The 136,777-nt window shown below is 39.9% G+C and overlaps 1 protein-coding gene across 1 annotated transcript; it reads right to left on the bottom strand.

Annotated features, from left to right (window-relative positions):
• Window positions 1-19,489: 19,489 nt before the first annotated feature.
• On the bottom strand, window positions 19,490-135,888 carry TMC1 (transmembrane channel like 1; the record flags this gene model as incomplete). The annotated part of the gene is made up of 20 exons (XM_084802364.1): window positions 19,490-21,097; window positions 25,592-25,643; window positions 25,864-25,942; window positions 30,117-30,242; window positions 33,684-33,923; window positions 40,130-40,197; window positions 52,074-52,202; window positions 55,891-56,052; window positions 56,175-56,354; window positions 58,357-58,551; window positions 59,412-59,556; window positions 63,858-64,000; window positions 81,850-81,948; window positions 84,583-84,689; window positions 96,485-96,566; window positions 98,579-98,669; window positions 121,828-121,956; window positions 127,549-127,708; window positions 135,641-135,688; window positions 135,855-135,888. The coding sequence occupies 20 exons, from the start codon at window positions 135,886-135,888 to the stop codon at window positions 21,075-21,077; spliced, it is 2,292 nt and encodes a 763-aa protein (XP_084658490.1). The 3' UTR covers window positions 19,490-21,074.
• Between the last annotated feature and the right edge of the window lie 889 nt (window positions 135,889-136,777).

The following is a 136,777-nucleotide window of genomic DNA, read 5'->3' as shown; positions in this document are numbered from 1 at the left end:
TCTTTTCTTGGACTTGCAAACCTGAGTTTAAAACACCCCTTGCTAGTTCCTCTAAGGTTCCCTGCAGCTCTTTGTACCCATGCCCTGATACCTGACACACACTAAAGGGCCAATGGGTGTCTTTAAGGAATTCAGAGAGGGTGACATTTTCCAACTACCGGAGGTGCTGAAAAAGAAGCGAAGAGGCAACACAAAGGCAGAGGCTGGGGATTTCATGGTCATTTTTTGTGCCCATTTTCATTTCAAATAGTGAAACTAGCAAGTCAGGCGTGAGATTTGTTGCCTTAGTAACGGCATCTTACTCCTTTTTGGTTTTACACTCTACCATGGTCCTGAAAACTTTCCTGGTTCTGGGGTTCTCCCAAGCTTAGACAACTCTTCTAGAGCCTGTGAGTCTGAACTTATTTCCTCTGAGATCCTCGCTTGCAGCCACTCCCCGTCCACCAAGCACCCTGCCAACTTCATTACCAAGGCTTGGTCAATTTAAACAGAAAAATATCGTTGACTTTCTGAGAATGTTGAGGTATATGATAGTTATTTCTTGCAAACAACACTTCAGGCATACTCCCCAGCTTCACAGGAGTTAAATGGTTAATCATAGTCAAGATAAGTCTACATCTCAACACTAAGAGCTGCTCCGGGCTCCATTTTCAAACTGATATCCTGAATTCCCAGAGAAGAAAAGATGATAAGCATTCATTGTGTCATCCGTCATTGCATTATGCTGCAAGCTGCCTGTGGCTCTCTTGGGTTGCAAGGAGAATGGCCAGCCATGTGAATTAACTCTGCACCCTCTAACCAGCACTGGTGTCCATAAGTAAAATCATTTCAGTATCTCAAATGCTCTTTTATCCCCCAGTACCTATTTTTCTGGCTCTTAGGAATCTTGAAATTGTCACAACATAAAGGTCTGAATGAATTTCCCAAAGCCCATATGCTAACATGCAATCTCCAGTGCAAACGTATGGAGAGGAATGATGACGCAAGTTGAACCCCCATTAATAAATTTTGTTATCATAGAAATGGTAAAAATGAGTTCATATGCCTGCTCATTCCCCTGTCCATCCCTGTGTTCCATGTTTTGACTTGTGACACAATAAGAAGGGCTTCCTCAGATGCGGGTCCTCCGTCTCGGACTTCATGGGCTCCAGGATTGTGAGCTTCTGTCTGTTATTTCTAGCAGCTTTGCATGTTGGAATGAGAAAGTACCCTAACAAAAGCAACTCTGAGAAGAAAGGTTTATTTTAGTGTACAGTTTGAGAAGGACAAATCTATCACAGTGAAGAAGGCACGGTTCATGCGATGAAGCAATGTAACATAAGCAGGAAAAAGGATGGTAACATAAGCAGCAGGCTCCACAGGAACCTATGGAATACATGTCACACTGATCTCACCTATGATGTTCTGTTCATAAAACTGATTGAAACAAGCACATATTATTAGTAATATCATCCATGTTCTCATGGTCATTATTTTTGTCAGCACAACAAAAGCAAGCATTAAACAACATACTAAGACACGAGACTTTTTAATTTTATTAGTACTTTGAGAATTCTGTACAATGTCTTTTGATAGCATTCACTCCTTCCCCTAACTCCTCTTAGTTCCAGCTCTCTTACTCCCCAGTCAACTTTGTGTCCTCTCTCTCTCTCTCTCTCTCTCTCTCTCTCTCTCTCTCTCTCTCTCTCTCTCTCCCCTCCCCTTCCTCTTTTTTTCCCACTTATCAAGTCCAGTTTGTGTTGCTCATTCATTCTTGGGTGTGTGGCCTTCCACTGGAGAGTAGTTGACTTAATATGGCACCCTCTTAAAGAAAACTTACTCTTCCTTTCCCTATCAATGGCCACTAGTTCCTCAGGCATGAATAGGAATTTGTGTCTACCTACCATCTCCACACTGAGATTTGGTCCAGCTTGGGCTCGCACAGGTCATAGGAATGTTATCTCGGGCTGGAGAGATGGCTCAGAGGCTAAAAGCACTGCTTGCTCTTCCAAAAGATCCCAAATTCAATTCCCAGCAACCACATGGTGGTTCACAATCTTCTATAATGAGATCTGGTGCCCTCTTCTGGTGTACATAATAAATAAATAAATCTTAAGAAGAAGAAGAAGAAGAAGAAGAAGAAGAAGAAGAAGAAGAAGAAGAAGAAGAAGAAGAAGAAGAAGAAGAAGAAGAATGTTACCTCAATCACTGTGAGTTCATACATAGAGCTACCCTGCTTTGTCCAAAAGATATTGCCTTCTTTCCCTCATCTACCATCTCTGGCTCTTACAATCTTTCTTTATCCCTTTTCCTTAATCCCTCAGCCTTGGAGGAGGGATCATGATAGAAACGTCCTATATAGAGGCAAGCATTCTGCAATCTCTTGTTCTCTGCCCCTTGCAAATTAAAGCTTCTCTGCTGAAGGACGACAAACTCATTGTTTATCAGGATAATGATGTTATGAGAAGTTGGTTTCATACCATGTCCATCTAGCAGAACAGTAGTAGGTTTTTACCTTGGGCTTATGGCTAATCTCGTCAGATTCTTGGCCGGAAAATGTTGCTAAATATGAGTTTCATTTTGTGTGACATAACTTAAATCCAATCACAGCCACTTTGTGACTGGATAAGCTATCAGGGGCTTATCTTTGGATACAAATGATTCTCCCCCTTTCAGCAAATATTGATTGTCTACAGCTCTTCATCCTGTGAGGCTTCTCCCACCCATGCTGGCTTATTAACTAGTGTTGTCATTGTACAGACCTTCTTTGGGCAACTACATTTTAAAGATTTCCTGAGTGCAGACATTTTGAGAACACACACAAAAAAATCAATGGATTGACTATGCAGGAACTCCTAGCTCAAGGTAAGTATGAGAAGGTTCTAGCAGGAGAAACGAGAAGGGCATCTTAAATTGCCTACACCAGGTATCAACCTGGGTGTCCATAAATAGAGAACTGCCAAAGAAAATGTGATTTACATTTACAATGGAATATTTAAGCTATAAATAAGAACAACATCATATTGTTAAATATTACATACTCTCTTTTTGATGAATACTAGATTTTGTATAAATATGTAAAAAAGTATGTATGTTACATGAAAACAGAGTTGAAGCGGCCTAGAGGAACAAAGAATATTAACTGGGAGGTAGAGGAGGGAGGACTGTGGAGGAATATAACAACTATCAATAAAGCACTGTTTAGCCAATCAGCTGGGTAGAATGACAGGAAGTAGAAGGTGGGACTTCCTGGAGAGGGGGAGGAGCTGGGAATTGACAGAGAGGACAATTGAGAGTTGACAGAGAGCCTGGGAAGGATCAGATTGATAAGTACTTTGGGTATATGTAGATTATGAGGATTAGAGTAGTTAATTTTAGTTTATTGTTTAAAAGGTAGCAGTTTAGATTCTGCCCAGCATAGTACTTACAGCTTTGAATTACGTTTCAGTGTCTTTGGTTTCCTAGGTTGAACAGATACATTTTATTTTAACAGAGGCTTAACAAGGAAGGCTTGAGCTTATATCTAATGCATATTATGTGCTTGTATGAAAATATATTTATGTAACTCAGTACTAGACACAATGAATACAAACCAATTAAAATATTACAAAAAAGCAAGTACTTTTAAGGTACTGTAAGAATCATCTCAGCAGAGGTTAATAGACTCACTTGTATGAAAACCCAACTTAGAGTCCTGGTCTCATTCGCGCATACCCTATATACTGATTCTTTTTTTTTTTTTTTTTTTGAGACAGGGTTTCTCTGTGTAGCCTTGGCTGTCCTGGACTCCCTTTGTAGACCAGGCTGGCCTCGAACTCACAGCGATCTGCCTACCTCTGCCTCCTGAGTGCTGGGATCAAAGGCGTGCGCCACCACAACTGGCCTCATTCTTATTGCACCTAAAACTGGGGTGCCATGTTCAAAATTCCTGTTATGTTACTCATCAAAATACTAAACAAGGGAGGCTGGAGAGATGTGGTAGTGGTTAAGAGCACTTACCTGCTCTTCCAATGGTTTTGAGTTCAGTTGCTAGGAACTACATGGTGGCTCACAACCTTTTATAATTTGATCTGATGCCCTCTTCTGGCATTCAGGTGTACATGCAGATAGAGAACTCATAATACATTAAAAATGAATAAATATATCTCTTTTTAAAATTACTGAATTAGGATTAGAAGTTGTGTCCTACGTTGAAATCAAGATTCATTTTATCATGTAGGTATATAAATTATTCTAAAGATAATTGAAAGTAAACTAGTAATGATGCGATTATGGGAGACTAAGCTTTTAAAGTGATAAGGCAGTTTAGAAAGACTTATAAGAAAGATACAGATTTCATCCAAGGAGGCTTGAAGCAAGAGTTGTTTCTGTAGACACACCAGATAAAAGAACCAATAGATCAGGTGCAGCCAACAAAGGTCCTTCCAATAGCAGAAACAATGGGCAAATGAACGAAGCAACAGAAAACATTAAACAGACTATCAGTCCAAGGCAGTGGTATGCTAGCAGGTATGTTCAGAAAGTGAGATTCTGAAGGTTCAAATTGAGTCAGAAGAAACACAGGCAGAAACTAAGAGGAGGTCCTGACACGGAGACCTCCGCACACACATGGGAACCACTAGGGTCATGTTTGCTTTGGGTTCATTTTCTATTTACAATTAGAAATTGAACAGCAAGCTTATAAGATCTCAACAGCTTCAAAACTTAAATTCTGCACATGTCCTTACTGATGCCTACAATGCATATCATAAAACATGAATATAGAAAACAAAAGCAATAAAAAGTATAAAGAAAAAAGAACTAATGCCGGGTACTTTTTTGCTTGCTGACATTTTTTTTTCTCGGCAGGGTACAATTCTGAACAAAACCAAGCCACACAGAATTTCTGCAAGCGATAGTCTGAGATGGCCAGGTTACAGTTAAGTAATCTTGAGTAATTCTCTGGCTTTAGCGCCATGTAAGACTTTACGAGAAGTTTGAGTGCCACCTTGTGGTAAAGTATTTGAAACCCAGGCTGATGTCCCAGTTCTAGGCTGAGAGTAAAGCTTGTCAACCAGGAGAAAAAATGAATTTTTTTTTCAGCGAAAGAAAAAAAACCCCACAAACCTTTGATGAGTGTGTAGAAGAATAGACTATTTACTGGCAGAAATTCTATTATAAGAAATATTAGGACCTGCACTGTAGATCCTCTTCTTACTAGACTGTGAATACATTTACATGTACTAATTAACATTTAGAAGTGTGTGCATGTGCATATGCATGTATGTGCACCCATGTGGAAATCAGAGGACAATCTCCTGTTACTTCTGAAACATGGCATTTTGCCAGTCTCTCTCATGTCAGTTTCACCTGTGTAGCCAGGCTACCTGGCCCATCAATTTTGGGGTTTCTCCTGTCTCCACTGTGCATCCTGCTATAGGAACACTGGCCTCTCAGACACTTGCTGCAGGGTTAGCTTTTACATGGGTCCTGTAGGTCCAAGCTCAGGTCTTGATGTTTGTGTGGAAAGTCCACTGAACCCATCTCCCCAGCCTCCAAGATCTAATACTTTCAGATGTTAAGTAATAGTTCAGGTTTCCAGCTTCTGTTCCAACTCAGATTTGGGAGCAATGGCTACCAGGGAGGATCGCTTAATGCTCTCTAAGTGGTGGGCAGGCAGTTAGACTGTGCTGTTCAGAGTATGGTGGTAAGGAGAGCTCTTGCATATGACCTGCAATTTCAATCTATGATGCAGAATCAAAGCACAGGAGTAGCGGAAGCCCGTGAATATCAGCCCTGCTGCCTTCATTATATTATAGCCCCCAACAGAGAGCTTCGCTTTTTGTGTAGGCCTATTATTATTGGCTATTGCTAGTGTCTTCATTCATGACACAGTTGATAGGAGGAAATACGAGAAAAAGCAGTATAGTTTCAATGTAGTTGAAAGCATAAATTTGGAATAAAGAACGCCTCTGTTGATAATTGCTCATCCCTGTTCATTGTTAGTCTCATAATAGCAAGCAATTAGAAACAGCCTAGATGTCAGCCAGCTGATGAATGGGTAATGAAATGTGTACATTTACACAATGGAATATTATTGGGCTCTTTAGAAAAATGAAGTTTTCGGGTAAATGATTGAAGCAAAAATCAATCCTATCGAGTTGGGTAACTCAGACTGCAAAAGACAAATATTGCGTGCTTTCTTTTATATGCAGATGTTAGCTTTTAAATTTTAGATATGTATGCTTTAATACAAACAGCCACAGAGGGTAGGAAGCTAGTAAAGGACTAGGGATGAGAAATTCCAAAAAATGGAATATAGAGCATAGAGCATATGTTATAAAAAGATAATCGGAAAGTATAATAGGCGGATTAAATAGGAGGCTGAGAAATAAAGGTAAGAGCGGGACTATGGGTAGACAGGACTAACACTAAGGGTCATTTGAAAAACCTACGGAAACCTACTACTGTAGATGTGTCCCCAAGTACATACATACACAAAAGGAATTTAAATGAAGTCATCTTATAACAGGGAAGGCAATGCCCCAACCAGGACACCAAGTAAACCCTCCAGTGAGACAGTGGGCTACAGATGATTGAGTTGTTGGTTAAAGGAATCCCATAGATCTCTTAAATACCTCCATAATGCTATTGGTTACCCTCCACGGGCTGATGGTGAGTTCCTACAGCTGAAGACACCATTTACTTATGTCATCAAACACGGAGAGATTGCTGGTAGCCAACCAGAAGCTTCCTCCTACTGATTAGTAGTCACAGTGCTGGAAGGTTCTATCAGAGGAGAACAATTATCATCATTCTCAAGCAGCTATGAACTCTGGAACCTACAGAGACATATCTGCAAGATATATTGGTGCAACTTTCATGCAAATATTATGGGAATAAATGGTTTTTAATATTGGATTTAAGGCTCACTCCACAAGATGGAACCTGTAGTTGGTATGCTAAAGCGACCTGACACTAGATAGCTCATGGACCTTAGGGCACAATCTATAATTACCATTTTGCTAAATGGACATAGAATTATGACTCCTAATGACATGTTGTTATTCCACTGGGTCAGTACATCACTAAACCCTCATATCTCATCAGAGAAGATTCTTCTTTTGGTAGACAGTAATTAGCATGAAGACCCAAAATTGAACAAGGTGCAAAAAGTGGAAGACTTTGGACCACTTAGCCCTAAACAGAATGTCTTCATCAAAGCCTTCTTCCACCTTCTGAAGGCTCAGAGATCCATATGGAAGAGGAGAAAGAAAGAGCAGAGGTGATGGGTGACTCAAGAGAAACAGTGTCTTCCAGATACAACAGGACCGGTGCACATACTGACTAACAGAGAGTGTGGTAGCACACACAAGACCTATACAAATTCTAAGTCAGATAAAGTCCCAACAATGAGAACTGGTGGCAAACACAAAGCCCTGGCCCTATCAGGAAGCTATTGGAAATCCAAACTGCTGGGAAAGTCAGTTTCACCAATGGAGCATCATTGGGTTTATCAGCTACATACGAGGGCAGCATCCATGCCTACGAGGAGTTGGCCAGCACAAAACAGACTCCATGCTTTTTGTTTTGTTTTGGTATTATCATTTAGGTTTTTGGGGTTTTTTTGTTTTGTTTTGTTTTGTTTTGCTCGTTTGATTAATTTTTGGTTTTGTTTTGTTTTAAGAAAAAGAATATGAAGTTGAGTGGATTGGGAGGAACTGTTGTGGGACAAGAACATGATCAAAGTATTTTTTCAAATGTCAAGAAATATAAAAATATTAAAAGTAAGTAAATAAAGAGAATACCTGTTTTCTGTTTTGCCACTTTTAAGTATGGTCACATTTCTGCTCTATCCTTCTATGATGCTTTGTTTTAGACAGTGTTAGGAGTAGAGTGCAATACAGTGTGCCCTGCGTTTTTATCAGTGTGTACAAATCATAACATAGTGGGGGGTCATGTGACTTTTCACACCTTGACATAATGTACTTCAATCATATCCATTCCTTTGTTACCCTTTAGTGCTCTTCTCCTATCTCCCTGACCCTCTTCCTACTCTGCATTAGATCTCTTCTACTTTTATATCTTCCTCTCTACATTCCACAGGACAGACTAATGTAGGAGGAAGCCTGTAATCTGAGCGGTTACCAAAGCTACTGTTTCTGAGATTGCTTAGGGGCAGGTGTGCCAAGAGAACTCTGAGGCAATTCAATTTTTTTGTGCTTTTCACAATCTCCATGGCAAGGAAGACTCTTGAGTAGGACAAGACAAGATTACTTCTTTGAAAGCAGAAATAATTTTCTGGGGAAAGGACATAAAGACTCATAATGTAAAAAGTCCCCATAAGTGCAACACAGATCAGAAAACCAAGGTGATAGACAACACAGTGCTGAAAACAGCATTTGGCTCAGCTTTGCTGGACTATGTCAAACAGCTCTGTGGCTTCCTTACCATCACCGTCTTCGTGGCTGTGCCAATCACCCATGCTTAGGTGGGCTTTGAAGTGATGCAGCTGCCTTTGAGTCACCCATGCTCCCATAAGTAAACCCTTGCCTGTGCTCTTACAAGCAACTCCAATAAACACATTAGTTCACCAAGTTAGACTTGGGTGGAACTTAGTCCTTTGCCCCTGCCTTATGCAGGTTGGATGGGTGTTCATTCACATCTCCATATGGAAAATTCATACAACAATCTCCACAGTGATTTCCATAGTGGCTTCCATGATTTGCATTCCACCAGCACAGTGCAAGGACTGTTTCCTCCCCGCTCACCTTATCCATGCCTGCTTTTGTTCAAACATCTATAAAGCACTGTTATTTTCTCTACAACTAAGAAAAGTAGTTTGTAGTGATTACATCCCTTTCTTAAGAGCCACTTCTTACTCTCTATGGCATCTTAGGCAATCAAAATCACTCAAAGCAGTGAACTCAGATATTTGTTTCACGGCAGCTATACCAGCTGTACTGGCTCATTTGGTTTCAATTTGGCACAAGTTCGAATCATCAGAGAGGAAGGAGCCTCTGTGAGATCCAGTTGTGAGCTATTTTCTTAATTAGTGATCAATGGAGGAGGGCCCAGCCCACTGTGAGTGGCACCATGCCTGGGCTGCTGAACCTGAATTATGTAAGAAACCAGGGTAAGCCAGCTATGTGGAGCAAGCTAGTAAGCAGCACCCCGCCATGGCCTCTGCAGCTATTCTGCCTCCAGGGTCCTACCCTGTTTGAGTTCCTGTGCTGACTTCCTTAAGTGATGAAGTGTGCCGGGCAAACATGAGCCAGCTAAACCCTTCTTCCCCAAAATGCTTTTTGGTCATGGTGTTTATTCATAGCAATAGAAACCCTAACTATCACGTGTTATTTTATGGATTTTTGAAATTTGCTTTTCTTGTTTCTGACCCAACTCTAGACTCTGAAATGTGGGTGAAAGGTGTATAATTCTGACAGCTGGGAGGAGAGTCATGGGCTTCATGCCAGGGGCCAGACCTCTTACTGGTGCCATAGTGCTTCACGGATCAGCACCCACAGCATCAGCAGCGCAGAGCACATCAGGAAGCCTGTGACAAGCACGTTTCAGGGGGGAAAATGTACATGTCAAAAAGCGTTTTGTTTTGTTTCCAGTGCATAGGCCTGAGAAACAGTAGCAATGTTAGCAATGAACCCTGACATTGCCTCAAAAATATGATTCGTGCATCCCAGAGAAAGAACCTGACACGCTTATACCCCATCGGTCACGCTGAAACAGAGCAGACAATGCCGAAGCAGTCATGCATATGTACTGCACTTCCTTCATACTCCACGCTGTCAGCCAGACAATTAAGACCTCTAGAAACACCATCTTCCTTGTTGACAGTTCAGGAAAACTAGTGGACCATGGCTCTCCAGCAACAGCAGTTTTTCATTTTATTTTATTTTTATTTTTTTATTTTTTCGAGACAGGGTTTCTCTTGATGCCCTGGCTGTCCTGGTTGGTAGACCAGGTGGGCCTGGAACTCACAGAGATCTACCTGCCTCCAAGTACTGGGATTAAAGGCATGTGCCACCACTGGGAGATGGTAACTTTTAAAGGTCATTACTGCTGCTTTGCTAAAAATTAAAAGTTAAAGCTACTTTTTTGGATATTAGCAGCTTTTGGGGAAGTCCAGGACAAATGCTTTGAGTCATAGACAGTGGCAGCATCAAAACTTTCGTCCCATCTGGAGTCCACAGTTTCTCATGGGCATGTCAAGTTCCCTGTGTGGCAAGCCCTGTGCTCTTGCTTTGCTCCTTCTGTCCTTCATTCAGGCACCTGCCTGCCATTGGTTGCTTGTCATGAGGGAGCCAGAATGATTTCAAGTGGGCCATTCATTGCCTGTGCTTTCCAACTGCCAGCAGATGGTCATCACTGTGTAGTGCTCCTGGGGGGGGGGGTCTGCACCACAGCTGCATCACACGTGCTCCACGCTCTCAGAATCACCTCCCAAAACAGCTCCTTCACTTATCTGCAAGCTCTGTAAGCCATGGACTCGAACTTATCCCACTGCCAGGTTGAGTTCAGCACATTTCCCTCACTCTGACAAAACACCCGAGGTAATCAAACCACTTCTCATGTCTGAGAAGAAAATGAGGTAAAGGGGAGGAGATCAGTGTGTGGTATACTGTTCAGTGGCATGTGGGTGCATGTGCCCATGCACATACATGGGAGGCCAGAGGACTATTTCAAGTGCCTTTCACTACATGTTTCCTCCCTGGCATAAGACATGGGCTTATTGTGACTGTCCAATATTGTGCTTTTTTTGAAACTCCTTTCATACATCACCACCCAGCTTCAGTTTCTCCTCCCTGACATCCCCCAGTCTCTTCTCATACCTCCCTTCTCTCCCAGAGTCCCCCCTGATCTCCCCTCAGAAAAGAGCAGGCCTCCCAGGAACATGAACCAAACATGGCGGAACAAGTATTCTTAGGGTGTGTCTGGCCCACTGATTCCTGGGACTCTTCCTTTCCCTCTTCTGCAGAACTTCCCAAGCTCTACCTAATGTTTGGCTGTGGGACTCTGCTCCCATCATTGCTGGATGAAGTCTCTCTGGTCTCTTTGATGATGATTCTGCTAGGTTCCTGTCTCAGAATACTCTGTAGGCAGGATGAGCTGTAGGTCACAGGCTTTGTGCCTGGCTTGGTGTCCCAATCTTCCCATGCAATGCCTTGTTACAGAAGATGGCTAGTTGAGGCTCCATGTCCTTCATTCCTAGAAGTCTTTGCTAGGGTTATTCTAGTAGATTCTATTAATGGAGTTCCCATTGTACTAGGTTGCCACCTTACTCCCCAAATGTCCCCCAATTTCAATCTTTTCTCTCAGTATTTTCTTCCGTCATCTGATCTGTTCTGTTTCCAACCCAACCTGCTCCCAGTTCGCCTACAAAACCTATTCTATTTCCCCTTCCCAGGGAGATCCTTGCACACCCCTTTAAACTCTCCTTTTTCCTTAGCATCTCTTGGTCTGTGGACTATACAGCATGATTGTCTACTTTACAGCTAATATCCAATTATAAATGAGTACATGGCCTGTTTGTTTTTCTAGGTCTAGGTTACCTCATTCAGGATGATTTTTCTAATTCAATTAGTTTGCCTACACATTTCATAATGTCTTTCTTTTTAACAACTGAGTATTATTCCATTGTGTAAGTGTACCACATTTTCTTTATCTACCCTTTGGTTGAGGGACATCTAGGTTGTTTGCGTTGTCTGGATATTATGAATAAAGCTGCTATGAACACAGTTGAGCAAATGTCCTTGTGATGGGGTTGACAGTCCTTTGGGTATTTTCCCAGGAGAGATATAGCTGGGTCTTGAGGTAAATCTATCCCAATTTTCTGAGTAATCACCTTGTTGATTTCCAAAGTGGCAGTACAAGTTTGCACTTACACCAGCAGTGGAAAAATGTTCCCTTTGCTCCACATCCTCACCGGCATAAGCTGACAGATGTAAGATAGAATCTCAAAATCATTTTTATTTGTTCTGTTTGTTTTTAATGTGAATTTTTCACAAGTTAGATTGACCGAAGCAGGGATTCACATCTGAAGAACAGTCCTGATGGCTTTGGTTGATGTGGGAAGGCCCACTCTGATTGTATGTGGCAACTAATAGTAGCAGCCCAGACAGAAAGTATATTTCAGAGAGATGTTTAGTCTGCTTTTGCTCATGTGGCCTCCCCCTTGCCACCGAGTTGATTTGCCATTTGTCAGTTTGTTTCTTCTGTGGCTGATTTCTTCTCTAATGGCAGAATCAGAGGTTCCCATCTTTTGTCAAGGAATAGGGACAATTTTCTCTCCAGGGACTCTCAGGCCTCCCAGCACAGAGTGTAACTACAGAGGCAAAGGCTGGTTGTCATCCCCCAGTGGGAGCCCTATATACTTGGACTACTCAGGCTATTGACATTCGGCTGGGATAGTAACTTTTATTTGCCTGAGGTGAATGTCATCTTGGAGGCTTACTGCCTCTGTCTGCTAACTTAGGTCTAGTCCTGGCCTCCATACAATCTAATCTAGGCCTAGAATGTTCTCAGCCTCTGAGACTTACTACTGAATAAGCTCACCCTTTTTCGCTCTTTCCGAACTCTGGCTGGCTGGTTCAATTCAGCTGTTCTAGCTCAAACTCCTCTCCAAGCTGACTGATTCTATCTGGCTTCTTTCTTAACCTCTGAATTGCTCTGCCTGGCTTCAAACTAGCTCTACCAATCCATTCTAATCTTCTGGCTCCTTCTCATTACATGGTTCATTCTGTCTTTACCTGAGTCTAGCTTGTTCTCTCTTCAAACCTGTCTCTGTAAAACCCTCCATGTAAAGCTGCCTCTACACTGGTACCTTACTTTGAGCGGGACCCTTGAGCCCAAATCTGCCTATCATAATGTTCTACTTGTAGGCTTCTAGGACCCTCTGGATCGTTCTACTTTGCCATTCTCCCATGTTTCTCTCATCTTGAGTCCCACTAGAATGTCCTCCCCTCTGGCTCAGTTTCCTGGTGGCACTCAGAGGAAGGACAGCAGGTTACCAAGAAGAGACTTGATACCCTATGAACATATACAGGGGGAGGTAATCCCCCTCAGGAACAGTCATAGGGGTGGGGAATAAGGGGAAAATGGGAGGGAGGGAAGAATGGGAGGATACAAAGGATGGGATAACCATTGAGATGTAACAAGAATAAATTAATAAAGGAGAAAAAAATTTTAAAAAAAAAGCTGCCTCTACATTCCGCAAACTGGACTGCCGTGAACTCAACTCCACCGCACTGCTTCTAATCACACTGATTCAAGCAAACCCCTAAACAGCACTGACTAGAACTCAGAGATCTGAATACCTCTTGTCTCCTGAGTGCTAGAATTGAAGGTATATAACATGTCTGGACTAATCTTTTCTGTAACTGAAACTTGCTCTATACCAGGATGGCCTTGAACTCAAAGGTCTGCTTGCTTCTGACTTCTAGGATAAAAGACATGTCTGTATTCCAAATCACATAGACCTAGAAGGTCTTTGGATGTGATCTCTTGCCAAAGCAACCATGTTTGGAATTAAAATTCCTCTACATTCAGCCTCAAGGACCAAGTAACTACCAGGTTCTGTGTCTCTGATTTGGCCAACCCATTTTAAAGCATATATATGCATGCATATATGCATCCCCCTACCTGTTTCTCTAGAGAGCAGATCAAAGTGGAAGCTTGCTTTTTCTTCTAGAATGAAAGGTCAGCAAGCTCTTGAGACCCATCTGTCTCCATCCTCTGGCACATGCTAACAATCATGCTGGCTTTTTAACCTGGGTACTGGGGATTCAAACTCGGCTTCTCATGGTTGTACAGCAAGCATTCTTATCCACAGGAAAATTTCCCTAGGCTTGAATTTGAACCTATTATTCAATCAATTTATTAAGTTAAAAAAAATATCTCATTCACAAAAAGGTAGTTTGTGTGTCATGTCACCTCACCATGACTCAACTATGTGTTAAGTTTAGTGTTCAGTGATTTGGGAAACCATCTTATCTAATTTGTTTCCTTCAGAAACCACAGTGAGCATGATTTTTTAAATATGTCTTAAAGATGATGTGATTGAAGATTAATGAGGGAGAGGAGTACAGTTGAAAAGGCTAATGACATATAAAACTATTGGCTGGTGACTGACAACAGTCGGTAATAGAGAGAGATGCAAAGCAAATTTTACCAGTGACTTCAGATTTCTTTTTTTTTTTTTTTTTTTTTTTTTTGACTTCAGATTTCTTTTCCCAGCCACAAAATTACCTTGTTGGGGGTTGGTCTGATATGCTGTGTATTCAGATAATGAACTCTGTGCCCCAAGCTCTGGTTGCAATCCGGACATGAGCATTGATAGTGTTGTATAAACATTGCTCCTCAATATCTCTCATTTATTAATAAAGACACTAAACAGCCAAGGACTAGACAGAGGAGATAGGAAGGCTGGACTTCCAAACAAGTTGAGAGGTCTCAGGTGGGGACTACAAGGAGAAAAGAAACAGGAATAGGGGAGACAGGACACAGCCATGGAGATTGGCCTAATGGAGCAGAAGCAGCCCAGGCAGAACCAATAAATATGGCAGGTGACTAGGAAACAGCCAGACTAGCATAAAGGGATAGAATAGATTATGTCTTCCCAGTTATAGAACCTAAAGCTTATTAATAAATCTAATAGGTCTCTGTCATTTATTTGGGAGTTAGAACTGGTGATGATCAAAGCCCAGCAAATTATACTTATCATTTCATTCCCTGTGTCTACAGAGATGAACCAGGAGGCTCCGCTACTGCGACACAGCCCCGTGGAGGAATACTTGTGGTGAGCCTGCTCTGTTGTTTAACCAGAGATGACCATTTCTTATAGATTCATCCCGTACCATGTTCTGCTGAGATCTGTTATGAGTCCCAAGGCTCCTTTTGCAGCAGGCTCATTTCTACCTTCTGACGGTCTATTCTATTTGGCAACCATTTATAGAGATTGAATTCCACTCCCAATATACTTTGTAAGTCTGAGGTCAGTGACTCAAGCACCTTGTTCTTCCGCTTTGTTTTTCAATTATCCTCATGATGCTTGGCAAAATGAAACTGTGTCTTACTCTTATGTGGTGTGATCTGCTTTAACACATAAGTGGTTTCTGAAAACTTGTATTGAATCCATTTCCTTGCTTGATTTCTATTATCACGTTTAAGCAATATCCATATGGAAAAAGAACACTGGTCCCCGGAAGATAGGAATATGGCTCTTAGGATTTCAGCACTTCTGGACTCTACCCTGTTGACTATGATGAATGGAGCAGGCCTGCTTACTGTGGGTGGCTCCAACCTGGGATGGTGGTCCTGGATGTCAGAAGAAAGCAGACTGAGCAAATCATAAGGAATGGGGTAGTAAGCAGTACCCCTTCATGGTCTCTGCATCAGCTCCTGCCTCCAGGTTCCTGCCTTGACTTCCTCTAATGATGAACTGTGTTGTATAAAGATAAGTGAAATAAACCGTTCCCTTCCCAAGTTGATTTAGGTCGTAGTGTTTTATCACATCAATGAAACCCTAAGATGAAGATATTAAACAATTTGCTTAAATTCATGCAATATATGGTACCCTTGCCTGCTGTAGTATGCAACATGAGCATTCCTATATTGGCAAATATTTGATAGATTAATATATAATTTAAATATTGTGCCAGATGCATGGCTCCTCTGATAAATGTGTCTGCTGCTAAATCTAACAGCCTGAGATCCATCCCTGGAACCTACATGTTGGAAAGAGAGCAGCAACTTCTGCTCTGACCTCCATACATAAGTTGTGGTATGCACATGCCTTCACACATACAAAAACGCCAACTAAATAAGTAAGTAAAAATATAATAAAAAAAATGAAAGAAACCAGGCATGAATGATGAAGCAAGAATGAAGCAATAAATAACAAATTGAGTATCTGTCATTTTCTTGACTCCGGCATTGAATAACCATGCCATGAAGCCTCTGCAGCTGCTCACTGGTGCTTTTTGCAAACACTGCAGCTCATCCCTTACCCCAATCCCACAGGGAGCAGTCAGATATGGAGCAGTGAGTCTATGAAATGAAAATACGACACCTAAGTGTGCACAGTGACCTAGTTCCAGGAGACTTGAGGTCAGTTTCTCAGATCGGTGGACTATCTAGAAAACTGTAAAAAAAAAAAAAAAATTAAATAAATAAACAAGCTACCATAATGCCACACATTGCTGCCTTTTTAGAAGGAGCACCATCTATTCAATACTAATGGAATAATACATTTAGAACTCACTTTTGAAGATTAATTTTCTAAACTACTGATATTCTTATGACAAATTGACATTTTTCCTCCTATCAGAAGCAATTAATAATTTCTAATTTCCCCTTCAGTTCATCCTTGCTACTCCCATAAAGGTTGTGTGTTGTTTGTGTAGATTTTTGTTTGTTTGCTTAAGAGGAAAATTCTCTGAGAAAATGGAATATGATAATGAGTTCCTCCAGATAGGCCCACTTGGGGCCCATGACTGTGCTGCAACCCAGGATATCCATCAATGTGGCCAACAAGAAGTAGTCAACTTACTTAAAATATTTTTGCAATTTTTTTTAAGTAACTGGTGCCCATGATCATGAATTTTATAGATGCTAATGCCATGGCAAATTGTACAAGGTTGGACATGAATGTAGGGAGATGATTCTATAAGTAGAGTGCTTTCTATACAAACTAGAGCATATCAAAAGATATCAGTGTGCTTCTCCAGCTGAGTTCATACATTCTGCAGGCACATGCATAGGCAGGCCTGGAAGCTCAGGCCAAGAATCCCAGCCCTGGGAACACAGAGACACGAGAGTCCCAGGAAGTGGCCGCTCAGCAAATTTGCACGCTCCAGGTGTAGTGAGAGACCTTCTCTCAAATGTGAGGTGGAAAGTATAGAGGGGCATACCCACTATCCCTTCTGACATTCACACATATAAATGGGTGCATGCACCTGCACACAGACACACACACACATGCACTCACAAACACACACACACGCATAAACAAACACAAAACATAAATTCATTTTTTTTAAAGGGAGTGGACAAGTCTGGTTCTAATCCACTGCTCTTATTCTCTCAGAATGGTATTGGCCATGAGGAAGTAACTGATAAATCTACTCAACTATTCTCAAAGACTATATTAAGTTACAGTTTCAGGGTTTTACAAAGATTACAAAGATCTGCTTTAATGATGCCCCCCCCCCACTCCTATTTTTGCCAAAAATTTTGCTGGCTCTTTGGGACCTCCAGAGCCTGACTGGCCTATGAGTTAAACTAGAAACATTGGGCATACTGTGATTCACTGGAGGTGACGAGATAGTACTTTATTATGCATTTCTGGTGGCTTGCACATGATGCCAGTGGAGTGTTCTGGAAGGAATTTACCTGATACCCACCAACATGGGGAAGATGGACAGGCAATCATAGTTGTGATGATTCCTAAGCATTTGTTTTGAATGGTAATATTCACCTGAGAAATGGTGCCTTTGTGAACAGTGGTAACACAAAAATGTCAACATAAGAAAACTTAGGAATTCTGTCTTATTTGGGAAATTTTTAAACCAGTTATATTTAATAATAAATATATTATTACAATCAAAACAGAAATATAACTATGACCAAATGTTTTACATAGCAAATAAAATAAAGTCTGCATATATAGGTAGCACATTGGCTTGGTTAGCAAATATGGATAGTGCTTGATTTCAAGCTTGTTTGAGAGTTGGTGTATAACCAAGATAATATCACTTCACCTAAGCACTAAACGTCACAAAACTTAAATAGTTCCTGAAAGGCCTACTTTATATAGCCACAAGTAAAAGAGCAGCATGAAAAAAATTCACTGACTTCAAAATAAATACTATAAAATAGAAAACATATTTTAAGTAATAAGTAGTATAAATATAGCAATAACCTAAGTTAAGCAGTCTTGAAATGTGATTATATTGACATAGAAGTGTACAATGCATGCTTCTGCACAAAACTGTTCCAAGAAACACACATTTAAAATTAGCGTATAGTATTAAAATCTAAACCTGCAACTCTGAAATGGTAGAACTAATTAAGCTATGCTGTTAAAGAATACTTTACATATATAGTCATTAAAATATTCTGAAATACTTTCTCTGGCATTGGGTATTTTAAGAGAAGGAATGAAATGAAATGAGGTATGCCTTGTGCTCTAAACTTTTTTTTTAAAGTCATGGTTAATTCTCAAAGTCTTCCAAAAACTTTTGTGCAGACATGACTGAGAGCGAAGGCCACTCACAAAAACCATGCTTCGTTCCTCTCATGTTTGATTCCTGATAAATTACCCTTTTGGTATATGTTTCAGGCCCACAGTCTTGTGGGGATCTATTAGAATAAGAAAACAGCTCACATGAACCTTTTGCTAATATGAATCCCTGGATATAGATTAAATTGTATGCCCAGGGAGCAAAGGAAATTATTCAGAGTGTGTTGAAGTACAGTTTAGTTTTTCAAGCATGATAAACCTCTCCACTTAATTAAAGTTCTTTTGAGTATATTTATCTGAGATGTTTCTTTAGTACTCTCAGAAAGAGGAAGATTTAAAGTCTAGATTTCTGTCTCCTTGCATTAGATAAAGAAGGAATACAGAAATAACCTCTTGCTGTCTGATCATGCCAGTGAAAAGCTGTTCAGAAGAACTTTGACCCAGCACTCACTGCTCCAGACCCTCGTCTATGGAGCCAATCATCCAGACATGTGTTCAGTAGCTCTCTGGAAACTGGAAGATTACAGTTTCTAAAGAGGCTTAACTTAAACAGGAGCGTGTATGTAAGTGCTTTAAAACCCTGAAGTTGTTGTTTAATGTGTGGAAAGATAGTTTAATATGTTAAATATATGCCAAGGCAAATGAAGTCTGAGCATTTATAAGATTAAAATGCTTTGGAAAAGTATGCTGGCTTTAGGAGAGGAAGACTGTGAGAAATATGCTGTCTTCTCCTTCATACTTAAGGAGTAGATCGAGATCAAAGGCAATGTTCACTTCTGAATTTGGTGCCAACAATAAACCAATTCTCTATATTACCATGCAGTGCATGAACAACCTCTAGAGAGAATATCTCTTATATTTTAGGGATGCATTGCCTGCCGATTAAAAAAACAACACCAACAACCTATGGCATATAGAAAATGGTAGAATAGAAGATGGGAGATCCAGCAGGCAGAAAGGATTCTGGGATAGAGACAGGCACAAGAGATTCACCAGGGGAAGATGTGAGGATGACAGATGCATGCAAAGCTGAACATCCACATGGCAAAATGTAGATTAGCATGAATGGGTTATTTTAAGCATGAGCTAGTCTGAGAAGAGCCTTGTTATATGACCTAGGTATTTGTAAATGTATTTTGAGTGTTGCAAGTTATTATTCCAGGAGCTTGGGGCTAGGAGGAAAAACCACCACAACATAACCCTTGTAGAAATCAACACTATCTTTATTTACTCATCTGCATTACAGTCTAATGATAACAAAAGCCTGGCAGAAGTTAATCCATTTTTATATCATAGAATATTTTCCATGCATCTAACACAAGTTTTTTGTTTCATAATGCAACTGCTATAAGTCAAATTGATTCAATTTAATTAAGAAGCATTTATGCAGTGCCCAACTGTGCCTAGCACTGTATGAGACATATATAAAAGAGCAAGAAGAGATGATCTATGGTCCTATAGAGCTACAGTCCAGATGGGAAAGATAACCTATGCATGTAAGAAACAATCAATAACAACCATGAAAAGTCACAGAAAATCTACAGATGCCATGCCGAGGATACAGATGTAACATTCTAAGGAGTCTCATGAGGAGAGTGACATGATTGGGAATGGATGCCAATCTAGGCCAGGTAATTGGAAGAAGTGAGTCAAGACTTGACCAGAAAACAGTATGATCATTCCGTGGCCAAGAGAAGAAGAGAGTCAAAGGTCAACAAAACTAAGCAAATTAATTGCAGGGATGGCAGGTCGGTTTAGCTTTGGAAAGTGAAGCTGTGAGTTAGAAGATACTACTGAGGTCACAACACAAGACAAGGAGGGCACTGACTGGTACCATTCAGTGGACTCAAATGTTAGATAAACATAATGCTTAAACACGGCTACAAACACAAGCTTCAACTAAAGGCTGGCTTTCCTAACCTCAACAACAACAACACAAGCAAATAACAAACACAGACAATGACAATCTAAATTCTGGAAAGATCATTATTGGAGGTTAAATGAGGAGATTCTGACTGGACATCAGTAATTATTTATGATGGCTTCTTTTTGTTAAACTCATAAAGGTCCAGTTTGTCTAAGAAGCACATGCCTCCTCATGGTGATAAACTATTGTTAAGTCAGCACTGAAGGGAATATCAAATTACATGTGACATTTCTCCTGAAAAGCCTCCTTCTTTTCATACTGAATCGAGCTGCAAATACACAGGTGCTGACATATGTGAGAGTTGGGCTCGTGGGTAGAAGGACAAAGACGTGGGGGAAGGAGGATATTATATTTTAAAAGTAGCCAATTCTCTTGAAATCCATATTATAGAAATATGACATTTATATAGGTGAAAAAGACATCAACTCTACAATCCTGATGAATTAATAAGAAAAACAGTACACACAAAACAGTGACTCAATGAATGATCACAATGAATACTTCATGCAGAGAGTTCCAAATTTAGAGGGGTAATGATGCTATAATATCTCTACTCTTGATTTAAGAAAATAAAGTGTGTAAGAAAGTCCATATGAGGGAATGTTGACTTTTTAAAAGTATCCTATCAATTATACCCAATTAATATTACTATATCCCAGTCACATTTAAACTCAATTTGTTTTAGAACATGTCAGGGGAAAAAGAGAGAAAACCTTAGAACCTGGAGAAGTACAGAGTATGGTGAGATTCTTCTTGCTCAAGGAGGGCTGATGATCCCTTCGTAGATGGTCATGACCATGGCCTTGGTGCCCCATCAGGGGTAGAACACGAAGCCATGGTTCCCCAGCACTCATTCACTGGCCCTTCACATAGCTCATTACATTCAAACATGGAAGTGAAGAGTACTTCTGGGCAGCCCCAGGATATTTGATGAAGTTACTGGCCACCAGCAGCTGCAGCTGTTTAAAACAAGAGAGAGAAAGACAGATGAAGAAAACACCATTGAAAATTCAGCCCTCAGTGCACACAATGGTTCTAAATGAGCTGGCTCTAAACCTATTATCTTCCCAATTTTTTTCCACTTTACAATAATATTGGGAGTTTTATAGTCAAAATATCTCTGTGTCATTTTACAAAAGCCTCACAAATTCTAGAGAATGGAGAATGAAAGTTATGCTTATTTGGTACATAACTGGTGCTAATGCAATAAATATAGAAAGCCATCATTTTCAGATAAAAGATTTCCTTTTAGTCATTAGGTACTAAGTAGACACTTTCTCAGCAACTGCAAACATTACAGAAACCAGATAGCTATCATATTATACAGTATACCATTATTTTAAGCAATAAAGATAATAGTAAATCTTAACTAGAATTTGTGTCATGGAAATAAAGACTTTCCTCACACAATTTCAAACACTAACTGAAAACATTAACTTCGAGAGAATCACAACCTGGATGCTTCTAATCCCCCATTTTATGGGACATGCCCCTTGGGCTAGTGTCTCGATATAAGTGAGTATGTACCATTTGTCTCTTTTTGCTTCTGGGTGAACTCACTCATTATGATAATTTCTAGTTCAATCCATTTGTCCACAAATGTTGAGATTTCCTTGTTTTTAATAGCTGAGTCGTATTCCATAGTGTAAATGTACCACAGTTTCTTTATCCATTCGTCTACTGAGGGACACTTAGGCTGTTTCCATGTTCTGGCTATTATGGATAAGGCAGCTATGAACATGGTTGAGCATCTGTCCCTGTTGTGTGGAGGAGCATTTTCTGTGTATATTCCAAGGAGTGGAATAGCTGGGTCTGGAGGAAGCCCATTCATCAACCCGCTAAGGCAAACCATGTCCCAGTAGGTAGGCACTCTCCAAGTCATTGTGTGGATTAAGCAGAATCATTATAGAGAAAAATTAACTCACATCCTCTTGGCATAAGAGACAATATTTGCCTAGACTGTAAGGTGAGTGCACTGGATTGAACAAACAGCTTGTGCCGGGGAGTATGAATGCCTGCCATGAAGGAGAAATCAGAAGCACCAGTGATTTGAGGAACAGAAAAGACAATAGGTAAACAAGAAACTTTTCAGTTTTACCAGACAGAAATCCTAAACCAGTGGAAGAAAAAGAGAGAGAGAGAAGCAACAGAATTTACACAGGAAAACCCAAAAAAAACAACCTTCCAAAGATAAAGGAGTTGGCAGAAATAGTTTCTTCCAGAAATGAAGAACCAAGAGAAGGGTGGTGTTTCACCTATGTAAGAGGCAGTTAAAAGAAGGTTGAGAAGGAGGGTGGTGGTCCATGACGGTAATCCCAGGACTGTAGACATTGATGCTGGAGGGTCATGACTTCAAGACTCAAGACCAGTCTTGAGATACAGAGGAAGTCAAAGACTAGTCTTTGCTACATAATGAGACCTTATCTCAGAAAACAAACAAAAAAAAATTTTTTTTAAGGCAATCACTCTCTCTCCTTAGCACCAGTAGGGTAACTTCCTAACTTGGCAGAAGATTGATGGACTTTTTTTTCCGGAAAAGGTTTTTTTTTTTTAAAGATGTTCAATATATAGGAAACCACAAGGAGTAGTATCACAGTGAAGATGTGAGGCTTACATGAGTAATTTATAAGCTGAGATCCATTTCCTCATCCCCACCATTTTGCCAAACAACCTGTCCCAGAGTGAAGTTTGATGGTAAGTTTTCTGGGGCATCTAATGTGTCTGGGAAGAAAACTTAAGGATGCTGCGACATGGGTGTTTGTGAAAATCTTTCCCAACATCCCATACATATACTCAGAACATAAAAACTTGTTTTGTATCTTGGATGCCACGAGCCATGTCAAGTTGTAACCTTTACATTACGGTAATATGAGAGGAAGACAATGCAGCTTAGAGAAAGAAGACTATGAGAGGGAAAGAAACTTCACAAAAAGAAATTAATAATCTCACAACAAGAAGACAAGACACTATTGCCTTCAGGAAGAATGGGATGCCAGTTAGATACTAAGGTGCTCTGGCAAAAGTAAAATTATAATGGCAGATGCAAAAGTACCAAAAGAAATTTTGGAAATTAAATCCAAGGAGAACAGTATTATTAAAACAAAAATAGTATAATAAATAAAATAAGAGTTTATAGAATTGGTCCAATATGCCAAATATTAGGAATCCCACAAGTAGAAAATGGGTGGAAAAAAGTCATTAATAAGTAACTCCAGAAAATCCCATGCAGTTAAAGAGGCTGAAGTTCCCAAGTGGCACAGTCTACAGCTAAGAATGCAAACAACAAAGACGGAATATGAACAGGTGTAATTGGATGAGCAGCAGCAACTTGGATATTGGGTTGGTAAAATATTAATCTTGAAAAGTTAGTATATGCAACAATCACATGCCAAACCAAATAACTATATAATGGCAGAGTGTTCAGAGAGTAGATAAGAAAGAGCCAAATCTTACTTTCATTAGAATTAATGATTAATTGATTGAAAAAAAGAAGAGGTCAAGAAACAAAAACAAAAACAAAAAAACAAAGAATGAAATTTGAAGATAATACCTCAAGAACCAACGAAGAAAGCTAAAATGTTTTTCATAATGCCATTGGGTTTGGGAAGCTGAGAATGGGGCACAGATGTCTAGAGTAAGGGATGAGGTGCTGTTTTTGCAGAAGAGCTCATAGTAGAGACCCTTCTACAGTACTCCTACATAGGTTAGGAAGACTAGTCTGTGAGATGTATGTCACGCTCTTCACTCATCTCAGCTCCTCATGATTGATGTTGCCTTTCTGCATGATGGGAGAAAAGAACTGTTTTAAAACATTAAGCTTAAAGGAGACTTAAAGGCTTTCCTTGAAATTCTAAATTTCCTTTGTTGTTTCCAAGAAGCTATTCAAATTCATAGCTCAGTCTACAGGCAAGGACTTGAAAGTGGATCCACAACTACCATGGTTCGAGTCCACTGCAGAGGAAGCAGCCTGTTCTTGACTTATTCACATGAAGCTGGCCTCCATGCTGAGCACATTCTAAGCGCAGGATTTAAAGTGCCTGCTGGGGTTGATGATTCAAACATGGGATCCCAGCTACTTAGGAGGATAAAGCAGGAACGTAGCAAATTCAAGGCCACCTGGGCAACATAGTAACTTTAAGACACCAGCTCAAGAAATTTAGGCCTTGTCTCAAAATTTCATAAAAAATAAAAATACAAACAAAACAAAAACACTAGTTTGTAAACAAGGAAACATGGAATTTCAGCTCAGTAGATGCTTACTCAACACATACAAGACCTTATAGTGTAAACCTCCAGCTCGGCAAAGCAACAACAAAAAGTTCTGAACCCATAGAAGGCCTTGGACATGTGGTTTAATAAATGCCTCTTTTAAAACTGAAATCAATTTGAATTTAATATTTTCAAAATTATTTACATGAAGTTATAAATAAAGTTAGGAAAGTTAGAGAAGATTTTCATTAAAGTTGGTTGTTATCCATTTTTGTGTGTGGGGGTGGTGGTAATGGTGGATCAAGATCCAACGTTAGTTTTTGCAAATATAGTTATCCTTTATTTGAGTAGTTTCACTGCCATGTCTCCAGAAGATTAGGACTAGCCCCACCACTATTGATGCATAAATCCTAGTTGTAATATTATTGAATAGTAACAGTAAATTAAAAGGCTATATGCCCAGTACATTTGCAATTTCTTTTTCTGAGTATTTACTGGACATAGCTGGTTCATCTGTAGGTGCAGACACTCAGAAGTTGAAGGGCCAATTGCATTTTAAACAATGAAAGGGTTAAAAAAAACAGCATATCCAGGCTGCTAACATACAGCTAGCTCTAATCCTAGTTGTTTGATAGGCCAAGGTCAGAACATTGCAAGTTCAAGGAGAGCCTTGGCTACAGACTGAGTACAGGGCCAGCCTGGGAAACACAGTGACAGCCCATACCAAAATAAACAAAATGAGGCCTGAGGACACAGCTTTGAGGTATAGCACTAAGTCAACCCTGGGTTCAGTCCTCAGTGCTGAAAAAATAGTAAATGTGAAAAGGTAATGGGATAGAAAATGCTTCTGACAGCAAAGATACGGCGTTCCAAAGAAAATTCCTTTGATATTTTCCTAATTTTTCTATGTATAAAATGAGTCAAAAATGAACCCTAATACATTTGCTATTTGCTCATGACCAAAGGAAAGTATTCATCATTTCTGTAAGTTTTTAAGATCACCTTTTCATCTCTGCTCTTAAATTTACATTATTGATTTTTCTATCCTTTTATTTACCCCCTCTTATAGCAGAGAAGCCAATGCCTGAGATAGATTCTTGGGAAGATCTGAGACAATAAATGGTGGGCACCATGGGGTGACATGCTGAGGGCAATAGTGCCCTGGCCACCAAATGCCTCATGTGGAGAAAGCAAGAGTGTCCTACTGTGAACATAAAACATCCAAACAAAAACACATCTCCAACCTGCTCGAGCCGCTGCCATTTTCTTGTTTCGCATCTTGTTTTCCAAAGCTTGCTACACAATAAAAAAGAGAAGAGCACTTTCACATTTCTTCTACTTGACATCAGTAAACATGTTATAAAACATGATAGGTAGGTGATTAAATAGATAAATGGATAGATAGATAATAGATGATCAATAAATACATGATAGATAGATAGATAGATAGATAGATAGATAGATAGATAGATAGAGGAGAGAGAGAGAGAGAGAGAGAGAGAGAGAGAGATTATACCATCTTCATCTTCTTTTTCAGATCCAGATTTGCTGCTTTCTGTCCTTTGGCAGTAGCATTGAGATAGTAGATGGTCAAACTAAATTTAAAAAGGAAATAGGATAAAATAAAATTTACGGCATTTCTCAGTTTCCCATGATCCTTCTTAAGACTGCATTTACCAATGATAGCATAAAAATGGACATAAGAAACATTCAACTCAAAGGGTTATATTCTGCAGGTAAGAACTGAGGTCCAAAAAAGTAGAGATGTATACATAGAAGCCGGATTTTGGAGTACCTAGTTACTGAGTAACTAGGACAGAGGCTGAGGCAAGACGATTTCATGTTCACTGGCTAGGCTACATTGCATGTTCAAGGTCAGGTTGGAAATTTTAATTATACCTTGGAGATACAGTGGCAGATCAGTTGTCTAGTATGAGTAAAGCCATAGGATCAATTCCCAATATCATTGAAATAAAATATAGTTAAAATTATACAACGGCTAAAATGAAGCCAGAAAGTTGGCCCAAAGTTTTTTAACCTGCCACCTAGGATGGCATTCTTCATTCCATAAGGCCCAATACTAGCATCTTGGAAGTGTTTTATCATCAGTTTAAATTCTGATTACAGCTACCTTCTGAATGAGGACAATAACAACACTGAAAATGCCAGGTCTGGTGAAGTTTAGGCAGTCCTTGAATGTTTATACCTGTACTTTCTTGCTTAACCTTTACAACTAAGAATGCAATCCTCAAGGGCATAGCATCATTAACATGCTTTCTTCCCATAGAATGCATCTTTTGCATTTCTGCCTCCCTCAAAAAGAAACTATTTCACAAAGGAAGAATTTTGGATTTTAAATGATATTTACATTTCTTTCAGAAAATTCCAGCTCAACAATTCTGACAAAATAAATAACAATTCTGACAAAATCTCATCTTCTCTAAGGGCAAAATGATCCATTAAAGGAACTGTGTAGTAAAAAAGGAAAGATGGCTGATGCTAGCCTCACTGCAAATAACTGGCTATTGAACACATTTTCTCTGCCCACCCGCATGCCAGAAAATATCTTTTATGAGCCATCTGGTGTTAGCAGCATAATTATTGACATGGTTTAGCTGGGCTTATTTCTTATATGGTTGCTTGAAATTACATATATGAAAACATCTGGGGCAGTGGCTGGCATTAAATTGTGCATGCACGCATGTGTGTGTGTGTGTCTGTCTGTCTGTCTGTCTGTCTGTCTGTCTGTCTGTCTGTGTGTAACATGAATTCTCTTGGAAAAGTTTCTGGATATATGTAAGTTCCAATCTTTCCTTCACAAATCATTTTCAGTTCTGTGATTCCCTATGCATCTTAAGTGAGTGTGACTCACATCTATTTCCTTGATTTGCATTGACTGGCGGTTCCTACAGAAAACGAACCTAAATGCTATGTGAATGCTGAAAACCATGCAAGTAGATTTAATATAATCTACTGGGAAATTAAAAATGCTTGGGACATTCTCTAATTAATGGTAATAAAAATCCAATCCAATTGAAGGAGCCTCTTAGAGGAGAGCAAAAGACCACAGGGTTGGGGGAAAATCAGTAATAAACTACAATTTGGACTTAAAGTCAGCAACTTAAAGTGAAATTCAACCCCCTCACATACATCTTTTTAACCCTCCCCGTGCTGGTACCTTTCCTCTGTTCCAAGGACCGTGAAACCCTGGCTCACACAACAGACTCAGCACCCCAGACTGCTTTCTTTAATTCTGGAGCCAAGAATGTGTTTTACATCTTTAGATGTTTAAGTATATGTGGTGGCCAATTTTATCTCTTGGCCTATACTGTATACTTCTGGATCTTTAAGAATGTGCCAGATATGCCAGGCTTTGGCCATTGGCTACAAGTGTTCTAGAACAGCTACAGATGAGTCTCAACATGTGTGTAACCCAGTGTCCTGTTGCAGTGTCAACAGTTTTTTAACAGGCTTGGAGCATTCCCATTTGAATTCTTGCCATAGTCGCATTAATTCCAGACTTTGTTGGTCCAAATGAGCAGACAGAACTGAAGCAAAGGAGAAAAGCGAGTCTGTGTTCCACTGATCAATCACTCCATTTGGCGTCAGATCCTCCATGTGCCAATAACAACGTGACTTATACAGCTAGGTCTTAAGGTTTCTTTTTCTTTTTTGAGACAGAGTTTCTCAGTGTAGCCCTGGCTCGCCTAGACTCACTTTGTAGACCAGGCTAGCCTCAAACTCACAGAGATCCGCCTGCCTCTGCCTCCCACAGTGCTGGGATTACAGGTATGCGTGCACCACTCTGCCCAGCTAGTTCTTAAGATTTTTGTGGTAAAAAATTAATCACCGTGGGATACCTAAAACAACAGCAGCATAAATCCCTGGAGACCATTGATGAGTCTTTAGAGAATGGCACTCCAATAGTGTTGCTGCTTTGTTTAAAAACAAGTCTCACACTCAATTACACATAGAGTAACAAAGGCTGCCCTTTGTGTTCTGTCTGTCTGTCTGTCTGCCTGTCTGCCTGCCTGTCTGTCTGTCTGTCTGTCTGTCTGTCTGTCTCTCTCTCTCTCTCTCTCTCTCTCTCTCTCTCTCTCTCTCTGTATGTGTGTGTGTCTGTGTGTGTGTATGTGTGTGTCTGTGTGTGTGTGTGTGTCTGTGTGTGTGTATGTGTGTCTGTGTGTGTGTGTGTCTGTGTGTGTCTGTGTGTGTGTGTGTGTGTGTCTGTGTGTCTGTGTGTGTGTGTCTGTGTGTCTGTGTCTGTGTGTCTGTGTCTATGTGTGTGTGTGTCTGTGTGTGTGTGTGTATGTGTGTCTGTGTGTGTGTGTCTGTGTGTGTGTGTGTCTGTGTGTGTGTGTGTATGTGTGTCTGTGTGTGTGTGTCTGTGTGTGTGTGTGTCTGTGTGTGTGTGTAAGTGTGTCTGTGTGTGTGTGTGTCTGTGTGTGTGTGTGTGTGTCTGTGTGTGTGTGTTAGACAAGATCTCATCTGTAATACTAAAGAGAGTTGGGACGGAGACGCCACAGGATCCTTATTAACAGGCTTTCAAAGGCGACACTCAAGAAATGGCAGAGAAGAAAATCAATTCAGGGGCCACCTGGGGAATGATGCTTCCAACATGTATAATCCAGAAACCAGTTCTCAGATTCTTAATAAGGTTCTATAATAAGCAACAGTAAGCTTCATTACTGTTTATTTAGTCCTGAGTTATTGTCTCTCCCATCTGGAAAGTGTGAGAATATAAAGGTGTGGACAGTGGATTTACAGAGTTAGTACGTGTCTCACTTAGGGACAAGAATGCCAGTCCTATAAGCCAATTTGTTAACTTACTAAAATGAAGATGGGCCTTATTCGGCCCACCTTTTATGACTATGACCGTGACGATGGCCATGAGGAATGGTCACAAACACCCGGGTTAGAGTGCAGCTTGTTTGTTTCAAGCTAGTTGCAGTTTCAGCCCTAACTTCTGCTCCCTTCACCCGTAAGCGAGGGCAGTCCTCCACCTCATCAGCGTGGGTGCGCCCTCCCTGGAAGCGGCTTCCTGCTTTTGCGCTTGCCCCGAAGCAGCGGCGATCTGGGCTTCCTCATTAGGAGGGACTGGCAAGCAGAGCGGAGAATGTCCATCTTGGTTATTCCAAAACCAGTATATTTTGTACTGCTGAGGCCCGATGTCCAAAGCCAGTGGAGGGGAAATAGGAACAAAATCCTCCTGCTGAATTTCCTTTTGTAAGCCACTCTGACTTTGCGGGGGTAGATTAGGGAAACTGGGGATTCTCTGCTCCTCTGATTCTGTCACTGAGACTACAGTTATTGACAGCCCTCTAAGAAAAAAAGATGGGGTGATTTTTAATGTTCCTTACGCCTTTGGCCCTAAAATATAGCCTAGAGGGTCCGCACAAGGACTCTTAACCCACGGGCTCATCGCTTCTAAATTCACGGGCATCTACCTTACGGAACAAGAGTAGGACGTGGGGCCGTGCTGCGAAGGGCAATTCAACACGCTGATTAGATTTAGCATTTAGCATTTATGTTTCCCTTGCTTTAGCTGTTTGCTGGTAATTATTTTGGTTACTTGGGAACAAATCTTATAATCCCAGGGAGGCAGAGACCATGCAGATGGCTGTGAATCGCATCCAGCCGGAACAGAAGATGGCTCGCGCAGTTTAGCGCCCACCCATCATGTAGTCAGCAGCGAATTTGATTAGGTTTTCAGCACAACACTTTGAGGAAGAGACGGCACTCAAGTGGAGCCTGGAAACAAACACGTACACCATCACGAGAATGACCGCGATGACAAGGCCGGGGTTAGAGAGCTGCCTCAGGATCTTCGCCATCCAGCTCGGGAAATCGTGCTCCAGAGTCTCCCCGATGACCTCAAACATCCTGTTTTTACCACTGGTGGTGGTAGTGGGGGAGTGAATGAAAAACAAAGGTAAAAATATGGCTATAGCAAGATAACGGAATATTTCTCCAACACTGCACAGGTTCTCTTTCGGGTGGAGGATCTAATACTGAGTTGCACATCTCATACCCTGACCACGTCTTGTTAACAGAGAAATGTGATAGGAACAGCCTCGTGCCAGTACACATGCACAGACAAAGCACTTCGGATAATTACTCACAGCTTCAGAAGGTCTTTTTTAATGTTGTACTTCTAAAATTTTGATGGAATGATATTTTTATGTCTGACAAATACATTGTTCCCAAGCCAGCTGTTCTGGGAGGAAGCTCCCTCTGAATTCAGGATGCAGTGCCCTCACTTTTAATTGGCTTTGTGAACGAACACGAGAAATACGCTGGTGAAACAAAATCTACAAATAAGCAACATCTTATTCCACACTGTGGCTTCTACTGAACTCATTTAGGGCTTTTCCCTGGTGGTCTGCTGCTGAACAGCTCCCAGTGAAAACCAGCTAAGAGTTTAAGTTATAGAAAAATGAGCGCCTATGAACCAGAAAACTGGCTGCAGAATGTTCTGACTCACTATAGGGTGTTTAGAATTGACGAACAATTCACTTTGCCAACGTACTCCCTTTAAATATATATATTGATCCTACTAAAAAACATTGTAATTCACAGAAAAGCAAAGTAGACATATTTTCACCTTAAAATTTAGTGTCGTGTTTTATATGTTTACTTTTGGTTTTTAATTTTTTCATATTTAAACAAAATGGGCATGCCCCACAGCCCCCAGATCACTTGGAGGTTTTCTCCAGCTTCAAATTAGACAGATAACTGTTTCTCAATAGACATAGTGTGACCCAAGGAGTTATCAGACTGTGGAATATAGTATCTTCCTTTACAAAGGACAGATAAGAGCCAGCACACAAAGTCTTAACTGTAGTGGCTAATGGTGGCAGTAATGGCAAGCACTGTGCTCACTGTGCAAGCTCCGCATGACCTTGAATCTACAGTATGACCTCAGAGTGATGGCCTCTGCATGGAACCAAAGCATGAAGAAATGCCAAACTGCTAGGAGTTATTGTTTTAGGTCCTTAGGAAGATGAGCAGTATATAATTGTTAAATGTTTCTAGAATGGTATGATATATAGAATGTTTTGCAGTAAGAAAAATATAAAATGGATATAATATAAAGAGAAAGTCAGGGGAGACAAAACTATAATCCATTCAGACTATTGATGCAGGTGTAAGAAAGGTTTCAGATTGGAGGAAACTTGACACAACAATTAGAAGTGTTTTCCTCATATTGTCATCAAAGAAATCATTTTTAAATTACCCAACAGTTAAATCAAATCTACTTAAAAGCTGTTTTAACAATATTCTAGAAAACTTTTCAGAATGTGCTGGAGAAGCTCATCAAATTGCTTTGCTGGATAAGTGAGTGGGCTTTAGACATCTTAGCTGAAGACACGTGAGTAAGTTGAAAGCAACTGAACAGTGTACTAGTGTCCTCAAATTCAGATCTGAAGACAAAAATCCTAGCTTCATAGTGACATCCCTCAGCTCTATGTTTCTGGTTTGATGCCCAACCAGGAACCAGATACGGTCTAAGTACCTTCCCTCAGCAGGAGGACAACACCTAGACTCCCAGGTCTAAGGGTGACCAACGAGAAATGTGTTTCCTGGTCTCATTCTAGATCACTGAAACCTTCCTGGCCCTTGGACAGAATAAAAAAATGCCAAACATCCGTTTTCTCTAAAAGAAGAATGCTGGCAGAAAAACACAGCTGGCATTGGCACACACGTTCTGATGCTCTACTGCAAACATGCAGCATTCATACAGTCAGTGCACCTTAATTTGCCAATCAGAAACGAATGATAAAATCACACACTGTGCCATTCTTGCAATCTTTTGTTGCCAAGTAAAAAAATAAATCAGTGTAAGATAGTATTGCTCGGAAATCCAGGAAGCCAGAGGGAATGCAACTTAAGAAGTTAAAATTGCTCAGTCACTACATGTTTCTTCTGTCGACTAATTCAAGATTGAATCCAGCTGTGTAGCCCCCAGCTTGGTGCTTACATTTCCCTCACTTTGCTGTAGGAAAGCAAAGGCTCTTTCCTGTGTTTTACTGGAGAGAAGGAAGATCAACTTCCTAGTAAAAGGTAATAACTCCTTTAAAATGTATCTAAGTACAAAATCACAGGCTAAGTTTCAGAGACTGGAAGAGTTTTCAAGGGCTTGCGTTCTGCATTTTGCTCAGATTAAGATATCAGCTTCAAAACTGCAATCTCGTTTTTAGTCTCCAGATGTCACTGTCCGCATTATTTATGTCATCCGACTTACCAACAGGCATGGGCGCATATGTGTGCTTGCACGTGCACAAACAAATGTGCACACAAGCACACATATAGAGAAAAAGAGAGAGCGATGAGCAAGGCTTATCAATGTCCACTTCCTGAGTCTGAGAGACACCAACTAGTTCTGAAATATTCTCTGAAATAGCATCAATTTCTTTCTTGTCCAGTAAAACAAAAACTGAGGTAATTATCGGTGTAACAACACTCCCCTTTTATACTTCTCCCTAGACAACTAATCTGACTTTAGTTAAATCTCTTGGGTGTGATGGCACAAAGAGAAAACTCTATAAGACCATTAGAGCATTGGGTCTGATACCCACAAGGCTTCCTGATGTCACACTCTTTTCACATCAAATGCATGCTGGCCAATGACAGCATGTGTAGATAACTGGGGGGCTCGTGGTAGGTTCACAAGTAGCTTCTAGGGAACCAAGTCTTGTCCTCAAGATCCCAGAGACTCTGCTTCTCAACGTGTGTCATAGAGAACCATAGAACAGGTAGCTTCAGCTTGACTCAAAGTGCTCTTCTGAATCTTGACTACTAACTTGAATGGCACACCGGTAGAATATAGGTGAAGACCTAAGAAGCACACTGATTTTCAGGCATGGAGCCCCTTTGGATCGCAATTTACACAAGTCTCTTTCAATGTGCATCGTTATTTACTAATGATTCCACCTCTTGTTTAGTGGGTAGCAAACCTGTTTTGTCAAGGTCACATGAAATCTAAGGATAGCTGGTTTGTTTGGGGAGGATGATGTTCTAGTATGAGAAAAACACTCATATAGCCAAGCCTTACTCTTGGCTGTCCCCAATGTGGAAACAGCTGGACTCACCATCTATATTTTGTCCTTACAGAATCGAGGACAGCATAAATATTTTTCCAGCTATGAATCCCAACTGAGACAATAGATGGAAATTTTTCTGAGATGCTTCATGTCACAGGATAATGTGGCTACCAAAGCATCTCATTTCTACCAACGACAAATGTCATTTAAAAAGTCTACACAGTAAGTGACCATTCCCATTCCAATCCCTAAATGAACACTGTGCCCAAGTCAAATCTGAAACACAAGATACCTGAAGGGCCCACAGTCAAAAGAGGGCGGGAGGGAGACGATCATGTACAGGACGGGCATGGTGGACAGGAAGAGGATGAGCAGTAGCATGCCGAGGTAGAAGTTGTTGGATCTTGACGCTTTGAAGACTCTGGCCTCAGGAACATTGCAGCACATCACGGCCCAGCACTGGAAATACATGGATGTGTGGAGTCGGAGGATATTGATGCCTGGGAGACTAGGAGCAAAGAAGGAGCCCATCCTAGGAAGAAATCAGAACACTGCTCAATTCCAACTCTTCGCTCCACAGCCAAGTTGCACGCTACCTGTTTATTTTGTGTTGTTCTTCGTATCGAAATTGGAAAGCAATTTGCCAGGTATACTATTAAACTGTGTCTATAAATAGTCCCGACTCGCCCAGTCCTGTCTCCTAAGCACGCTTTGTTGTTTTCCTTACTTGTGTAGGTATTTATGTCATTATTTCTGCAAGAATTGTCATAAACTAAATTTGTCTCATTAGCAAACACCAAGAGTAAACAAATGTTACAATTCTTTTGCTTCCTTCTTTTTCTGCTCTTAAAGTAAACTCAATTACTTCCAATACTCCTATCACTGACTAACATATTTCAAAATAGAAGTTTTCAAATAATAGAACCTTAAGAGCTTTCATTGTGTTCAAATAAACTATGTTTGGCTTAGTCACTTTTTCCACAGATAATTTTTGCTTATGTGAGGAGAAGCAAAATTTATTCTAATGATATTTCATCTTTGTAGCTACTTTAGAGCTGATAAGAAAGCTGTCTAACATCATACTTCAGTCATTATTATCGACTTACATTTAGTTCTTATTAACCTAGAAAACACAGCACTTGTGTATCTGACTCTTTTTTTTTCTTTATTAATTTATTCTTGTTACATCCCAATGGTTATCCCATCCCTTGTATCCTCCCATTCTTCCCTCCCTCCCAGTTTCCCCTTATTCCCCTCCCCTATGACTGTTCCTGAGGGGGATTACCTCCCCCTGTATACGCTCATAGGGTATCAAGTCTCTTCTTGGTAACCTGCTGTCCTTCCTCTGAGTGCCACCAGGTCTCCCCCTCTTAAAAAAATAATGTAATATACTATTTTGAGCTGAAATTTCTTAGGTGATGTCATTTTTACCTAATCTTAGTTGATCTAAGTTGATCATTTCAGAAAAAAATTTTAATTTCAGTTTTGTTTAGTAAGAAGGTTCATTGGTACGGTAATCTGAGTAGAAATCTATCAGCTAAAAAATCAAACAGAATTTTGTGCTTACTTCATAGATAAAATGAAGCCCTATTTTTAAACTGTCCCAACTATAACAAAGCCTTCAGCATTTCAGTTTTAACAATTTGTACTTCCTGAGTGATCATAGTAGCTGGTTAAGTAAGTGTGGTTAGTTTTAATAGCCAGTTTGACACAAACTACTATCATCTGGGAAGAGAATCTCAATGAAGGATTGTTTAGATCAGATTGGCTTGTGGGCATGTCTGTGGCAAATTATCTTGATTACATTAATTAAGTAGGAAAGACCTGCCCACTGTGGATGGCACCATTCCCTGGGAAGGGAACTATATGTGTAAAGAAAGTAAGCCAAGCACATGTGTTTGTGTACTAATTCATTGTTCTCTGCCTTGGGCTATAGATGGAATATGACCAGCTTTTTCAGGTTTCTTCTCCCTTGACATCCATGATGTGATGGACTGTCACCTGGGATGACAAGCTATAATAAGTTGTTGGTGCAGTACATTGCTTTTATCAGGGTATTTTAATCACACTAAAGAAAAACACTAAGAAACTAAGTCAATGAAAACATACTATACTAAACAGCCATTTTAAAAGTTGGAAACAGAAATTATCTTCTACTTTAATTGCACTTAAGACATCCTAAAGTTAATGCTTTCCTTTGAAAAGTGAAATCTTGCCACAACTTCAATCGTCTTGTTTGTAAGATGCCGAGCAACAGAACCGAATGATGTCATAGTCAACTGACTTCAAACTTTGTGAGAAGTTATATTTTAAAGGAAAGAGATTTTAAAACAGCACTCTGTACCTTTTCTAGAAACTAGCAAGAGGAAAGTTGGAGCTCAACAACAGAATGAGTTACCAATTGTACCAGTAAATTAGAATTGCAAAGCTTGGCAAGTGGGGCTGTTAGGCTCACCTTGTTCTGAAGTTTAGGGCTGTTTATGTGACTCACTTGGACCAATAAAATATTATCATGTATAACATACATCAGTGCCAGGTGAAAACTTTACCAGTCCCATGTGGTTTGGTGTTCTCTTCCAGCTGCCCTGAGAACAGTGTTCCAGGTAGAGAGACTAGCCCATCTGTGAACATCTCTAAAGTAAGGACACAGCATGTGATCAAAGACCTCCCTCAGCCTGCACCAGGTATTTTCTTTGATGTGAAGATGTGAGAAGTTCTGTTTCACTAACGCACAACCTAACTGAGTCCAAGACAAAATTTTGCACACAATTCCAAACCTAGATTTTCCTAAAACTGCATACCTGTATGTTTGTGTGTCTGTATGTACACATGAACTATATGTACATAATCTATAGTACTAAAATAATGTCCTTCAAGTGATATTGCTACTTACTCTATAATGTGGGATAGTTATGTTAGGCATAATTATGACTTGATTGATCATTGGTTTTAGTTGGAATTGAAATATGACATAAGGAGACATAGTTGTGTCAAGTTGAACAGAGGTGAGGTGGACTTTTGATGACTACTCTTGGTTGTCAACTTGACTGCATTTGGAAGTAGTCCAAGCAACTTGACACATCTGTAAAGGATTTTTTTTTTTTTGCTTTGATTATCTGAGGTGGGAGACCCAGCTTGAATGTGCATCATTTAAGATTAGATACACCCTGAAACTGAACCACACCTTCTGGTGGCTGCCCACATAAAAGGACATAGAAGAAGGATGCTTGTGTTTCCTGTCTGCCTGCCCTCACTCTCACCTACAAGTTCATCTATCCAGAGCCATCCCTTCACTGGTGTTCGAACCTGCTTCTTTGGAATTCCAACACTAGTTGAGAATGCACAGCTGCGTTGGACTTCTTAGAACCAGATTGGGACTGCTGAGACATCTGATCTTATAGACTAAGCAATCACCAGATCTTTGTCCTTTCTGTCAAGAGACAGCCATTGTTGGACAACTCAGACCACAGCCTGTAAACTACTCTACAACTCACATACATCTGTATTTCATTCTTTTGCTTCTGTTCCTTAGAGACCCCTGACTAATACAAGAGGCACACAATAATTTCAAAATAAACATATACATCATGTTCCTGTGACCTGAGAGGCATACCCTAGAAAAAACAAGTCCTGGCACAATAATGCCTCGATCTTAATGCTCATCCCATCTTGCTTTGTGACTTACAATCAGTTTATCTCACTAAGTCTCTTACCTGAACCTAATGCCACATCTATCACTTAAAAGAAAATCATAATATTGGAGGCTGGAGAGATGGCTCAGACGTTAAGAGCATTGTCGATTCTTTTTTGTTGTTGTTGTTTTGGTTTGGTTTTGGTTTTGGCTTTGGTTTTTCGAGACAGGCTTTCTCTGTGTAACCTTAGCTATCCTGGACTCACTTTGTAGACCAGGCTGGCCTCGAACTCACAGCGATCCACCTGCCTCTGCCTCCCGAGTGCTGGGATTAAAGGCCTACGCCACCATGCCTAACTGCACTGTCGATTCTTACAAAGGTCCTGAGTTCAATTCCCAAGTAAACACATCGCTGTTCACAACCATCTAGAATGAGATCTTGTGCCCTCTTTTGGCATGCAGGCACATATTTGGGCAGAATACTATACAAATAATAAATAAATAATTTTTTTAAATTATACTATTTTAGCTTTAAAAATTGGCATTCTTCTAAGATGATAAAAAGCAAAGGGAATGGGTTTTGTTTTGGGGGGTGAGGGGGGCTCTGCTTATTGCTCCAGGGCCATGCATGTATCAGATAAATTACTTGAAACTTAACTGAGAAAATGAGGGGAGAAAGGTGACAAGATTAGATGGGGTGGGTACCCAGTGGATCCAAAACTTTTCTCTCTCATATTACCATGTACCGTCTACTGCCCCTTTTATGTTCTATTATTGTAAAAATATTATATATTTTTTCCATTTCAGTATAACATTATAGAATTACTTTTAAATGAAGTGGGCAGATGCAGGTTTATTGATCATTAAGTTGAATCATAGCAAATGTTTTCACGTTAACAACATCTGCCTAAGTATTGTATGATCTTCGGCAACTCAAAGCAATAGTTGAATGTCTCTAGTCAGAAACCAGTGAAATGGATCATAAAAATCCCTTTTATATTTTGATTATTTTGATAGAATATGACTAACTTGGGCACTAACTCCTCATGTTAATGAGCCAACAGAATCACAGTGTATGTGAGCACTGCAGAAAGAGTCCGCTATTCCTACATGTTCCCTCCGCATGGCTTCCTACTATTCCACATCCCCACTGTCTCCCCAACCTCCTAAAAGTTAGGCAAATAATATTCATGCAAAGTAATGACCTCTTGGTAAATAAAAGAATAATATTAGTTTGGCCCTCTGGGACTCAGGGGTATGTGTTTCTTTTGAATAATCACAAAATATAAATCACTTCCTGAGTTGTGAAGATCTGGAGGGTTCTGTTTCATTTACCCACAGCCAAATTGACTCTCAGACAAATTTTTGTGGGTAATTTAAACCTAGAGTTTCCGAAAATTAAATACCTAAAGTCCTAATCAATTCATGAGAACTGACTCTGAGCAGTGTAGAAGAATGAACACAAAATGACAATGCAGAGATTTCAAGCATGCAGTTGTCTGTCCATTAGCAAAATGTTATCAGTATTATAGTATGAACAATAGCCGACTAATCTCAAAATTGGAAGCAAAATCAATCAGGGTAGTAATTACTATGGCTGTTCTGACATTAAAAGTGATTTCTAGACCAATCTCTTGTATTCGCTCTGAAAGAACACAACAGGTATTCAGCATAAGCCTGCACCGGTGGCATGACCAGTCCAGAGGTATCAATGGCGTTGGATGGATACACAGGCAAGAGGAACAGGTTTTACATCACTCTAGTAGCTGTACTGCCTATTTTCTGCCATGGCAGATGCTTCCCATGTGGGAAGTAAAAGATCCCATCCCATAGGAGCTGCTTCCTCCCTCTCCTGGGCCTCTTAGTCCTCACTGGCAGACCATTTGGTCATCCCCCCTACATAAAAAATAAAGGATGTGTTCCACTCGTTAATGACTCCTGGAGTCATATTTACAATAATTAATTAATTAATTAATTAAAATGTAAGGGAAGGGGGTGGGAAATACATTCTTAGCCATATCTGACCTGACAACCAAAATAATAAACTTTCTCTATTATTTGTTCTGGTTCATCTATGGAGGCAGAAATTTCACAAGTCCCATTGGCAGAATGAGTGGAGGCTTCGAAGTGACCCTTATGTTACTAACATAAACTATTTTTCTTCTTTTCAGAGGGCTCCAAGATCTGCCAGCATACTTTAGGTCTAACAATCTGATTGAAGGATTCGAATGATATATTAAGTTTATTTTTAAAACAATAAGAAGAAAAACAATACTAACTAAAATGACACTGGCACCTGTGGTGGGACAGTATGGTGACTGGTAGCACAAAATGCTACCTTCAAGCACATGTCCCTAGGAAGAGAAGTGACTTCACTGTAGCTGCCTGTGGGTGGGGGTGCTCAGCGGAGAGCAGCCGATTCCAATACATCATCTCCAGATGAACTGCATTCCGTGGGTTCAAGTTTTAGAGAACTCAAAACTGGTTTTCACTCCATCATCGTATCACAATCTGTCAGGATTGATAGTGAAAATGCCTCCACCTAATCAAAAAGATCCTTTCACATCAAAATAAAAATTCGCTTGTGCACATGGCCCCGTTCAACACATTATAAAATGAACAGTCTATTTTTGACCTGACCTTCCTAAAATATGTGGGGTTTTCCCTATAAGCTGTTGGACTTGTTAAGATTTTTTAAAAATAATCATCAAATATGTTCTTAGAGTCTTTAGTGGTGACAAGAACATATTATCTATTTTTGCAAAAGCCATATACAACATCACAGTCACTCCTTCTAGGAGCCAATGCGATTGGCTATTGATGAGTAGGGCTTTCCTGTTAGATCCTGGTGTGACAGGACGTAAGAGAACCTGCACATCAGTCCAGCAGAAAGACCATCAACTCCCAATTTTTACCAAAGGAGAATTCTGCCAATTTAAAATGTGGAAAAATTAAGCTATCTATACCATCTTCCTATACCTAGGATAAAAAAAACAGAGCTAGAATACAGACTTGGGGTACGCTGTGACATCTTGCTGCAACTCCTTCTACAATAATGACCTTGGAGACTTTTCCATGAGTGTTTAAATGACCAAGAGCTGACGTACCAGATCATGCCTTGGTTGAAGATCAGAGCGAGGACATTACCACTGATGTCAAATTCTGTGTATGAAGGCTGGAGAAAACACACATACACATGCCATGTTAGTACGTCCAAACTGAAAGCACTTAGCAAGTGGCTCCACTCAACATGCCTAGGCCCACTGCTTCCCTTCACCGACAGTAGCAGAATAAAGACTAGAATACACAAAATGAGAAAGATGTAAACCTTTTAAGACTCATTTTAAAAGCCGGTCATTGGTCTAGCAAAATGGCTTAATGGATAAAGGCACTTACTTCAGAGAACGACAACTTGAATTCAATCCCTTGCTTTCTTTAACCTGGTAAGTCTACTTGTAGGAATTTGTCTTAGCAATCTTATCTGAAATGCTGATAAGTTTTAATGAGGGATGATTAAACCATTTAAGGGGCCAATATTAGGTACATACAATATGCTTGCACTGTGAAATACCATTGCTGATAACTTTGAACATTTTGGAAGACTGTTATACTCTAAATGTACTCTAATGTTAAATGAAAACATAATAGTCTAGTTAGCATTTTCATGTGTTCCGTTTTGAAAAAGCCCTTTGTGGAATCATACACTGTAAAAAGGCCAGTTAAGTCATCAGCAATGGAAGGGACATAGCATTGTGTATATTTAACATTTTTTGACAAATATGTGAAGTAACTTTACAATAAAGTATATATAGAAGAAGAAACATAACAAAGTGTAGCAAGTACAAAACTGAATGTGCAGTCACCATGTCATAACCAATCCTGTCCACCTAGGGAAGCTGCTCCAATAACATTTCAGTAGGCACCTGCCCCAGGGCAGCCCATCCAAAGGCTTCCTGGTAACTCTAGCCATCCTAGTAGGAAAGCTTCTAAAGTGATGAGCTTCCTGCTAATTAGCATGTTCAATAACATTGGCTCCCACTTGATTTGAGCTATAGATGTCAGGGTGGACTGGTAGCATAGGAACTGAGAGTGCCGAGAAGACTACACAAGAGAGATATGGAGAGTGTCAGAGTTCTAGCAACACCCCAGATTCTCCTCTCTTCAATCCCAATAGTAACTCCATTCCTCAACACACATATACATACATGTACAAATGCATGCATGTGCACATAAATACATGCACATTAGCATGCACACATACATATACATATACCATGCATATGCATATACATATAAGCACACATACATACATACATACATACATACATACATACATACACACACACACACACACGTACACACACACACACACACACACACACACACACACACACACACACACACGGGCACAAACACATAACCATAAAAGACCCAACAGTATCTCTTTTTTTATACCTAGGAACTCAAGGGGCAGGATGGAAATAAGAAGGTGGAAAGATAGAATAACCAGACTTATAGACACATCTAAAATCGTTAAAGAATTAACTTAGCCAGTGTAGTAGGAAGCAAGTGTAAGAAGACAGAACAGGTCTCTGATTTGAAAGCCCAACAAAGCTATCCCTTTCCGGGCCTCCTCTCAAAAGTCTTATGAATTCAAGCCTCATTTATCTCATGTTTCCCTGAAAACAATACCATTTTTCCTTCACAATTTAAACATATGGACAATCTACCTTGAAGTGGATTCAGGACATAAACGGCAGGCATGACAGAGTAAGATACAATGAAAAGATGAGACATAGTGAAGGATAGCTCCATGTGTTCAATAAGGATGAAGACAGCCAGGATAATTTCAAGATAAACTCATTCAGGACACAAGTAAAGTATTTACTATAGGATACAAGTGAAGTATCTAGCCTGCAGATTTTTTTTGAAGCATAGGGTTCACAGGATACCAAGGGGTTATTCTAAAGCTAATGTTCTAAAATCAGCAACAAAAAGTGTTCTTCACCCCCCGCTAAAAGCTGGTGAGACCAGAGGTCTAACTTACCTAACCCACACAAAATCCTAGCTTTATACCCTAGACCCAGCATAAAATGGGTATGGTGGCACATGCCTATAAACTCAGTATTTGGGAGGTGGAAAAAGGAAGATCAGTACATTCAAGGTCATTCTCCGCTACACAGAAAGTCTGAGGCTAGCTTTGAATATTTAATGTTCCGTATAGATAGATGAAAAAGAAAAGAAAGGAAGAAAGGAGGGAGGGAGGGAGGGAGGGGTAGGAGGGGGGAAAGGGAGGGAGAAAGAGGAAGTGGGAAGAAATGAAGAGAGAAGAAGGAAGGAGAGAGGGAGTGAGAGGGAGCACAGATGGAGAGAAAGGAGAAAGGGAAGGAGGAAGAAGCAAGAATTGCCTTTCCTTCCATTGGACAATATGAGCTCTAGATCACTCTGTTCACTAGGGGGCTTTGTCCTGTACTTTCTATGCTTTTTGCCTGGAGCTTAATTTTTGCCCAGAGCTCGTGTGATCCCAGAACGCATTTGAAAAATGCTCAGTTGGATGGTCTGCACCATCTGTGGCCGGGAACAGCTTCTCATTGTCATTTCAAGAATCAAACCCTCAACTATGGTCTCTGGTGGTTTTGGGATTTAGCCAAGTCTGAGCCATATAATAAACTTAACCCTTTAGGTTCTTATTCTTTCACGATCCCACAAAGTCATTTTGAGATATTTGACACATAACTAGTGGACTAGAAACAAAAAAAAAAAGGAGCTAGAGAAATGGCTCAGTGATCAGGAGAGCACTTACTGCAAAGGACCTCAGTTCAGTTCCCAACACCTGCATGGGAAGGCTTCCAAGTACCTGTAACTATGGTTCCAAGAGATCTAGCACCTTCTGGCTTCTGTGGGTACTGCCCATATGTGGTACACATGGAGAGAGAGAGAGAGAGAGAGAGAGAGAGAGAGAGAGAGAGAGAGAGAGAGAGAGAGAGAGAGAGAGAGAAAGAAAGAAAGATATTCACGCATCTACATAAAATAAAAATAAATACTTCTTTAAAAAGAAAGCACAAAGGACACACTGGGAATCCTCTGGCCTCACCAACACAGCAGAGTCAGATAAAGCAATAAAGTGTTAGTTATCTAAAATGATAGCAAACAGGAAAGATGCCTGTCTTGTGTTCAGACATTTTACTTGATTTACATTTGAGGAGTAGGCTTTGCTCTAGTGATTCCTGACTATATGGGCTGGGCCTGTCACTCATCTCTTTAGGCCTGGAGTCAACGCATTGTAGTCCATAAACCAAGTATGGATACCCATCTGCTTTTGTCAGTAATTTTTACCTATTAAGATAAAACTGCATTTCTGCCTTCATGCATTGTTTCTCAGATTTAGATTAAGACAGAGCGTATTAGCTGAAGCAGAGAGTATATCACTTGCAATGTCTAAAACATCACCTCTCCCTTTTCAGAAAATGGTCACCAATTCCTGAACTAGAAATTTTCTGACAACCTTTTGTACCCTAAAATCACATATTTATTGAAAACTAAACCCAGTTATTTTTTTTAATTGCCCCTCTGTAAACACCTTAGAAATGTAATCCAGTGTGTCATGTAGTAAACATATGACACCCCACTCTAAAAACAACATATTTATGAGAAGGCAGAGAAGGTATACAGATGTGCATATGGCTCAGTGTTCATTCTTCTAGAGGTAGGCTTTTTGAAAACAGAAGATTATATTACATTTTAAAGTATTAAAAAATACTTCATCAAATATAAATTAATTTGCGATATATTTGTTTAATTGCCTCTGAAATGGGGGAAATGGTACATGAGAAAGGGAGAACGCTGCATGTTTCCTTGAAACCTGAGATAATGTAACAAGGGAAGTGTAAGAAGTTCACCCGTGGACACTCGTCTACCCTGCCACCAACAGAGGGACTCATTTGTATTTGGTCAGCGGATGACAACCAAGGGGATGGCAGCCCTGTTGTTTTGCTTTGGGGACTTTGCAGTGGGCTAGAATCAGACATCTACCCAGGGAAGATACATGGCTCACTGGCCAAAGACTCTGGGGAACTCCATCGTGTCCCTGCAAATTCAATTATCTTGAGCAGAATGCCACTACACACATGCTACGAAATGGAACCCAGGATCTCAGAATCAGCGTGTTCTGCCTTTGCAATGACCTGCCTGAACATTTTCACACAATTTCCAGTTCCCACAGCTGAACAACCCCACCTGATGCTACAGGCTAGTCTGGGTTATAGCTCCACGACAGTGTGTGGCCTCCAGACCAGGGATCAGCAGGGTCACCAAGGAGCTGGGAATCAACGTTAGTTTCTGATCCCAGGCCCAGAGCTAGTGTCTAGAACTGCTGAATTCTGCTAGGCCCTCTGTGGATGCTGGTAAATTTCAGAAGCACAAACATAGGATAAGCTTTAGCTTCATCTACCAGGATGATTCAGGCATTGAGGCACTGCCCTTTAACCTAGCTGAGAAGGGCTGTGCTAGCTTCAGACTGAGTCTACCTACATCACATAGAGACCCACACACTAGAAGGTGACGTCAAATATAGGCTGTTGTGTAGGCTATCCACAGTCACTTGTGCTCCATCAAGGTATGCCCAAGCCTTCTTACTTCCTCTATATCCTGATGACAATTTCATATTCCCTCATATCTACCTAGGGAGCATCGTCTATCTTCTATCCTCTACCCACTTGCGTTTCGTCCATTCTACTGAATGTGAGGTTTATAACCCAGGGAACATTTAAAGTTTAAAAAGCCATAGATTACATTCATTCTTTGGCAGAGTCTGTAAATATCCTGGGTTCCAGTGAAAGTTCATCTCGGCAGGAATGTGGTAAAGGTGCTTGAGGCAAAATAGACAGGGCCTTTATTTGTATCTCTACCACTATCTGGCTGTATTTCTATGACTTAACATTCTTCAAATCTTAGTTTATTGTGGAGTAAGAATAATACCTACTTCACAGCACTGCTGGTTTGCTTTACATGAATGAAAAAAATAATTGATATATTAAATTATTTGTAACACTTCTGATAATATAGTAAGTACGAAGTAAAAATAGAATGTTACAGGAGGTTGAATGACTGGGTCTCCACTCAGATAATCTAACTATAATACATGTTTATGGGTAATGTTGACTCTCTTCATCAGATCTCAAGAAAATCTCTCATGGTTTCAATTTGTATTAATATAGCAAAGGTCCCCTTGAAAAATACAAGTATAAAGAAGATTGTGGATTTGCTCATACAGGCCAGCATTCACTCCTACATCGCTTCATACTCTTGACCCATTTTGCTGATAAACACCAAGCTTGCTGTCAGTGTAAATTAAATGTGAGGTAAAGACATCCTTGACTGAACTGTTGAACAACAACAACAAAAACAAATCAAGAGAATGAAAGAGAGAAAAGGTACCTTTTATCTGACCAAGCAAATCAACTTAAGGAAATGTATCATAAGGAGCAAGTGGTGTCTACTTATATTAATGTAAATAAATGTCATCATGATAGTTATTATAACAAAAATGGATATAGTTTCACTGACAACAAAGAAAGTACTGTAAATTATTCTAAACCCATTTGAAGAATATAAAAATCGTATCATAAAAGAACAAAATTGTGTAATTTGTGGAAAAATTGATGAAAGTACAAATCATGATAGAAATAAGCTGGACTCATAAAGATAGGAATTGTTTTCTATCATTGCGTGGAATGTAGGGGGCCTAAAATAGGCATGAAATTAAAATTTAGGGGTGTTGATGGGGAAATGGAGGAAGAATACCTAAGGAGTAACTATAGTAAAAAGTATATTATATTATTGTTGTATTATATGTTAAATATTATAGCAAATCTGATTGTTCTATTCAATCAAGCTATGTTAATAAAAATAAATTTATTTTATAAAAAACTAAGATGGTGTATTGGTGATAGAGACCAAAGCCTTGGGTTCAGTCCTTGGTTCACAAATAAGTGGCATGTTAGCTAAGATGTTATTAAGATGAAGATGTTTTGACACACCCGGTGAGATGCCCTTAATATGTAATGGAATATATAAATGCATAATATTTATGTACATATAAATCATATTAAGATTATTTAATTCCGATAATTTAAATTATCTCACTAATGGTTAGATTATCTGTGTTTTTATTTATAGTTATTTTATTATTTATTTACCTATTTACATCACAACAGCAGTTTCCCTTCCCTTCTCTCCTTCCAGCCCACCCACCCCTCTGATTATTTTTACTTTTGTTTTTACTTATTTTTAAAAATTGTATTATTTAATCACTCTACAGCCTGATCCCAGGCACCTACTTCCTCTCTTCCTACTCTTGCCTTCACACTCCCTTCTCCCCCTTTCTAACCTTTCCTTCTTCTCAGAGGAGGGGAGGGCCCTAAGGGGTACCAACCCACCCTTGCACCTGAAGTCACAGCAGTACAAAGTGCATCTTCTCCCACTGAGGCCAAACAAGGCAACCAAGGTAGGAGAAGAAAGGGATCCAATGGCAGGGAGCAGAGTCAGAGATAGCCCCTGCTTTCAGTGTTAGGGGACCCACATGGTGACCAAGCTGCATATCTGCTACATATGTCTAGGGAGTCTAGGTCTGGCCCATGCAAGCTCTCTGTTTAGGTGGTTCAGTTTCTATGTGGCTCCTCTGGGTCCAGATTAGTTTATTCTGTAGGTTCTCTTATGGTGTCCTTGACCGCTCCAGCTCCCTCAATCTTTCCTCCTACTCTTCCACAAGACTCTCAGAGCTTGGCCTATTATTTGGTTGTGAGTCTCTGCATCTGTTACCATCAGCTGCTGAATGAAGCCTCTCAGAAGGCAGGTATGCTAGGTTCCTCTCTGCAAGCATAGCAGAGTGTCAGGGGCTGGCTCTCTCCCATGGCGTGGGTCTCCAGTTGGACCAGCCATTTGGTTGCTATTCCCTCAATCATTGCTTCATATTTACCCCTCCACTTCTTGTAGGCAAGACAAAATTTGGGTCGAAGGTATTATGGGTGGGTTGGTGTCACCCTCCCTCCACTGTAAGTCCCACATGGCTACAGGAGATGGTGACTTCAGGCTTCATGTTGCCTGCTGTTAGGGATCTCAGCTAGATTCACCCTCATAGACTCCAAGGAGCCTCTCCTGTCTCCAAACTTCTCCCCCACCTCTTTCTGTTCTCTCTCCAGAGCCTCCGTCTCCCATCTCTCCACTGCCCACCCTTGCTTTCCCCGTACCTGATTCTCACCAGTTACCCTCCCCAACTTCTCTCACACAGCTCCCTCCTTCCATCTACTTCAGATGTCTATTTAATTTCCTCTACTGCATGAGACCCAAGCATTGGATGACTCAACCCTTCCCTAGGCCCTGCATTATGACTAATGTCCACCTATAAGGGAATGCATACCATGCATGTCTTTCTGGATCTGGGTTACCTCACTCAGGATGATCTTTTCTAGTTCCATCCATTTGCCTGCAAATGCATGGTATCTTTGCTTTTTATTCCATTGTGTAAATGCACCACATTTTCTCTATCCATTCTTCACTTGAGGGACATCTGGCTTGTTTCCAGGTTCTGCTTATTACAAATAAAGCTGCTATGAACACAGTTAAGCAAGTGTCCTTGTGGTACGGTGGAGCATCTTCTGGGAGTGGGTATAGCTGGGTCTTGAGGTAGCTCTATTCCCAATTTTCTGAGAAACAAGATTGATTTCCAAAGTGGTTATACAATTTTGTACTCCCACCAGCTATGGAGGAGTGTTCCCCTTGCTCCACATCCTCGCCTGAATGTGCTTTCATGTTAAGTTTTTATCTTAGCCATTCTGATGGGTCTAAGGTGGACTCTCGGAGTCATTTTGATTTTCATTTCCCTGATGGCTAAGGAAGTTGACCGTTTCTTTAAGTGATTCTCAGCCATTAGGGGTTCCTCTGTTGAGAATTCTGTTTAGATCTGTACTCCATTTTTAAATTGGATTATTTGGTTTATTGGTATTTAATTTCTTGAGTTCTTTATATTTTTGTTATTAGTCCTCTGTCGGATGTAGGATTGGTGAAGATTTTTTTCCTATTCTGTAGGCTGCCATACTGTCCTGTTGATGGTGTCCTTTGCCTTACAGAAGCTTTTCAGTTTCATGAGGTCCCATTTATTATTTGTTAATCTTAGTGCCTGGGCTGTTGGTGCTCTGTTCAGAAAGTTACGCCCTGTGACAGTGAGATCAAAGCTATTTCCCACTTTCTCTTCTATTAGCTATAGTGTGTCGGTTTAATGTTGGAGTCTCTGATCCAGTTGGATGTAAGATTTGTGCAGAATGATAAATATGGATTTATTTGCACTTTTCTACTTGGAGACATCCAGTTAGACTAGCACCATTTGTTGAAGATGCCTTCTTTTTTTCCTTTGTATGGTTTTGACTTCTTTGTCAAAAATCAGAAGTCCATGGGTGTATAGGTTTATTTCTGGGTCTTCAATTCAATTCCGTTGATTAACCTGTCTGTATTTATGACAATAAGTATACAGTTTTTATTACTGCTTCTCTGTAGTACAATTTAAAATAAGGAGTAGTGATACCTGCAGAAATTCTTTTATTGTACAGAATTGTTTTAGCTATCATAGGTCTTTTATTTTCCATAGGAAGTTGAGAATTACACTTTCAAGATCTATAAAGAATTGTGTTGGAATTTTAATGGGAACTGCATTGAATCTGTAGATTGGTTTTGGTAAGATGGCCATTTTCTATGAGCATAAGAGATCTTTCCATCTTCTAATATCTCCTTATTGTATTTTATTTATGTAATCTTATTTTTATTTTATCTTATTTACTTATCTTACTTTGTTTCATTATTTATTTATTTCCTTTATATCTCAACAGCAGTTTCCCCTCCTTCTTCTCCTCCCGATCCTCCTCCCCCACCCACTCCTCCTTCAATTATTTTTATCTTTATTTCTCTATTTTATTTTTGAGACAAGAACTCACTATGTATTTCTGTATATCTCAAAACACACAATGTGAATGGCCTGGAACTCACAGATATATGCCTGCTTCTTCCTCCTGGGATTAAAGACATGTGCCACCACATACTACAGTGATTTTTATTTTTATATTTAACTTTTTTCTGCATTAATATCCCTATATTTTTTGGCATTCCAAAAAACAAAGAAATAATGCAAAGTGACAGAAATGCCACATTTTCTCTCAGTTTCTGAAGATGCCTGGGAATGTCTCCTCACCCCATCTCAAGTTTTCCTTCCCTTCCTGGCAAGTGCTTTATGGGCCAAATTCGTCAACCGGATGATCTAAAACAAGAACAGAACAACACTGTGTGGTTCATCTCTAGGGATATGGCTTCCCCTTCCAGGGACTCTCTTCTCCATCTGTTGAAATCCTATTAAACCTTCAAGGTCAACTCAAGCATCTCTTCCTCCACAAGGCCTTTGCAAGATAAGAGTAGTGGTGTTTGTAAGATTGAAGAATGAATACAACAAGAGAAGGTGATAATTTCTGCCATTAAGCTTCTGCCCCCCCCCCTCACCTTTTGGGACAGCAAGTCTAATATGGCCAAGCTTCCTAATATGTCAACAAAGAAGATGTTTTATCTAGAAGTTCCCAGTTTTAAACATATTAGCTCATTAAAAAATACCTAAACAGTGGGCAAGCAGATTAAAATGAAGACTCCAGGCCCAAGCTGCCTCCTCCAGCTTCCTCCTCCCCAGACCCCTCAGCACCTTGCACAGGTTTGCTCACGGTAGCCAGCGCCAGCAGGCTTCCCAGGAAGTTAGTCAGTCAGATGGCAGAATGATATGATCCACAACAAAGATACGTCACCCAACATTAACATTTTATAACTTGTTTTGATTCTGTGCTTCCCTTCAAAGAACCTTCCGAAGGTAATGCGAGAGAAAATTCTTTCCTTATGACTTAAAAACAGAAACTTGTGTCCTGTACTTTGTGCTAACCCAAGAGCTCTGTCAGCACACGATAAATAATAAATTACAGTCATTTAATTATAGCTTTTATGCATCCAGGTCATATTCCCAGTCAACTTTTCTACCACTTAAAAAGAAAGCAACAAGGGATAAAAGGCAAACAAAAGACAAGTCATGATCTACAAAAGAGATGGCAGCTCTTATGTCTGCCTCAGAAGAGCTGAATCAGGCAAAGGAGAGATGAATCTCAGCCAGATGAATACCTCATAGCAAGCAGCGGAGTGCTGCACGGGGGCATCCGGAATCTGCTGCATTACCTCACTGCCATGCACCAGAGAACATTACCTAACTGCTCTTGCCTCATCCAAGGGGGCACCTTAAGTGAGGGTGACAGAGATGATCTAATAAAAGGTACTGTCTCAAAGTCAGACCGGCAAAAGATGTAGCTCAGCACCTTGAAGGGGGCTTAGTCTACACACACGAGAAAGCATGAGATAGACGTGAGAGCGCCTGAGCAGAACACTCCTTCGCTGGTGGAGAAACATTGATGGCGTAGAATACACAAGCACAACAAGTGTGTGGGTCCAGCCTACGAAGAGACAGAGTTCTTCCAGCTGCCGCTACTGCCCTGCTAGTATCAGGATGTGGACGTCCAAGTTCAACTGCACAGTCAGCACAGAACACTTGCCACGTGACTAGCCTGGTTCAAATAACAGACATTGTTTTTTGTTTTTGTTTTTGTTTTTGTTTCTAATTACCTCACTATAAGAGGAGACAGGTAATAAACAGTTTAAAAGGAAATGTAGAATCACTGTACATCTTGTGCATGAAGCAAAACTGTAAGTTGCCCTAGCATTTGGTGGACTACATTAGACTGAAGGTCAGAGAAGCCTGTGGTGGTGACACAATAAAGCAGTGCTTAATGACAAGAAGGGATTGGCCATGCCAGATTCTAGGGTAGCAGCATCCCTTGGAAGGAGAAGTAGTAAGAGCAAGTGAAAAGACCTTCTTGTGTTTGAAAATTAGGAAGTTGGGCTGGAGAGATGGCTCAGAACTTAAGAGCACTGACTGATCTTCCAGAGGTCCTGGGTTCAATTCCCAGCAACCACATGACAGCTCACAACCATCAATAATGTGATCTAAAGCCCTCTTCTGGCCTAAAGGTGTATATGCAGGCAGAGCACTGTGTACTTAATAATAATTTTTTTAAATGAAAGAAAATTAGAAAGTTCACATAGGTAGAAAATTAGAAATAGGTCACGGCAGAAGGAAGAGAAACCAACTGTTTTAGGTATTGTGAGCCCTTTAAAAGATATCTTGGACACATTCGGGATACCCACAAAGCTATTGAGGGCTTAACATCATCAGTTCTGCAATTCTTATTTCTAAGAATTAACTGAAAGCAAGTTTATTAACATAAAGGGGCAATGAAATCTCTTGGCACATTAGAATACAAAACCACGTATGTTCTGCCACTTTCCCTAAGTCTTGGGCATAGACAAAAAGCCAACATCAGAGGGTGCAGAGACACTTGCATTAGTGTTTCAGGAAACTAGGCTGCCCTTGGGCTCCACTGAGTAAAGCCCTGTCAGCAAACTGGGTCTTCCTTCAAATCGCCACTGTCCCCTGCTGCTGTCTCTGTCAGGCTTTTCTTAGTCTGTAAGCCTCCAAAAGCAAACGCCATATTCACTGAATCCTTTCATCCTCCCGTGTTCTACACAGCAGCTGGCGCGTGATAATTACCCAGTCCCACAGCAAAATTCACAGGGATGTGCAGAGTATACAGTTTGTAGCACTCTCGTCTCAGCACCAACCAGCTTCATGGGAGAGGAACTGACTGTGAGGCCAAGATTTCCTTCAACATTTTAACTGGCAGTTCAAGGTCCGTTACTTTAAAGAGCCTGAGCTAATTTGACTTCAGTGTTGAAAACCAAGATACCAAAGTCTGGGCTCTTCTAAATTATAACTGTACTGAGGAGTTTTTTAATTTCTTGACATCTTATAAGGTGACCTCCCTCATGTAACACTGAGGCACCTTTCCACTTATTGAGTGTGTGTAAACAATGAATCACAGAGAGAAAAACACCTGATAAAGGAAAAGTCAGCATCATACTTACATATCCGTATTCCAAATCCCAGCACCAGCAGTAGTTGCAGAACCTCACAAAGCACGCTCTGAGGAAGTCACCAATGAGGATCGTGACGTAAGTGGTCAAAACATCGGAAACGGTGAGACGCACAAACTCCTGGTACGATACAGTCTTTATTAAGGCACACATTTCTCCCTTCAGATGACCCTATTGTCAAAACTGTTGCATTTCTAAGTCACTGGCTTGAAGACTACAGTTAATGATAGAAAAAAAAAAGTAGGCATATCTAGTAAATGACAAATAACTTCCCTGTATTTTGTCACTCTCAAACTAAGTGTCTCCATCCTCAAAGCACTATACCAGAATCTTCTTTCCACTGAGAAACTTGATGACACTAAAGTTAAAAACAAGATATAAAAATACTCGCCTCGTAGAAATTGTAGATTTATATCCGGCATTGAATTCCATGCTTTTAAAGTGTAAAGTGTATGATACATGGGTCATATACCTCAATGAGGTTGTTTAAAAAGTACTTGTATTAATTACCCTCTTTGTTGTGGGCCAAACTCTTGACAAGAAGCTATGTAAGAAAGGAGGGTTTTTCTTTGGCTTACAGTTGAAGGAGATACAGTCTATTAACCAGGGAAGCATAGTGGCATAAGTATGAAGTAGCTGATCACATTAACAACACAGTTGGGAAGCAAACATTGAACAGCAATGGGGCTCAGGCTAATGTCTCCCCAGACCTCCCCACAGTGACCTACTTTCGCCAGCAAGGTTCTATCACCTTTCAAAACAGTGCACCAGATCACAATCAAGTTTTCAAACACATGGGCTTATGGAGGGTATTTCACATTCAAACCACAACAGTGATTTAAAAAAACTGTTTTGAAAATCAATAGAGCAAGATATGTGGGGTGGACTTATTTTTAACAAAACACCTCATTCTAGGTATTCAAGAATAACCAGGAATAAAATTATACCATGCTTATTTGATAGATAATATATACCCAACATTGTTGGGAACTAGAGATAAAAAGGGGTTAAAATTTGGACCAGTTTTGTGAAAATTACATCACTTGGCTTCTTACTCTTCTTTAAAATACGATCTCAGCAATAGCTTCCCATGCCTACTTGGCCCACAGGAAAGGTTCTGTTGTCTGTCTTTAAAATATGATAAACACTGCAGAGCTGAAAGGGGAGCCAATATATTGGAGATTTTTTAGAACCAAGAGGGCTTTGAATGCCACAGCATCATGGAAAGAGAACAAAGTGGAAGGTATTCATGGAAAAGAGCAAACATCTAGAATGTTCCCACAGAGCCAGGAGCTTTCAGAATACACCCTTATAATTATGAAAACTCAGCTGCCTTTAGTATTTCTTCACTTGAAGTGGCTGAAGGGTAGAAATGTAGCAGATGCAAGGGTGGAGATACAGATATCACGAGAGAGCCGGAGTTTACCAGCACTCAAAGCTGTGTATCCACCATGTTACCTTCTCTCACCTAGCTCCCATTGGCTTACTCTGCATTCTGTGTTTCCCTTCTTTTTCACCTTTTTCTTCCTCCAAAGGGGTATGAAACACTTATGAGAAAGTCAGCAGAGCCAGCAGGGGAAGGGGAATGTCTCTTAACAGAATATTGACAGAAGAAGGAAGAGAATGGAAATAAGGAACAATGATGACGTGGGACACCTGCTACAGATGTGACTCATAAAGCAGCACACTGCATGTTCTGAGACACATAGCATGTTCTGGGGCCTTAGAGAGGCTAAATTAAACACGTGTGTGTGTGTGTGTGTGTGTGTGTGTGTGTGTGTGTGTGTCTGTGTTCACATAATGAGGGGATGTTATAGAAATATAAATTTATCTTAGAATGATAAATATTTATAAATATTATATACATAATATTATAAGTATTATATTTATAGAGAAATATAAATTTATCTTAGAATGATATGTCATGTCTAATTAATGTCTCCTTTCCTTAGAAATGCCCATCTAACTCTTTACAGTCAATTCTACTGATCTTGTTCAGCAGGTGTTTGCCTGTCAGTGAATAGGCAACCCTAGCACATTGCAGGAAAGAACATCTCAAACAGTAATACTGAAAACTGGGCATCCTAAGTTCTTCCGTCCTTAAATGCGGGACTAAAGATTTAGGGGGTGGGTTAGGTGAGTAAACAGCTCATCAGCTCCTGCGTCACAGAGAGCAACATAGACCCATAAGTCCCTCCTTGTTTCTGATAGAATAAATGGCCACAAACGAGGTTGAAAAAATACAACTATTTCCTCACCGCTCTGGAAGTCAGAAGTCTAAAAATCAAAGTTCAGACATGGGCAGTGTCTGTTTCTCTAACTTGTCTAGCTCCTAGAGGTTGTCCACAGTCCTTCAGCCACCGCCACCGCCTCTCTCTCTAAGCACGGACTCCAACCACTGCTTCCGTTGCCAGATCTCAATCCTCCAACACTGACCCTGTGCCCCTCCTATAGGGAAACCTCGCCTGATTTTGTTAGACCTCCTCAAAGGTGTTTGGGATCATTCATCTTGATAAGCTCCTACGCCTAGAAAGTCTGTTTTGACAAATAAAGGCTCACGGGTTCCAGGAGTTAGCATGTGAGCAACTTGTTCTGCTCACCACACTTTAGCCCACAAAGAACTCTCTTTTAAATGCAGACAACTTTTAGTTTATTACTTATGTATGTTTCTAGAAGCATGTATGGTGTGCGGAGGCCTGAAAATCTAGTATCACTCACTAAGAAAGAAGCTTATCTGATCCTCAAATGCTTAAGAAGAGAAATAAAAAGGGGTATTTTATCAGACGACGCATTCTCTATTGCGTCTTCAACCATATGATTCTAGTGTTGTGTGTCTATTACTTAACTTTCCCTCCGATAATTAAATTTACAATCGGTTTAACTGTGGTCTCAGGGACATCAGGCCAAGAGTGATGATGTCTTTTGAATCCACATTTGCTTACGTGGCATTGCTTCAGTAAGACTTGTGCTAATACATTGATTTTCTTATCCTACAGAAAATACAAGTTAAAAATCTGTTCAAATAACTCAGAGATGGCATGACTGATACAGCCGAACTGCTGTGTTCTAGGAACGCTAAGGTGTACTTAAATTTTGCAGTACTTGATGAAGTAAGGTTGAATGCACCAACAGTGTTCTTTCCAATGAGATAAAATTACAAACTTCACAAAACATAAATAGATCTGTAGAGAGCTGGGAGACTCTGAAACAGTGTCTCTGGTTGGTTGTGTTCAGTTTATTTCCTTCTACTGGGCAGTAAGCAACGAGGCCTTAGTTTCTTTGATCTGGTAAGACATCACTAGTCTTAGTTAGACTAGGGTCACTTACATAACCATTACAAAAACAAATAACTTAAAATATCATTTCCATTAAGGCCTAAGGGGAGATTGTTAGGTAAGAACCAATATTATAAAACCACTAGTGTATTATATAGTCAAAGAGCCTTTTTCATAAAAAATAAATAACACTGAGTCGAGCTCCACGTGAATGCCGTCTGAGCCTGTACCTAAATTTGGGTGCTTTGTTAGAATACAATAGGTGGCACCAATCTCTTCACATGATTGTAAGCGATCCTTTTATACACAGCTAGAAACGTGCTCTAAAAAGAAAAAGTGTTTATCTTCAGGGGATAGATGTGAAGTCTCCCTGAGCTAATACATTTGAAGTTCGGAGCCAGTGAATGTTAAATATTCAATAAACTGCCTCTATTTTTATTAGTAAACAAACAAGCAAACAAAAGGCCTTAGTTTGGGAAGAAACAAAAGTCCATTGGTCCACCAATGACACATACTTCTCTTCATTACGTTACCTGTCCCACCATTGTTTCCCAGCAGGGTCCTCGAGGCACATCGGCAGGGTGAACAAAAAAGGGCGGTCCTGTGGTGTTCCCAGAGAGGGACTCGTTGTAAGCCTTAATCATGTTGGCTTCCCACAGGGTAATATTGGCCTTCACAAGCTTCTCCTCCTCAATCTAGAAATCAAAGAGAGTGGGAAGGAAAATAACAGCACGGTGTTCAAAGGCGCTGCTGCTAATCTGCAGACTGGGAGCTGACCATTAACGGATGGCAAGGGCAATCCAGACGCGGCGCTCACCTTGTTGTTGATCTCGTCCATCAAGGCAAGAATGAATACATACAAGTTGCCTAAAAGCAGAGCAAAAATGCGCCCCAGGAGCCACTTCAGAGCGATGAGAGGATGGTAATCTTCCAGTTCAGCAAATAAGTCAAATAGGGTGGGACAGAACATCCCCAGGAGGGACATCACCATGTTCATCTGTGAGGAGACACGGGGATTGGGTGTTTCGGTTAGTACTGCTTTCCTCCAGACGATGGAAGATTTCCAGCTAGGCTCCTTTGATATTTTATAAAACCAAAGAATACGTCATGCATTTTCAGTATTTGGTCTCAGTTAAACAGCAAAGACAATGCTCAATTCATATTTATAAGCTATATATATGGGTTTCTGTATGTGCCCATATTAATATTTGCTTGGTATAGTGAGTGAGCAATTTATATCACTCTGCCCAGAGAACACACTGTTCTGCATGGCTACTGATATGCTGATCCATGGCACTTTGAAGACGATCTGTTTGTCAATAAGTTAAAGAGGAAGAAAAGACTGGAAGTAACTCTTGTGACTTGTTCTCTAAATGCCTGGCTCAAACTGCCAGCACTGAGCATTTTCTTAGTTCTCCCTGCACACTGCACACTTTGATTGATTAGAACCACTGGAGTAAATTTAGAATGTAACTACTATTTTGTGTACATTTTTACTGAGAATGCCCTATCAGGATGATCAAGAGGACATACACCTCAGTGTGATATAATATAAAATCAGCATGAAATATTCTCAGCTGAACCTGAACATACAGCCAATTCTGTGCAGCTCTACATAAAGACAAGTTAACTTTCATTTCAGTTGGAGGATGGAGTTACGTTGAGTCTCCATTATTATCTTCATTTGCATCTAGAGCTCGGGGTTCCCCTCCAAAATAGATATTAAACCAGTTCTTACAAAGAATAATTCTTTTCTGGATATTGAGAAAGGCTGGCCTAGAATTCACTATGTAGCCCAGGTGGCTGAAAACTCACTTCTGTCTTGGCCTCCTGAGAGACAGGAAGAAGGAAATAACAAGCAGCCATCCATCATTCAGTATGACTCATTTACACTGAACTATGACCATTGTGCCGTGGGCCAAGGCAGCATGAGCAATTTGCTTATATTACTGTTAACATTATGAGAGTATTTTGAAAACTAACTTGGTGAATGCTTTGTGTTGGTTTTGTCCTTTAAGGGGAAAAAAAAGTCAGTCCCTCTACTTAATACCTGCCACTTTACAGGTTTCCAGAGATCAATTGTAATGCTGTTGTCTCTAAATGTGTGGTTCATTTCTGCTATTACCACTTCTGATGTTTCTATACTGTTTTTAGTGGAGAGGCTATTAAAATACATATATATATATATATATATATATATATATATATATATATATATATATATATATATCAGCTGTATCACTTGCCAGCCAAGATGTTTCTAAGAAATTGTACATTTATGAAGATCATCTCAAAATTCTTCCATCTATAGAGCTTGGCAAAAGTTTCCATCTGGGAAGCCCAAACATCTCATAGCATAAATCTTCACATGCTTTGAAAACTCCCAAGTCCAAATTGATGTCATGTGGTACACAGAATCATTTTATGAAAGTGACCAGGCTCTAGCAATAATTCAGGACCAATGATTTCCTGATTCTAGATATGTACTTTAATCACCTCTCTCCTGCACACTATCCGGGCAGATTCTCTGCAGGCAAATCTGGCCAAGTGCTGGCCTTCCTCTTTTGAGTCACAGAGGAACAAAGGCTTTGGTAATGTGGAGACTGAGGTGTGTCGCTGGGATTGTTGGGAAAAGCGTAGAAACACAAAATTAAGCAGGCAGTCTGAGTGCTTCTTCTGCAACAGGTATAGGAATGAAGAAGAAACTAATGAGGAAATCTGGCCTTTCAGTGTCTCCTAAGATCCATCCTCCCCTCTGTAAAACGTTCTCTCCTCCCTGCCAGTTCTAACTTTCCATCTTGTCTGATACTGAAAACCCAACAGTGCATATTTGGAAACAGGACAGAAACGCAGTGGGAAATGTGCGATGTGGGTAAGCAGCAGAGTAGAATGGAGCAGCAGGCAGAAAGCATCTTTGTCTCTCATTCAACTGCAGAAACACAACCCACAAAATAGCAAGCATCAGTTTGCAAGCACGCTAAAACCAGGCGGGGACGAACTTCATTTTTTTCCCACCACCCAAGGGTGTCAGGATCCTGCTGTGCAAATTCCTGGGATCGCTTCACAGCCCAAAAGATGAGGTATCCGCTTGCACCAAGTGTTAGGAACACGAAGAAGTTGGCCAGAAACCTCAGGAACCTGATGAGGTGGATATTCTCCTCCACCTGGGCTGCCCTTTCCTCTATGATGGCTTCCTGCAGCCAGGCCAAAACAGAATGGAAGAGAAACACAGCTGTGAAGATGATCATGAATTGAGAAAAAAAAGAAGCAAATATACACTAAATCTGAAACCCCATAAAGTAGGTGAATATTGACAGAAAAAGTGAATTAGTAGGGGCTGGAAGATCATAAGTTTGGGGCCAGCACCTGCTACATAGCAAGCTTAAGGTTGGCCTGGGCTACACAAGACCCTGCCTCAAACATCCCAGCACAAAAATAATAACAGGTAGCAAACAAGTGAAAGAGAGCATACTCTTAAATCATAATTTCCATTCTAAATGACACTTTCCCGCTACTTTTTGGGGCGGGGGAGGAGTAATGAATGGCTTGACTTTTATGAAAGAACTTCATATGGCTTATGCTCCCCTCAAACAACCCCCTTTGTAGCTGAGGTTGTACTTAAATTCCTAATGCTCCTGCCTCCGTCTCTGAAATAGTAGGTTTTCAGGTCAATGCAACTATGTCCTGCTCTCCTCATATTATTTTAAAGCTGTCTTGTAATGCTTTAGAATCAATTTATACACTGGGCCTACATGTTTTCTGTAAATACTTGGTGAGCATTATCTTATTATTTGAACTGTCTGATTCTAACAAGCAGTGAACAATGATTTTAACCAAATAGCATCATTTTATTAATAAATGTGGAGAAAAAAGTTGCATAAGAAAGTATAGTTGTTATGGGTCATGGGATAGTTCTGTCATAATCAGACTTGTGTGCAAGAATGATGACAGCATCTTTCTCATAATTGTCAAGATATTTGGTGATTGACATGGAACACCTCCCAATGTTACTCTTAGAAATCGAAGAATAAGCTTTTGAGATTTGTGCCTTTACCTTAAAGTTCATTGTGATAGAATTAAATTTGTTGTCAGCTGTTTCAGGATTTCCAATCAGATAGTCCCAGCTGCAGAACACCTTCCAGCTGAAGTTGAACGTGTTGTCGTCACCACCTCCATCATCACCAATGTTTTTGGTCATTCTGTAAAAGGGAGAGTTTAATTCAGCAGTCAAAAAAGAGAAAAAAAAAGAAGGTAAGAGGGTGAGAAAACAGCAGTCACAGGTAAACTGAAAATACAATGACTGGAAAACATTTTTAAACAGTTGTATTCATATAGATAGATAATACAAACTGATTTTTTTAATTTTATGATCTTTTTAACTCAATTTTCTCATTCTTTGGTGATCAAAAACTTCTACACACTGATGATTTTAATATTTAGGCTGGCAGAAAACTGACAGAATAAATCCCCTACAGAGAGGTAGGATTATTTTAAGAGTGATAAAAGAGCTGTCTCAACTATATTCTTCAAAAGAAACTGAGACAAAGACTAGATTTGGGTGGGGGGGAAGTGCAATAAATTTTTTTTAAAAAACCACAGGACTGAAGCCAGAGTCACTGGCCATATCTTTGCTTACAGTCCACTTCCCTTGCTGAGCACCATGACAGCAAAAACTTCATCTTATTCATCATTAAGTTCCTGGGTACTAGATATCTCCCTAGATTGCTCATAATAAAGGTACAATACATTGTTTTTAAATGAATAGAAGTAAATTTGGCACTGAGAAAATCTTTGCCGACAAACACATATGTTATGGATAGCTTTTTGTATATATGATTGCAGTGGATTGCATTCCAGGTCTATCCTTGATGTTATAAAAGCTTTGACAATGTCATCTTCACTTTGCATATTTGCCATTCATCCTGGGCTGTCTTTGTGAGAGAAGAATTTTGCATTTTAAAGCTCATAATTCTAGGTACAACCCATAAAGCAGTGACACGAAATGTTACGTGGTGACTTTAGGTCTTTCATACATCACTGCCCTTTGGTTCCAAGCACTTTTGAAAGAAGGCCAAACTGTAGTTTGGAGAGGAGAAGGAGACAGCCATGTGCTGTGTTGTCTCTGCCAGGTGGTCATGTTCCCATAGGCCACCCTCACAGAGCCTTCCAAGGCATACTTTAGGGTCCGAATTTCACCATTAGAAACAGCAAACATCACCACCAGTGGAAATATTGCTGAGAAGTCTACTATTAACATAGAGTCTACGAGGGGCTCTGATTTTTTTCTGTAAGTATATGAGAGACTGTTTCAACAAAAGCCAAATGTAACTGGGGTTGGGAAAAGGAAGAGGGAGAAACAATTTCCACGCAAAGATTCCATGCCAGGAAATATAGAAAGATATCCAGGCATGGTTTGAGACGGGTCATGGATAATTCTGGGTAAGTAGGTACAAAAGAAGTGAAAAGAAAGTGACAATTTAAGTAGAATTTAGAAATATTTTTCCGCATTTGGGAGCAGTGTGTGAGATGGCCCCTGATTCTAGAGTGTTCTGGATGATGAAAGTGTCTTGTGATATACATAGGTTTGATAAGCTTATTTTTTAAAGAAAATTTAGTACAAGAACTCTATCAGGACAATGTAACTCCACAGGGCCTTAAGATAGACAAAATAATAGTTTTAATATAGAATTTTAAAAATATAAGAGGCCACTTGAAACTAGGTAGAAATGTATATGTATCTTTGTCATCACTGGATGAATCCTCCTCAGACATGAGGAAAAGAACAGTGCAGTTAGAGCTGTGACTCTCAACCTTCCCAATGTCATGACCCTCTAACCCAGCTCCCCGTGTTGTGGGGAGCCCCAAGCATAAAATTATTTCATTGTTACCTTATAACTGTAATTTTGCTACTGTCACAAATTGCAATCTAAATGCCTGTTTTCTGATGGTCTTAGACTCTTGTGTTCAAGCCCCAAGGTAGTCCTGACCCACAGGTGGAGAGCCACTGAGCTATACACTGGAATTCAAAACTGTGTCCTTGTTGTATAAGTTGGCCTGATCATCAAGCCACTGAACCATAAATTCCACATCTATTCTGTGAGAATATGTCCTCAGCTCATTTCACGAGACACAGTGGAGGAACAAATTGGTCCAATGGAAGATGAAGAACAGAGGTGGTAGGTAGTTTTCATCTAAACACAAAAACAAAAAACCTAAAGGCAGATGGTCTTCAGTACCTTTCATTTAAAAGCCTGTAAATGGGATGGGAGGTCCTTTGTGATGTTTAGGAGGTAAAGGTTTTGCCTGGAGATGCAGCTCAGTAGAGCACTTGCCTAGCATGCATGAGACTTTGCATTGAGTCCTCAGGACCACATAAACCTGCCATGGTGGTGCACGCTTGTAAATCCCATCATGCTGGAAGAGGTAAATTTGCTGCTAGCCTGGGATGCATGCGACCCTGTCTAAAACAAAAACAAACAAATAAAAAGCAAAGCCCCTAAAACAAAAATTAAAAAAATAAAATAAAATAATAGAGGAACAGTTAAAGGTTTTAATGATGCATAACATGTATTAGGCAAATATTATTTGAAATATAAATTGGGGTTTTTTGTTAGAGATTTAGAAATGTGGATATTGCCCGTTTTCCCAGTTGAAAATATTTATATGTTTATGCTTATGCCAGTTTATGAAATACATTGGTTTATCATACATATAAGATAGTATATGTAGACAAATCTCTAACATCATTTAAAGCTTACACATGACAAGGTATGGTACTGAAGGATGTTTTAGTCTATTCTATGAGTAGTAGTAGTATTGCCAGGCTCCTAAACAGAAGTAGAGGAGGAGGCTGTCAGGGAGCCTTGCAGTGGAGAAGTTTTGGGACGGCCTCCTAGGCTAGGATGGCATTAATAAGCTCCTCAGTTGACTTGTCTTCAATGAATTATTCGGCTCTTTCCAGCAGTTTGATAGATGTGAATATACCAGTTAAATCCAAACATTTTAACTTATGAAATTGCTTTGGATGAGAACATAGAGTTTTGAGAAGCAAACCACTTTTAGTTTGGGCTTTTTAGCTTTCAATGCTGTGAAGAAACTGGTATTTTCTCAGCTGCATTATATTACAACATTCACCGGTGCTAGCCTGATTTCAAAACTTATAGATTGCATTGATAATCAGGATTCCAGAGCTTTGAAGAGGCAGGAGAATGGAGGCAAAGACTTAAAATTAAGGCAACCAACCGTCCGTTTGCCAGGAATTCCCAAGACATTCAGACCCAAAACTAGAGGAGTCCTTAACTAACAAACACATTCTACCTTGAATGCTCAGAGTAGTTTCTTTTTATTTTACTTTCTAACTTTTCAACTAGATAAAGTAGATATTTCCCCCATTTTTGTGGGTGAGGATGATGAGATAAAGACAAGAAGACAGTGTTATTTATCATATAACCTAGATGATTTTGGTCCCTGTCTCTTTATAAATCCCATATATCCACTCATATTTATCCCAGTAGCATAAATGAGCTGGATGGTAGGTGGCAATAGAAGACATAACAAATGAACTGGATGTGAAACAAACATTCATATATCATCTATTCCTCATCTACCAAATGCTGCTTTCAAAACTGACAGTGGGGGTGAGTACCACTTATAAGCTATAAACTCTCCTTCTAGAGCCAGGATTTTAAATCACTTTAGTGGCCAAAGCTCCATGGCAGGAGGAGGTCCAATGTCAGTCTGCCTTGGTTTAGATATGAATAACTTTGAGAGGGGAAAGTGGAGTTGGGGGGCCTAGCCACCATCTTAAATGTTGACTTTGGGAAATTTTAAAAGGCTGCCACAGCTCCTGGAATTTCTTTACCAATGTGAGTGCTCCAGGAGCAAGAGTTTACCAAGTACCAGGTTCACTGATGGTATAACAGACTTAAAAGACCAAGTACCTGTACCCAAAAGTCAAAGACCATTGCATTGATAATTTCATGTGGACTACATGTTGAGGTGTTAATACTCACTAAGTAAATCACATTATAAAAATTACATTTATCTTCTCAGTATCACCACAAAAAATTCAAATGTATTTAGTTTACCTTTTTCAATTCTTGCTATAAATAATTTGCATTCACTTGCCAGAATATTATTTTAGTTGCCATAGGTCTACAATGCAAAGTGTAGTCCAGGGTGAAGCATGATCCTAGGCAATGTTTTTGTTGTTGTTGTTATTGTTGTTGTTGTTGTTGTTCAAGGCTAGGGCTAGAACTCAAAGCCTTGCACACACGCTTTGCAAGTACTCTACCACTAACTATTCTCCCAGCCCTGCAGACCGACACTATCTGACTGTGTGGAGTTCCCCAAAGGCCTGTGCTTGTGTCAAACCCTTGTTTGGAGGATGGAATAGTTTAACATTGTTGCTGATTCATCTCTAGATATGAAATAGAACCAAAATTATATCCATTTCTCAAAATGATTCTGATTGATTCCAGAAATTAGATTAAAAACTTACGCTTTGAGGACAACCAGAAAGCTGTATCCAATGCACATGATTCCCACCAGGAAGTAGGAGAGAGGTAGCCGGAAGTTCAGCCATCCGATCGTGCGTTTGTTGTCATAATAGCCATAGAAGAGGACAGAGTATTGTGCCAGGCCCTAAAATCCAACAACAAAGCCACTTACTTGCCAGATGTTGTGAAAAGCAACATAAAGAAAAAGACGGACTTTAAAAAGAATAGCAGAGTGACATTAATTTCCACGGACGCCACAGTCTGACACGAGCCCTGTTGTTGTTTTGTTCCTAGAGTTAATTTTCACTTGTCATATTGATTGACAACTTCTTAATTTAGCTGAAAATTCAGTGACTTCTAAATAGACACACACACACACAAAAAAAATTTATTCACTTTACATCTGGTTGTAGCCCCCTCCCTCCTCACCTCCCAATCCCACCCTCCCTCCCTCTGCCCCATCTCCCCTCCCCACCTCCTCAGAAAAGGGAAGCTCCCCTTCCCATCCACCCCAGCTCATCAAGTCTCATCAGGATTGAGCATGTCCTCTTCCCATGTGGCCTGGCAAGGCAGTCAGTCCTGCCAAGTAGAAGTGATTAAAAAAGCTGGCAACAGAATCCATGTCAGGGATAGTCCCTACTCCCTTTACTAGAGGACCCACATGAAACCTGAGCTGCCCATTGGCTACATCTATGTAGAGGGCCTAGGTCCAGTCCATGCATGGCCCTTGGTTGGTGCTTTGGTCTCAGCAAGCCACTCTAGGCCCTGGTTAGTTGGCTCTGTTGGTCTCCTTGTGGAGCTCCTGTCATCTTCAGGTCCTTTTTTCCCTCCCCTCACTTTTCCATGAGACTCCTTATGCTTTGCCCAATGCTTGGTTGTGAGTCTCAGCATCTGTTTCATAGCACTGCTGGATAGAGCATCTCAGAGGACAGCTCTGGTAGGCTCCTGTCTGCAAGCATAGCAGAGTATCATTAATAGTACCAGAGGTTGGCTGTCTTCCATGGGAGGGGTCTTGGGTTGGGCCAGGCATTGGTTAGACATTCCCTCAATCGCTGCTCTACCTGCTCTATTTTTATCTCTATACATCTTATATGCAGGGTAAATTCTGGGTTGAAGCTTTTGTGGGTGGGTTGGTCCTTTCATGCCTTTATAGGAGACTTGTCTAGTTACAGGGTGAATAGACACAATTTTAATCAAGTATTGTCTTGTTCCAAGGTGGAGCTATTGCTGTAAAATGCCCATTGAGTTAAACATCCAAACAAAGTTCATGGTACCATTTCAAAGATTTGCATAACATACATGTAAGAGAGCTCTAGAATGTATCTCCTTAAAATCTTGCCCTGAGTGTACATTTCCTGTCACTTCAGTCATAACTAAATCTGTTTCTCTTAACCATAGAGGTTGGGTCTCAGATACTTCTTGGCAAAAATAAGCAGGAGGGATGATATAGGAACCAAGGACCTTCCTTCGGGCAGAATGATGGCATTCCCTCGAAACAGCCATGCTCATCCTTGCACTACACCTTTCCCTAAAATTATCTGTGTGGGTAAGAGTCACCATCTCCCCAAAACACCAATAGCCTCCTCCTTGCACGCAGAATGCTGAAGTGTTCAGATGCTGCTTTTTCTACTATCACCTTACACTCTCAGTCTTAAAGCATTATTTCCATAGCATCATTTATATATATATATATATATATATATATATATATATATATATATATATATATATATATATATATACATATACCCACTCCCTGGCTCCTGTCTGACTTTTGTTTGAGAATCACTTAAATAATTGTTTAACTTTAAAAAGTAGTTGGAAAATTGGACAATTTGAGTATCTTCTTGAAATCAGGTGAGTTACTTTTGAAACTTACAAGAGACTCTTCGCTGTCTTAGATATCATTTACATCAACCCAGTGGTAGGACCCCACCTACCAGTGGAGAAGGAGGAGATGGGGGCAGGGCAGCACAGAGAGATGGGAGATTGTGCTCTGCCTTATAAGTTCTAGAAGGAGAATGAAGGGAAGAAATGGAGGAAGTTGAGTTAAACAAAGATCATACCTAGCTCAAATATGATGCTAATGAGATGTGAAAAAAATGTTTTACTTCTGCATTTTAATACCATAAGAACCAGCAGGAAAAAATAAAATAAAATTTAAAAAACCAGCAGGAAAAAAATAAAATAAAATAAAAAGAACCAGCAGAAAACAAAATTCTCTCTCTCTCTCTCTCTCTCTCTCTCTCTCTCTCTCTCTCTCTCTCTCTCTCTCTTCTCTACTGCCCTCCCTCCATCCCTCCCCCCCTCTCAAATGAGTTTATGAATTTAACTACAGCAAGATGGTACGTGAGGGCTATAGGCTAATAGCCATCTGCTGAGCCCTCCTGTACCACAGAGGTCTGTGCCTTCATTCTTTATCTTAAGAAACGATGCTAACCATCTATGATGGTTAAGTCTGTGGTGAGGAGGCCCTGTAAATCCCATAGTAACCATTTCTGTGGGCATTGGAGGTGTTTCTGGTGAGATTAGCATTGCTGTAGCTAAACTCAGTAAAGCAAATTGCTGTTCCAACATCAGAACACCCTGTCCGAGGAGAGGCTGAGTAGAATAATGTGCAGAAGACAAATGTGCACCCTTGCCTTTGCTGTTGAAGTGCTTGAGCTGGGCCCCATCTTCTCATCGCCTCCTGCCCTCTGACTACAACTCACACCATGAGTTTCCAGGTGCTCATGGTACTTGGACTGAATTATCTATAGGCTTCAGAGGTCTCTGGCTTAGAGATGGAAAATTGTAGGTTGTCTAAGCCTTGATATTTGAGGCTAAAATTATTATCTTCATATATATGTGAGTGTTTACTATTACTATCCTATAGGTCTTATTTATTTTTAATTATGTAAATATATAAAAATTTATATATAACAAATATAAATGTAAACTATTTATATTTCCACGTATTTGTTATCACCTGGTAAACCCTGACCAATTCAATCCAAAAGAATATTTGAAGCTAAACAACTCACATACAATTCCATTAGGGAGTAAGAGACTAACCTCATGTCCAATAAGAAATCAAATAGAGTGAATGGGAAAAATGCTAAATCTACAGAAACCTTCATCCCAGGAGACTATTGCCCTGGTGGGGGTTTCTGGCTCCTTCTTGCACGCCCTGTCATTTCCCATCTATCTAGCTGAGGTCTCTTCTTGCCTGCTCTGAGCCTTCATATTGGTTCCTTTGTGTCCATAAGAACAGAATCGGTTAAGTCAGTTGATTTAGCAGACACTTGACCTCTGGTTCAGTTTAATAGTTACACCCCCAAGTATTTTTTTTTTTTAAGATGCAGGACAACACATATCGTTTTCCACACCATTTACTTTTCTCAGCAACTGGCCCTTACCCATTTCCTTACGCAACCCTGACATTCACTGGTATTCTCTGTAGTAATGGTATCAGCTAAAATATTTTGTTGATGATTTAGTAGCAGTTGAGCACCTCAGTTCATCTCACAGAGCCCTCGAGTGACCCCCAAGAAGTTGTTCTTTCTGGGTCATGCATTCTTCCTCACCTTAATGTTTCTTTCATAAGCAGAACGTCGCTCAGTATAACATTCCCAGCCGGTCTCAAGTTCTTCACTGCCGCCCAAGGAGCAGAACCAAGTCTGAGGACAGAGCCCAAGTCATATAAGGGAATCTGCCCTTCCCGTTTGGGAGGCACTGGCTGTCTGCCCATGCAAATGGACACCTGTCTAGGCACAGGGTCTAGCTGTGAAGCCTACTTTTCCACAAAAGATATTGCATTTTTCACGCCTGGCTTAACCTTAGTTTTTCCTCTGGTTCGTGTCCAGCTTGTTTTGTAATGAAGGAGTCACCACGACACAGCCCCTCTACTAATACATTGTCCCTCTAATCTTCAGCAGCTGCTACCCTAATATATGTTTTTCAGGTAAACAAACTCAATCCTGAAGAAGCTAAGTAACTACCCAAGTTCACACAGCTAGTATGACAGAGTCTGAACACGAGCCAGCTTTGGTGCAAACCCCATGTGTTTGAACACTGAGGCACCTATGTCTCCCATGCTTTCTTTGTCTCCCAAGATGTGAATGATTTTAGTACCTGATCTTCCCAAGGAAAGAAAGAAACAAGACATGTTACCAGTCTAACAGGAAATGGCCCTTGGACATCTTTTTTTGAAAAGGTTTCAGAGAGCTTCATCTCCATACTTATAAATATTACAGACTAACATCTTTTATAATTCATAATCACAATACAAGGGTTATGAAGCCATCCTGAAAACAGCATGAGAAGAGAATAGAGACTGTTGAGAGCATCTGGCTAGGTCAGCACAATATTTCCTAGAGGCAGCTGGCTCATCTAGAGCATGTCCCATTCAACATATGTTCAAAGCTGTCACTTCATAGATAGGAGATTGTACCAAAGCAGGGGAGAGTCTTCATTGATGCTCATGTGGGGGAGGGGGGGGGACAGTGCTGATTATTCATAAAGCCTTCTTCCAGTCACCTATTGCTACACATGCGATCAAGTGTATAAATGTGCATTACTAAACTCTATTTTAATTTCAAATGCACTTGAGGAGTATAGTGATGGTTAAATATGAGTTGGGAGTCCTGGAAGAGGAACGTCCTCCCCTGCAATGCAGCCGGCATGCCACATGTTTCTCCCCTTCCCTTAAAGGCTCAAAACTACAGCAGCAGACATCTGGAAGTGACCAAAATAGCAATGACTCCTAGGCCAGCCATGGACATATTCAGTTGCTGTGTTAGTAGGCTCTGATTTCCCTGTGGGAGAATTCTTCCCCTCCCCCATGCAAATCTGTGACAGATAAACCACAGCCAGAGCCAAGTTTCAAATCAGCACAGAAAATTCCTTTTTAGCTCTGGGCACTCTGCTTGTATGTTATTGACTAAAACCAGTCTTGTTTGAAGGCTGTAATTGCTCTGGTCCATAGTTACACACACACACACACACACACACACACACACACACACACACACACACACACAAAGAAGGCTAGAAAGTTTTGATTATCTTGTCACTAGGAATTAACCCATGTGTTTATGTAATATTTACAGAGAACTTGATATTTGGCAAAAACAACACAGAGATGAGGAGGAAACTAGATTACTGCAATCCTCAAGAGTTCTCTGTGCAAAATATCCACATCAGAAATATTCCATCTCTTAGTGATTTCATATAATTCTAAATAAATACTCCCTGTGAAAAACAAAACTCTACCACCAGGATGGTAGATGAATTTTACCATTTTTAGCAACTCTAATTAATTTATTAACTCCCAGACAACTATTTTGTGGGCAAAAAATAAAATGCCACTGGGTTAAAACTGGTAGAAAATAAAGGTAGGACCTATGAAGCATGTCACTGACGTGGGAGGTGGCACTGCAGGAACCGAGTCCATCCACGCTTCCACTGTGAGTTCTTAGTGACCTTTCACATCCTCTAATTAACTAGGGATGTTGGAAGTATGAGTGAAAAAGGGGGACAGAGCAAAGGGTGTGGAGGATGATAATACCTAACAGAAGCTAGATGTAGTGTCACAGGAACAGCCTGGCCCTTCTAGATGACATGGTGAGAGCCACCATGGCTGCCTCCACATTCTTAACCAGACCCACTGTCTCCACCAATGCTCTGCTCACCTATACATTTCCTTTCTTATAGAAATGCAGACCCAGAAACCTAGGCCAGATATTGCACGGCTCTTGTTTGTTTGTTTCATTACTAATATTTTGATTAGCATGTCAAGTGACATTTTCATCCATAGTCTTTGTTGTTTTCTTTCTCAGCCCATCCTTGTCCCCAGGCCCCTTTCTGCCTGATCCTCTTTCTCCCTTCCTAGCTCCTTTGCTATCTTCATGTTACATGTATTCTATTCTTCTCTTTTCTCCTCATTAACCCTGTCTTCAGACCACATTTACCCTTCCCCAGCCCCCTTTCTGGTTTTATGGCCAATACCATACACATATTTATCCTCCTGAGTCTCAAAACTTTGCTTAACAAAATAACTTCCAGTTCCTTTCATTTTCTTCTGAGTATTGTGACTTCATTTACAGCTGAATAAAATCCCATGGTGTATATACCACATCTTTCTTATTTATTTATATGTGGCTAACACCAGTGGCAACAAATACAGGCAAGGCTGTGGAAAAGGACTCCTTTATTCACTAGGGTAGGACTATGAACCACTATGGACATAAGTACAGAGGTTTCTCTAAAAACTGAAAATAGTATTGCCATGTGACACAGTTATACCAGTCCTATACCCTACCACAAGACTTGTTTTGTGGTTCTCAATGCTTACAGAGACAAGCAGGGCTTGACCTCCACAGACTTTCTCTCTTCAGCAGATCAGGGTCAAAGACTCCATTCCTCAAAGCTGCAACAAAAACCATTGCACTAATACTTAACATACATAATCTTATTTAGTTTTTCTACCCGCCTGGTGTTGGGATAATCTGATGTATTTTGATGCTAATTACTGTTTGCTGTCTGACACATCTTTCATTTAATGAAAAGCCATCCCGCCTGGGCAGGGCAGGGCAGGAGATAGGTGGGGCTTAGAAAGGAAGGAATTCTGGGAAGAAGAAGGACCACCACCAGGAGAAGGAGACCTGAAGTGAAGAGAGGAAGGCCACCATGGGTTAGCTGGAGAAGCACATGGCCCACGGCATGGATGGAGAATCCAGCCCAGATGAAGAACATGAGCAAGGACTTGGTATTATGGATGAGAGGTAGCTTGATAGAGGTTATTAGAAGTAGATGGCATAGGATTGAGGCAGGGATTCCATGCCTGCCCCACTACGGGAGGCAATTTAGAGGATTAATATCTGCCCTGCCCCAGGTTAACTAAGGCTATCTTAAAATATAACAAGTGTCTGTGTCTTGATTAATTCCTAGCTGGGCCTACAGATAATACTAATTATACAGATACATTTTTAAGGCAATAGCCTGGTCTGTTATCGATAGAATATTTTACATGTGGCTATCAGGAGGTCAGGGTGGTTGACTGGCATCATCAAGGCAGGATGCTGTAAGATTCCAACTGGAGTGCCTGTGAATCCCATGATGGAGCTTCTTTCATTGGCTGCACTGTCATAACTCTTAAGTATTTTGTAAAAAGTCCTTATATTTGCCTGCCCCTGCTCTTGGCCCTGCCTCTGCCTCTGCCCCTGCCTCTGCCCCTGTCCTTGCCTCTGCCCCTGCCCCTGCCTCTGCCCCTGTCCCTGACCCTGTCTCTGTCCCTGCCCCTACCAAGATAAGAATTGATAGCCTATGACCATAAAGTGGGGGAGGCGGTCCCCCTCGGTCATAGACCTAGGAGAAGGAAATAGGGTGAAAGTGGGAGGGAGGGAGAAATGGGAGGATATAAGTGATAGGATAACAGTTGAGTTGTAATCTGAATAAGTTAATAAAATAAAATATAAAAATTATAATCACAAGGGTCTTCACTGGGTAAATCTCTGTATGCGATTGCATCCTGCTACAAGACCCCCTCTGTGCTATCAGCTACCTATTGGAAACAGCCAGTCTCTGAGTGCAACGAAATTGTCTTCCTGGGCTATGGCTTCCTCTCACTTCTCAAGAGCCAATTGTTAAAGAGAAACATCCTCTCAAGATCATTAGTGCCTGGGACTCCACCAGTTAACAGCACCTCATCTATTCCTCTTCTCACTCCAATTCAGGGAAGTAACATGGCTTCTTTACTGGGTAAATAAAATGTCTTGGACTAGCTCAGGCCAGAAGTAACTCCCTCCTCTAGGAAGTAAGCAAACCTCAGGGTAAACTGGCTTAATTCATGGTTCCATATTAGTAAGACCATTTGGCAATAGGTCTCAAATTGGTCCTCCAATTAAGTCTCTATAAGCAATGAATGTGGGGTTTTTATGGCTCTCTGCCTCTTTTTTCCAAACAAATTACTCAGAACTCAGATAGGAAGTAACTACAGTTTGACAGACTTTTCTCAAAACTCTAGATAGTAAAATTCCAGCAAAGATGAGCACTGGAACCAAACAGAAACAGCACTGTATTTTAAAATGCCCAAAAGATGTATCTGATCATTTGAAGATGTAGCATTATGTAACAACTATTGGTTTTCACAGCCAACTAGACCATAGCAGCCCCATGGGCAGGGAACATGTTCCTTGCCTCGGCACTCCCAGTTTCTCCCATTCAACTTGTTTGGCAATGGCTGGGTGCATAAATAAATAGCTTTCAGTGATCGTTAGCACCCCACAGTCACATTAAGCATCTTTAGGTTGTCACCTAAATCATCCCTCTCTAGAAACCTGCTCTCTGCTTCTTCGTTTTAATAAATCACAGGTATCATTCAAGACAGTAACATGACAAGTATAATCTCATGCTCAAATTTCATGAATTAAAACATCAAAAAGTATCTGAGAGACACTAAAGTTACAGAAAAGCTAATTTGTCTGTACCATCTAAAACTCATATCTAAAATAATTGAGACAGTCTCAGTGATGGAAAGATAGACAACTGCATAGTTTCTTTCCACGGGCTGGAGTAGTTTAGTGATGGGGCACTTGCCTATACATGTACAAGATACACAAGGCACTGGGCTGATCCCTAGCCATACACATGCATGCACACATGAACACGTAGATGCAGACACAGACACATGCTTTTCCTTTGTTCTGCATATTGGAGGTTGAAAAGATCATATTAAGAAGTCTCGTCTGTTGATTGACCTCTGAACTTGTAAATATAAGTTAGTCGGTTGTGGAGTTGTAATCTAATATATTGTTGTTTAAATACCAGCTTACCCTGCCAGGTTAATTCAGCTTTTCACACAGCCCCAGTCACTCACCAGAACATATCGATGGACTCCTCTCTGCTCTCCTCCTATCCACCTTGGCTGCCTTTAATCTGGCCAGTCCCTTGGCCTCTTGAAATCCAAGCCTGATGCTGTCACTACTTTTGAGTTACACTAAGGAAGAAATTATGTTGTAGAGTTGAGGGGATCTCACATGGTTTGACATTCTCTTGTCTCTCCAGTGCCGTGGGCCCCTGCTTCCTCTCATTCTGAGCTCCACTTTCACAGGCTGTTACTCAGGCCCATAACAAGGCAACCTGTCCCCACCACAGGACCTTTCTTGCTGTTCAACTTTCTAGAATACCTTATGTTTCTCAAGTCAGGATGTCCTGCTGACTCTTCAGAGTACAATTCAAGGGTTATTTTCATAGAAATAGACTTTCTTTCCACTCATCTCTTTGCCTTAGCTGTGCCAGGCTCCCCAGTATAGTTTTCCTACTACTCTGTTTCTTTCAGAGCAGTTGATATAGTTGCCGTTACATTTTGGGGGATTACTAGACTATCCTACTAACTTTTTATATTTCTTTCTTTCTTTCTTTCTTTCTTTTTTTTTTTTTTACTTTTTATATTTCTACGGACAGTGGTCTGGTTGCACTTTGCTCACTTTTGCTTAATGCCTGTCACCTGGCAAATGTTAACAAATGTTTGCTGGACTGACTCATTTCTGGAATAACACCCAAAGAAAGAATGCTGTGTTCACTATGTAAACACAGCAAACACCAGCCTCCAAAACCATCACAAATGTTTCCAGCAGGAAGCCTCATCTTTGTGGTTTGACTGCAGTGACGGAATCTGGAATTTGTTGCTAAATCAAAGGAAGTCATGATAAGGCATGAGATTCCCAACTCCCTAGTCCAGGACAACACGAAATCTAAAAGCAGACTGAGGAATCTCGCCCACAAGTTACCCAGGTTTTAATGAAGTCTTGGAGTAGCAGGATGAGAAACTAATGAGCCAAGAGAAAAACCAAGAATGTAAAATGGAGTGTACGTTGTCTCTTCCTTTAATGACCCTCTGTGAGCCTATTGAGGAAATTGCACTGAGTACTGAGGAAGTGAAGCAAACCTACTAGCCAAGGATGGACAGCCCTTAGATACTGCTAATCCCTGGCCAAGTGCCCAGACATCACTCAACCCTGCTCCGTGAATGTCACTATACACAGATGAGAAGATCCTCATGCCTTGCAGTCATAGGATATCTAAGGGAAGAACCAGCTCACTCTGCAGAAATGGAAATGTACAAGCTTTTTTTTTTCCTTCCCCAAGAAGCTTAGCCAGCTCTCTTAGGTCATGTCACCAAGGAAGATTATGTTGAGGGTAGGTTCTCTGTTGACTTAGCCCTGGCCTGAGCTCAAACAATGAGCATGCCAAAGCATTCGTGCGGCCCGTATTTTAAGCCTGTTGAAGTTCAATGATGGAGATGCTAAGCTGAAATCCAAACTGAAGGAAGTAAGTCACATCTAGGCCACCAGACCCCTTGGGAGTAGGTGTGTCTCCTTTTAGAGACAGCCTCCAGTTTTCACACTTTGGGTCCACAGAGTGCATCAGGATGCTTCACACTGAGGCCACAAACAGTTCATAATGCTACCCACTAGCTGAGCGTAAGGGGCATGTATGACAGAACCAGGTTATGGTGGATGTGGTGGTTTGGATAGGAATGGCCCCCCATAGATTCGTGTGTGTTTGAATGCTTGGCCATAGGGAGTGGCACGACTAGGCGGTGTGGCCTTATTGGAGTAGGTGGAGCCTTGATGGAGGAAGTACATCAGTGTGGAGGTGGGTTTGAAGTTAGATGTCATACATGCTCAAGCTACGCCCAGTGTGGCACACAGTCTCCTGCTGGTTGAGCATCAGTATATTGAACTCTCAGCTCCTTCTCTAGGACCATGCCTGCCTGCATGCTGCCATGCTTCCCACCATGATGATAATGGACTAAACCTCTGAAACTGTAAGCCAGCTCCAGTTCAACCTTTTCCTTTAGAGGAGTTGCCTTAATCATGATGCCTTTTCACAGCAATGGAAACCCTAAAATGGTGAGCCAATACAGATTGTCCTCTAGCCTCAGACTCCCCCAAATACTCTTTCTTTTCATTTTCCTACGCAGATGTCAGACCTGCTTTGACTTACGAATGTCCCTCCTGTCTACCTCCTCCTTCCTTCTCCTTTCTTCACCATGATATTTTTTCCCAAAATACCTTCTCATGTAATATAATTTTGTTGCCTATTTCTCAAGAAACCTAAAGTCATTCACCATTTTAAACTGACTCCCTGAAAACAAAGATGCATTTGGACTAATGAAACACTTTTAAAATATTATTCCGTGTAGAAGACATAAAAATCTCTCTGAGTGTCGTCAATCAGTACGAAGACGCTGGCATGAGCTGCACTCCCGTGTAAACAATGTTACTCTGGAAGATTGTTTAAAAGAGCTGTTGATGCGGGTTAAAGAAGAAACCAAACACTACTACTGCAAACCACGGTCCTTCGAGGGCATGCTTCAAGGAGAGGGTATGAAAGGACCAGGCTTGAGATGAGATGTTAAAGTAAAACAAACAGCATGACATGGAAGTCGACCAGATCTTAGTTAGAATTTCAGTGCATCTGTTAATTATCTGTGTTGTCTTTGACAGCTGTAAAAACATTAATAACCTCTATCTTGAAGCTTGTTATAAAGATAAAATGCAATGTTAAATGTAAACGTTAATGCTTATGATTGTGCTCTCCCCTGACCCTTTAAAGGCTTCTTCTAACTCCCACATCTTTATGAGTAGTAGAAAATGGGAGGCAAAGTCACCTCATTGATCACCCATCCATACTGTACAAGATGCCCTCAATCTGGAAAGCTGATGGCATCGCCTCTATTCTAAGCACATGTCTCCAATGCTCTGAGCTCAGTGTCTGCTGTCAGCTTAAGCACCTTCCAAATTCCACCTTGTTCCCCCTTCACTCTCCTTCCAAGGATATTGAAACTACGGTTTTCCCACAGCATCCTTTTGTCATGAAGCATCTTCACAACAAGGACATTGTTCTTTCTTACCAGGTGCTCCAGTCTGCATCCTGACTGCCACCCTCCAAAGTCCACGTGCTAAAGGTCCACAGGTCGATGCTAGTGGGAGATAGTCTCTAAGGGGAGCTCCTTGTTGTGAACAGTTGGAAAGAAAAACTCTTCGAGGATGTTGTCTCTTCTTCCCCATTTGCTTTGAGGCATGAGGTGAGCAGTTTGCTCCACAACCCATTCCCCACTCACCTGGCATCTGCACCAGATGTCCAGAGCCACAGGTCTGTCTGACCTTGAAACAGACTCAGTGGACCAATGAACAAAATAAACCTTTTCTCCATATAAATTAATTATCTCTATATAAAGACTAATATTTCTCTTTTAGTGACAGAATGATGACTAACACACACTCAAAGTCCCTTGCCTAATTCTAACTCCGATTCTAACATTCCTGCCCATTTGCTTTATAGCACATATTCAATAGTCTCTCAAGTTCTTGCAATTTTAATAAGATAGATTTCCCTGCTCAACAGTAAGACCCATCACTTGGCACTGAATGAAAAGATCAAAACTATTCTGCGCTGTGAATGATAATTGGTGACTCTGATGAATCATAGAACTGGTAACTGTCACACGTGTCACTGATACTTGTCTACTACTGATGAGAGACTTGGATGAGTTGAGGGAAATGCTTTCAAGTGACAGAGGTGAACTGTTATAGAGGCACAAGATTCCCCAATAAGGTTCCACACACTAGAAGCCTCTTAGAACTTTCCTATTTCTTCCCCAATTTTTCTGACCCTTTTATTTAGTAGATTCTTCTACCACAAGGGGTCATGCTTGCATCTCCTTTTAATGTTCTGGAAATGCAGCCTTAAGGGCTTTCTTTTCCTCCTTCAACTTGCATAGAATGGCCTAGCTAAAATGACACGGAAGAAATGATCTAACACCTGGCCTGACTGTGCTTCCAGCAGTCACCCCTGCCCTGGACCAGAACATACCTTTTGTTCCTGGCGTTTCTTTGGAGGCAAGAATGCAGAGCTTTCTGTTTTCCTCCAAGAGGGTGATGATGGAGTGCTGGACTCATCTTATACTACAGAGAAAATATCTCTATGAAGTCACTGTTCAGATGATTAAGTCAGATGATTAAGGTGAGAAAAGGAAGAAATCAGCCTGTTTATTTGAGAAGCTCACTTGGAAACTACAGGTTTACTATCAAAACAGGAAACAGGCTCAAGCTGCTCCCCTTCCTGCCCTCTGTGGCGGACACAGAATTGAAGAAAGCCAATCAATTTTCTTGAAACAGCCATGAGAGTTAGGACAGAAATGCTGCTGCTGGCACAAAGGACATGGGTTGAAAATTTGATTAAGCTGGGTGTGGTAGCACACGACAGTACTCAAGGAGACAGAGGAAGGCAGATCTCTGTGGGTTCGAGGCCAGCCTGGTCTACACATTGAATCCAGGACAGCCAAGGCTACACTAAGAGGCTCTGTCTTGAAAAAAACAAAAGAGAGAAAAGAAGAAGAAAGAGTGAAAGAAAATTTCACTAGGGCTTGCTCAGCCAAAGACCCTAAGCTCATTTTTCTTTTCTTTTAGAATGTTGGGTGTGGGGAGGATGATTTCCACAGTAATTCCATGTATAAAATTATCTAATATTCTGAATTCTTAATAAAAAAAATCCAGCTACTTCAGGGGCCTCTGGCAGCAGACAGAGAGATGACTTCTAGGCTTCAGAATTGTGCTAAGAATCCCAGCCCTTTCATTTACTACCTGAAGAAGTGTGGGGAGATGGCAAAGCCTCAGAGGCCTTGGGCTCCCTGTCAGTAAGGCAGCAATGGTGAGATTCACCTTTCCTAAAATAAGGATTAGTTGTAAATAAATTATTTTCCAGTTGCTGAGCTATCACTCAGACTCTCTCCCCTGTTCTCCGTTCATTGCCTACATAGTTACCTGTACAACTGTTACCGTGCCTCTCATTTCTGTTTATTTGAGGATGCAGTGGATTCTGTCTCCTGACACAAATGGAAAAACGGGATATGGTTGATATTAGTCAAACTCTTCCCCTGACAAAGTCAAAATAAAATCTGCAAAGAAAACAAAGCCGACCAAGGTTCTCAAGCTTCAAGACCCATAAAACTTAAACATCTCATAAAGTAACAATATCAATGTCCTTGTAAGAATAATCATATTCAGTGAGCAATTTGCTAATTTTATTTCCCAAGGGTCCTTCAGTGAATCCTATTAAAGTCTGGCCACGCTTATTTATTTGGTTACTATAATAGAAAAGACCTTATTACCTTGCCCTAACCACAAATCCAGCCTTGTCTGATACAATAAACCTTGTGCTGCTGTTCTGTTTCCTAACTGCTGCTTGCCTTCTAAGCCAAACAGAAAGACAAATACCACATGTTCCCACTTATGTTCAATCTAATCAACCAAACACAAAGAGACAAGAAGTGGAATGAAGCTTCCAGACCATGGAGAAGGGAGGAGCTGGGTGGTGATGGGTAAAGGACACAAAGCCTCACTTGAGCAGTTGGAACATATATGACATTTTAAACCTATATTTATATCTATTGAGAAACATAGCAAGGAACTGAGTACTGTGTGTTTAAATATTATTAACATAGTAAATTTCAAATGTTCTCATTACAAATAATCATTAAATATCCAAAGTTCATGATAGGTTAACTAGCTTGATCTAATCATTCCATTCCATGTTAAAACATTGCAACATCACTTTGTACCCAAAAATGTATGCAACTGTGCTGTCAATGTGTAATAAGACAATGTGAATTAAAGTTAAAGAAACGCTATTGCAATTTCAATAAGGAATACTGGAGTAAAAAAGTTTAAGAGATGTTAAAGATGTGGAGGGGTATTATCCTTGTGTCCTACTGTGGATACATGCAATGTGCAACCACTCTGAACATCAGTAACTTGCTAAAAATTTAGGCACATGCTTACACAGCAACCCCACTCTGACTTATGTACTCAACAGAAGTAAAAGCATGTGTCCTCAAATAGCATTTAAGCAAATACTCACAGTAGCATTGTGGGAAATAACCAAACCACCGGGGACATGCATCGCCCACGAGTGAATAGATAAACCAAGGAAGTTAGAGCCCTGCAACGCAGTGTTCTTTCTCTGCAATGAATTATGATACGTGTGCAGCCTGAGTAAACTTAAAATGTAAGAAATGAAAGATACCAGACTACAAATACCAAGTGTCGTGTGATTGCACTTATTTCCTCAAAAATATTTTTTAGAAAAGGCAAAAACCATAGCAAAAGAAGTAGATGCCATAGTTGTGTGAGATTGGGAGGGGAGAGCTGGCCTGCAAAGAGGCACAAAAGAGCTCCATGGGAGGCGACAGAAATGCCTCAAAGCTTGCTTGTAGTTACTGCTGAATAGGTTTACTTTAAATGACCAAATCACACACGTACACTGGGCGAAGTAAATGATCTGTAAATTTTACCACCATAAGACTGAAAAGTTTGAAGTCTCAAGGTTAGAAGTGGCCTTTCAAAAACTATCTCCTAGAAAACTGAACCTTTCTCAAGCAGAATTAATCACATGTGGTGGCTTGGAAGAAAGTGCGCCCCCATAGCCTCTTATGTTTGAACACTTGGTCCCCAGCTGGTGGAAGATAATGTCGTATGGCCTTGTTGGGCAAGGTGTGCCACTGGGGGTGGACTTTGAGGTTTCAAAGGACTCACATTATTCCCAGTATACTCTCTCTGCATCCTGCTTGTAGATCAACATGTACAACCTCAGTTACCGCTGCCTATTTTCATGCCTTCGCTACACCATCATAGACTGTAGCCCTCTGGGAACATAAGTCCAATTAGACTCTTCTGTAAGTTACCTTAGTCGTAGTATCTCACCACAGCGATAGAACAGCAACTAAGGGACTCCACCTGAACCTCATAATGTTACTCTTGCTTCCACTGTGCTACAATGGGTGCACAGCACATCATGTACTAGCTGCCTATCTATCTTCCTCCTGTTAACATGAGGAGAGAGGGTCAAGATCCACATTGCGTATATTTTTGTAAGGCAAACTCACGCTTACATTCAATTACTAAATGTTGGCTTAAGTGAAATGTCCAGCTAGGGTGACTGGGGATTCAAAATGGCAGACTTACTACTGAGTCTAGGCTTCATGCTCTCTTAGCTGCTCTCTGTGTCCTCCTAGAGACTGGAACTCTGTCTGAAAATTCCTGTCTTCTCGTACTGAGCACATAAACTTATCGACTGATATTCAATGAGCTTTACAAGACTAAATGTCATCTAATTTATATATTTGAGGAAAAAATCTAGAAACAGTCAAACTATGGAGACCGGAAGCAGAGTTCATCAGAGCCATTACCAATTTGATGAGGACCGTATTAGGAGCTGAAAAGAATATGGAATAGCCATTTTGCCATCTCAGGGAGCCCAAAATATATTTGAACACATTTATAGACTATGACAAGGAAATCTAGGTTTTTAAATCTTTATAACAAATATGCAGATTTTTATTTTTATTTGCAATTTATCAAGAAAATTTTGATTGGATTATCAATTTCCTCAACTCTGCCTTGAAACTTTCTTATTTGCATGCTTCCAAACATCCTGATCTGGTCAGTATTTAAAAAAGAAATTCATAGAATTGCATCATCACAGACTTGAATCATACCCCAGAATGATTTTTCTTTTCTTTTTTTTGTTTGTTTTTCAAATATAGTTTATTAATTTATTCATATTACATCTCAATTGTTATCCCATCCCTTGTATCCTCCCAGTCCTCCCTCCCTCCTATATTCCCCTTACTCCTTTTCCCTATGACTGTGACTGAGAGGGACCTCTTCCCCCTGTATATGCTCATAGGGTATCAAGTCTCTTCTTGGTAGGCTGCTATCCTTCCTCTGAGTGCCACCAGGCCTCCCCATCCAGGGGACATGGTCAAATATGAGGCACCAGAGTTTGTGTGAAAGTCAGACCCCACTTTCCACTTCCTGGCTGAGCTCAGTGAGTGGTTTGGGCCCAGAGAACCTAGTTGGGCTAGGCCCACAGTTTGGGCTCAGAGACTCTAGCTGAGCTTGGTGTGCAGTCCCGGCCCTGAGACTTTGGCTGAACTCAGCACACAGTCAGTGGCCCAGACACCCTGGCTGAATTCAGAGCGTAGTTTAGGTCCCGAGCCCATAATGATTTTTCAGTGGGCTGGGATAAATATGTACCATAGTAATTAAATGTTCTAACTTGCTTTTTGTTGCTGTCATAAAACACTGATCAAAATCAACTTGAAGAAAATAATTTATTTCGACTGACAGGTTATATTTCATCCTCATGGAATGCCAGGGCAACACTCAAGGCAGGAACCTGGAGACCGGAACTAAAAAAGGCAGAAATTTATGAGCCTTGCTTACTGGCTTGCTTTACCTGGCTTGCTACCTTTTTAAAGTACCCCAAGCCCACCTAATCAGGAATGACACCACCCAAAGTGGACAGAGCCCTCCCACGTCAATCATAAATCACGAAAACGCCCCATAAGCATCCTCATAGGCTAATCTGATAGAAACCGTTCCTCCATTTATGTTCCCTCTTCCCAGATCTGTTACATTAACAACTGAAGGAAACTATGATGTTGAGTAAACTAATTTTAGTGCTATAATAGAATACTACTTATTTTAGTACTATGGTGAATTAGTACTTATTTTAGATTTACTTAGAATTTGATATTTTCAAATATGAATATTAACTTTATTTAGTAGTCACTATTAAGTACTATTGTGTAGGGATCTTGTGTAAAATTGTGAAAGACTTAATATGAATTTGAAAAATGAATTCCCAAAGAAGCCCATAAGATTTTTCAAAAAGCACATCTAAAAAAATATTTTTTTATTCATTTCCAAAGAAAGAAGAATATTTTATTTAAATCTTTGGGATTTGAGCTCATCTTTAGTCCATAGTCAGTATTCTTATTTAATCATATTATGACTTTGACACATACAGTCTTTTGTAAACAGGAGACAAGGACATCTCTCCCTTAAAACAGTCTACCAGCCCTGTAAGGCGGCATAGTGTCTCAGGAAAGCAACAACAGGGAAAAGCTGTTCACCTACAGACAGTTTATGTGGAGAAACTTACGTTGAAGTCGTACAGCACGCCGAAGTTGGCCGCAGACGCCTCTTCAGCTCTTGGGACTGTTTTCCTAGGTAAGCTGCCATATGGTAAGCCCCAGAGGTACTAGACAAAGCAAAAAGAGCAGTTAACAGAATCTGAGGCCCACATGTGATCACAAATGGTTTCGTTTAAAAACTCTCAGGAAAGCTTTTCATTCAGGCTCTGTGGGTCTCTATGTGGCGTCTCATTTTTCTGGGAATCCATTAAGTCCAGAATTAAGGACAAAGGAAATAAGGCCCCTGCACCCTGAGTTGACTGGACGAAGACCAAGCTGGCCAAGCACAGTCCCCAGAAGGTTCTTTGCTGAGGAGCCACATTTAGAAGAGAGGTATTTTAGGGGCACCACAGTGCTTATCAAAATGGTGCTGCCCACAGTTTCATAGGAGAGCTCCACTTCTGCGAGGAGATAGAAGGAACCATATAGGAGTTCCACTTCCGAGAGGTGATGGAAGGAGCGTCCATGGAAAGGGACTCTTGAAGCCTCAGAAGATGCAACCGTGTAATCAATCGGAGTGCGTCTACAGGAATCAACAACCCACATGTTGATGACTACGGCATCGGTGCCGTCTCCAGTTCAGGATTTCTGCCCTGAATCCGTGCTACGGACTAAGGAGAGATGCAGTGTAGTGAACAGCACGGGGGAGCAGTGGACTAGGAATTATACGCGTCAGAGGAAAGATCCATCATAAAGCATCCTCCAGCCCCCCCACAGCTAGCAAAAGCCGCTTCATGGGTGAAATGAACTTTTCCTCCTGCTGGGGGAGTCAGTGAGCACAGTCTAAAGTGAAGGCATAGGCTAACCAGCCAAAGGCTAGGACTTACTCCGGGCTGAGTCCTTCTGTAAAAAGGCAGTGGCTTAATGTTCCACTACAACCCTTTGGCAGCTTTTAACTTCCTAGTCTGAACAGAGTGAAGCGCTCTCTCCATGCGGTTTCACTCCAAAGTTGGAAGGCCCAGATGAATGAAGGTTAAGTACTGAGGTACTGAGCTTGTGGAGAGGCCGGCAAGCTCTGGGATGAAAGGGTTCAGGCAGCTCTGCAATGTGACTTCGTGGTCTGCAATGTGACCTCGTGGTTGGGAGACGCCTAGTCTTCTGGTGTTCCCGCTAACACATAGGGAGCTCATCCTCTTTTGCTCCTGATTCAGGAGTTAGGAATCATTGCTCAGGACCCAAGATGTCCTTCAGTATCTAACACACACCGGTGAACAGGGATCCGAAGGCGGAACACTCCAGCTCACTCCATCAGTGCACAGTGTGCTTTACATAATCGTGTGGAGTTCATACGAATTAACAGCAGCATTTCATTTCCTTTGCGTGGAGCTAGCGCAGCATGTGGGTCAGAGTCCCAGCCCTAGCTGCCTCTGAAGCTAAGGAGAGTAACAGTAGGCAGTGATGGAGTGCAGAGTGTAGACCGAGAAGCAAAAATAAAGGCTGGCTTCATTTGAACTAGGTGAAATACACACATTTGGCTACACTGCCTGCAACTTTTCACTTGGCAGAATCTATTGCCACTGTCATCTGAGCCAAACAGACCTAGACACTCCCCAGAATTGTCACGGGAATTATAAAACTAGCTAAAATGCAAAATCAAGGTGATAAAAAGAGGCGTGGGTCCTAGTTACCAAGTATAATAAATAACTTAGCAATCATCACTAAGTTACCTCACATCTAATGTGGGTGTTTGGGACATTTCAAATCTCCTCTACAATCTGTGTCATGAGCAGGCTAAGCTCAGAACACGGGATGTGAAGGTACTTGCTCTGAGGGAAGCCAGCATCTCTTTAGAGCAGGAAGGCAATATTATTCTACCTACCAAGACAGCTTATTATAAATGTGGGAGAATTTGTTGATTTTAAACAGGGTGACTATAACGTCATTCCTACACCCAGTTTAGGCCACTGATAATCTTGTATTAAACAACTTGTTTTTAAATACTGGTACATTGTACCACCCAGCCTTTGTAGGATAAGCACCCAAAGAAGTCTGAGCCACTTCCTGTGGCTGAAGCCTGCACACGCCATGGTGGTTTGGCCTCCACTCCCTCTTCCCTACATCAGCTCAGCAGTTTGTCTCTTCTTCAGGCTGAGCCCTCTATTTTTCTGACTTTGATCCTAACATTCCGTGGCTATGCACATAAGACAAATGAAACTTTATTTCAGGAAAATGCTACTTGTGATGTGTTCTCCCAGTTTAGAGAGCTAGAACTTTTGGTTGCGTGAAGAACAATTTTGAGAGCAAATTCAGAAAAGAAAAAAAAAAAATACTCAGTAGGTGTCTTAAGTCTTTCCACTGACCAGTAGTGCTTAACATTGGAGTACAAATCAGTATGATTCTGATTAAAGCCATGAATTTCCCCCACATAAAGAGCACACTTAGACATAAACACAACATGTTAGATGCAAGTCCATGAGGGTTATATAAGCTTGGAACAAGGATTAGGTCCCTTGGTTATGGATAATATTTTGAAAGCTTAGCTTATTATAAATCTTATCTCTTTTTTCTTTCTTTTTTTTTTTCTTTTCTTTTTTTTTTTTTTTTTTTCCCACACAGGGTTTCTCTGTGTAGCCTTGGCTGTCTTGAACTTGTTTTGTAAGACAGGGGTGGGGGCTGTGAATGGTGAATGGTGGGGGAGGGGGCAGTCATTTAAGACTTTTTTTCAGTATGCCTTACCTTACAAGCTGGAAGTTAGAGCTTACCTCTGGTAACATGATGAGGCTAAATGTCAGGATAAAGAGAACCATGTTAACGCCATACATCCACCTCAGGAACAGGAAGTATGAGGCCACTGAGGAGCCAAACTGACCTATTGCAAAGAAAATTAGAAAGCTGAAGGAAAGTCAAAACAATAGCAGTAACAACAACAACAACAATCCAATCTTATCTTGTTGGCCTTCCAAAGTACACGTGCATAGACCCACTGGAGAGATGATTCAGCAATTCATGAAGAACATTTCCCTCTCTACCAGAGGATGAGGAGCTCAGCTCCCAGCACCAACATCAGGCAACACACAGGCTCTGGGGAATCAGACATCAGACACCTTTTTCTGGCCAATCAATACACGCTTCTGCCCTGACCCAACACACACAAACACACACTGTACAGCCTTGGAGAGCCCGCATCAGTCCCTTTGAACCATGGTACTGCATGAATCTACCATAGGGACCAATGCTTTCCTTTAGCCCTCTGCCTTTGAAACTTTACTTTTAGGACAACCTTCCTGCAGGTAAGAGGAAGTTCTAACAGAGCTGACTGCAGATCCCAGCCTGTGCTTGCTAAGGTGAGGCTGACCGCGCCCCCGTAATGCCTGTCATTCTGAACCATGGTCCATTCTTCACTTCCTGTTTCATTTATTCCCCCACAACACAGGAGCAGGGTTTTGTTGGTTTTGGTTTTCTGATTTTTGATTTTTGTTTTGTTTTATTTTTTAAAGAAACTTGAAAATAGGTCAGTTTGGAAATGGGTGTGGAGGAAGGAATCCATGACTTCGATGTCGAAGAATTGGTGTTCACACTCATAAGAGAGCTTGGATTCACGGCACATTGAAAGCGTTATCTGTGACCTGCCCCTGCCACGGTGCTGCAGCCATGTTTGCACAACCCTAAAGCCGACCTGAGTCCCCCTCCCCCGGGGACACCTGATCATCTACTTGGCCTCCAGTGATTTCATACCATTGCACAGCCCTTATCTCTGTTCTCTGGTAACAACCATGTGAGGCTGCCCAGTCAGGCTCAGTAATCATGTTTTATTGACGTGGTCCTCATTTACTGGGGAGAAGAAGCAACTGCCTCTAGACAGCTGGGCTCTCTGTGCAAATGCATGCAAGGGCCTTCTGGTGTAGACGCTGAGCACAGCACATGCAATCTCCCTCCTGTTCTTCCTCTCTCCCTCTTTTCCTCCTCTTCTTCCCTCCTTCCTTCCTCCCCTCCCTTTATGGTGCCCAATCAGCGAGGCTCAAAGTAAGGTAAACTTTCTCTCCTCTTTTTAAATACTTTTTTCAGACAAAGATAAGGACCTCGCCAAAGAGTGTTACAGACTCCTCAACAATAACAACAAAAGGCTGAACTAAGAGACGAGTAGGTAAAAATTATGGGATATTCACAGTCCAACAGGGAAATGTTCTTGACAGTATTAAGTCATATGTTAAAAGACAGAGGTGTTAAAACTTCAAAAAAAATGTTTGACAAAATTTTATTAATTTTTTTTGTTACTAAAAAAGACACTAAATAAAATATTTCCTCCCTCTGAGAGATCAGACATGTTATTAAAACAATTAACATGAAAAATGCCAATGCTCTCTGCCAAAAACCAGTCAAACTAAGAAAAACCAAGACTATACAAGATTATGCCCCAGCCAACAGTAAGTCCAGGGTATAGGCTACACACCGTAGCTTTATAAAACAAAACAAAACATGAGGTAACAAATAAAAATTTTCATACTTTTCTTATAGTCAACAGGTTCACATTAGTTGTGACTACACAAAAAAAAAAAAAAAAAGAAAGAAAGAAAGAAAGAAAGAAATTTTTAAAAAAAGACCTCCTATAAAATAAACAAGCCTCTGGGGTTATCTCCTCAGTATTTAAAAAAATTAAATTAAATTAAAAACAGGAGTATAAATCAAAGTTTAGCAAAGATGGTAGCCTCCTTTACAAATGGGAAGATAAATAGTGAGATGAGGGGCAAGCCCTCAGCCCCAAAATAAAAAAATTAAAAAAAAAAACATTTAAAAAAAAAGTAGCTTAAATCCTCTTGCTCCTAAATTTAACACCTTAAATCTGCCAAGAACAACACCAAAAAACACAGGGTTAAATTCTACAATAAACAAAGATTATCTACTTTCTCTTTATGAGAAAGTACAGTTGGTAAGTAAAAATTATGACTAGGCCATTAAAAAAAAACTATACAAATAACCAAAGAAAAACCTCTAATAACCATAAAGATTAAAAAAATATACAAAAAATATTAAAGTATATACAGATAAAATTTCATAGATAAATAAAGAGCCTGTTTAAATTAATCAGTGGCCCCTAACACAAAAAAGATATAGACATTAAAACAACTTGTTAAAAAAAACAATTAAATACAAGACATATAAAATAATCAAACAGTCCATAAAATACTCCAGTGTTTGTTATTCTTTAAAAAGTCATAAGATGTTTTTACAAGATTTAAAAACTATAAATAAAACTATACATGACATGAGAGTCCTTCAACCTAGCCTCCCTTGTCCTGTAACTATTCCCAAAGACTATTATATAATTGTTATAAATATAAGAAACTGTTTTGTCACTATTAAATTACATCCTAAAGATACTCATAAATTTACATTTAACATACCTTCAGTTAACTTTCAAAGACCTTATCAAAGATATCAATAAAAAGCTTTGCTTCAAAAAATAAAAAATAGTCCTACTCTTTGTCAAAAAATTGTAAACCAAACATTAAAATCTGTTAAAAATAAATATAAAAAACTTTTATTTTCATTATATAGATGATATCCTTATAACAAAAAAAAAATTAACTAAATTCATTCTTAAAAATATGATTGAGTCTTTAACTCAGTATTAATTAGTTATTGCCCCTAACAAAATACAACATAATAAGCTAATCAGTTACTTTTTTAAAAACTAACTATAACAATTTTATTATATCACGAAAGTTACAACTTATGATTGATAAATTAAAAGCACTTAATGATTTTCAAAAATTATTAAAAAGTATAAATTAGATTAAACCCCATTTAAAATTACTACTAGACAATTACATCATTTGTTTAAAACTCTAAAAAAGATCCAGATCCAAGATCTCCCAGACAATTAACACAAAAAGCCTTACAACAACTAAAATTAATAAAACAAAAGATACAAGATGCCAAAATATAACAAATTAATTATACTAAGCCTTGGTCTCTTATTATATTAAAAACTAACTATATACCCACTGCTTGCCTCTGACAAGATAAAATCTTAAAGTAAATATATTTGCCTCATACACAAGTAAAAATGGTTTCTTCCTATCTGTATATATGTAGCCAATTAATTATAAAAAAAAAGATTAAGATCTAAAAAGCTATTTTAAAAATATAAAAAATATTCCTTATAATAAAAAAATACTCTTTTACAAACATGTGACAATAATGTCAAATAAAATTTCATATGGCTCAAAATCCTATATTATTTATTTTTTAAAAAACCAAACATTATTTTTCCTTCAAGAATAACAAAAGATCCTATAACAAAAGCCCTTTTGGCTTTTACTAATAGATCCTTAAGTAAAACTTCAACAGCATATCTTTTAATCGACACCTAAAAAGGGCCTAGTGTCTTATTCACCTCGAAAAAAAGATATACTTGTGTATTTCCACAAAATACAAAATCACCCATGTAAATATCAGACCAGCTGGTCCAACCTTTCAATCAAAAGGCTTTTGTCCAAAAAAAAAAAACAAAACAAAAAACAAAAAAAAAAAAAACAAAAAAAAAAGAAAGAGAAAAGAAAGAAAAAAATTTCAGAAAACAATATTACAAATAAAAAATAAAATCTTTTCATATATGTTGTTCTAAATGTATTCTTACTGATTGTATAGATATTTTTAAACATATCTCTTATTGTAATGATACTTTTAAAAAGGACCAAAATATGTTACACTGCCAGTAAATCTTTTTTAAATTCCCTGGCTTAATAATACAACTCTACAAACTTTTAAAAAGGTCAATAAACTCCTTAGGCCTAAGAGATTTGTTATAGTTCTCATCTTAAAAATTAGTGTCTTAAAGCTGGGCGTGGTGGCACACATCTTTAGTCCCAGCACTTGGGAGGCAGAGGCAGGCAGATCACTGTGAGTTCAAGGCCAGCATGGTCTACAAAGTGAGTCCAGGAGAGCCAAGGCTACACAGAGAAACCTTGTCTCAAAAAAAAAAATTAGTGCCTTAATAACTATTCTTACAATTTTTACAATGTCAACTGTTACATTAACTTCAAAAGTGCAAACTAGTCAAACTAATCATTTTGTTAATAACCTAAATAAAAATTTGTCTCAGGCTCTCACTAAACAACAAATTATAAATAAAAAGTTAAAAACAAAGATTAATGCTCTAAAAGATATGGTTTTGACACTCAAAAAAAAAAAAATCAAGGTTCAGTTATCTACCCAATGCCATACAAGCTTTAAATATGTATGTTACACTTCTTCCTTATAATAAAACTATAAATTAAGATCTTACTAAAAATCATTTATTAAAAATTTAAAAGAATAATGATCTTACTCAAAATATACAAACTCTTCAAACACAAAATAAAAAGCCTAACTAAATCATTTACAAACAAACAAAACTTGCCAACTTAAATCCTAACAATTAACTACATTGGTTAATTTCTATTAAAGTTCTGACTGGTGTTATGTCTTCTGTTTTGTCCATCTTGTGTTTTCAAACCAATCTTCATGTCTATTTAACTGACAAACTACAATTAAAAAATTTTTTAAAGAACTTTCACAACCCTTCCAGTGGAGTCTGTGTGAAAAATGTTAGTACAGAGCCCAAGGCAATGACCCCTACTCACAGGGAGATCCTCCTGGAAACAGGTCTAATGTTCTTACCAAGAGTAACTAATTACTCCTTTTCTCGTATCTCTCACTGTTTTGGGAACATTCTGACTATTTTCTCTTTCTGCCTATGTTCTTATTTTCCTTATCAAAGAACTTTTCAAATGTAACTGTGTTACTAGGCGACCCTTTACTTGAAACTGCAGCCAAGGGTCATTCAGTCGAGTTTACCACTAAGTTCCGTTCTACTTGTTAATGAAAACATGGCTAAAAATTAGTCACCACTGAGTAGTTCATATTATGACTTACAAATAATATGTTTAAGTAAAACTCCAGATAATGATGGATGAGCTAAAATAAAAAACAAAACAACAACAACAACAAAAAAAACTGTCTTGACTCACAGATGTTTGACGTAATGAGAGAACATTGACCTTTGATAAAGAGAATACAGACAGTGATAACAATTACTTTTTCCTTCTTTCCATCTGTCCTTCCTTCTGTCTCTCCTTCCTCCCACCCAACCTGCTTATCCTTTTTCAGCTATTTTGTTACCACCGAAGCCCTTACTCTCAGTTCTCAGATACAACCAAGGAGGCAAATACGCTCCTTGGGAATAGATTTTTAAACACATAAATGCAAAAGCAAAAGGCATATTTGAGAAAGCATCCCCTCCTCCAACACACACACACACACACACACACACACACACACACACACACATCTACATTATGAATAAAATATATATATTTAAGACTAAAGCATCCAAACTGAAACTTGGGTTCTTTAAAAGCAGTTCCACAATTTTTTCTTTAATTGAAAGTGAACTCTGTACAAAAGTCTAAGTTTAAAGAAAATGAACTTCAGTAATACTGTCTCCATCAAAACTAGCATGAGTTTAAAAAAGACTCAGACAGTGTCAGAGGAACCAAGGGATCCAGAGGCCCATGTTCCATCCACATTCAACCTACACCGGGTAAAGGTAAAATAGTAAGACAGGAAATATATCTGATACAGTGGGACAGTTGGTGACATCCAAGAACCAGGGTACGACTTTTCCTTTCTCAACACAAAAGCAGGTAAACAATCCCTCAATATACCCATTTATTCTAGATGTGTTGTACCACTGGAGATTGTTGGCACTTGCTAAAGAGAAAAACCCTTCTTTATACAGTGTAGCTGGAAGGGTGTGAGTGAAAATTAGTCATGCCCATCAGGACAATGATGGCTGCAGCTTGCATCCCTCAACAGCCAGTCAGCTGGACTAAGAACTTTACCACCATCCACTTTAACTGCTGTTAGCTGCTGCTGGTGTTAAGCCCTATTAGTCACACACACACACACACACACACACACACACACACACACACACACCCCAGAGACTGAAACAGAGAAATTGAGTGAAGCAGAGTTGACTAATTATAACTGAAATGCAATGAATCAGGGCACTAGCCCGCTTACTGGCCCATCCCTGTGAGATGGAAACATTAGCGGTCCATAACAGCCAGGCTCCTGCACCAGCCTGTTCTCATCTACAAGCCTTTGTTTCCAAAGCTGTATCTCTCTTAATCAGGATGTGATGGCTCCTCAAGGAGAACTATAGTTAAATCATTCTTGAATGTGGTATGTAAAACAACTATGGAATGCACATGCATATCTGAAAGAATATCCGGAAGTAATTTCTAAGGCTATTCAAAGTCACAAATTGGTCTGCGCCCATAAATAGCTAAGTCTTTTTATTTTTTATTTTTTTTAACACAGCTGATAAACGCTGCTTTGATAGTACATTATAAATGTGTTAGAACGCTTTCATGTGTATTAAAGTGAAAATTAAGTACATGCACAGTCTTGTCATGAATTTTCTTGTGTTTCTTTTAAATTAAAGATTAAGGCTTCACCTCTCCCTCTGGTTACTTATTAAGGAGTGTAATTTGTAGACTGTCATCATACATAATTTTCTCTTGAACAGATGGCTAATAAGACACACACACACACATAGAGTTCTGAGTCAGGAAGTAAGTAAATGACCCGCTTTGTGAGTACAATGTAATGCCACCATTCTCCTGGCATACGAAGCAATATTTTTTTCAAATGAGCCTAGAGGTAGGAAACCAAGTGACATACTTGCTTTGTGTTTCCTGTGGTACGTGGACCAGCAGGGTAATGTGTGATTTAGACTTTGTGCTGTGGGTTGCCTATTTGAAGCTATTTCTAGTCTGAAAAACAAAGCTATTACAAACATATTTTTGTTACTGTGATCAATCCTGGACTCCGTAAACTGCAGGTCATGACCCCAGGATCATGCAGCTGTGTGGGCACGAATAACTTGTCAAAAGGGTGACCAAAATGAAGCACATAATGGATGTGACGTATCTCTGGCAAGGCTAGCCTGTGTTGCACAGTATGACTTTCTGGCAGCCTTGGTTCTGAGCACATGTTCCCACTTGGCACCATGAATGTCATCAGGCCAGCAACCCAAGTGAGTGTTGCTTAAGATGCTTTACCCAGATCTGAGAAATAGGGAGACAGGAAGCTTCTGGTTTTACAGAAACATAATCATTTAGTTATGTAAAACAAGACTTTTCATGTTTTCCTCCCATCACTGCCCAGCATGTAGATTGAATTATTGGAATGCTTGATGTTAAGAATTTCTATTTCAGTTGCTGACTTGAACTACATTTTAAAAAAATCATTGAATGCATTTTGGCTTAGGATTAGGACAGTATTTCTGAAAATTTGTTTTAAACAGCCTTAAATAACCTTCTGCCATTATGTACTACATATTTCTACAGAGCAGCATTTTCAGCATTTATGGTTATAAGATGAAAATGTCAATCAACTCTGAAAAAAATTGTTGACAATGCTCTGCATCCTGCCACACCAACTATTAAGCTGAGGCTTAGTTATGTAAGCATAAGCATACACATCTTATTAGTATGAAATTTTGTTTCTGCCTTTTATATGTAAAAGTATATGTGTAACAAATAATTGTTTTAAAGTAATTCCTTAAGCCAAGCATAGTGGTTCATACCTTTAATCCCAGTACTGGGAGGCAGAGGCAGGCAGATCTCTGGGTTTTATTTTATTTTTATTTTTTTATTTTTTTTATATTTATTTATTTATTTATTTATTTTTTGGTTTTTCGAGACAGGGTCTCTCTGTGTAGCCTTGGCTGTCCTGGACATACTTTGTAGACCAGGCTGGCCTCGAACTCACAGCGATCCGCCTGCTTCTGCCTCCCAAGTGCTGAGATTAAAGGTGTGCGCCACCGCCGCCCGGCCGATCTCTGGGTTTTAATCCAGCCTGATCTACAGAGTGAGTTCCAGGATAACCAGAGCTATACATAGAAACCCTGTCTTAAAAAACCAAAACCAAACAAACAAAAAATTTTTTTAAAGAAAGAAAAAAGAAGAAAGAAAGAGTGGCATGCTACTGCCTTGTGTGGCACATGCCACTTACCATAATCCACACAATCTTGATTCTCTAGTTTATACGTTATTGTCCTCTCCACCCAATAACCCACAACATTAACACACGCAGAAGTCAGTCAGAGAGGGCAGATCTTGGTCTGTCTTTGTCAGTAGCAGTGGTATTTAGACAGATACCTACCACTTGGTAGACTTTTGCTGAGCATTTTTTAAATTACTAATAATTGCCAAGATCATTTTGAAGATAACATGAGACATATATTAAAATGGTTCTAATATTCAAAGCAATAAAATGTCTCTGAAGCTCCTGTATAATTAAATTGTCATTTTTCTCTCAGAGAAAAGCATTCGTGTTGCTTTTATAATGAAATTTATTTTATAAATAGGAAACATATTTAGCCAATTTTATTTTAAAAAGAATTTGAGGATATAATTAAGTAGGCACATAGTAAAAATCTGTATTCCATTTAAAATTTTCACTCAAAAGCATAAATAACTTTACATGTCACTATACATCTAGAGTCAATTATAAATTATACTCTGTGTATAATTGGGCTGGAAATGACTGTATAGCAGCCAAACCTGAAGAATTCATATGAAGCCCTAGATGCAGCAAGTGAGAACCAGAGATGAAAAGGACTATCCAAAGTATACAGATGGCGGAGACAGAAAGACCTTAGCCTTTAGAGAATAAATGACATGTGACACTGCTTGTTATTTTCCATCCCGTTCTTGGCAGAGTAATTCCTACGAGATGGTTATTCCGCTCATCAGCTCAGAGAGCACAGTCCTGTGCATCTCCTGAGTTCCACTTGAGACCATAATCTGGAAGCATGTGGTGTGCTGATGACGATAGTTAGTACACTGAAATACTACACACTAGCCATACATGGTGAAATAACTTCCTCAGAGTAAACACCTGAGAAATGGTGGCACATCCCCCAGCTACAATAAATGTCCACCGACCTGGCAGAAGTGCTACTCCCGTGTGGAAAGGAAGAAGCTTCTAAACACTTGCTCAGAGACAGAAGCTACATGAGCTGGAACCAGGCATGCCTTCTCTGTCAGCTCTGCTACCACTGCACTCAACCACTACTGTGCTATATAGGAAGGCAACACATGCCCCAGAGACACACTGAAGATCAGGCGATGTGATGTTGGTAGAGTGTTAGACCCATGGTGCCATTCGGTAAGTCACAGTTAAGGTGGTGGCCGAGAGGAGGCCAGTTCTTCAGAGCTGAGGAAAAGGATGGATCCCAGTGAAGAAAGAGGACAACCAAAACAGCAAATTGTGCATCGGAAGGGAAATAGTACATATTTGGTTAACTGACCAGCTAAGCTCCTTCAAATTTACTGGAGGAAGAAGAAACATAACTGAAGGAAGTATGAGCCGCTCTCGTCACCTCTATGATACTCCTGATAGCTGACGAATGTGTGTGGAAATAATTCATATATATATATATTCACTCCTGTCATTCCTGTATACTATTCTAATCAATAAAATAATTCCACCATTGTTTATAAAGTACTAATTAACATGGCATTGCTACTGAAATAGGCTGGAACTTACACGTTCTAGTGTGTTGTAAAAAGAAAGAATTCATTATAGTATGTTTTCTACCTATCTCTACAGATAACAAGTTCCTCATAACACATATCACACCTGATCAAGAAGTGCAGACAAGACCAGAAGGCTAAAACGCTGTGCTGAAAGACTCACAGGTGATCTTGGCAAAGTAAGGACTAAGCCAAAGCACTTTCCATGTAAATTGACTAAGGTCTTTCCTTAAATACATTTTCTAATTTTTAAATTATATGAAACCATTATCTTATTGTATGTGTTCAGGTCACAGTGCACATGTATGAGTCAAAAGACAGCTCATGGAGCTGGCTCCTTCCTCTGTGTGAGTCCTGAGGACCAAACTCAGGTCATCACCAGGCTGAGTGGTGGTCACCCAGGTCAGCATCAGGCTGAGTAGTGGTCACCCAGGTCAGCACCAGGCTGAGTGGTGGTCACCCAGGTCAGCACCAGGCTGAGTGGTGGTCACCCAGGTCAGCATCAGGCTGAGTGGTGGTCACCCACTCAGCCATCTTGCTGGTCCCTGATCAGGATCTTAATGTCCCACACGGTCTGTTTATTGGAGCTAGATTATATAGCTCAGCTGTGCCACTGAAACCGATGGATTCCGTAGCATCAATCTTTTCATTTACGTGCAACTCCTTCTATTCATACCTAAAGTGAGGCAGACCTTTGAAAAATTTATCTGTAGTTTTATTCAGTGCACATTTGTTGACTGCCAAGTGGGCTCTGGGTATAAACAAAGCAAAATAACTGCTTTCACGTCTATTAGGGAAAATAAGCATAAAGCAGAATGAGATTATAGTAAACGATTCACTTTTAAAAGTAGAATTTTGAATAAGGGGAAACCCTGAAGAAAACTCTGGCAAGATGGGCATGCTATGAGGAAAACTTGGAGAGACTTGAAAATCATGAGCTGATACATTTTAATTCACGGCCATTAATGACTGTCATGGAAGGAGGCACCCAGAACTGAGAGACGGACACCTCTAAGCGTGCCCAATCATGTTGGTGAAACGGCCATCGGCTGTTTTGTCTTCCTATGGAGCCTCTATATCAATTATGCAATGTTGTTTTCAGCCAGCAGAAAGCTAGCTTCAGATCTGAACACACATGGATAAAAGTCAGATCTTTGCCATAACCCTAGGAACCACAACTGGCAAAACTGTGATTTTCTTCCCAAATATCTATTTTTCTCTACATATAATATTTTTATGGTACACCATTTTTTGTACGGTATTTACATTTTAATTGTTTTAGTCTATGCAAATGGAACTACACTAAGCAAGCTTTTGCCTGAACCTGCTGAGTGCTGCACCAAATGAAGGTCCACTGTGAACATAAAGATAGCAAATTACTTGTGTTTTTTTCTCCTTTATAAATTTGAATGTGGGATATAAAGACTTCTTATTTTTAAAAAACTATCATTTTGATTATTGTCTAAAGTTCCAAAGACTAATATATTCACTGCCTTGCCAAGATGGGGAGTGTCATTGTACAAAATACTACCTTTCCTGCCCAGAATAAAACAAGAACATGAAGGCTCCAGTTTTGTCCTTGATAAGCGCTCATACAACGACATAGTTTCTGCATTCCATGTTGCACAGAGGTTGTGGTCTTTAGGAGGAGGAGGAGGAGGCCTAGATTAAGGAAGTTAAGTCACTGTGAACACAGCATGCAAAGGGGTACAAGACCAAGACCACACCATGGCTCTCACGGTGATCTGTCACAGCCTTGCAACTATCAGGCTACCTTTACCACACAGTCCCAATTTTATGTACCAAGCCACCGCAGGCCCAGTGCAATAAGGCCCGGTGATTATGTGCTGGGGACTGAACTGGTGAGCCAAAATACATGTTTCATCCTTTAAGCCAGCTAACACACAACTTCCCAACGATAGAGTAAGATCTGCTTTGTTAGCTGTGTTGGCAGTTTGGTTGGTTTTCAATTTCCCTAAGAATCCCTAAAAGGGGAAAGGTCTGCGAAAAGCTTATGAGATTTTATTCTCAGGGAGCTTTCCTTGCCTGCTTAGAGTTGGTGAACACTTACTTTCAATGGCCTTGATTTTGTTCTCCCAGGGGACGCAGGCAGCTTTGAAGTTCTCAAAATCACGGAGGAATTTTGCCCATTTCTGAAAACAAAGTCAAACACTAATAAGAGAAGATAGACTTTTTGTGTTTCTAGGTGTTTATTCTCCACGGTCCCCCCCAAATCACAAGACAATGGCTTCCAGAGCACTATCTGGCACCCAATACTGATGGTTTGTAAAAAATCAAAGCACAGCAGGATCCACTTCCTTCTCTATTCCCTACCATCCCCACACAACTTAATTAAAAAGGAAATGTTGATTGTTAGACATGCTTATAATCCCAGCTACCTGAAAGACTAACGCTCAAGAATAGCAATGAAAGGACAGCCTGGGCAACAATGTCTCACACCAGTTCCAAAACAAACAGAAAAAATACACAGACACACATGCGCGCCTGCACACACACCCACTCACATGCGTGTGCTCACACACACACACACACACACACACACACACACACACACACACACACACCTGACATGCATGTGCATTGACATTGATTCTGTTTTAGAGGAAGTACACTGACCACTCAAAAAGATCTATTTATTTTACCAGACAACAATAAAATAAGAACTGTGTTAGTGGGGTGATGGACATAAATTCAATATTTTAATATTCAATGCATGAGAAACCAATAGACTTATGAATAAGGTCTTTCTCCCTTGAAAGCCTTCCCCCGGGTCATTTTGATTCACAATTGTCACTCACGTGAGACAGTTCCTTTTGATAAAGGAGAATAGTCAACTAAATAGAAAGACAGGATATCAGAAAATAATGAATCCATTTTTCAAAAGGTCTTCCTTCTACTCCATAGTGTCGGGCTGTCCATGGTCAAGAGGTCTAAAGAAGCCTGAGAATGAGGCAGGTGGCCTTCCATGTGTGTTCGTTAGCACAGGACAGTGTAAGAGCTAGGTAGAAACGACAGGCTTAATCTGAAGTTCAAAAGGTTATTCAAAACTAGGAATAGCCTAAATGCTCATCTTCAGTAGAATATGTAAATTAATAGGTCTTCATACAATGCATAATTTTATACTTTTAAACATAAACCCAATCTCATGATGCCCAGTCATCCAATAAAGAAGCCAGAAACCAAACTCTGTCACATGCAAGTTCCACCGAATGTATTTAAAAGATAAAAGGCAAATAAAGGTAACTATTTTCATTAAATGAAAATGAAGATCTTAAGATTTGGGCTGGAGAGATGAATCAGAGATTCAAAGAATGGCGTGTTTTGCCAAAGGTCCTGAGTTCAATTCCCAGCAACCACATGGTGGCTCATAATCATCTGTAATGAGATCTGGTGTCCTCTTCTGGCATGCAGACATGTATTCAGGCAAGATACTATATATATAATAAATAAACAAATCTTTTTTTAAAAGAAACTTTGATTTCCTTGCAAACTTCTCTTTCCATAAAATACATCTTTCTACAGTTTTGGCAGAATTTATAGAGACACTAATAAGACCTATGAACCCCCTTCTCTGAGAAAAAAGTAACTTTATAGAGAATTCAATCTTGTGCTTGGCCATAATAAATGTAAATAAAAGTGAGCTTCTTTTCTATATTTCTCCAAAACCTGTTTTGTATAAATCTATCTTTTTTATGTTTTATTTTATTTCCAGTGCCTAGTTGATGCTCCTGATAGAAAAAGAAAAATAGCATGGGATGGGGAAGGGAGGTTATGGCTTTTAAACTTACAGACATTTGTAAAAAGCTTTAGCCTGTCACCTTGAGAACAAGAAAACGGAAGGCCGCACAGGCTTTTACTTCTGGAAGTTGTGAAATCATGCAAATTATAAATGGCATAAAAGTTAAAAACGGTAGATATTGGTGTTTGCAACTATTTGAAAATTTCAGTCTATCTTAAGGAATAATCCTAAATCCCTTCTCAAATGTTAATACAAAAGATAGGCTATGCACATGCTATATGAGCCTTTGCTGTATGCACGCAAACAGTTAAAACTGGTTTTGTCTCCCAGAACAGACAGGATGTTCTGGCTCTCGCACTTGGGGTCACTGTGACATTGAGCAGCCTGAGTTGTTAAAAGGCTTACCTTGGCCATCATCATCTTAAATGCAAACCACTTCTTTCCTTTTCCTTTCCCAAGAGCTCCTTCATTTTCACTCACAAATTTCTTTGCTTCCCTGAGAAAAGAAAACAAGAGATAGGTAGATAGGGGTTGGCCTACAAGCAGGAGACATGTAATTTTGATAGGTTTTCTATCTTCTTTCTTCTAGACTCTCCATGCCCATAGCAACTGAACCTAAGTTGTATTTTATAACCAAGAGACTTCCAGGGTTTTTTTTTTTTTTTAAAACAAACGTATAGTACATTGAATGTATTTCCCTATTCCTCCTGCACGCTGGTGTACCCTTCCCTCCCATATACCCCTCTGAATACCTACACAGTGGCACTTCCACCTTCACGTCAAAAATATATGCATGATCTTAGGTATCTTTGTAAAAATCTATAACCTAGAGACACTTATTGTATGTTTACTTTTATTTTAATTCTGGACAGGAAAAGTAATTATTTTTTAATCTTGCTTATTAATCACCTGGAGTTACCAAAAGCCTGGGGATGGATGTGTGCCAAGTGTCAAAAGAGAGAATCCTCCTTTTTCTCATTCCCAACACATATAAAATTAAACCTGAGGTTTATGTCAGGTTCTGGGAACCAGATTTTTCATCTTGAATTTTTCCCTTAAAAAAAATAATTCATTTAAAATAAAGAAAGGAAGAAAAAGAAAACAAGGAAGAGTTGGGGACAAGTTGACCTGGTATTTAATTTCATGAGAGCAGTTATGGCTTAAAGCACAAAAGTCACACTCCAAAACAGATGGATTTCAAGAGAGGGAACGGAAGAGTTTGGGTCTCAAACTCAGAAAAGAATTTAAATTTAACTCTGATTTTTTTTTAATTTAAACTTGAAATTAAATCATGACTCCCAAATAGTAATACATCAGGACCCACATCAGTGTCCATTTAAAAAGCACACTAATTAATCAGAATATAATGTGAACATGTTAGATACACATGTTTTTGATTATTGTTAGGAACTGAATGTTTGCCCCTCCCACCCCACCCTGTCAATATAATCCCCAGTGTGCTACCTAAGGAGTGGTCACCTTCATGTCATTTCATGATGTTGCAGTCCTGCATCACTGAACAACAGTAAGGCTGTGTTGTCATAGGGACACATTCTTAAGAGGTATGTGTTGAGAAATGCATCGCTAGTCAACTTTGTGTTTGTCCAAAAGTCATAGTCCACAAACCTACATGCTGACAATGCCACATGGTGATGATGTCATTTTATGGGACACCACGGTGTCTGAGGACATCATATCACACAGAAAATGACTACTTAGGCTGAAGGAATTGCTGTCTTGCAGTCAGAATTAGCAACCTCTGTCCACCTTGCGAGGGCAGGAGAAGTTTGGAAAAAGCACAACTAGTTGGTTATCTGCACCTGGAAGGATGCTAGCATGCTGACTGTATCCAGCCTACAGAACAGTAAGAAATAAATGCTTGCTACTTTTCCACCCAGTCTCAATTCTATCAGCCCTACCTAGGTAACATAGTAACTTTGTTGTTGTCTGTTCCAGAGAAAGGACTTTACAATTTGAGGTGGCTCTGGCTTCTCTTCTCTGAGGGATTAGGGAATATGTGGTCTAGTGGACATGTATCTCTCTAGACAAAGAGAAGGCCAATTCAAATGGGTTGTGAATCTGAAGGTGCAATGTGATGGTCAGTTGGGTGGCCCTCAAAGTGTAGTGTTGCAAATGGAACCCTTCATGTATTACTATGAACATACTTCCTCACAGAGTACATCTTTTAAGATGGAATCGGAGAAGGATTTTTGTATAAGATGTTCCTTAGTATCCATGCCAAGCTCGGACTCTTATAATATATAGTGGTCAAAACCACAAAACACTAGCAGTAGCTATCTTATCTGAGATGGGAATGGTTCTTCCTTATACACTTGTGGGCAAGTGCCCACCTATTGTCTGGCATGCAAACACAGTCACCATGGTGAAGTTTCTTCAGTCAACAAAAAACACCCAAAGTCATTCGTGAAGAGCAAGCCATTTGTTTCCCTGGTGTGCTGATCTTGACTATGCAAGATGCTCAATAAAATGATGTAAAGCTGACTGTAAAATTGTAACTAATGGTTATATTTTCCACATTCACAAATATTAAGGACACTAATTCCCAGGTCTTACATTGTGCCCTTTATAATTATTATTCCCTGAAATTTAATTGCCAATGTCCTAGAAGAGTTACTGGGCTAGCTTTGTCAAACACTGTAATATTTGGCATAACCTCTGTGTTGGGAAGATTGATTGAAAGATAATTTATAAAGCAGTCAAGACGTATTTAATAAAGCAGTATAAAATATTATAAACTGAGAGATCTCATGACTCACTTTTCAGACCTGTGCAACAAAGAAAGCATTGAATTTAGTACCACTATGCAGATGTTAAGGCAGGAACAAGGGTGGTAGCCAGTGCACACTTTGTAAAATGCTCAACCAGAGGCTTTGCAATGCAGATGAGGCTCCCCTAGTTCTAAGCAGCCTCTGGGTCTTACTCCATGGGCTTACCTATGCTTACGATGCTTTTTATGCCCATGCTTAGGAGTCCTGTTTTTCAGATGTACATACACATCCTCAGGATCCCCTATTGACTTGGTCAGAGTCTGGCACAAGATCCTTGTTACTACAGGACTTTGAACATGTCAGGATTCCCCAAACAACAATATCTTAACAATTCCTTTACTCCTTTCCAAGGGGGTTGCAGGAACAAGATGAGATACTGATGTCAGAAGTATTAAAGCCAATTCTACTATACTGCTTATTTCCAAGCACTAAAACTTGGTCTAATATTACTGATATACCATGGACCAACAAGCAAAACATGAATGTTGGCCTTGCTTATTTGTAATTTTATTAATGAGAAACACTGGGTGAGTATAGAAAAGCATATTTATTAATGTCAAAAAGCATCACACTTCACAACTCTGAAGCAACAACCATATTAAAAACTGCTTCCACACGCAAGCTCCAAGTCTTTCTCAAACCATCATGGAATATGTACTGTAGCACTCATGTATTTCTTAACCACTAACCCATGTGGAATACTAATGCCATTTTCTCAAATTTCTTTTCTTCTTTTTCTTTTTAATGTCACCATAAATGTGTCCAAATAATTGTGTTGCATCTATGGGTTCCTTATAAAACTCATGGTGTTTATTCTTCAAGATCATATACTGACGTGAGCTTTTGAGGGAACTCATATCTTGTATCATAACAGAACTGATTCAGTTATATGACATCAAGAACTTCTAAAACTAAAAATTGTAATAAATGTAAGAGTTATACCATGACTTACTATAATAAACACATATAGAAAATTAAAAATTCTTGGTAGTAAAATCAGAATTTGTTATTCAATGTAACAAAACGGCCACTTCATAAGCATACTGTTACTGCCAATGGTCAACTGTCACGTGTTGTTCAAGATTGTTGAAAGGGAATTTTGGAAGCAAGGAGGTCTTTTCTTGTCTCCTCCAAAACCCTTTGTCCTGGGGCTACTTGGCGCCTAGCTCTTTAATGAGGAAAAAACAAAAAACAAACAAACAAACCACCAAGAGTAAAGGGCATTAGAAACATTGCATCCTGGGGAACAATTAAAAGGTTAACTTTCTAAAACAGGTTATGTGTGTCTCTGCTATAAAAAAAAAAAAAAAATATATATATATATATATATATATATATATATATATATATATCTTCTGTGGAAGAAGGAGGCCGAGAGCTCGTCCATGGAGAGAAAGGTCAATCTGGAACTCCACCTGAGTTCCTCAGCTTCCCCACTTGATTGCTGCTGGATGTTTGTAAGCCTGATGGGATGATGTTAACTTTGCTTGCTCTCTCAACCAGGCTGTGGAGACTTTTCTGCTGAGTGCTGCTCACCTATCTCCTGCTTCTCCCTGTTGCTATTTGTTCATTTACTTTTACTTGCTAGATACTTAAACTCACTCATTCAAAAACGAAAAGTCCAATTATCAGAGATTGTTCTCCTAACTATATATCCAGGACTGTAGATACTTGATTTTTATTATGAATCACATTCTGTTTATCTTGATGTATTTAGAATGCTTTCTTCACGAATGGGCCTTTAGAAAGCATGTCTTACTAATAACAGGTCAGAAGTATGGGAAAATGGCTATTCTCCTCTAGTAAGGGGCATGGGGCCTGCTTCTGGCATGAGCTCTCTTGCCAGCTTTTGTTCACTTCTACCTGGCAGGACTACCTTGCCAGGCCACACGGGGAGAGGACAAGCTCAGCCCTGATAGGACTTGATGAGCTGGCGTGGATGGGAAGGGAGGGCTCCCCTTTTCTGAGGAATATGGGAGGGGTGGAGGGAGAAGGATAGAGGGGAAACTGAGAGGTGAGGAAGGATGTGGCTATGACCTAGATGTAAAGTGAATAAACAAATAAATAAATTTAAAAGCAAACAAAAAAGGAAATATAGAGTGAAAGCCTATCTTATTTTAGACATCAAGATATCTAAACTTTGCTCAAACATTAAAAATATAGCTTCAAAGGAGGCTAAAGATGCTTGTGATCTCCGAAGGTTACAGACTAGTAAGGTGGTGCAAAATTAATTTTTGTGTCTCTGAGTTTGTGTGGGAAAATGATACACAAAGTCTTGAAATAATGCGATTTTACTCAGAATAACTCTTATTTTCTTGGGCTGTCTGTTCAGAAGGGCTCTTTCTGAGGAGATGGCAGGTGACTGGACTGATGAGAGGGGTGCCTGCAGAACATCTAAGCAGAGAGAGGACCTAGCAGAGTGTTGGAGGTATCAACAATATTGATAGGGAAGAAGAATGGTTTTGGGAAACAAATGGTTGCTATGGGAGAAGGCTAAGCCAAGAATGGGCATACAAGTGTGAAGAATAATCAATATGTGGCTGAATTTAATTATTACAAGGAAAAATAATGGACCAAATAAGCACAATAAAAATCCTGGTGATATCAGAAAGAAAGAAAGAAAGAAAGAAAGAAAGAAAGAAAAGAAAGAATAAAGGAAAGAAAGAAAACAGATATTCTACTCTCTATTTGGGCCAAGGTTTTTAATTGTGTAAGTGAATAATTATGCTAATTTTATGAATTGATGAACATTAAATGAGTAGAACTTAAGAGAAGGAAGTCAATATTACAACCAAATTATAATGATTGCTACATTAATGCCCAAACCATTTAATAGTATGGAACCATATTTGTGTGACATTAACAAAGATTTTAGTTATCAAAGATACATTTTTGTTTAACTACTTAAGTTTTTATTGCTTCTTTCATTAGTTATTGATAGATTTTTTTAACTTAAGTATAGTACTAAGTTTGTCTGTCAAATACCATCTGTGGTTATTTGAATGGGAAATGTACCCCAGAAGTCATTCATCTAAACACTTGTCTCCAGGTGTTATCTTTGGTGCAGTTTTGGGGTTAAGATATTTTTAGGTCTAGATAGATGTTTTAAGTTGATAGAGATGAAATATGATAGATCCTAACTTACTTTCAGAATTTTAAATGCACCAAGATAGGAAAGATGTTTTCTTCAAGGTTGCCAAATACAAATAGCCAAAACACTATGAATATAACACATATAATTCCTGATTGTTTCGTGCTTCTTCTTGCTGTAGGTAGTTTATTGTATATATGTGTAATATTATAAATGTATATATTTAAAAAGAAAAAGAAAAAATTAAAATTAAAAGAAAAAAGAAGCAGGTGGATCACTGTGAGTTTGAGGCCAGCCTAGTCTACAAAGTGAGTCCAGGGTAGCTAAGGCTACACAGAGAAACCCTGTCTTGAAAAACAAAAACAAAAAAATAAATAAATAAGTAAATAAAATAAGACAAAACTATCCTTCAAAGGTAAACCATAAATATTTACTGGTTGTAAACCATCTAAATGGCTGACAGAAAGATGTGCGTCACACCCTTGAATTGCTTTCAACAAATGCCATCTACCAAGACTGTAACTTGGTCTCTGGGTCTACGAGCCCTGGTACAGTGTGCTCTGCACTCCGGACTGTAACTCCAGCCCTTGGGATAAATAATTAAGTACGGTCTATTTAATGACAGTAATACCTGGCCTCATCATTCATTTATCAACCCCTTGTGATAGTAATTAGAATAATAAGGTTTCATGGGCTTTCAATAATGCTTTCACAGTTAGCTGAAAGAGCACACTTTGGCCTAACTTACAAAACAGGTAATTTACCTACAGCATACAATACTACCCTGAGTACACAGAAGAGTTGGGACATGCAATTCTGTCTTTGATGTGTTCTCACCCCTGAAATATTTCACCTTTGAGTAAGGTTAAGTTGACTTTTCTTTCCTCTTCTTTTCAGTTCAATGGTTTAGAGAAGCAACCAATTTCTTGCGCAGATAAATGACAGACATTTCAAAATCGGTGCTTAGGCTAAGTACAATCAAAATTTCTGCTCATGAATACTTCCTGGTGATGGAGTCAGAAAAATGGAAGGTCTTTTGAAATAAGTACTGACATTTCAAAAATAATTAACCAAATTATCTACAAAACTCAGATTTTCCTGAAATATTTCTGAGTAATTAAAACAGAATAACAGAAGAAGTTATTTTCATGCAGCAGAAAGATAACATATCTCCATAATTAGGTTGGAATAGTTATTTAAGTTACCCTAATATTTGAAGTAATGCATGTGTTATTTTAAAGGGGATTCTAATGAAATTAACAAGGATAGTGAGGATGTTCGATTGCTTCCTCCGCAACATGGAAATGGCAATGAGGGTACTTTTTAGGCTTTCCATATGTTTTAAAGGCGATAGGAGATGCTTAGTTTAGTTCATGACAACCAGCATATGCACTATAAAATAGTAACTGTGATTAACAACGGTTTACAAACATAGTTGTCTTTCACTTCAATTTCCTAACACATAGTATAGCACAGTGCATACAAGTGAGTTTCAACTTATTCTAATTGAATAAGTTAACATTGGTGAGAGCGCCGGATGGCCGTTGAGCTCTGTTTTCTGGATGCCTGCACCTTGAACATCACTGTTGGGTCTTTACCAGTTCCTAGACCAGTGTCTTTGCAACCTCAGAGCGCCTAAGTCATATTATCTAGGAATGAGATACAGGTATGAACATTGTTCAGTATCCCAAACAACTCCAATGTATAGGATAGGGGCAACAGTTGGTATTGAATCAAATATACTCATTGGCTGAGTCCACCTGTAAAAGGTCTTCACATGGATAGATTAATTTTCAAAGAGCTGAGAGGAAAAACTGTTGTTTATGGGTCATTGTTTTGATATGCTCACAGGTGAGCAGTGCTCTGGCTATTCTGAGTCTTCTTAATGACATTTGTGAATACATTTATTTTTCAAATCGCTGGTTCACTATCTCACTGACCACCTGATACCATGAAGCAAAAATGAAAAAAACAAAAAACAAAAGAATTCATATATGTGTGTACAACCTCTAAGCTTGTATATCTGGCTTACTTTGGTGTAATTTTAAGTAAATACCACTTGACATCTAAAATATATACATTTCAGTGGATCACTGTAAGATGTAAGAGTAACAGCTGGAGGTTAGTGCATCAATAGGCTAGAGAAGTGTTCTGCTGGGCTAGAGAGATGACTCAGAGGTTAAGAGCACTGGTGGACCTTCTAGAGGTCCTCAGTTCCATTCCCAGCAACCACATGGTGGCTCACAACTGTCTATAATGAGACCTGGTGCCCTCTACTGGCGTGTAGGTGAACACTGTATACTGGATAGATAGATAGATAGATTTTTTTTTTCTAAGTGTTCTGCTGTTCACAGGGCTGGAGTCCTGGTTATGGTTCCTGTGTTAGCCTATAACTCTAGTTCTGAGCAACCCATGACCTCCTCTGGCTTCAGTGGGCACCTGTACCCATATGTGTATTAGTCAGGGTATTTATTGCTGTGAAGAGACACCATGGCCAAGGCAAGTCTTATAAAAGAAAACAATTAACTGAGGCTGGTTTACAGGTTCCGAGGTTTAGTTCAGAGGTTTAGTTCATTATTGTGGTGGCAGGAATTGTGGCACGATGGCAGGCAGACGTGGTGCTAGAGAGATAGTTGAATGATCTACATCTGAATTGGCAGGCAAGAGCCAGAAGAGAGTGATTGGGCCTGGCTTTAACATCTAAAACCTCAAACCCCAGCACCAGCAACAGACTTTCTCCAACAAGGAAGGTACATCTCCTCAAAGTGCCGCTCCCTAGGAGTCTATGGGAACCATTCTCTTAACAAAAAATATTAAAAAAAAAAAAAAAGATCATCATATAAAAGAATGGCAGAGAAACATGAGAAACTGTGCCCATGTGGATGTCATAAAGAACATGCTTGGGGAAGGTTGGGCTCCAGGTGAAGCACAGAGCCTACACCAAAAAACCACATGTAATACAAACAGGAGAGGTGAGAGGCCTATGCTTGAGGGCTTTTTACCTTAGCTCACTAGCCTATTGCTCTTCTCCAGAGTTCTTTATCTTTTTCCATAAACTGTTTCTATTTCTTTTTAAAATTATTTTATTATGTTTCTTTTTTAACATATATATTTATATTATTACACAGGAATAAGATAAACTACATACAGCAGGAAGAACCATGAGAAAATCATGAGTTATATGAATGTTACATTCATAGCAATTTGGCCATTGCATTTGTCAAGCTCGAAGCAACCATCCTTCCTACTTTGTTGGGTCCAAGTTTCTGAATGAAATTCAGTATCTATCATATCTCATCTCTGTTAACTTAAATCATCTATCTTGATATAAAAATATCTTATCCCCTAACCAACTAAACTTGATTGTAAGACTAAAATATCTGTTCTTCAACCCCATCAGAGACTTGAGAAGGAATAAAAGTTAAATGCTTGAGTGACCTGGAGGTGCAAGTTATCAGCTTCCAAAATGAAAAAAATGACTGAGACAGTTTATTGTCAGGATAGTGACCCAACACTCTCTATAGTGTTGGAGCCTCATCTTCGGTTTTCCAGCCCATTATCTCTGCCAGACATATTTGATAGGCAGGAACTATTGAGGACTTGCTTACTTGTAGGAAAGGAGATAGGAGCTGAGGAGAAAAAAAGGGGGATATAGAAATATAGAGAGAGGATAGAACAAAAGGTAGATGATTGAACCTATTTCTTAACTCAAGGCCTTGATTGTTACTCACAAAGAAGGTTATTTTTAATTCATTGATATAGAATTTTGTATATTGATGCAAATCATGGCCAGGTCAAATAATAGTCTAATTTTATCACAAGAGTACATATCCTAGGTCAAACAGATAGACGCAGTTTTATAGACATAGAAGGTAAAATAGTTAAGTAAGATCTTCAAAAGCCTCAGAGACCTACAGAATATGGCATTTAAACATGTTCTCATTATCCTAAAGATTCTTTGACAAGACAAGTTAACTCCTGGCAACACCCAGCCTATCTCAAAGAAGATGATTCACATCAAAGAACCTCTTTATGAAGTTAGTTTCAAGTGTGGTAAACAAGCCACTCAGCAAAGTGTCCTTGTTCCTGCCACAGACAGAATTCTGCCTAAAATGGGCAAGCTTAGTTGCAGGCAGAGTCAACGGCCGAACTCTGCCAAGGTAAACTGTCTCTATTTCTACTTATAGCCATAGGTCCTGGTACAGCCTCTGCCCAGAATTCAAGAATTTGGAATTTGATGCCTTCTGAATTCAGGTCCATGGCCTGGAGCTACCCAGGTGTTTTGTTTGTTTGTTTGTTTGTTTGTTTGCTTGTTTGTTTTGTTTTTCTCTTTTTCTCCTATTGGATATTGGGTAAAAGCCTTAATAGGCTTCTCACTGTTTCTCTGAAGCTCCCCACCCTTCCTCCTCTGCCTTCAGTCATGCAGCTGCATGCTGATCTCTGTTGCTGAACACACCTTCTCTCTCTGACCTTAACTCATGACTTTCTTTCTCCCCTGCCTCTCTCCTCCCTACAGTTAAGCTTCACAGCTTGCCTGATCTGCTGTGTTTCTCTGAAACTGACAAAACTGTCCTCAAGCATTCATCTTAGTTCTTCTTAAAATGAGGCTTAGAACCCCAAAAAGGAAACCCGGATTCCCTAGTAGAGCCATGATCCTTCTCATCTTTATTAGGAACTTTTGTGTGGTCTGCCATTGTACAGAACTATCCTCTCAGTCAGGCTCTCATATTCAGTTCTGTTGGATCTCTTTGCAAAAGCTTGACACAGCTAGGAATATTGGCTACTGAGGATTAGCAACCTTCCCTCTTCCAAGGAGTGCACAGAGAAGTTTGTGGACATCTCACCAGAGTTTCCAGCCACCACTCACAACCAGTTGTGTGCAATTCTATCTTAACAGAAAGTGGCCTAGGGATTTGGGAGACCAGGGAGAGAATATAAGTTGGAACTGGGAAGGGAACTGGGAAGTGCCATCCAGGCAACTGCAGGGAAGCCTTCATCCATGCTTGGTAAGGCTTTCCAGGTGTGGCTCTTATGAAGCAGGAGCATCTGCACCCCCCCCCCCCATTAGCAAACTCCAGCCTAAGCTCTATAAGGAAACCCAATAAACTCGTTGGTTCCCAGAGAATTGCACCTCTCCTTTGTCATTGGGACCTTAGGAAGAAAGAAGATACTGCTTATGTCTCCCTAAGGGAAGAAATTTTAGTAACATCTGCATATGAAAGGGTTTTAAAGTACTTTTTTTTTTCCTCTACCACTAATAAAACTCATGGAAATGTGATACACAGCTTAAGCTGACCAGATTTTTATCAGACTCAAAGTTATTACAAGAGAAATACTTCAAATTTGAGATAGATGATTTTGTTCCCTGGGTGTGCTGGTTAGCTCTTTGTCAATTTGACACAAGTTAGGGTCATCTGGAAAGAGAGAACCTCAAATGAGAAAATGCCTCCATCAGATTGGCCTGCAGACAAATCTGTGGGAGCCTTTTCTTGGTTAATGATTGATATGAAAATCCCTAGTCTACTATGAGCAGTGCTGACCCTGGGCTGAGGGTCCTGGGTTGCATAAGAAAGCAGGCTGGACAAGCCAAGGGAAACAAGCTAGTAAGCAACATTCCTTCTCAATTTATTTCAGTCCCTGCCTCCAGATGCCTTCCCTTGACTTCCTGCCCTAACATCCCTCTGTGATGGGCTATAACCTGGGAGTTGTAAGATGAAATAAACCCTTTTCTCCCCGAGTGGTTTTTGGTTATGGTGTTTATCTCCGCAATCAAAAGCAAACTGAGACATTGAGTCTCTAAAACAATTTTCAGGACTGGCATAAAAGTCAAAGGAAAATTCAAATTTTACTTGTACCACGAAGAGCAGCCAAGTATCTCAGAGCAACTTGAGATGAAGTAAGGCAGTAAAAACAGAGGTGGATTTTTGTGTGTAATATTTTAAATACAGCAGGTAATCTTTCTACTTGCAATTAAGTCTTCTTAATTCCACTCTGTACCTAATTAAGATTCAATTTATATATTCCAAAGAATTCTTTGTATTAACAGTAGCAGGGAACACAGAGCAGCATACATTCTTTCCCTGAAGCTAAGACCCTATATTGGGTTCCAAATATTGACTAGCATTCCGCTTTAGGAAAAAAAAAATACCAAATAATTGTTAAGACTATACTATTGTCGGCAGGAGAAGCTGAAAGATAACAGATTCCAATGCCCCGAAATATGTCGCTTAAGTATATGCCATATTATGCAAAAGTGTTCTAAAATGTGCCAGAAAAGTATTGGGATATTTTTCTCTGTCTCTACAGCACAATTCCAACCAGATTGATTGACATTTAGTATGAAAAATTCTACAGTGGTGATTTTATAAACATCTCACTATATAGTTTTGTTGAGTTGTATAAGGTTTTATGTCTATTGCTGCTGCTGCTCTGACCTTTCTTTTAATGAGCCCCTTGAAGATCATAAAAGCAGCCTTATGACCTAAAGGTTAGGAGGTGTGGGGCTATGGAGCACTGGATGAAGCTCTGCACATCTGGAGATGCCTCAGCTAGCTATCATGGAGCTGGTGTTTGAACAGAAATCAGGTTTGATGAGAATGTGACCTTGATGCCACACATGAATCTTAGAATCTGAAGTGTTTGAGATGAAGACAGAAGTTAAGCTCAATGAAGACATTACCTTAACTGATCTCATCAGCAAAGCCGTTTCTAAGGGTAGGGTTTGTGTTCCCCTTCAGGGTGAGATACTCTCAGCAGCAGATTCTGTCCTTCCCACCAGGCCAGAGTAAGACCACTTCCACATTTTGGGGGGTCAAATTTGAAGCAAGCTTTATTAAATACTGGCCAGGTCCATACCTGGAATTCCCAGAATATGGTGCTGAATTACATTAAAGGCAAAACCCACAAGGCCATGGACTTCTTACCTTGGTCCAATCAGGAGCAAACGTACTTCCTTATGTATTTCCTGCTTATGTGTTGCCTATGTACCACCTGCCGACATGTGATCAAGCACATCCTGTGCGGTTGGGACAACCAAGCTTGTTTATAGGTGTGAGCATGTGGCTTGTCGTCTTCCATGAACGGCAGTTCCAACATTCCAGGAAGTTATCTGTCCTTGGGCAAGTGAGACTTACAGGCTAGAGGCGGTTTGGTTTTTGTTTTTGTTTTTGTTTTTTGTTTTTGTTTTTTTATAGATCTCTTAAGCACAGTAATTTAAACTTAAAACATAATGCTAATCATCACAATACTTGAATTACCACAAAGAAGCTTGACTCAAAATTCTGGTCAAGACATTTACTTCGTGTGTGTGTGTGTGTGTGTGTGTGTGTGTATCTGTGTGTGTGTCTGTGTGTGTGTGTCTGTGAAGCATTCAGTGAATGCAGAGAGACGCCAGTAGAGGACATCACAGATTCTCTGACCCTGGAATCACAAGCAGGTGACCCATTCAACACAGGTGCTGGGAACTGAACCCAGGCCTTCTAGCAGAGCAGCAAGAGCTCTTAACTGCAGGGTCACCTCTCCAGTCCCTTATTTTGTTTCTGTCATCATTTCCTTCTTATTTATCTATCATTTCTACAGTGTGTTTTGTGTTGGAAAAAAAAAATCTTAAACTCCGGAGAAGCCTTTCTGTATCCTAAACTATAGTAAGGAGAATGGGATATAGGCCTATAAATTGTGCAACGTCTGTGGGGCAGTGGTGGTGCACGCCTTTAATCCCAGCCCTCGGGAGGCAGAGGCAGGCAGATCACTGTGAGTTCGAGGCCAGCCTGGTCTACAAAGTGAGTCCAGAACAGCCAAGGCTACACAGAGAAACTCTGTCATGAAAAACCAAAAGAAAAAAAGTGTGCAGGGTCAAGAACAATGCAGTTTAAAGGTTGTGGGGTACAGTAGCCACTGTAGATAATAAAGTCAACTAGAAAGCACGAGGCTGGTAGAATTTTGAGTAGGAAGCATAGGCATTCCAGGCATTGGAATGCAGAACTTCTCTAACAAAGATTGTATTTCCACCATGAGAGACACCCATCTATAATCTTGGATTAATATTCTTATATTACCACTCAACTGTTTACAAAGACCGTGAACATGGCTTGGAAAACAAATGTGCTTATTCTGCCTCAAGCATGTGCTTTCTAATTGAGCATCTTTTTTCATGAGCTCTGAATACTGTGAAACAAAAGACCTCTCAGGATGCTGCCTGTGAAAAAGAAGCATTCTGCTTTGAAAGGCAAAAGGAAAATGCTTCACCACAATACCTATGTGTTCCTATGTCATCTTCTTAAACATTTGAAAGAGTCAAGATTTTCTTTTTTTCAAATTGTGCAGTGTTATCTGGGACTGTTGGATCTAAATTGTTCCAACAGAAATCTCCATTATCTGTTAGAACTGTGCGTTCTGTAGTTTGATCCATGAGTAGGCAAGCAATTTAAAATGGTATTTTCAAAAGCATGGTAAACCCATCCATTCTGCAAGTAATCAGGACTGCCTGGGAAATCTGATTGCTCGCCATGTGACAAAGCCAGAATGGCAGGCCATCCTCTGTACTAGAAACACAGCTTAGATAAGGTCATCCACAGAGTACGTTACGCTCCTACGTGGGCCTGTCTTTCTGATGAATTGACTTGGAATATTACTATTTCACAGTGTCCTTCCGCGGCTTCCCACATAAACTATGCTGACCCCTATGACCAAGAGCTTGTCATGAAATACAATAAGAGTACTTGCAGAGATATAAAAATCAATCTATAGGTCATAAATTCTCAGGTGAATATCACAGTGCCTGTGTGAATATGTTATATATAATATATAAAAGTATATATGTAAGCCTATGTATATTGTGACAGTCATCATCAATACAACTACTTGAAAGCAGTGATTCATCTTATTTACACTTTTCTAATTTGGGGGGAGGCAGGTTGAGCCAGGGTTTTTCTCTGTAGATTTGGCTGTCCTGGAGTCACTTTGTAGGCCAGTCTGGCCTCAAACTCACAGAGGACTGCCTGCCTTTGCCGCCCTGAGTGCTAGGATTACAGGTGTGCACCACCACACCTGTAAGTATATCTTAATAAAGCATAACCATTGTTTCATTTACTAAAGACCCCAAAATAGTATAACACTTGCCATTGCTTCATCATTGCTATAAAGATAGTCCCAAAAAGGCCTTATTTGTTCTCTTATTGTAAACTAAATTTTATCTACAAATATATGCCTTACCTGAGGTCAGTATGATATTTTCCAAAAACCAGCAAAAACTCACTTTTCTGATTATTTGCACTTTGTGCTTCTCAGAAGTACATTTGCTTTCTGTCTACTGTTAATGTAGTAGATCAAATATATTCAAAGTCATTTCTAGATAATCTTAAGTGATAACTAATGCATCTTGTTTTATCACCTTTCAAATTACCATTATATTTATAGCCTAATAAAAGTTGTGAACACTAGTTCTTACATCTAAACTCCTGAAGAATATAAGTCCACTTCGCTGAGTTTCATCAAAACTTGTTAAAAGGTAACAAGCTCTTAAATGATAAGGAAGTTGAACTACTGTGTTTTATTATGCATCACACAATGACAGATAAGGTTATAAGAAAAAGAGTCCTATAAATTGCAATCATGATGATTGCGGATATAGGTTAGTGATAGAACATATATTTAGCATGCACAGTCCCTATATTCCATCCACAGTATTAAAACTACATGAAAGCAACCACACTTTTATTTATCTGCAAGAAAACTTTAGGACTTTCTTACCCCTAACATTTATTATTTAATGTCAGTAAGTAGTGCTACATAAAAACCCTGCTTATTTGAAGTTCATGGTCCTTTTGTTAACTATAGATAAAGTAATACACTCTTTTAAACTTTGGATAAGTAAATGTGGCAATTATTGAGTAAGGTTTATTACCAACAATCTTAGGAAATACCTTTGAACACTAGGAGATCTTAGAGTCAGTTGTCCATGACTTGTATCTCTCTGTTGTCCATTGGGGCAGAGCTTTTGACTGATTTAACTAGGCCACGTGCCTGAGATTTCAAGGCAGGGACAACAGCAAAAATCACCTGTACAACTTTCCCAGGGAAATAGGAGCAGCATCCCTGGACCACCTGAGAACCATTCTCATCTAACGCAATGATAAGGATACTGTGGTCTAATGGTCTAGTGGACATAAGGAAGGTGAATCCTGATGCAAAGGTTCCTAGTAGGTCAAAGTCTATTGATAATGCATTTCAAAGCTCATCTTTGCAAAGAAAATGTTAAAAAAAAGCATGTAAATCTCAAAGGAAAAAAGGAATAGATTTTGTTGTAATTATTATTCCTCTTAATAAATAGCCTCCAAGAGAGAATTTAAAAGTATTTTAAAAGAATTACTAAAATTAACCACAGTGATTTGTTAAGAACTCACAATAATGCCAATAGTACTAAAAAACAATCCCAGCCTGGTCGACAAAGTGAATCCAGGCCAGCCAAAGCTACAAAGAGAAACCCTGTCTTGAAAAAACCAAAAAAGCAAATGCAAAAAATCAAAACAAACAAAAATTACCAGTATAGTTTAAATCACATTTTGACCCTCACACACCAATAACATTCCTACAGTTAAAATCACATATTGGTCTACACACACTAATAGTATGCGACTACAATACCTTACTCTAACCAATAAACAGGCCATCCAAACAAAAACTTGTTTGAGAAACAACAAGAAAAAATATAAAAGATAAATGAAGCAAAGAGTTTATTCTTGGAGAAAATCAACAAATTTGACAAACCCTTATCCAAGTTAAAAGTCAGTGAGAGAATATCCAAAATAACAAAAGGGGACATAACGTACTTTGAGGAAATACAGAGAATCCTAAGGACATACTTTAAAATCTGTACTCCACCAAACTGGAAAATCTTGGGAAAAAATGGATAATTTTCTCAATACATACCACTTACCAAAGTTAAATCAAGATCAGATAAACAAATTAAACAGATCTATAGCCCCTACTGAAATTAAAGCAATAATGAAAAGTTTACCAACAAACAAAAAGCCCAGATGGTTTTAGCAAAGAATTCTATCAGACTTTCAAAGAAGAGCTCATGCTAATACTCTTCAAATTATTCCACAGAATAGAAGCAGGAAGAACAGACAAACAAACAAACAAAAAGAAACAGAAAGAAGCCGGGTGTGGTGGCGCATGCCCTTAATCCCAGCACTCAGGAGGCAGAGACAGGTGGATCGCTGTGAGTTCAAGGCCAGCCTGGTCGACAAAGTGAGTGAGTCTACGACAGCCTAGGCTACACCAAGAAACCCTGTATCAAGAAAGGAAGAAAGAAAGAAAGAAAGAAAGAAAGAAAGAAAGAAAGAAAGAAAGAAAGAAAGAAAGAAAGAGAAAAAACATTTATGAGGCTACAGTTACCTTGATACCTAAACCACATAAAGACCCAACAAAGACAGAGATTATAGACCAAATTCCCTTATGAACATACATGTAAATATTCTCAACAAGTTACTTGCAAAAACAAACCCAAAAACACATCAAAGTGATTGTTCACCATGATCAAGTAGGGTTCATCCCAGAGATACAGGAATGGTTCAACAAACATAAAATGATAAATATAATCCACCATATAAGTAAAGTGAAAGACAAAAAAGATCACCTCATTTGCCAGAGAAAAGGCCTGAGAACCAACGGGCCTTCATGATGAAAAGCCAGGAAAGATTAGGGATACAAATGATAAAGGGAGCAACAGAAAACAACAGCGTCAACTTAAATGGAGAAACACTCAAGCCAATCCTTCTAGAACCAGGGTCAAGACAGGACACTCTCCATGTTTATTCAATATAGAACCTGAAGTCTTAGGAAGAGCAATAAGGTAACTTATGGAGATCAAGGGCAAAGTAACTGGAAAGAAAGGAGTCACAGTGTGTTTGCAGATGATATGATAGTATATGTGAGTGACCCTAAATATTCCACCAGGAAACTCTTGTAACAGCTTTGTAAACACTTTCAGCAAAGCAGCTGGATACAAAAATAAACTCTTTTACAAAATCAGTAACACTTCTATACACAAATGGCAGACTGAAAAAGAAATCAGGGAAGCGGCATCTTTTATAATTACCTCAAATAATATAAAATATCTTGGAGGTAACTCTGGCCAAGACTATAGGTTGCTCTCCAGAACCTGGCAGTGAGGCCGCACCGCTGAACACAACATTGACCATAGAGGAATTGAGCTGGTGCCTTATATATACCCTCGACTACTAAGTGATTGTGTCTTTGTCATAGGAAGTCACTCTTCCCACTGCCAAAATAGAAACGTAACCACCAAGTCAGCTGCAAACCGCATTATCTACAATGATGCTCTGCCTGCAAGGTAGGCTAGGGAAATGGTGGCACAGATCTTGTGGGAGTAACCAACCAATATTTAATTTGACATAAGGCTCACAACAGTAAGTAACACACAACACTGCTTGGGTGGTAACAAACCTGAGACTAACTGGCCTAGGGACCTAGAGTAAAGTCAAATACTACTGGTCTAAAAAAAAATTTTTTTTAATAAATAAATAAATAAATAAAGGCTAGCAATAAAATTATTCCTAATAACATTCTGCTATACTCAGAGATCAGTGCTTTGCTCCCCCATCATCAGAGAAGTTTCCTTCTCCCACAGATGGAATCAAATACAGAGACCCACAGTCAGGTGTTAGGAAGAGAGTGAGGAGCCTTAGACATCCTAGGTGGGATATCTCCACCCAACCCCTCCCCTAAGGGTTTAGGGAACCCTTTGGGAGAGATGGGAAGAGTTTAGGAACCTTGAGGAGATGGAGGGCATCAAGAAAACAGGCCGTCTAAATCAACATGATGAAAGCTCCTATGAGCCCACAGCGGCTGAGGCATGCACAGGACCTGCAGGCTCTGCACCAGGCCCTTTATGTAGATGACAGCTTGCGCTTTAGTGTCATGGGAATCCTGAGCGTGAGAGCAAGCACCTTCTCATGCACTCTTTTCCTTCTGTTTATTGGGCTTTCTTTCCAATTTCTGGCATGTTAGTTTTTGTTTTATCTAATTATATTTTACTACTATTTCTTAGAAGCCTGTTTGTTTTCATTTTTTTGTCTGTTTGGTTGATTGTTGTTTGTTTGTTTGTTTGTTTGTTTGTTTTTTAAGACAGGGTTTCACTATGTAGCTCTCTCGGTCCTGGAACTTGTTCTGTAGACGAGGCTGGCCTAGAATTCAGGGATCTAATTTTTATTATCTAAACTGTATCATTCTACTTGATGTGTCATTATGAGCCAACTTCATGAAAAAGGAAGTGGGAAGAACTCACTCTTATTTGTGAATTTATGAAAAATTAAAACTGTTTTCTCCCTAAAATAAGCATTAATAGGTACCCAAATAGGAGCCATTTTGTAATGTCCATGGACGAATTCACTCTACAGTTACTGTTTCATATGCAAACTCTTGTATACAGTAAGCACAACACAGAACTCAGGGTTAGGTAGCTGGCTAGTAACCACGTGGTGTCCTCCCTTTTACCTCAGGCTTTCCTCGCCCTGAACTGATTTGACTAAACCACTTGACCTCTGAAGACTGCAGTTTGAAAACTATAGAACACAATCCACCCTCTTGTAAATTGTTAAAGTTCAAGGTAGCCTTAGATCAAAGTCCAGTCTCTTGGGGTGTTTGTTTGTTTGTTTTATTTTGTTTTTGTTCGGAGGAGGTTGTTTTGTTTTTCAGACAGAGTTTCTCTGTGTAACAGCCGGGATTGTCCTAGAACTCACTTTGTAGATCAAGCTGGCCTTGAACTCACAGACATTGCCTGCCTCTGCCTCCCAAGTGCTGGGATTAAAAGTGTGTGTCATCATGCTGGGCCAGCTTCCTAGCAACAAAATAAGGTGGTTGCAAAACATAGTGCTGTGTTATAGTCAAAGGTTTTGGGTTTTGGTGAGTAATAAATACACCATTTATTTTCCATCCAGGTGTGTTATTTCACCCTTGGTTGTGGCCTTTTGCAGGAAGGAAGATTAGTTGTCCAACCTCTGTGAAAAACTCTGAGTAATTAAAATATGGAATATACTTAGTATTCACACAGGGTATAAATTTTATAGATAGATAATACAAATTAGCCTTGACTTTCATATAAATGAAAAATGCACCAACATTTCTTTTTCACACTACACACATATTCTCACCCACATCATAAACTGTCCACAGAGTGATGTCCATCACAATATTTTCTGCTTCTCAGAGCTGAACACAGTGTTACTAGATTCTGTTCTTGTGTGGGTGATTTTTAGATTAAGAAATAAAATACTTCTGTCTTGGGCCATCGATGCAGAGATTAATATGTATTTGGTTAAAGACTATGCACATTCTAAACTGAATTCACACTGAGAATATACAATGAGAAACACAATTGTGCATGGGAAGGGGGAAAAAAATACAGGAGTTCCTTTCAGCTCTGTAAGAACAAACTGCCTTGAACATGCCAAGAGCCTTATTAGAAAGTTCCTGTGCAGATACAGCTATTCCCAAAGCTATTCCTATATACACAGTAACAGTTTATCTGTTTCCCCCTCACTCATTTTTGTAGCACTGGCAACTGAACCAGGAGCCTCACACATGCAAGGCACGAGCTCAGCCACTGTGTTATCTCCCTTTCTCCATTACTGTCTTTTGACTGGGAGCCCTGAAGATGCCTATATTCCTAGTTGTAAATTTTTTTTTTTAAGTTCAGTCCTGAAAACATACGCACAAGTAACAACGAGTAACATTATATAAACTGAGAAGGTTCTATTTACACACACACACACACACACACACACACACACACACAACATGACCACAATGAAAACTGGGACCGTGAGTTTGGAAGGAGGGGTATACTGAAGGGTTTGCAGAGAAGAAAGGGAGACGGGAATGATGTAATTATACTACAATCTCAAAACAACTTTTTTAAATTAAAGACTTGAGAATGGTGGCTGAACAACTCCCAAACCGCTCAGAACCATAAGCTGCTATTCCTTAGGCTTTGGGACTTATTGGAGTCCAAAAACCTTGACCCTGTAATATAATCGATTTTATAAATTTTAGACATTTTTGGAGTCCAGAGCAAAAAGAGAGGTCTTGGTATCTCACAGACTTAAACCTGTGATGAAACAACTGTTCCAACAATAGTGAGCCTCTGGTCTTGGTTCCACAGACTTAACAGAAACAGTCTTGAGGCTGCTTCTAGGAAAAAATATAATCCTGAAAACACCCTTTTAAAATAGGGTTTTCCGTGTCTTAGAGTTACCATTGTTGTGACGAAAAACCATGACCAAAAGCATCCTGTGGAAGACAGAGTTTATTTGGCCTACGGTCCCACATCAGCCTTCATCGTTGAAAGAAGTCAGTCAGGACCACAGAGAAGGCACCTGGAGGCGGGAGCTGATGTGGAGACCATGGAGGAACGCTGCTAACGGGCTTGCTTCCTACGGCTTAATCAGCTTCCTTTCTTATAAAGCCCTAGACTCCTATAAAGCAGCAATCATTAATTAAGAAAATGCGCTACAAGCAGAGGGAACTCTGACTCCCTTGCCCTAGCAATGTTTTGACAGAGGAACCTCCCGGCACATATGCTATGCGGCAGTGAGCACTCGCTCGGACAGTGTGCTTGGAATCTCACAGAACTTCAAAGCCCGCAGAGGAAGATTAATGTGCCATTAATATTTTTCTACCCACAGGAAAATTAGGGAGGGACAGTGCCAGACACCGGCAATGCATGGAGTCATGGAGTCAGAGTCAAGACTTCTGGCCTTGGAGTATCATGACTAGAAATCCGGCCTTGGCCCCAAGTGAGGAGCCACAGCTGCTTCGCTTCTATGCTGAAGGCTGACTTTGACTTTGCTCCTCCAAATCACTGTCTTGCTGCCCAGTTGATTCTCCCAGGTGGCCTCCTCATTGGAGGCAGAAAATCTGAATGCCTACAAGGACCAGCCAAGCAGGAAAAAAAAAAAAAAAGGAGTGATGCAGAATCTTGTTTCATCTGACAGCAAATAACTTACTCAAAGAGGCCAGTTCTTGCTTAACCCCAGCGGTCATTTTCAAGTAAGAATGTGGCATCCCGCTTTCTACTTGCCTATAAGATCAGGACATACAGCCCTTTTAATGTAAAAATCTCCTGCACTGGAAAAGGAGACATAAAAGAAAATCACTCACTCTGGAGCCAGAGGCAGGTGGATTGCTGTGAGTTCAAGGCCAGCCTGGTCCACAAAGCAAGTCCAGGACAGTCAAGGCTACGCAGAGAAACCCTGTCTTGAAAAAATAAAAGGAAAGGAAAGGAAAGGAAAAGGAAAGGGGAATTACTATTATTAAAGAAAAAGGCTAACATAATTTTGCTGGCATTCATTTTGCTGTGATAAAAATAATAATAGTTTAAGAAAGAAAAAGAAAACCACAAGGACTAAACAAAAATACCTATATTCAGCTGGGTGTGTTGGCACAAACCTTTAATCCCAGCACTCGGGAGGCAGAGACAGGTGGATCTCTCTGAGTTCGAGGTCAGCCTGGTCTACAAAGTGAGTCCAGGACAGGCTACACAGAGAAACCCTGTCTAATCCAGGGCTAGAGAAATGTCTCAGTGATTAAGACCACTGGCTGCTCTTCCAGAGGACCTGAGTTTTTATCCCACCACCCACATGGCAGCTCACAACTGTCTGTAACACAAGTTCCAGGGGACTCAAACCCTCACAGACACAAACGCCAGGAAAGCATGAAATAAAAATAAAATAATAATAATAATAATAAAGAAAATCTTAGAGTCAGAAACAAACTCTGTTAAAGGACACCCAGATCCAAAAACAAAAGGCAGATTCTTTTTTTTTTTTTAATGAAGTAACTGTGCTCTTGGAGAGCTAAAAATTAAGATAATGTCCTGAAATAACACATTGACTCTAGCAAAATCAGGCCTAGAAGAGAACAATCCTAAAAGCTCCTTCAATTTCTTAAATTAGGACCAGCTACAATTAGGTGTTCCTATCATTTGATAGCATTATTAGTGAAATGGGCTGGAAGGCAGATAGTTTTGGAAACTCACCCCCTTACATAAAACTGACTCATGGAAAAATAGCACCTGAGGCAAAACTGAAGGATACAGACACAGGTGTCAGCACAGACATGTTCCTTAGCCTTAGTGCAGCCTGTCATTGCCAAAGTCAGGGTAAGGAAACAACGTTACCTTACACACACACACACACACACACACACACACACACACACACACACACACACCAACCTCCATCCAAGAAAGAGATGCTCGTTTGATTTTGCATATAAGAATTTTAGAAAGCTGTGTGCTGGGTGGGTATGTTTGTACCCAGCTAAGCAGTCAACATGAGATGTAGATGTGACCAAGGACCCGATGGAAGCATAAGACTTAGCTGGAATCCTACTTACTGTTTTGTCAGTGTGGCAGCATCCCTGTGCTTTGATGAGAGCCAGGATGGAAAAGTCCAGTAAGATCTGTAAATGCTACAGAGCAAGCAGCCATACAAACTCATAAAGCCCAAACACACTGCTTTACAGAGAAATAGTAACTAAGGCAGCGCCAGTTTATGGAACAGTGATTCAAAGTGACCACGGAGGTTTCAAGAGCCTACATGCTGATTTTGCTCAAAACTGTTTTCAATGTGTAATTACTATTCCAAATCCCTCTAGCACGTGCATCTACGTGACTATAGCAGCCTCTGTTGTGCACAGGTAATCAGGTTTTTGAGATGTAATGTTTTCATACGTGAAAAGTAGCAACCTACTTGAGAACTTCAATTTTCTTCTCCATTTTCCAGGGTTTGCATTTGACAGTCGCAATCATTTGTCTATTCTCATCCAACAGTCCTTTTAATCGCTCTAGTTCCTCTTCGTCGATTTCTTCCTCTTCTTCCCTTTAAAAGAAACCAAAACCAGAGGCTAACCTTTGCTTCATTTCCAAACCTAAAGGGCCCCCCTCAGCCATGCAAGACCCTTTCCAAGTCAGCCACCCACGGTCCCTGAGGTCCCCTAAACTCTAGAATTCACATCTCAAGACTGACATCCGGCTTGGGGATTATTATAACTTTCAACAATGCTATTTGCATCCTAATGCTCAAAATGGAACTGTTCTTTCATGTCCTCAGCCTCCAGCTGTCAGAACGAGGAAGCTTTGGAAAGGGTAGTTAGAGATCTAGCAAGATCCACACTTTTCGTCTCTGCTCCCCTTGGCAAGCTATCCTCCCCAATTCTATGTTTCATTTAAGAACCTTATTTTTCAATAAGGATAATAAATTAAAGGTGAAGATGTCTTTGAAGTGTCCTTAGAAATTTTAAATTAGCCCTGTCTCAAGAGAAAAGGGGGAAAAAATTGAAACTGTGTTTCTCAAAGGGAGCCGCCTAATCTGTTAATTACACCCAAAACTTCATTTGATAAAATTCAACTTGAAATACTTTTGGTGGAAGCAAACGCTTTGAAGACGCCTTCAAAGGAATTTTGCTTCTCTCTAAGCAGATGCAGCAGCGCTCTCTTCCCTGTGATCCCACTGTTGCAAAACTGGAAGCTAAAGAAAAACAAAATCTAAACACGAGCCACATGGTTTCAGTGAAGCAATGTAATACTATACTATAGAAATCAAATCGCTGGCAACGGACTGTTTTAATTATTAGGCTAGTGCCTCAATTTTAAACACACCCTTTCACGCTTAATATCACGGTATGAGACTGGGGCTCTGAAAGTCATAGATCTGCTTTGCGAGCACAGTCTACATTCAGACTGTAGAATCACTGAGTTCCTCCATCTTTTCCTGGGGCTTACTGTCCACTTCCTTTTGCCTCCTAGGCTCACACTTCCTCCTTAGCAACACGTTGTTCTTTTACTCCGAGAGCTGAAAGGGCCTCCCGTAGCTGGAAGGGAGTTTGTTCAGCCATGTCTCCCAATACTGGCAGACTTGGCTTCATGTCTCCCCCAGTGGATCCAGTACTCTGCGCATAACCCTCCCTGGAGCTTCTAGTTCAGCTCCCTGGCTTTCTCCTCCACACTCACATTTTCATTTTAATCCTTTCCAGGGCTGCGGCCAGTGAATGCTAGCTGCCTTCTACAGCTGTTGCCGTCATATTTCACCACCCTGCTTGCCTTTTCCAAAGGCCTGGCTTACAAGTATTTTATTTATAATCTTTAACAACTTTTCGACAAAATTCTCAGCACTCCTGCTGCTGACGTCTCTCTCCTCCCTAGACCCAGACTGAAAAAGATGTTAGAAACTGTTCGTTATTATTGAAAAACACATTTTATAATTCACTAAGCTTACTACTGCACACACCAGGAACATGGGAGAAAGATATTTTTAAGTGATTTAAGTAACGTAGAAGGACACGTTTGAAGACAAGTTGTGAACCTATACTTTCTAATCATGCCATCAGTTCTTACATAAAACTGCAGATTACACATGTAAAACAGCACCTTCTAGTGATAGGGTGCTTTTTACGAAATTGCAATGTTGGGATGGCTAACTTCGCTTGTCAATTTGATACTTGAGAAGAGGAATCTTCATTGGAGGAACTGTCTCTATCAGACTATCCTGTACGCATGTCTGTTAGGAGCTTCCTTGAGGATGCGCCTTACTGGAGGCGCTTACTGGAGGATGCTGACCCTTGGCAGATGGTCCTGAGCTACATAAGAGAGGGAGCTTCACCAGCCCCGGGGGAGCAAGTCAGTAAGCAGCTCTCCTCCTTGTTCCTACCTTTGTTGCTGCTTGACTTCCTGCCTCGACTTCCCTCAGTGACAGACTGCGATGTGAAAGCTTAACTCCATTTCCTCCACAAACTGTTTTTGGTCAGTGTTTTGCCACAGCAACAGAAAGCAAACTAGGACAAATATTTTGCTTAGAAGAGAAAATTTGTTTCAAGGAAATTATATAATGATACTAGGATGTAATTTGCATTGTCATTTGGGTTGTTTCTTTTTAATTATTTGGTATTCATTATACAAAATCCTGTGACTCTGTATAACAATGACATAAAATACTTGAGGATGGTTTTAATTAAATCTATAATCACCGGTTTTTGTTACTTTCATAATTTGCCAATTTGAAGCGATATAGAAGTTGGGTTGGTTAGTCTTAGAAAGCTTAGTATGTTTTTGAGCTTAGATGTTTTAAAATAATTGAACTTGCTTCCATGTAGCTGTAGATACAAACACAGATCAAAACATACCTGGCCAGCAAAAGGAACTGGATGAGTGAAACAATCAAGAACGGAGACAATTCAGAACACAGTATCTTTAAGATTAGTAACCTAATTCTTTGATATTTCAAGCCCTCAACTAAACTGCTGTTCCAGAATAATCCATATGTGCAAGAAGTAAGATAATGTACTACATTACTGAGTTCCACCATGAATCATGTATAAGACGGTCCCAGTAAAGACAAAAGAATGAGCCAAACAAAGATTACAAATGTTAATGCCAAATATCAGAGACCACCTAGTAGAGACCTTTCTGACACTAAGCTCCTACTTCCTGTGTAACCCTGATTCTGACTTTCCAGTGACAAAAGTTTTTACTTCTCTCAGCCTCCAAATACCTTGATCCTATTTTTTTTTTCTCCAGCATGGATAGCCTATCTTATTTCACAATGATCTTTCTCCCTTGCTACACTATGAATCTGGCATTAGGAAACATTTATCAATTAAATTTTTCTGAATAACGCCAAGTTATCATCCTGAACTCACCGACTGAATCAAAGTAGACTAACACAGCAGTGCTCAGCAAGATGACCATACCATGGGGAGATGTGCATGCCTGCACCACATGACCCAGGCTTGAATATTTTTAAAGACTTGGTTGTTAGTTGTTGATAACTCCAAGAGGATCCTGATATACTTCAGAGTGTGGCTGATAGGTTAGGTTACCTTCAAATATCCAGGCAACTAAAATACTGCTCCCATCAGCATTGCATAGGAACAGCTTATCCACGTACTACTCAAAGAAAGAGCTCTTCATATTAATATATGTATATCATATATATAGCATACATATGACATATGTTCTATCTTCTGCAATTCAGAACTGCTCTGTGCAAGAAAGACTATCTTAAGCATACCAACAGTTGTGAGGAAAAGAGAAACCATAGCATACTGAATTTTCACTACTATGAACATTTTGCCTACTCGTTTAAAAGTGGGTCAGGAAAAGCCTGTAATAGCACTAGAAATACTCCACAGTGTCTAACAAGGGAATACTTCTTAACTATCACCAAAGATAGCATTACAACCTTATATTTACTCTGTTTAAAATGTGTATGAGGACAAGGGAAACTCCCTGAGGTTTTGCTTGAATATTTAACAAAGAAAGATTCTGAATTAATTCACTTATATCAATGTTTCTCAACTGTCTGATAATTTTTTTCAAAATACATTACTCTTGTTAACAACAGATTATCTTCTACAAATGAAACAGTAGAAAATAAACCCTAAAGTATTAGCCAGAACTAACTGTGGTGGATAAATACTAGCACTACAGACATAGAGCAGGAAAGTTGTGATATCTAATTTGAAAATTCCATGGAAACTAAAGTTGGCTATGTAGGGAGCTGGGGAGACAGGCAGTGGCACACAGGTGCTTTCACTCTTCTCAAAACTAAAGTGGGAGTGAGACTAACAGGCATCAGACACTCTCTTAGAAGATCAGCATGGGTGTGTTGCGCAGAGGCTCAGCATTTTAAATGAAGGCCCTAAGTGGGCCAGGCAAGCAGAAAAATTCCAGCCCAATTTATCTTCTTAGATTTTTTTTTTCCAAGCCAGGAGTAGTGGCGCACGCCTATAATCTCAGCACTCTGAGAGGCAGAGGCAGGCAGATCACTATGAGTTTGAGGCCAGCCTGGTCTACAAAGCGTGCTCAGGACAGCCAAGGCAATGTGGAGAAACCCTGTCTGAAAAACAACAAAACAAAACAAAAATAGTTCTTCCCCTTGGCCACATATGAGGAGGAAAAGCAAATTTATGGCACTCCTGTGTACAGTGGTGATGTTTTCTTGATGAAGTTCCTCCCAGAAAGAACAAGATTTGCTAAGAGGACACATTCCTGTGTAAGAATAGCAGGGACCATCATAACATTACATGGGACTAAAAATTGATTGCATTTTGGTTTTTTCTAAATGCTTGCTGAAAAGAAAATGCAAATTAAAATATCAAAGTTGAAGCTTAAAGCAAATGATGATATCTTGGTATTCAAGAAAAAGAGAATTCAGACAGGAAGAAAAAAAAAATAACAGAAGAAGGAAAAGTCAAAATGTAATCCAAAACATTAAGGAACCAATTTGATTATTTGTATTCTGGCAGGAAGTACAGCTTTGCTTCCACATCTCACCAATTTTCACATGGTTGCATTTTAATGATCGTGTCTGGGCATATTGTAACAGTGGTATAAAATGCTAAAAGATACAACCTCTGCAGGACAAGGTGGAGAGCACTGGATCTCACTGGCTGGTGTTAGTCTATAACGCCCTGCGACCTTCAAGGATGGAACAGGTTGGCTTGTTGCCTGAATCCTTCCCAAAAGGTCTAGGTTTTACATGATTAAATATGTCCAGGCACACGCTCCCTCCTCCCTCCCTCCCTGCCATCTGCAAATTTCTAGTAATCCAAGAAATAATCTTCTTGGATCTTTTAAAAATAGCATTTAAACACATTACTTCCTCCAGTTTCAGAAGTTTAGTTTAGAGCTAAAAGATGCTGAGTTGTTTTAATATAACTATGAGCTAAGTGTGGTGACTCACACCTTTAATCTTAGCACTTCAGAGGCCAAACTGGCTTACTAGTGAGTTCCAGGTCAGCCAAGGCTTAAATGGTGAGACCTTGTCTTCAAAATTATATATATAGTGTGTGTGTCCCCAACATTCTATAACAGAGGCCAGCACACTTTCTATAAAATTCCTAACCCTTAACATTTTAAGCTTTGAATTTACACACAACTGCCCTGTACTCATTTTCTTTATTAATAACCTCATAAAACTATAAGAACTATTCATACCACTTGTACTAATTTAGTCATAAGTTACCAAGTACTTATCCATAAGGTAAAATGGCATGAGCTCATTCTTCTCGAGCTTTCTATGTGTCTCAGGTTTCACTGTATCCAATTGATATAATGATTTTCAAATATTTAAAAAAGCCATAATATTGTAACAATCTGTAACACTTTAAGTTTTATAGGGGGATTTCTCATAGTCCATTCTTAGTGTGTACTCTTTTTTTAAAAAACCTATATTTTAGTATTTAAATATAATTAAGCAAAGTAAAATGGCAGGATCAGATTAAGCTTGTCTTAACTATGAATAGTTTTAGTGACTGATTTTTAAGCCCAGTGCAGCCCCATGTGGGACCATCTTCCTTCTGGTGTTTGTACATGACGATGCTGTCAGCCATGGGTGGGGGAACGTGGGGGGGGTGAGTGGGGGCGGGGGGGGGGGGGAGAGGGTCAGCCATAGGTGGGAGGGGCGGTAACTTACGCTCCTCTCCTCAGCCTCCTCCGCCTTTCTTTTTCTCTTGCCTTCCTTGTTTCTTCATCCTCCGGCTCCGGTTCTGGATCATCCTCATTGATAACATCTCTGGTCCGTTTCCGCTTTGGTCTCAAGCTCTCTCTTCTAGGTAGTTTGTCTTCTTCTTCACCTGAACACAGCAGTTGCTGCATCAGTAAGCAGCATCAGAAAATGCTCGTATTCTCTCACTAACACATAGTTGCTTTTCAGTAACTATGTCATGTACTGGCGACTGCAACCATCAGTCCCCCACAGTGTAAAAAAGAAACACTATTTTTACACACACACACACACACACACACACACACACACCACACTTGCTCTGTTGTTCATCTATTCAAATATGCAAATATGATTCTCTGCATTGCAATTAATTCAATCTTTATTTAGGAAGATAAACCAATGACTTGTAGTTTAGCAACGTATTATGATTTAAAAAACCATCCAAATCAGGTTCCAGTTTGGAGATTGGCATCGGACATGCAATGGTAGGGTTATAAAGCGTTGTGTGTGTATTACTGGATTTCCTAGTTCAGCTATCAGGGCTCACAGGGAAATGTCTATAAACCAAAACAGTTTTAGAGAAACTGATACAACTCTTGCGCTTCTTCCTAGTTCCAGTTATCCACCCTTGTCTTACTATTTTGTTATTCATTTGAAGATTTGCATAATTTTAGGCTGGCACAAACTACTGGATGCAATCAACTGCCCTGCTTCAATCTCCCAAGTATCTAGAACTACAGATACCACTCCTAACTCTATCTTCATTATTAACTCCAAACAGTCTTTCTTATTATTCTGAAATATTATTTCAGAACATGTAGCTCAGGGGGCTGGAGAGATAGCTCAGCAGTTAAGAGCACTGACTGCTCTTCCAGAGGGCCCAGGTTCAATTTCCCAGGATCCACACGGCATCTTAAAACTGTCCGTGACTCCAGAATCTAATACCCTCACACAGACATACAGACAAAACCGCAATAAAATTTTTAAAATTCAAAAAAATATATAGTTCATATGTTTACTTGATTGACTGGTGAATTCCATAGACCTTGAAGAAGAGTTAGTGAGAGTACTTATGAAACACTTCAAAATTGAAGAGGAGCATTTCTTAACCTATTACGTTAGACCCACACTACTGTCATACCCAAGAGACTAAAGAAAACATTAGTCAAATGTAATAACATAGTAAAAGGTCTGTATATCATAACCAAGTAGGGTTTATCAATAAATATAAGAATGCTTCGGCTGGCCATGGTGGCACAGGCCTTTAATCCCAGCAGTGGGGAGGCAGAGTCAGGCAGATCACTGTGAGTTCGAGGCTAGCCTGGTCTACAAAGTGAGTCCAGAACAGCCAAGGCTACACAGAGAAACCCATGTCTTGAAAAACTGGGGGGGGGGGGGGAGGCAAAACAAAACAAATAAAAAACAACAAATGGTTCAATATGCAAAAATCAAATAAGGTGACATTGCTACATTGCTATACTGACAGAATAAAGGACAAAGTTCACATCAATAAGTGTAGAAAAACACTTAAGAAAAACTAGCCATGTACAGTTTCAGGTAAAAGCTTTTTACAAAATAAGAATAGAAAAAAATCAGCTCACTATAATAAAGGTTATATGTGGTGGTACATGCCTGCAATCCCAGCACTCTGGGAGGCAGAGGCGGGCAGATCGCTGTGAGTTCAAGGCCAGCCTGGTCTACAAAGTAGACCAAAATGGTATTGATGTAAGAAAACGTCCTATGTAGCCCAATAGAAGGAAATAGAGAGCCCCAAAGTAAACATGAATATATGCAGTCAAGTTATACACAAAAATATTCCAAATTATCCAAAATAAGGTCATCAACAAATGACACTAGAAAAATTAGATAGCTCTGTGAAAAAGAGACTTAAACCCCTAGGTTACTCTATATACAAATATCAATTCAAAATGTATTAGACTTGATGTATGATACAACATTTTTAATTCCAAAAATATATGCTGGAAAGGCTTTATAGTATTGATTTTAGTAATGCTTTCTTGGACATGACATCAAAAGTGCAAGCAATGCAAGAAAAAAATAGTAAGTGGGACAGTTAGGAGCCAAGAGAGGAAAGTGCCCTTAAGGGCAAAGTCCTACATTAATATTACTTCAATATCTCCTTTTCCTATGGTTTCAGCCAAAATCATTTTGGTGAAAAGCACTTCAGTGTACCAAGAAATATTTCTGTCTGTTGTCTTTAGGATGCCTGCTAAACATGGTGGGAAACATTTGTCCACCATTGTAACCTTTTGAACATATACCTGTGACCTTTACCTAATCATGACCAAGAATGTGTTGGCTATTTTTCCTCCTTCACTTTTAGCCTTAAACTGAACATGCTCCAGAATTCACATCATAAATCAAAGGTGCTCTAGAAGTACCACCTCTAAAGAGCTTCCTTATATCAGTAGGTTTAGGCTCAGTGCCTGAGAGCTCAGGCTGTCTTCACTCAAAGAGGGCATCGCTTTTGAGACAGCTCCAGTGCTCTTGTCCCAGCTGCAGGCAGTCTACCTGTCTCCATTCCTTTACCTTTGGGTCATGTTTATCTGCTTTGTACTCAACAAGAAATGAACCATTGTGTTTATAGCCAAAGGACCTCATCAAAGGAAAGGCTTTGTTTGTTTGTTTTAATGTATATTTCTCATATTTTATGAGGAATTATGTGCCAATGGAAATAACTCATTGAAAGATAACTTAAAGAATAAAATACATACTTGAATACATACTTGCAAATCATGAGAAGGGTCTCATGTCCAAATATATAAAGAATTCTTATGAATAAATAATAAAAGTAATTGCCTATGCTTTAAAAGAACTAAATGTCTTTAATTGAAATTTCTCAGCTGGGAGGTGGTGGCACATGCCTTTAATCCCAGCACTCAGTAGGCAGAGGCAAGAGGATCACTGTGAGTTCAAGTCCAGCCTGGTCTACAAAGTGAGTCTCGCACAGCCAGAGCTACACAGAGAAACCCTGTATTGGGTGTGGGGTGGGGAGTGGGGAGAGAGAGAGAGAGAGAATTTCTCTAAAGAAGACGTTCACAGTGACCAGCAGATATATGAAGATATGTGTTCAACACCTTTAATCATTAGGGAAATGGAAGCCAAATCAGCTGTGAGATATTAGTTCACTCTCTCTAGGACAACCTTTGTCAAAAATACAATAAGTGATGTCAAGGATGTGAGATTGGAACCCACATGCAATGCTGGTGGGAAGGTAAAATAGCGCAGCCACCATAAAAACCATGAAATTCTTCAAAAATGGAAATAGAAGTATCTAGTCTTTCATCAATGCCAAGCACAGGCATTTACCTGAAAGAACTAAACTGAGATCCTTTTGTTGTTGTTGTTGTTGTTTTTGTTTTTTGAGACAAGGTTTGTCAGTGTAGCCTTGGCTATCCTGGACTCACTTTGTAGACCAGGCTGGCCTTGAACTCGCAGCAATCTGCGGGCCTCTGCCTCCCAAGTGCTGGGATTGAAGGTGTGTGCCACCACGCCCAGCCCTGAACTGAGATCTTGAAGAGGCACTATTACTTCATGTTCACTGAAGCACTATTCACAATAGCAGAGATATAGAAACAGTTCTGTCAACTGAGACAGAAGACGTACAATGTTCACGAAATGGAATATTCGGGCTCTAAAATGCAGGGAGTCCTGTTGTTTCTTATGTATATGAACATAGGAAGGCGCTATGTCCACTGGCATAAGCCACACAGAAAGACAAAAACTGCATGATTACACTAAAAAGAGAAGCCTGAATTATTCAGGCTCAGAAGTGAGCAACAGAACTGAGGTTGCCAGGGGCATGGAATAACAAGAAATGGTCATTGTTATAAATAAACATGAAGTTGCCAATGCCAAAAAACTAAGTCATAGGGATCTATTGTAAGATATAATACTTATATAGTATGTTGTTCTTGCATTTTATATCCATAGCCTCAACCTCAAAATCATTTATAAAAATATTTATAAAAACTTCAGTAATTGAATGTTTCACCATTGTCCACTAACAGGGCTATATGCAGGTAACAAATTACAACATTTTATAGAAGGTGCTTATGCATCTACAGACTCTGAGTTTCTTTGGAAGCCTGGAACCAATCTTCGTAAGCACCCAGCAACAACACTGCCATGTTGTTCAATTGACAAAAACACTGACAGGATTAAATCTCTCATGACAGTTCTTGCAACTATCAAAATAAGTAAATTAAGAACGCAGTTTATCAATATGACTCATTTAACATTTCTAGAACAGTTAATCTACTTAACAAACAGTATTCAGGGAATATCGAACAGCCACCAGAGTAAGTCCCATTCTGAGCCATAAATAAGTATCAGTGCATGTAAGAATTCTGTCACACAGCACGGATTCAACCTAAGTGAAACTAAGTTTTAAAATAGCTCTTAAATAACGTGGCCTCTGTGGAGGTGGCAGATTAGAGGCCCTGGTGTCTCCTTGGACCTCTTGGACCTCAAGTCCTGGTGGTCAACTTGAGTTCTTCTGCTGAGGGGCCAGCAAGCCCAGACTGAGGACTCCAGGAGAGAGCCTCAATTCTCACATTTATCCGTTTTCTTTTCTTGCTTTATATGGAATATGGGCCAGGGGACCTCAAGTAGAGTGTTCTTCAAGTGCCTAAGAGGTCAGGATGATGTTTCCTCCTACTCGTCTTTGTAAAGGAGCCTAAAGCTGGCATCAGGAAAAGTCTTAACTGTAGAAGGCCGTATAACCAGGATTCCAGCTTCATCTTTGCAGGCCTATGTGAGTGGAGCCATCACCCCAGGGAAACAAAGTGGTTTCTGCTCCGAGACCAAAAGAAATGGACAGAAGGGCAAATGTTAATGATGGTTTCATGCCAGTGATGGTTTCCATGTTTGAGGGCCAGTTTAGGCCTATGAGGTCCATGGTGAGGTGGGAAGGTAATTAACAACTTCCCAGGGCATCCTCATCTACTGCCTCGTCCTTTAACGCTTTACCTGCCCTTCCTTTTCTCTTCTTTGTCCTCCCTCCCCTGAAGTTCAAGTAATTCCTCCCAGCTCCCATCCCCTCCACCGCCCCCTCACATACACACACACACACACACACACACACACACACACACACACACACACAAACACATAAACACACAAACACATATACACATATACACACACACATACACACACACAAACACACATGGCAAGAGCTTCAGCGTCAGCCAGCCTACTTTACCCTTTTGTCAGTTTTGGTGTTTCCCTTTGCCATAAGGTTTGATGGGTGAAATAGAACCTCCACCCACCCCAGATCCTCCTCCCAGTCAAAGGAGCAGGGCCAGGACCATTTTGTGTTGTCTAAGGTTGATTTTGCTTGAGGAAGAGACCAAAGACCTGCATGGAAAAGTCAAGAAAGGTAGAAGACATCAATAAAATCAGACCAAACAAGTGTCTTTCGGGGTTACCAATAAGAGTGGATGGGAGGGGTGGAGGTAGAAGGTTATTTAGTCTGATCTATTCCTCAGGATAGGATCAGGTTTGGGGTCAGGGGTTCTGTTTTAGGGGTAAAAAGGAGCTAGGCCTGAACCACCCAGTCAGGAGGACTCCTTGAGTCAGAGGGGTAGAACGTCCTTCAGTTCGCAGGGCAGATCAGGTCCAGAGATGGGTAAAGTGTGAACGGTGCCTGTGCTTTGAGAACTGGCAGCAATTGAGAAACAGAGTAGCCTTTTTACCTACCCTAAGAAGTGTGTGGCAACCCTCATCACCCAAATCTGGGGCAAGGAAAAACAACTTCCATATGACACTGGGGAAGGACTCGTCTCCTCTTCTGTGAAAATGTTACAACCAAGGGCCTTGCATGGACTGGATCTAGGCCCACTACAAAGATGCAGGCAATGGGTGCCTCAGACTTCATGTGGGTCATCTATTGAGGGGAGAAGGCGTGCTCTCTCTGGCATGGACTCTCATGCCAGTTTTTCGATTACTTCCCCCTGTCTGGACAGCCTTGCCAGGCCACACAGGAAGAGAACTTGCTCAATCCTCATGTGGCTTGATGAGCAGGGGTAGATGGGTAAGAGGGGCTCCCCTCTTCTGAGGAACAGGTGAAGGGGGGTGGGGGAAAGGAAGGAAAGGCTGGCAGGCGAGGAAGGATGGGGCTCCCACTAGGATGTAAAGTGAACTGAAAAAAAAATAAACAAAACCAAAGTTTATTGTTTACATAGAGATTTGGGGGGAGGGAAATGTGAATAGGAATGCTAGGTTTGTGTGTGTGTGTCTCATTGCGTGTGAGGGAAAGAGAGAGAGAGAGAGACAGACAGACAGACACAGAGAGACAGAGAGAACAGAAACAGGAGCATGAGAAGGACCAAAGAGAAGTTGAAGAAGTGAAAAGAGGGGGAATAGAAAGGCTTATGAAATCCATGTGCTACAAAAACAGAAGGAGAAACTAGTTGAGGAAAAAGGCTCTGGTCTACAAAGTGAGTCCAATTTGGCCAAGGCTACACAGAGAAACCCTGTCTCAGAAAATAACAACAAAAAACCTGTCATTTTGTAAATTCATTATTTGCTAAGAAAAAGAGTTTGGGGATGTGTAGCTCTGCAGCTCAGGTAGAGTGCTTACCCAGCATCCAGTAAGATCTACTTTGGTCTCCAGTACCAAATCAAGAGGGAACAGTAAAATTTGCCTGTAACACTTCAAGAGGTAAAGGCAAGAAAATCAGAAGTCCCCGGTCATCTTCAGCTACACAGAAAGTTCAAGGCCAGGCTGGGACACAACGAAACCTGTCTTTAATTTTCTATGTTCCATAAAGCTGGTGCAAGAATGGGGGATAGGAAAAGTCCTGAAATAAATCTTGAAATATTAAATGAAAACTCTATTCTACTCAGTTTGCATGGCTTTACCGTAGGTTACATATATATTGTTACAATTATCTGCTGCAATTTAGAGACAAAAAAGGCAGACTTTAGTAGTTTATCTAGACTCTACATATCCAAACTGTAAGCAGCAAATGTTCAAGGTTGGCTATTAAATGACACTTTTGAAACAGACTTAATTCTCATTTAAGCCATGACACCAATGGAGTGAGGCTCCAGGCTACAGGGATCTCTTAGTCAGGACACCATTGGTGGTGGGTATTAAACTGTCAGCTCAGTGTCCCTCTAAATGAACTCTTTTTTAGATGCTGCACTTTCACTTTTGGTTTTAAAAATTCAACGCATTTGCTTATATAATGGTCTTTCTAATATCCCTGCCCATGATTGGCTTGGCTGTCTAGAAAGGGGCCATGTTTCATGCCCATGAGCTGAGCATATCCAAAGTGAAAACCATATAGCCATTCACACAAACCATCTAGGAACTGGGTATACAGGGCAGGCACGCTCTTTTGTTTTAGTTGAACCATCTGGTCAACCAAAACATCCTAGTATATAATTCACTTTGGGTATGTGCAAACAGGCAAGTGTGTGTGTGTGTGTGTGTGTGTGTGTGTGTCTGTGTCTGTGTGTGTCTATGTGTGTGTGTCTGTGTGTCTGTCCCATTTGTGTGCTTGCCCATTTGTGTGCTTGAAAGAGTGGCCTGGAATTTACTACATAGTCAAGTCTAGCCTTTAACTCACAGAAATTCACCTGCCTCTGTCTCCAAAGTGCTAATGCCCAAGTGTTACCAAGCCCAGCATGAAACACGTGATATTGTAGTTCACTGCAAGCCAATCTGTTTTGTCATCAGCCAAGGCTCCCAGAGAAAATAGAACAGAAATAGATAAGAAAATATTAAGTATAACCATTTACTTTATCATGAACAACTTATAAGCTCTGTATGTGTGTGTGTGTGTGTGTGTGTGTGTGTGTGTGTTTTTGTGTGTGTGTGTGTGTGTGTGTGTGTGTGTGTGTGTGTGTGTGTATAAATACAGGTTCTATATACACCAGATGAATAGAGTGAAGATTCTATTCAACAATCAATGAGGCCAGAACAAAGCATCCCCGAACACTCCTGTGATTTTTATGTCGTAGTTCAAGTGACATGAATGGCAAGTTCGTACCCTACCATCTTCCAAAGGAGCCCACCCTTGCTTACTTGAGCTCTCCTCTGTGTCATCTTCATTTTCCTCCACTTGGATTTGCACTGTTGAAGAAAGGAGATATGAACAGCAATTACTTCAATGCCTGTGTAACTGTCAGTAACTGCCTGTTTTTTAATCATTTCCCTCATAAGATTTTTGTACAGGTAAAACAATTTTTCTCTAGAACTGAAACATTGCTCAAAGGTTAAAAGTACTTTTTGTTCTTACAGAGGGCCCAAGATTCAATTCCCAGCACCCACATGGCGGTTTATAACTGTAATTTCAGTTCCAGGAGATCTAATGTTCTCTTCTGACCTCCAAGGAAATCAAAGGCATAAGAGGTAGAAACACACACACATACAAACACAAATACACACACACACACACACACACACACACACATACACACACAAAACTTTAATGCACATAAAATAAAAAACAAATATTTTCAAAACATTTTTCTATTTCTAGTTTTCATTTACTATTTATCTACTATTATTTTCTGGTTATATAATAAATATAAATTTCAAATATTACACAACATAGGATATTTAGAGACACTAAAATCCAAGTATTATAAAATACATGATGTAGGAAGTTAGCAATTAATTGGTAACCCAATAGCACGACAGCCAAATCCCCCAAATTACTAGTGTTTACTATTTGGTGTCTCATTAGACCTTCTCTGGACACAAACTGGACACAATTACAAAAGTAAAAACACACCCAGACTCACAGCACTCAGACAGGAGGATCATGAGTCCAAGGTCAGCCTGGGCTACATAGAAGACCCTACATCAAAAATCCAAAAGAAACCAAAGTGCCATAGTCTGCACACCTAGGCCCCTTGTGCATGTTACACCTTTCTGCTTCTACACATCACTGTAACCAATCTATTACTTTAAAATGAAGAATAATTCATTCAAACTTCTTCTGCCAGATATCAAAACAAAACAAGACAAAAATCCTGTACAAACATGACCAACCTTGGATCTTCCCCTTTTAAGTGATGTCTATATGCCTTGTATCAGTGCAACCTAACTGTCCAAGGAGGTGATTCTCCATGAAGACGAGGAAACCTGTGACTTTATCATTTGAGATTTCTGGTATTCCATACTCAAACTCATGCAACATTTTAATGTCATCCCTGA

This window comes from Acomys minous (assembly GCF_964271855.1).
Source record: "Acomys minous genome assembly, chromosome: 2".
NCBI lineage: Eukaryota > Metazoa > Chordata > Mammalia > Rodentia > Muridae > Acomys > Acomys minous.
This window is presented reverse-complemented; position numbering and strand designations above follow the sequence as displayed.